The sequence below is a fragment of the Cavia porcellus genome, unplaced genomic scaffold, assembly GCF_034190915.1.
Source record: "Cavia porcellus strain 051 isolate PalLab524CR breed Dunkin Hartley unplaced genomic scaffold, mCavPor4.1 scaffold_19, whole genome shotgun sequence".
Taxonomy (NCBI): Eukaryota; Metazoa; Chordata; class Mammalia; order Rodentia; family Caviidae; genus Cavia; species Cavia porcellus.
In genome coordinates, this window is record NW_026947502.1 from 60,260,528 (window position 1) to 60,404,706 (window position 144,179).

The 144,179-nt window shown below is 46.4% G+C and overlaps 2 protein-coding genes, 1 long non-coding RNA gene and 1 pseudogene across 3 annotated transcripts; 2 read left to right on the forward strand and 2 right to left on the reverse strand.

The window, feature by feature from the left end:
- Positions 1–12,280: 12,280 nt before the first annotated feature.
- On the reverse strand, positions 12,281–13,688 carry LOC134471694 (NADH dehydrogenase [ubiquinone] 1 alpha subcomplex subunit 5-like; annotated as a pseudogene).
- A 2,201-nt stretch (positions 13,689–15,889) lies between these two features.
- Positions 15,890–70,067, forward strand: Anxa13 (annexin A13). Its single transcript, XM_063231135.1, has 11 exons — positions 15,890–15,985; positions 41,771–41,846; positions 52,122–52,216; positions 55,694–55,864; positions 56,965–56,998; positions 57,103–57,182; positions 59,198–59,266; positions 59,650–59,751; positions 63,551–63,626; positions 67,008–67,120; positions 69,556–70,067. The coding sequence occupies exons 1-11, from the start codon at positions 15,971–15,973 to the stop codon at positions 69,673–69,675; spliced, it is 951 nt and encodes a 316-aa protein (XP_063087205.1). The 5' UTR covers positions 15,890–15,970; the 3' UTR covers positions 69,676–70,067.
- Positions 66,200–96,680, reverse strand: LOC106027135 (uncharacterized). The gene is made up of 3 exons (XR_001200712.3): positions 96,184–96,680; positions 72,735–72,811; positions 66,200–71,870 (listed from the first exon to the last, which is right to left on the reverse strand). It is a non-coding gene; the product is annotated as an uncharacterized LOC106027135 (long non-coding RNA).
- A 4,223-nt stretch (positions 96,681–100,903) lies between these two features.
- On the forward strand, positions 100,904–109,010 carry Klhl38 (kelch like family member 38). The gene is made up of 4 exons (XM_003467385.5): positions 100,904–101,356; positions 101,987–103,322; positions 107,047–107,152; positions 107,985–109,010. Exons 2-4 carry the CDS (start codon positions 101,988–101,990, stop codon positions 108,272–108,274), a joined length of 1,731 nt encoding a protein of 576 aa, XP_003467433.2. The 5' UTR covers positions 100,904–101,356; position 101,987; the 3' UTR covers positions 108,275–109,010.
- The last annotated feature ends 35,169 nt before the right edge of the window (positions 109,011–144,179 follow it).

Sequence of the window (144,179 nt, forward strand, 5' to 3'; positions counted from 1 at the left end):
TTGTGATCTGAGATGGAAGTTAACATAGCAGTATCGGGCCAAGTCCTCTCAACTCAGAGGCTGCACAACGGTGATAGTTAAAGTGACCACCAGGGGCTGATCTCACACAACGTTTCTGTACTTAAAAACCTCACATTCACTTCCTGATTTCTATTTTACTTCTGAAACCATTCTCAGGCCTTACAGTCCTGGAAAATATTTGTCCCCAGAAGCTTATGGTATCTAATACTTCAACTCTGTCTTCAAAATTACTGCTGGGCAGTGGTCCCTAAGCTTTGTACAACCTCAGAGTCCCCTATTTGTGACTCTTGTTAGCCCGAGTTAGTTAGCTACAAAGCCAAATTTGTCTGCAGTTATTTCAAAATATTTTCAAAGAAGCCATGATGGAAGTCAATAAAGAAGTGTTTCATGGTGGTATTCAATTTTATTTTTAAAAAGGCAATATAGGACTAGTTTAAAAAAAGTAAATGCAGATAAAAGAAATGAGACAGAAACCAATGGAAGTGAAGAAGGCTCTGAAGAGTTCCTCTAATTTCTTCCCATTCATTTATCAACTTACTTGATTGAAGTATTTGAGTAGTCTTGTTCTGATAAGATGCATAATAAAAATATTTAATGTCAGATTTGTTTTATAATGAGGGGGAGGCATTTCCAGCAGCATTAGAATCAGTTGTGAAGTTTTAAAAATTACCTATGTCCAGGCCCCATATTTGATTAATTATAAAAGAGCTGCTGGGTTGGAGCCCAGCTATTTCATTTATAAAGCATCTCCAGATAACTGTAGTGAGCAATAAGAGTTGACAACTTTTTATCAGATTTTTATTAGGCCTCAGGTACACAATAGGCATTTGTTGAAATAAATTTATAACATGGGAAGATTAAAGAAAGTTAGCTTCTGATATCTAATTCTAACTTTCTTAGTCAATAATTCCAGGACCAAATATATAATCATTCTTTTGCACATGAATAATAACTTTCCCAATCTAAGCATTTTAGTACAAAAAAATAGCAGCATCTATTCAATATTCATGTATGCCAAAGAAATAATGATTTCCCTACTCCTTGGTAAAAATCCAGAGGGCCACGAGGCAGAGAATTACACAGTATTTGACCAACATGGAAATTATATGAATCTGTGTAACACATAAGGAACTGATCCACATCGGATTGTCTTAGCTTACGTGGGTATACTGTCACAGTGACTTAGAACTGGACTGAAATGGAATAATTTTTTGTTCCCTTCTATATTATATCGTCCAAATCTTCCACTTTTAATAACAAATAATCTTTCAACTGCCTAACAGGAAAAGTGTGTTTGTCTACTAGTGCAAGCTCCAATCAAGAGTTAAGTTCAAGAATAGTAGGACAGTTTCATGACCTCTATAAAGGAGATAAGAGTGAGAGAATACTTTCTTGGCTTAAAATTACAACAGATTCTGGGAAAAGGTCAATAGGCTATTTCTTGGCTCATGTCTGGTTGTATTCTTCGCCTTACAGAAATGTGAAATTCCTTTCTATTAAATTTAGTTAGTGACCATGTACCATATCTTTTGTTAAAAGTATAGTTCATAGTCATTTTTTTCACTTTCCTTTTCTTTCTTTCCCTCCTTCTGTATATAGAAGGTCACCTGAATCATGTACCTAACACAAGCAGACCCAGAGAGCAAACCTCAAATAAAAATTAGTGAAGAAGCCACAGAAGATTTTCCATTGAGAAGCTGAGGGTCAGTGCAAAGAAAGGCAAAAGGAGAAGGTCAGCTTTTAAATGCAATGCAGGACTTCTGAGTGCAAGAAAGCCCATGGTCTCCAAAGCCAGGCTTCGTTAAGAAGGGACTTCCAGGGCTCTTTCAGCTTCCTCTGGCAAATCTTTAGGGAAAATGAGGTGGGGAGGCAGACAAAAACTTCACAGAGGAACATTTCTCTATGGAAGCCTCAGCCCTGATAACATGGCTGAATTTAAACAGAAAATACTAAATCCAGTCTTTTTTATTAGTAGTGGGGATCAAATTCAGGGCACTCTACCACTGACCTAGGCCCCCTTTTGATTTTGAGACAGGGTCTCTTAGCCTTGAGCTCTGGCATAGCTGAGATTACAGACATGTGCCACGATGGTCAGCTAAATTCACTCTTTCAGTTCAATTCACATACATTCTTCCGCATTACCCAGTGGAGTGAGAATATGAGAATGATTTTGTCTGCCCTGGGAAACAAAGTACTGGATTGGAGAGAATGGTTATTACGAAAGACCTGTTTTTTCACACAGGAGATAGAGCAAGACTGACATGAAGTGCGGCTGCCTTACTATCTGCTTCTTGAGATGGGATCAGTGTCCACAGGTCAGGACTCCCCGAGGGCACACAGCAAGGCTAGTCACCAGGAGGAACTAGGCAGGTTTTCATGGCCCACTCAGGAACAGGAGTAACTAGGCGGGCCCAAACAACAGCCTCCTAAACAGCATATACCCAACAGGAAGTGAAAATCCTTAAGCCAGATAATTCTGACAGCATCAGTGAAATTAATACAAAAGATTGTGACTAATTCCCAAGTGAAAAAGAAACACTTATTATATTTTAGGCTAAAGGGAATTGTAAAGGAAAAATCTCTTACTCTGTAAATAGGAGAAGAGGATAAAATAAAATAAAATACCCACACTAAGATCTGAACCACAACCCTGATCATCAGGGGCCAACAATAGATACCCTGTTGGCAACTGATTTCTTTCTCCTGCTGTCAAATACTGACTTCTGACTTAAAAATCTGAAATTAATTTGAGAGTTAATTTAATGAAACATACATGCTTTCACCAAATATGAACTAAGTAGTTCCTATGTGCAAGGCATTGCACCAAGTATTTAGGGACACAGAGTTGTTTAAGACATGATTCTGCCCTTAAGATTTAAGGATCTACTATGCAATTCAGTGGAATATGAAGTAGAGCATAGGGAATGAGTACAAGATGCTCGTGGAAGGAAACAGACCTTCCTGATAAAGACTCTGGAAATGATCGTGGAAGATATGGCTTTCTGCTGAGCTTTTAAATCAGGGATAGCTCTGAAGCCATTGGAGGAGCATTTTGGCTGGTTATTGTCTTTAAATTCTGATGAACATATTCAAATACAGAGAATGGATTAGCTTATAATTTGTTCTTTTCTTACAAAGAACCAGTAAGAAATTCTTGATATGGTCAAACACTGAGCTAAGAAAGAATTTTGGACTGGTTTACATGTTTTAAGATGCTAATGATACTTCTAGTTTCTTGCCAAGCTATAAATGGCAAATACTCTTTTTACTAGTCTGGCCACTCACTTCTAGAAAAATAAAGACTGGTTTTCAGTTTATAAGTAATCCACAAAGTTAAAGATTTATAACATATTGCTTTAAAAACTATTAGCTGGTACAGGTTGGTACTGTCTATTTATTGCTGATATGAGAAGCAAGACACACCTGCCAATAACAAATACTGATGTGATACTGTGAGAGAAAATACCAGGAAACATACCAGAGCTGATTATTCAGATCATTTCTCTAGGATGACAGTTATTCACAGGCTCCTCACCATGCTTCACAATTCTCTGGATCAGTAGTTTTTTTTGTTTTTGTTTTTGTTTTTGTTTTTGTGGGGAGCAATTATACCCCCAGTGGACACGGGGCAATGCCTAAATACAGTTTTGGTTGTTACAACCAGAGAAGGTGGATAGAGTCCAGGGATTCTCTGCTCAGTGCACAAGATATTTCCCCACACAGCGAATCATCCATCTGGCCCCAAATGTCAACAGCACTGAGTAAGAACCTTGCTGTAGACTACATAGCACGGCTCTTTGGCATGAAGACAAGTCCTCTAAAAGCATTTACTTCATTCTGTGACCTTTAATCCACAATCAGCCTCAAAACCACCCAGTGCAATTGTTGTACAGAAATTCATGTCATGCAGATGTTAGGTAAAGGATAGTGGTCTGAATTCAAATCTTCAATTAAGTAGAGATGAAATGGTCTCTGGCTATTTAACCATCTTGTGCCTCAGGTTCTTTATCTGTAAAACGAGGATAATGATGACAATAATCTCATAAAACCCATATGATGTTAAATGAACTCATCTAAAGTGCTTAGAACAGAGTCTACTGTATAGCACCAAATGTGTAAGTCTTATTTATTACCATCATTATTTGTCATAAAAGTTTAAACATTTGAATTTTTCTAGACTAGTTACCAAAACCTTAGTCATCTGAAGAATATTGTGATTTCTGAGTGTCATTAAAATTCCTTACTCGAGATTCTTCTTTTAATTATTATTGCATTCTGTATACGAATCTTCTGTGAACAAGCATTAGATCTAAAACTTTGACACAAAAGAGAAGCTTGACAGGTCAATATCTTATTTGTATCTTCCCAATGCACATGAAGTAATGCAATGCTAGCAAAGTTTCTTGTGTGTCCCCTGCAGTCATTTCACGTGCTCCATTGGTGGACATGCAGCAGTTGGTGTGTAGACATTTGGAGAACCTGGACCCCTGTCCCTTCTAATGAACTTCTGCCATCCACTGAGCTGAGGCCACCTCTTATCAAGGAGCCATCATTGTCAGATATTCCCACTGGTTACTCTAACCTCATCTTCGCTAGTCAGCCATATCCACTCCTGAGTCAGAATCTGGTGCAAGGGCTGCATGAGTCTTCTCAGTTGCAAAAGGATGAGCTCTTTGGGATACAGGGCATTCAGCTCTAGACAGTCCAGGCAGCAGTGTTTTCTCACTGATTTCATTTTGCTGTGTGATTTTTGATGTTTTCTGAGAGCTATCCAGTATTATGTAACCAGTCCTTCTAAAACTTCACTAATCCAACCAGGTCAGTTACTGTTATGTGCAAATAGAATCCTGAAAGATATCTCTCCACTGTAAGATAGGAAGTTGAAACCCACGGAAGTTGTGTTCTGCACACATAGCCATTGCAAAGACAAGAGTAGTAAACAACTTTTTATTTTGTTGTTTTATGAAGAGGCAATCACAGTATACCGCATTCCTGGGTAACTAATGCTATGTCAAACTTTGATAAATTTGATTCTGAAAAGAAACAGTTGGCTTTTCAAAAATATTTGTAGATTATTTATATGGACTAAGTAATCTGAGCATGGTACCTATCAACACTGTCACATCTGTCTTGTGCGTCCTGGGGATAGGTAGGCATATTTCTCACAGTTCATCAAGATGATCCCATGTTGAGTGAATTTCCAGAATTGCAAACTGGAGTGCTAGAGGGATAAGACCAGCAAATGAGTAGCAGACACAGTCAGGGAGTGGCAGAGCTGCACTCGCCCACGAGGGAGAGAGCCAGCGAGTAAACCCGGTGCTGTCCGAAGAGTAGGAGCCGCTGCTCAGCCCTTGGCTTTGTGTTTTAGTGGAAATAAACCAGATTTTATTTCCCGACAAACAAGGTTCCTGACTTTTATCTAAAACTGATGAGCAGCCACCTAAAACAAGCAACCAGAAATCCACTGTGTGGGCCACACTGATGGGCAAATGCAGAGCCAGACTCAGTGCTCAGGCCATGGTTGAAACTCCAGGTCTTCTTACACTTCTCACCCACTAATCCCTGGAAAGCCCATGAGAGCAAGAGGATGAAGCAGCCTCTCTCTGCACCCACGGTGACAGTTGTAAGATTGCCACACTACCACCTCTTCCCCTAGGAGCCTTATTAGTCTGAAAGCAACACACTACCTCATACCCCCATATTTCTGCTTATGTCATTTCATTTTGTTTTTCTCACCCTACACTGCCTGACTATATTCCACTTTTCCTTCTAAACGTATTGTAAGGTTGCCTCCTTCTGGAAGTCTGATTTCATCTCCCTTCCCTTTACCTCAATGCCTCTCCTAAGGTTAGATACCCCACAGCACCCAGAAATGGCATTCCAAACATCTATTTCATAAGAGAAAAGTCTCTTAGCCCCAACTCTCTTTAAAAAAGAAAAAGAACATATGCTAACACATTATCAGGGGTACAGTCCCAGGGCAGGAGTAGTGGAAGCAACATGACGCAGGCTAGGCCAGAAGGCAAATCCAAGACGCTCTGTTCCAGAAAAGGCCACAGTTTCTCTAGAATAGTCAGTGGCTTGGTCCTGCATGGCGCCACTCAAGGGAACTCCACAAGCACTGTACTTCAAAAAGTCCTGTGTGGCAAGGAGCGAGGCATCATCTGTTAGCTCCCTCCTGTCCCCAGCTTTTTCATGCTCCAAGTTTGAGCCATGGGCAGAATGAGCCATGGGCCCAGCAGCAGGGCAACCTCCGTGACCGTACCTGTCACATGGAAATGATGCTTTTTTGTACAATTATTCAATGGTACCAACACCTCTATCACCTCTTTATATCACTTGAACACTAAGATCTTTAGCACTTTAGCATAATAAAGTACAAAGCACAAAGTAAAGAGGGAGAAAGGTGAATTTGCTTCATATATGTCAGCAGACATTTGTTTATAGAACGCCCACAGCTTATCAAGTGGCATGAAATACACAGGTGGCTCCGAGATGCAAAACTCATCTTTCAGATCAATGCCACACCTCGGATGGACCTTAGCCATTCAAAGTGCACGACTTCCACACTTTGTGTCTATTCCACTTTCCTTCTGGTTTCTCAGCACCTTGATTCTCCTTTTGTGTCACAGGACAACTTTACCTTGAGAGTCTGAGCTAGACAATATTTCACTCAATTAAAAAAGTGAACAGTTCATGTAATACCTATATTAAGCATTTGGTATTCTGATATTTTTGATGCTGAGAAATGCTCACATGCAGTTGAATTTTCTGCAGAAAGGTTTTATACATGTTCTCAAAAAGGTACAAAAATGTTTCTTTTAATAGTCATTGTTGTACAACTTATTGTAAACAAATCTAGCTCAGGAGGGCTCCCCGAACCCTATAATTCCCTGTTGACAGTAAAAGAATAAATTAATATCTTTATGAAGAGAGAAATCTCAGAAGTTCATTGCACTGTTGCAAATGGCAATGTCCTTGCTTCCTAAGGCTGTTATATTCCACCTTGCGTGTGTATACACTTACAGAAACTTATGTACATATAAACACCCTTACTGACTCATTGATACATACTTAGGTTATTTTCATATCTTGGTTGTTGTAACTAATTCTGCAGTGAACATGGGAGTACAGATATCTCTAAACGAAGTAAACCATACACAAAAAGAAAAACACCACATGATCTCATTTACATATATGAATCATTTAAAAATGCTTCTGCCTTACACAAACAATTTCATTTAACCCAAAATCAGGCTCAACAAATTGTTAAACAATGTTCTTCATATATAATACAAGCTAAAGGGTTATTAAACTTGCTCAAAATTCAGTTACAAAACAAAAAATGGGAAATTTACCTGCAAAATTTATACCTTGTAGTAGACGTCCCTTGGCAGTTATACACTGTTAAAGTATTAAATCCTGTTAAGGATGGAGCTGCAGCAGCAGCAAGCCAATTCAATCAGGTAAAAGAAAGAAGCTAGAAAGGGTCCTTCAGAAAGACCTGCATACTAGACAGTGGAAGGGACCCAGCTCAGGGCTAACTTGGGGTTCAGGGTATGCCTGTGTCTTTCCAGAGAATGCTGAATAGCTTGTGTGGGTTCCAGAGCATGCTGTTCATCTGTATCATGGAGTCAGACCCAGAGAGGAAGTTGATTCCACCTCTCAAGAGGTAGATGCTTAGTCCTGTGATGTCTCAGAGACTGCTCTACAGCTGATAGGCAAGGATGGGGCTAGACCAGACCTAGAGCCAACTGAACAAATTGACCCAGAATGCCCAAGAGATGGTAACCCCCCAATAAATGATCTAAATAGATGATTCAATTTGGCTAAAAATATATTTGAGTGCACTTTGATTTTGTAAGATGTTTGTCAGTCTGCCAGTGAATCTATTTGTCCAGTCTGTCAAGCTGTTTATTGTTGGGAGTCACTGATCTAGTGATCATTCATTCACACGTGCAGAGCCAAAGCACAAGTGCCCAAATAGGAGTGTCCCAAAGGCAAAGAGAGTCTGAGAAATGCCCTAAAGGCATGGAGTGCTGGAGGTAAACAGGTGTTCCAGCCCCAAGAACAAGGGGCATAAGAAGCAAGCAGTTAAACAAAGAGGCATGAAATAGTCCCCAGGAGTTTAGAGCACTCTCATCAATACCAGCAAGCTGTGTACTTGCTTGTTTGTCAATTTATCCAATAAGTTAACAGCAGTCTTTATTTGAGTTAAACAATTTTTTCTCTTCTCTTTTTAATTTTACATTTTTGGATCAATTAATCAAAGATTGCTTTGGGTTATAGATTTTAACAGCATTCTTCCACTTGGGTTTTCAGCTGGTCAAAATGATGCTAAAATTGGTTGCATAAATGTAATGTATATTGTTGTTAAACATAACTTGAGAGTATTTCTTTGTTCAAAAGTAATGTGTCAAATGTTGTGACTGGCTTTTCAGAAATCATCAAAAGTTTTAAGATATTAAACAAAAATCCCTTAGGGTGGGGGAGATTATTGCACAGGACTGATGAATAAGAAATTAGCTGCTTGTAATAATTTTAGACAGTTCTTTTTCATTAATGGGATGCCCAGTGATCTCCACAGCCTTATGGGAGACATCCCACCAAAGTTATAAGAATATATCATTTTAATATGTTCACATTGGAATAATACAATATGGTTTTTGATTTGAAGATGCTTTTTTTTTTTTGTCTTTTTCATTTTTATCAGTACCAGGGGTCGAACTCACGACTGCCTGCTTGCAAGGCAGGTGCTTATGCCGCTGAGCTAAACCCCCAGCCCCTGAAGATGCTTTGATACAAGGTTTTCATATGGCTATGACAAGTGGCTGTAATTAACCTCATGGTGTATTATATGTATACATGCCTACAGACACACAGGTCTCCCAGAATATAAAACAAGGGTTGCTTATTTTGACAGAATTTTGTTTCAGATTCAAATCTCTGCCTTTAACAAAAACTTATGAGATAAATATCCCAGTAAAGGTCAACAAATTAGGTAAAATCTTTTATGTTTTAGATAGGGATGATTGACTAAAAGAGGGTATCTATGTCAAAATGGAAATTCAAGTGTGTTACAAAATGTCACCAAGATTGTCGTGTTATGTTAGGCATGGTTTTGATTTCTAATTTTCTGTGTAAAATGTACCAGATGTGACAACAAACAAAGTCACAGAAATGATACCCAAGATTTGGAGGTAGATTTATTTAACGTCAGATGGGCACTGACTGGAAATCAACTGTTCCTCAAAATATCAGGCTTCAAAAGCCCAGGGAGAGAGATTTTTATTGAATCAAAAGGGAAGGGTACAGAGGTGGCATACATGGCTGGCTTTGACTGGTTCTTGCAACATACATCACAGTGACCAGCTATGCATCTTGGTGACCAGCCTTTCTAGGAGACAGATGCAACCAAAACTGGAACAGGAACTATTACCTGGGCAACTGAAGTATACTGAGTGGGGTGCATTTTCTGCTACAATAGTGAATAATATTGTGTCAGTTACTGGAAATTTGCTGAGTAGATTTTAAGTACTCTACCACACACACATGCACACACACAAGATAATTATGAATATAATCATCTCTATCAAAATATAAAGTGGATATTTAAGAATATATAGAATTTGGAAAAACACTTTGAAAAAAAAAGCCCCCATCCATATGGGGATTTTTTTATAACTGCTAGAGGAAAGTAAATTTTTAGTTTCTGCTAGTGTTCACTGTATGCCTCTCAGCATGAAACCATCAGTAGTCTGGGTGTTGAATGGTTTTCTCAGCACCCATTGAATGATCCATGGACCGTGCAGCTGTCAGGCTGGACATCTCCACTTGTCCATCACTGAAGAGGTTGTTTTCTAACCACGTACCATGCACCCCACCCCCAGGCAAAGTAAAATGCACAAGCTTGAACTTATCCTCTTCAGGGAGCTGACAAGCATAATGAGACAAAGAGTCCCTCCTTTGAAAATAAATTCTAGAAAGTATAATGAGCCATTGCATCTAAGTTAATTTAATTTCTAGTAACACACGATTTTGTTTGCTACACTAATAGTCTCAAGCTATGAAACAAATTACAAGGCCTTGATTATCTGTTAAAAAGTCCCTTGCACCATCATCACTTTAAACTTTGGCGAGTGTATTTTCCATGGGCACATTAGTCAGCAGGTACTGTATTAGCTTCCTACTTCCTATCTGTTATCATTCTGCATGACCTTTGCTATCATTTTTTACAGCCTTTGTTTAAAGATGGCTTGGGAATGTGCATGAGATCTGAAGCAGCTTGAAAAATAATTTTTATGACGTTATCTTGCTTGGTCTTTACCTTTTGCCATGTGTAGATAAGCAAAGCTTAACCAGCATAGGCTCCCAGCAGTGGCCACACAGGCTGCAGTCTTGGGAAGGGCAAATGGTAACCTTCAACGTGTGCTGTCTTCATAAAGTTGAGAGCTCAGAGCCAGCCAAGAGCAGAAAGCCAAGATGTAGGAAAGTTCAAAAGACAAGAAAGTCTTTATCTTGGACATCTTAGCCATACTGTCCCCTCATAAAGTAAAATTTAACTTCTAACATGGAACAGAGTTTAAAGTGCCATTAAAATACTAGGAGCCTAAAGCTGGGAATCTTGCCTTTTTCTATTGAATTTGCTTTGCCTGGAATCAACATGAAAAGTTAGCAATAAAAATATTATTTTGCATATTGCTGGTGGCAAATTTTCAGAGCCAAAAACAAAGTGCCTTTTATTGATGCTAATACATTTTAATAAGGAAAGGGTAGATAGAGGCTCCTAGTTGAGAATCGTAAAATCAGTGTAGTCTTGAGATGAAACAGGATTGTCAAGCCATCTGGTCAACTCCTTGGCTATAGCGTTAGAAACATGGAAGCTGCAGAGGAAAGGACTGGCTCATAGTCAGGCAGCTAATTACAGAGAAGCAGATGCATTCGATGAGTGACCAGGGAGGCCTAGAGGACCCCAGGAACCTCAGGAGCAACCACAGGCTCCCCTTCTTCCCCATCAGGCCCAGGCCATGCTTCCTCAAACCGCTGCACAAATCAGATTCAATCAATTCATTTTAAAAATTAAATAGATTAAATAAGAATGTATTTATAGTGACTCATGTTTAGGTTTATTAGTATATGTTTGCTATACGTAGTGGTTTCATTCATCTTGGGGCTTCAGAACACGGACATGAGGGCTTTTCTTCCCCTGGCCTTTCCCTCCCTCTCTCTCCCTCCAGCTCTAGATCCCCCCTCCCCACAAGAAGAATCTGGCTCTTTATTTCCTGTTATCTTTTTTATTTTGCTGTTTAAGTTATCTACACTCTGAATTTCTCATATCAAAGAAACTGCTACATTTAAGCTTATGTGTCTGATTTAGTTTACTTAACATTATTGTTTCAGTGTGCATCTATTTTCCTGCAAATGTCTCAATTTTATCTTTATTAATAGCAAAATACTACTCTGTTATGTGTGAGTACCACATTTTCTTTTATCCGTTTATTTGCTGATGGGCATATAGGTTATTTCCAAGATTTAGCTACTGTGAGTTGTGCTGCTATAAACATGGGCCATATTAACCATTTTTAATAAAATTATCTGAGGAAAAATTGCTTCTGCCCACATAATATGTTTCTTCCCAAAAACCTGTGAGGTTAGTTGAAAACTTTGTTTTAGATATTTTGAACAATTTTCTCTCTTCATGTTACTCCTGAGTCTTCAACACAGTTATTTCTTTCCTGCCGGAAGTGCTATTATCTTGAAGCCACAGTCCTCTAGTTTTCCTCTGCTCTCACTCCTTCCTTTGACATAGCCTCCACTTTCCCACCCAGCAGTAAGTGTTGGCATACCTAATCCTCCATCCAGAGCAAAGAAGCCCTCTCTTCCTCTAATCCATGATAGAGGATGCCAGGTACGTTTGACTCCCATTTGTCCCCAGCTGTCCAAGTGCCCGGAGCAACTGCCTGAGCTCCAAGCACAACCATGGCCCATTCCCACAGTACTTCACCTTTAGATGGTAGCCTCTATAGGCATGATCTGTGGGAATTTCCTAATTAACTTTCCAACCTTCCCACAACCTTCTCATTCAAAGGAATTCTGTCTGAACAATAAACTGAGTGAATACCGTGAAAACCAAAATCTGATTCACAAGTCCCTATTACCAAAATCACTGTTTTACAAGACTCCTAAATATCCTGTATTCTTTTCCTTGATAAGAAATAACAGAAACATTTTTAATATAACACATTTAATTATAACAGTTTCACATCCAACCCATGAAAGACAGTAAATGATAATCACATTGGCATTTCCACTGGCCGGCAGGCGGCTTCTCCACTAATGGCTCCCACTGCATCGTTTGCCTTGCCACATTGAATTCACTTCCAGCCTGAAGAATCACCTCCTTTGTTTGGATGATGATGAAGTCGGTCTTCTGATTTTTTGACATCTAGTTCCACTTTTACTATAGCCAGGCTCTCCTTTGTAATCTGTTCTTTGTATTTTCCAATTGCAGCATTTTTGGGGGATTGATCAAGAACATCACGAATCTTCCCTGTACAGTATTCTTAGCCTCTAAGACTCCTCTAGTACGGAATCTCACACACTGCCAGCCCCACAAGGCCCATGGTCTCCTTCAGCACCCCGCCATGACAGTGTCCCTGGACCCTAGTTTTCTAAGCTGCGGAATAAAGGAGTTAGTCTAAATGGTTTGTGTCTTCCAGTCGTACACATCATCCATCTCCTGTTCCTTTTTGTCAACACAAGCAAACTCACAGCACCTAAGAAGTCAGATTATGTAGATTTCAAAAGCCTGGGAACACTGCGAAAGTTCTTCAGTTCCTGGGCTACAGAGGGAGCCCTACAAATAAAGAAAGTGAGAGAGGGAAGGTGTCTCCCGGCAGGGGCTTCTTAGTGGAAGGGGGCCTTGTTGGGCTTGGAGCTGGGCAATTCTTTATCACATGGAGCTGTCCCAGCCATGTGAAGGATTTCCTCCCCCTGGACTCTGCCAGTCATTACAGCTGATCGAATGCCCTAGCACAAAGCCCTCTTAGTGGCAACACTATCACTTTAAGATCCACCGAAACCCAAGAGATGAAATAAATATGCCAGTTTAGGAGAGGAAACCATTATATAATGCCTGCTATAATTTATAATTATTAAGTATTTATGATACAAGAAAACTGCCTTCCAACTCTTCCTGAATTCTCTCTTCCCCAAGATCATGCCCCTCACATTCCCTCCCTGATAGTTTCCCTGCTCCACAGCCCTAGTCTCCAGCCTTGCATCCTCTCAGAGAGGACCTGAGACCCCAGGAGTGTCCCAGACTCCCCTCAGGGTGCTGTTACTGTCAGCCACCTTCTTAATACGCATCCCTGGGGAGAGGGGGAGATAACCAGCAAAGTTCCACTTTGGCCAAATCAAAAATTGACCACGGGCACCATGTCCACAGTGATGAGCACCTACAACACACGATCTCATTTGCTCCCTACTTGGCCTCTCAGCTCTCTACCCCTCACCTCCCTGGAGCCATAAACTCTATCTCCTTAGTCATTTCCTGCATTCAGTAAGTCACTGAGCTTATCTCCACAGCAAGGGGCTGCACTTCATGCTCTGCTCCTCCTGCTGACCTTTGTGCCTCCGGAGCTGGAGCAGGGAGACGCCAGGGCCATCACTGATGGGGAGTTCCCAGGAAGGCTAGCGACATAAATGGTGGTCTAAGCCAGCACAGGGCTGGGGCAGGAAGACCACCTTGAGAAATTGTCCAGGGGCCAAAAGGAGAGCAAAACACACTAGCAAAAGGCCAAAGCACCTCCTCCCCATTCCACGGCCCATTCCCTGAGGAGAGATTTTGTTCTGAGTGTTCATGTGTAACCCCAGCACTTACTAGGCTTTTGGCTCTTTGGCCATCTTTGATTTCCTCCAACTCACAAAATTCTTTCCCATTTTGACCCTTAGTACAGGCTAGTAACATCCAATCTGGAACACTTTTTTCAAATAGTGACTTCTTGTCCTTGAATTGCTACTTTAAATGTTATCACTTTAAGAGCCCTGTCCATATATAAAGGAAATCACACACACACACACACACACACACACCCCACACCACATCACAAGTCTTCATTCTTCCTACAGACCATATAACTATATACCATTTGTTATTTGTGTGTTTCTAATATAGAGATTTTATCATCTCATCTCTGCTACAGGGCCAGCGATTAGTGTATCCAAGGTCCTCTGAAAGTTTTTAAAAGAATGTATGTGTACAATCAGGACTTAATAACCTGTATGGAATTTTAATTCTATATTATAAAGCAATTAACATAAATAAAGGTGGTATCTTACGTCAATAGAGGAAAAATGAATTAATAACTAGAATTGAGTAACTAAACTTTTTCCTTAATCTATAGCAAAATCAATGTATTAAAATGTAAGACTTTAAAAATTGAACCATTAAAAGAACTTTCAAAAATATACGAGATTTACATATCTTAATACAAAAAAGGTTTTTCTAAGCAAGTGAAAATAGACTGATTTATTTGAATACTTAAAAACTAAGCCTTCCTTTACACACATCTACATGCCTAAAACATTAGCAGAGACAAAGGAAACAAAAACTGACAAAAACTGTTTTTACACTTAACAAAGGCTTAGATTTTACTATAAAATATTCTATAAGAATGAAAAGACTAATAATTCAAAAAGGAACACTAGGGACACGATTAAGCAAACCACAGAAAATTTCATAAAAGTGACTCTTAACATACACTATGTTATAGCTCTCAAATGAAAGGAATATAAATTAAACAATGAAATAACCATTTTTATCTTTCACAGTGCAGAAACGAGAAGTTTGATGATGTCGATGTTGGACGTGAGCGCTGGCACACTATCTCAGGGGGTGTGAATCCTGTCCCAGAAAGCCAGCCTCCTGGGCCAGCTGACCTTTGGAAGTGGGCAGCATTTTCACAACCACACGGATGATAACTGAGCAGCACTGGTGAAATTCTAGGTGCAGACGCTCTTTCTGGTCAGCAGTCTCATTTGAGATTTTGTCCAACAGGCAAAAACATGAGAAAAGACATGGAACACACCCATGCAAAAGATCAAAGCACTCTAAATGAATTTTAATAGTAGACAGATAGAAAAAGGCTTGATCGTAATGAGGATCATGCGGCCATTGAAAAATCAATGTGCCAACGCCAGTCACCGCTTTAGTCTAGGAAACACACAGGGTGAAACTGAGTGCATTGTAAAAATGCATGTTTATAAAAAACCAGACCCAAGGTAGGTAGGTAAGGAGGCAGACAGATGAAAGGTAGACACATAGAGATATAGATAGGGCTATAGATACATAGACCATTTCTGAAAGAGTAAAAAAAAACAAAACAGAGGAAGGGACAGGAAGTCATTAGGCCTACTTTTCATGATAATGCTTTGTATAATAGAGAAAACTTACCATTTACATGTATTTTTTAATTTAAAAACTAGACTCTAAAAAGGATGCTCCAATATGACATTGTAGCCATCAACATATTTTCCGTAATAATGATAATAAAATTAGCAAATTAGTAAGATTCCTTTCATCCTATTTAGTTCATGCTTTTATTATTAAAAGGTAGCAAATTTTAAATGAACACCTGAATTAGAATAACTCAACGCTCCAGAAGTGAGGCAGGTTTGGCCTTCGAGTTGTGAATAAGTTACTCAGTGTAAAAGACCTGAACTTTATTTATTGGTATTTTGTTTTTAAAACCAGGCCAGCTTGGGCAGTGTAGGCCCATCTGTAGCTCTCACCACTCCCTACCCAACCCAACAACGTATTCAAATCCAATACCGAAAGTTACTTATTAAACACAAGAGATATGTGCTCTGGGAAAACCATTATAAACTTTGTCTTTGGGAGGCTGGATTTCTTAATGAAACACAGAACCACCATCACAGAAAAGCAAAAATGGGCCATCATCATGTAAGTACGCGTTGCCTTTGGGAACCCGGTGTAATTTTGGCTGGCCTGTGGCAGAATTTAAACTATGAAATTATGCCTGATGCTTCAGACTTAGTATTGTTAGTTTTAGCAATAGTATCAGAATTGTAAAGTGCGTTTGAAATATGTTTCTACCCCATTGCCCAAAAGAATCTCCTAGAAGATACTAAAGAAAAGTTTAAAATGTCCAGTAAACAGTGCTTATAGAAAGAGTGCTTATATTCAACCTGAATTTGTGGGCTAAATAACTAAACCTGTTAGTTTGCAGCAAAATTGTACAAAACTTCATAATTACACCCAAGCTGAGATTTGTGGGAAAGATAGGTCCATATTGCAAGGATTAGTAATCCACGTAAAAAGATGCCTGCAAGGATGTACCGGGTGGCTCAAAAGCTCAAACTATTCTAGTGTGATCTCTAAACAGCATCAAATACCCCAACATTTGCAAATATTAGTGGGGAAACTGGGTCTTTTCCTGTGCTAAATATGAAAACTGAATTCAGATGTTCCACAAACCCACACATATTTTCTTCAGAGAAGAATTATTTCAGGTTATCTGTAAATAGCATTTTCATGCTAGCCAACACTACGAGCTCTTCAGTCAGGGTCCAAGAAACTGGAAACTACTTTGCAAATGTTTCTGAGGGATGCAGAAGGCCTCAGGAGGAGTAACTGACCCCGGCACTAGCAGGTTGGGAGGACAGTTCTGTCCTCTGAGATTCAAGCACAAGGTGCAGGCTGAGCACAGGCCAGCATTTGTATGTAGAGCCAGACTTGCAGCCAATATCTGTCCAAAGGTACACGGGCATCACCACAGATTCTTAACTTCTCAGGAGCCCAGGACACCAATGCTCATCAGCACTTTCCTTTCCCTCTAAATCTCAGGCTCGAGTCGTGGACTTTACCATACTCACTGATGGCTAGGCCCTCTGTCACCCTCCAGGCTGAAAATTCCATCATCAAGCAGGGATGCTATCCTTTGGAAAATGTTTGTTACAATATTTCAGCTAAGAGCTGGGCATGGAGATGCATATCTGTAATCCCAGCATTCAGGAGGCTGAGGCAGGTTCGAGGGCAGCCTGGATTATAAAAAATAAACAAAAATATTTGCAGATAATGTACAGATGTATCCCCTAGGATCTCGGCATGTGTTCCCACAGCACCCCACTAACATTCACCTGAACAAGTGCATCAGGCTCACCCCAGCCCTTCTGGTGTTTCAGGAAGCAGTAAAGCGATTTAACATGGGCGAGATGAATAAATACATTATAAATAACTAAATACAAAGTTGCTTTAAAGGACAAAAACTTGCCCCTATCATGCCGTAAATTAATTGCATCATAGACTTACTGGCTGTGTACAGACTGAAAGAATACTAGTTTTGAGGGAACTGCAGAACCAAATCACAGGTCAGAGCCAGTGAATGTAAGTCTGTGAGATCTGGGTATGTACTGCTGGCCTCATGTGATGGGTAGTGCTCTGTTATTTAAGTAAATGGCTGCAGTCAGCAGGAAAGAGCTCTGGTTCCTATCCTTGTTTTTGAGTTTCAGTGAGTTTAAGTTTTGATGTGATCCAAACTCTTAGTTCTATAACGGTTTTCCTATGCAACTTACCGATAAACCTGGATTTACAATACTGCGTATGAGGCCATTGAGGCTTCTCTTGTATCAAGTGTGATTTTTATACGAGGCTTCCCTCTCTTCTCTATTCTTTTACTTTTGTGATAATGAAATAAAATTTAGCATTTGTAAAATTACAAATACAAACACAAAAGCAGGCACTGAAATCGTGTATCAGCACTTGGTGATCCTGATGATTTAGTATTCTTTATATTAATTTTAAGTTATTATGAGTGTTAAAAGCACTATTTTAAAAGACTCTTAGAAAAGTTTTAAATCTCCAAGAATATGTCTACAGATCAAGGTCCATTGATAACTATCTGGTAAGTAGTGTTGTAGAATACTGGACAGGAAATATGCTTTCCAAGGTAGTATGATCCAGAATCTGAACCAGTTTGGAAATCTGAACCTGAAATTACTTCTGCTTTGTGCTTCCCCGCTCTGGTTTTTGTTTTTGGTTTGTTTTTTTGTTGTTGTTGTTTTGGTTTTTGGTTTGGGTTTTTTGCATCATTAATGATTTTGAACTGAAGACTTACTGGTGACTAACTTACTTAGAGCAGTAAAAAGATTCTGGGTCATTATCATCCTGTGTAACAATAAAATGCTAAATCACATGAGCTTCAAAGAATTTGCTTCACCTGTGGGATATGTCCTTGGGCTTAGTGAGAAAAAAAATGTCCTTGGGCTTCACTGAGAAAAAAAATACAATCCTCAGAAAAAAGTGTTTGGCTTTTTAATCCCATTTTATTATTATGTGGGCTATTTGTTTTTACTTTAAAAAGCAAAACAGAAAAAAGGGTAGGAATCATACAAAATTTCAAAAAAGCAGGAAATTAACACTAGTTAACATATTGCATATTGTTATCTGAGAAGTAGTTGTTCAGGTTACAAGATCTAGGCACAAAAATATGATCAAACATTTCCAAGACAATCACCATCCAGAGGAAAATGCAGGTTTGAGGTTACCTTAGCACGGGAATGTGGCCAGAGAATATGGGCAAAATAGGGAAGAAGCAAGATTTCAGGGAGCTGCTGGAAAGACAAAAGTCATGACAAACTCACAAGGGTTCATGATTTCTGTGAAATTATGTGCAAGGGAAGAGGGGATTGCAGTTCTGCTGTCCACTGTGTGGTCACTGGATGAGCAGCAGCTCCACCTGGCCTGGAAACTTGGCCAAAACGTGGCTTAACCCGGGCCTCTGAATCACACTCTGTATTCTAATAAGATCCTTAAATGAGTTTCAAAGTGAGTTTTTAAAGCCTGGTGAGCTGTGGATGAGGAACAGGTTCCCAAACTCGGCTGCCCATGGGGTTTGCCCAGGGAGCTCCACAAGCCTCTGACGCCAGTCTGCCACCCCAGAGTCCGCAATGATAGGACTAGGGGTCTTTGCCCTGTACCCACTCCTTATGTGAACCTGACACGCAGCCGAGTTTAGGGAATACTGAAGTGCAGCGCACACTAACCTTCTGAGACGGCTGTGCCACTGCTGGCGAAGGCAGATGTCACTGTAAGCACTCAGGAGTAGGAATGTTACAGCCGCTCAGAGATGGAGGGTGCACCTCTTAATGAGTTTATTGTGCCAGTGTTTTGCCAACATAAATATCGTCTCAAAGGGAGAACAGCTGAGGACAGCAGCAGGTGAGCCAGCTGAGCGTGGGTCAGAGTGGGAGCTGCCTTGCGGGTGGGGATTAGGCTGATTCCTCAGAAAAGAAAGGAGGCTCTGGAGACAGGAAAACCAAGGCAGGGAGCTTGAAACAAAACCAGGTGTGGCTGTAATCAGGAGCGTCGTTCCTGCGCTCAAAGCCAAAAGAGCCACCGTGAGCTCAAGCAGAAACCAACCTGGCCCATGCGGTCTCATCTTCTTACCAGGAATCCTTCCTCAGGGGATGCTGTCATGAGTGCAGGAGGAACAGAAAGCACTTCTGGTGTCAAAGTACGACTTGCTCTAAAGCTTGCCTTCCTCATCTAAGACATGTTCACCTTCAAAGTCTAACTACATTTCAGATGAAATTTTGAGACCTTGGCTTTTTGATTTCTTGTCAGTGGCATGTGCTGGCATCCCTGCTCTCAGCTTAGAAGCAAGAACCCAAACTCCCAGTCATGATCTTGAAATAGGGCTTTCAGAGATGCTGATGCTGTGACATCTGTCCAGTGCTCAGTGGGCTGGAAGCTGTCAACACATGAACCATTGTGGCCTGTGAGGTGTGAGCTTTTGACTATACTAGGTCTACACACAGACAGATGCCTCTCTCCTGAACACCATTCTAGGAAAGCAATCCTGCTGTTCTTCCCCTTTTAGATATGGAGAAAGAGGCAAAGAATGATCAGGTAACTTGAACATCTAGTAAGAGATGATGCCTGAATTTGGACTGCAGAGGATTTCTTCACACTGTCGTGGGTTCACTAAGGCTTGTCTTGAAATAACTAGAAGCTCGCCTATTGGATGAATGGGGTGAGCCCTCGTCATCTTCTCTCACCTCCTTCCCTGTGCCTCCTCTGCTCTGACCTAGCCTGATACTCCTCATATAACTCTATCACCCCCTAAGAAGTTTTCAGACCATCTTTCCTGTGTACCTGCTCCATCCTGAACTGATGGTCCCCTGATGGTGGGACTGTGACTTCTATGTATCCCCACCACCAGCACAACTCCTAGGGCAAAGCAAATGTTCAGTTAAAGTTTGATGACTCCACCCATTCTTCCCATTTTCTAACTAAGCAATGTTCTGTTTAGTCGGGAGCCAAATCCTGCCATCCAGTCTTGCTCCTGACCACTCATGGGAGAGGCCACAGCATCTGCACTTTTCTTCACTCACAGAGCGATGCTACCTCACTCAAAGTTGAAATCATGGGCCCATTTCAGGCATTCTAGTAAAAGGCTTTCCAAATGTGATCCCTAAACAAGTGTCATTGGTATACCCCAGGATCTTATAGTGAATGCACAAATCCCCCCAAGATCGGCTATGGGAGGGCCCAGCATCCTGAATCTGAACAAGTCTCCCAGGCACTTCTGATGTCAATACAAGCTTGAGAGCCAGGGCTGAAGTGTGAGCCTCTCACAGGCCCAGGTTACAGCTGTCTTCCAGCTTTGGCCACCAGCCACTCCCTCTACTCAAATGTAGGGACAGCCAAAGAGGGCAGCAAAAACCTAGTTCTCTCCACCCCTCACCCAGGGCCTCATCTCAAACGCAACTCAGAGAACCTCCTCACCCCGTGTTCTCCCCACTGCACCCTACCTAGGTGCAAACTGCTCCATCTGGGGTCGCACTGCAAAAAGACACTGAGAAAGAAACACTCCAGCCAGGAGAGGAGAAGGAAGCCACTTTCCACTCTTGCACGCCATTTCACAATTCCAGTTCTGTGCAAAATAAATATGAGAATTTAGAGGAATTCCCAGGAGCCAGGTTGTCGATGTCGCTCCCGGCCAGCAGGAAGGACACACGACAAAGTCTGGCAGTGGACAACCTTTTCTTTTATTTTTCTTCTCCGTACAGCCTGCCCTGGGATCGCTCCCAGCCGAAGCCTCCTTTGGTCCGCTCCCCGCGGCTCCTTCTGGGCTTCTACTTCCGGGCTTCTCCTTCCCCCCCAGGGGTGGCACCAGTATATATACGGATACAGTGTCCAATCATGTTAAAGTGAGCAAGGCAAGCTGATTGGCTAACATCATCAGTTGCCAGGCAGACTATATTGTTGAGCGGGTTGCTTACGCGGTAAGCAGGAAACTAACGTGCTCGATGGGACGGGTAATCTACCTCAGGCTTTACTCTTTACTACAGGCCTCACGTCCGCCAAGTGAGGCGACCGGGCTCGGGGCTGCGGCTCCCAACATCTCCCCCTTTTTTATTTTTTATGAATGTGCGCATCGTAGCCCTTTCTGGACTGGGTGCAGAGGCTTATGCCCTATGCGTAGGCCCACCGTAGGTCCTTGGCTTAGACCCTGGTCGGCCGTCCCATGGTCTGCCAAGGCCCTGAGGCCCTCGTCCTTTTTCTAGGGCCAGGCACAAACTGGACGGAACCTGGATGCACACAAGCTTGCACTCATTTCCTCTCCGTAAAGAAATCCCCTCGGAGAGAAATTTAGACCTGGGCAGCATCTAACAGTCCAGCGGCTTACGTGCAGGATGGGGTAGGGCCTGGCTTAGGTTGAGTCGCACCGGGGGAGTACGCTCTTACCCGTCATTGACTCTCCTACCCAGCTATGTCATAATTTTTTAGAGGAGGAGTGTGGGAAGCTCACCACCCCTAGACTCGGTCGTAGGCTAGGCGAGCGAGCCATGCATATGCCTGAGGATCTTCTTGTCCATTTCGGGCTACCGCTATTTTTATTCATCTTGTTGGTTGGTCTGTGATGGATCTCCGGTAGGGCAGGTCTGATCTTCAGTCGAGGGCTTTGTCGCCCGTGTCAGTCTCTCCGGTACCCACAGTGGTTCTCGTCCCGATTCCTGTGGGAAAACACAAACCGCGCCTCGGTTCCAGCTGACCACTGGATCCGGGCCCATCCATTGTCCTGTCAGGACATCTTTCCACTTCACCCACCCTTTATGGTTGGGGGAAGGGTTGCAGTGCTCCACGGCTGGGGAGCAATTATCATTATTTAAATTTAAAAAATTGTGTGTGAATAGTGCCATGGATAATCGTGCCTTTGGGGCCAGGCCTTGGCCTACTCCCCCTTTTTGTTTTTGTAAAATTTCTTTGAGGCTTCTATGAGCCCTCTCAATGATTCCTTGACCTTGGGGATTGTATGGGATACCATGTTTTAATTGAACCTCCATCATTTTGCAGAACTCATTGAAGGCTTTGCCTATATAGGCTGGTCCATTATCAGTTTTTAATATTTTTGGTTTGCCCCATGCGGCCCAAGCCGCCAGGCAATGATTGATCACATTAGACACTTTTTCACCTGTTTCTGCTGTTGCAAATATGACGTGAGAACAGGTGTCTGTGGAAACATGAACATATTTAAGAGTCCCAAACTCCTGTATATGTGTGATGTCCATCTGCCAAACATCACCAGGGATCAAACCTCGAGGGTTTACTCCCATCGGTATGGCAGGTTTGTATGTGGCACAGGAGTCACATAGTCGCACGATATCTCGTGCATCTGCTCTGGAAACATGGAAATGGTTTGCTAGTGTCCTGGCATTGACATGAAACTTATCATGGAAGGCACGGGCTCGCTCGATTGGTGTTAGTAAGGTAAAAATCCATAACGGGCGAGTGGCAGTATCAGCAGCCGCATTCCCCTGTGCCATAGGCCCTGGCAGGGATGTATGTGCTCTTATGTGGGTGGTGAAGACCTTATGGTGTCTGTTCTGAAGCAATGTCTGGATAGACAGGAACAGCCCAGCCACTGTGGAAGTGGATCTAATTAAACCGGCAGTCTCAAGCACTTGCATAGCATTGACCACATACCTAGAATCGGAGACAATATTAATGGCTTCTGAGAACCGTTCAAGAATCATTTTAACGATCTGCAGTTCCACCACCTGAGGCTGATCAGGTTCAAATTGTATGGTAACCGGGGGCTTGCCTAGGATCACATAGGCGCCTATCCCCGTCTTGGAGCCATCTGTGTATATTGTAGTTGCTGGGACTAATGGCTCAGAGGCAGTAACCTTTGGAAAAATTATAGGGTGCTGAGTGACAAATGACAAGATAGGGTCTTTAGGGTATTGATTGTTTATATCCCCATGGAAAACACATCTCAGAATGGCCCATGTATCTATGCAGGCAGCCAGGGTCTTGATCTGGCTGGCGGTATAGGGTACTCGGATGGCTTGTGGTCCTGAGCCAAAATGTTGGACAGCTCTATCATGCGCTTCAAGGGCCAATGAAGCGACTGCCTCTGGGTAATGCTCTATGACTTTTGCAGGTGAGACCTTAGGGTGTATCCACAGTAATGGTCCTTTCTGCCAAATCACCGCTGTGGGCTGTAGACTAGTCTGTAGCAAACAGACATCAAAGGGTCGCCCTGGTTCAATTCTGTGTAAGGTAGCCCCACCTAAGGCTTTTTCCACTCTCTGTAAGGCAGCTCTTGCCTCAGGAGTGAGCCTCCTGTGGGAGGCTATATCTGGGTCTCCCTTTAGAAGGTCGAACAGGGGTTTGAGATCTGAATTCGGTATATGTAAATATGGCCTAATCCAATTAATGTCTCCCAATAGTTTTTGCATGTCATTTAGGGTCCTAACGCCATCCGTCCTAATGGTGACCTTCTGCGGAGAGACTAGCATAGGGGAGATTTTTGTGCCTAAGTAGGTCACCATTTCTCCTCCCTGAATCTTGTCGGGGGCAACATGCAGATTAGCTTGTCTCAGGGCCTCGACCAACTGGCCGAGCATATTATTTAGCATGTCTGGGTCCCTGCCGCTGAGCAAAAGGTCGTCCATGTAATGCACACATCTTATCTTGGGAAAGGATTTCCGTAGGGGGGCCAGTAGGGAATCAAGGTAAATCTGACACATAGTGGGACTGTTGGCCATACCTTGGGGCAGCGTTATCCACTCGTATCTGAGATCAGGGCTTTCTTGGTTAATGGTGGGTAAAGTAAAGGCGAACCTATGAGTGTCCTCTGGATGCAGGGGGATTGAGAAGAAACAGTCTCTAAGATCTATAACATAAACTGGCCAGGACTGAGGGATGGCTGAGAGAGCTGGCAGCCCCCTCTGGACCGCCCCCAGGGACTGCATCTGCGCGTTGACCGCCCTTAGATCATGGAGCAGCCTCCACTTGCCAGACTTTTTCTTAATTATAAAAATGGGGGTGTTCCATGGGGAGGTTGATGGCTTAATGTGTCCTAATCTAAGTTGTGTACTGACTATTTCTGACAAGGCTAATAGCTTCTCCTTAGGCAGGGGCCACTGAGGTACCCAAACCGGATCATTTGACCTCCAGGTGATTTTGATCGAAGTGGGTAGGAGAGCTTCTTCAGCGGCCCCTAAGAAAAACCCAGCCCTTGCCTACCTTTTTTGTTCTCTACTGGTATTGGGGATGTCCGACCCTGTAGGGCATTGCCCAAGCCTTTGCCGGGGGTATATCCCTGGTTCCTGAGTATATCCTTAGCCTGGGGGGAGCAGTTTGACGTAAGCGTGACATCCATCTGAGTGAGGATGTCCCTTCCCCATAGAGACACTGGCAACTGCAACACAAATGGTTGGAAATGGCCCTGATGACCCTCCTCATCGCACCAGAGCAGGGTTGAAGCACTAACCTGAGGAGCTGACACCATCCCCAGGCCCTGCAGCGTGTTATCTGCAGTGTTGGTGGGCCAGTTGGAGGGCCAATCCTTTCTAGAGATAATGGAACGGTCAGCTCCTGTGTCTAGGAGCCCTGTTATACTCTTGCCGTTGACCTTAAGTGAGAGCATGGGCCTTTTATCAAGTATTATATGGAGTCCCTCGAAGACTTCCCCTGAGGAACCGAAACCTTGACTTTCTCTAATTTTCTGCTTTGAGGGAAATCTCCTGTGGAGACTGGGGAGCAGCAAGAGCTGCGCTATCTTGTCTCCTTTATTGATTACCATAGTACCCACAAGAGATTGAACCATAATTTTAATGTGTCCTGTGTAGTCTGAGTCTATGACCCCCGGGACTACTATGAGACCCCGAAGGGCCGTGGAGGATCTCCCGACCACCAGACCCACGGAATTTTCGGGTAACGGTCCCTTAAAGGTGGTTTCAACCACTTGAACACCCATATCAGGCACTAATATAAGTCTGGAGGCGACACTGAGGTCCACACCTGCTGACCCAGGGGTGGCCCTTGTTGAAGGCTGCCATCCTGAGCTGTCCTGTCTCTGGGGCGGGGGCCCGCCTGTGAAGGGGGCCCCCTCTGGCCGTTTTTTGGCCCTCTAACATCTCGTCCACAAATACGGTTGCCCTGAGCATCAAAGACCGACCTACACTCCTCAGCTTTGTGTGATCCCCTCTTGCATCGCCCACAAACATATGGTTCTTCATTCCTAGGGCGAGGCCTAGCATCTGCATTGTTTGGGCAATGACGTTTAATGTGTCCTGGCTCCCCGCAGGCAAAACACCCTTTAGCCTTACATTCCCCTTCTAACCCGCGAGGTCCCCTCTGCTGTACAGCCGCGGCCAGGAGAGCAGCCACTCCCGAGTTGGAGAGCGGCCCCCCTATCTCTCTGCATATCCTAATCCAGGCGTTGAGGTCCTTGTTCTTATGAGGAGCTATCGCTGCCTTGCACTCCTTTGTACATTGCTCAAAAATCAGCTGCCTTACCAGCGGTCGAGCCACTCCCGGATCAGAAAATATCTTATCGGCAGCATCTTGCATTCGGGCCACAAAGTCAACAAATGGCTCTGTGGTACCCTGAATTATTTTTGAAAGACACAAGGAGGCTGTTCCGGCACCACTTACCTGTTTCCAGGCGCGGAGCCCTATGGCATTGATTTGTTCATAGACAGCGCCGGGGAACTGAGTCTGATCATCAGCGTGCCGACCTTCTCCCATAAGCATTTCCTTGTTCCACCCCCGGTTTCCCCGATTGGCGTTTCTCTCAGCCTGCTCTGCAGAGAACTCTGCGTACCAGGCTCGCCAATCCAGGTAACTACCCGAGGGCAGACACGCCTTTGCCAGCTGAATCCAGTCCGCGGGGGTGAGGGGCCCAGAAGACAGGTTCTCCAGCATGGCAATGGTGTAAGGCGCAGTCGGCCCAAAGGTTGTAACTGCATTTTTAAGTTCTCTAATCTGCTTTATCTCAAAAGGCTCCCATGCATTACGTCCCTGGCCCATAGCTACTTGTACAGGAAATATCCCGTAGGGGCCACTATCTATCCCAGGTGGTGGATGTACCTCATGAGACAAACGTCCCCCCTGCCAAAGCCGCCTGTAAAAATACCGACCCGCCGGCGGCGGAGCATAAGACGGCAGCCGTGATTGGGCGGAAAATGGGGGCCCGTGCATCACTTCCTGTTCTGGCGAAGGGGAAGGGAGCTCCCGGGCGGCCGCCTCGTGGCGAGGGATCGCTTCCGGGAACAGCCCCCAAGGTGGGGCGGAAGGCTTCGCCTCCCTCTCGCGCCGGGGAGCGCTCAGGAGCTCTCTACTCCTCCGCAGACCAAGTTGAGCGGAGCGCAATTCACGGCGCAACGCTGGGAAAGAACCCTGCGACTCCTTATCGAGCGACTTAGGCTCCTGACAGCTGGTCTCTTTGGCCTCCTTGCCATTCAACTTTCCCTCGTCCTCGGAGTCAGACGACTCCGAGGCTAGAGCCCCGTCCTTCTCCTTAGCATCTTTGTTCCCCTTGACGGGCCCCTCTCGGGAGCTCCCTGACTGGGCCTGCTCAAATACCCTGCGTACTTTTGTAAGCTCTTGAGAGCTTTCTCCACAACCACCCTCACTCTTAATGTTACTACCTAGCATGTTTCCCATTTTTTAATATGTTACTCACCGCGTGAGGCCCAAGGAATCCGCCACTTACGCGTGAGCCTGAGGGGAGTCTAAAAGCCCTGTAGGTGCGCGCCACCCAGAGCCCAGGCTTATCCCCAACTCACCTGTCTCGCAGCTCTGTACTGGAGCGTTGTCCGCTGTCACGTCTCGGGGGTGATCAGTCCCCGTGCGGGCCACCAAATGTCGATGTCGCTCCCGGCCGGCAGGAAGGACACACGACAAAGTCTGGCAGTGGACAACCTTTTCTTTTATTTTTCTTCTCCGTACAGCCTGCCCTGGGATCGCTCCCAGCCGAAGCCTCCTTTGGTCCGCTCCCCGCGGCTCCTTCTGGGCTTCTACTTCCGGGCTTCTTCTTCCCCCCCAGGGGTGGCACCAGTATATATACGGATACAGTGTCCAATCATGTTAAAGTGAGCAAGGCAAGCTGACTGGCTAACATCATCAGTTGCCAGGCAGACTATATTGTTGAGCGGGTTGCTTACGCGGTAAGCAGGAAACTAACGTGCTCGATGGGAGGGGTAATCTACCTCAGGCTTTACTCTTTACTACAGGCCTCACGTCCGCCAAGTGAGGCGACCGGGCTCGGGGCTGCGGCTCCCAACACCAGGTACTGTTTGAAGTTCTGCAGATAAGTTTTAAAAAAGAGTAAGATCATAATCCATGCTCTCAAAGTAGTTCAAGCCTAGTGAAAGAGGCAGACAAATAAATAACTATAACAATGTGTTCATGGGACACTAACAGAAAATTGTGACCACTGTAACAAAGGTCAGGAATAGGACAGTGAGAGAGCGATTCTCAGTAAGAGAAACTATAGAAGCAGGCTCCCATGGTGCAGCCGGGCATTCCCTGAAGAGCAGGAGCCTGCACAGAGAGGAGCGTGCATCCCAGAGGTGCAAGGGGACCAGTGCTGTGGCACGGCAGCTTGAGCCTTTCAGAGCACTTTACACATTGCACAGCAATTGCCCCGAGGTGCCACCCTCCCTGGTCTGACTATGAGCTTTTGCCTGCCAGACAGCACATCCTGGTCATAATGGAGTTCTCCATAAATATGTTCCATAGGAAGGTCAGTGAGCCAGAGCAATGGCAGGAGATGAGACTGGTCTGGGCACAGGGGTGAGACTCTGGGGCCCTTGCACACATTGCTGCTTGTACTGGTTCCCTATGGCTATGTACCAAGTACTGTACACCAGATAACTTAGAACAACAGACACATAGTGTCTCACAGCACTGAAGTCTAAGAGTTCACAAGTGAAGTGTCAGCAGGAAATGATCCCTTCAAGGGCTCCAGGGAAGCATCCACTTCCTCCTTCAGCTTGTGCAGTCTCCAGGCGTTGCCAGGATTGTGGCATGATCACCCGGTCCCCGCCACCACGTTCACACGGCCTTCTCCCCCAAATGTGCCTGTGTGTCCTCGCTGATTCATCAGGACAGTAGTCATGGGATTTAGGACTCATCCTGAATCCAAGACAATCTCATTTCAAGATCCTTAGTGAGTGTATCTGCAGACTCTTCCAAATAAGGTGCGTTCTGAAGCTCTGAGCACACATGAATTTCCAGAGGGGCTTATTCGATCTGCCACACCAAGGAAATTGGGTTCTATTAGTCTAGTGCTGGTTTTAAAAGTTAGCACATCAGATTCCGTTGCAGGACTTGTGTAAACAGAGCTGGGCCCCTCCCTCAGAGTGTTGGTTTAATAGACAATCAAGGTGAGGCCTGAGAAGCTGCCTTTGACCGGTTTCTCTTCCACACTAATACTGCTGGTCCAGAGCCCACACTTGCAGAACCACTGCCTTAGGTGATATCCACAGAAGACCTAATCCATCTCACACAAAGGCATGACAAGGGCAGCACTGACTGTGGGGACCACAGTGGCTCTGACAGAGAAAAGATGGTATGGAAACAAGACCAGGGGCAGCACTTAGCAGGTAGTGATCGCAAAGAGGAAGAGGCCCTGCCTCCTCCCCCATCCCGCTGACCAGAACAATGACCATGGAACTGTGGAGGGGGGAAAAGACAGGAAGATCAAATCTATGTGACTCAAGGGTTGATGACCATGAGACACGAGGGAAAGAGAGGGCAACAGAATGATTTCCGGTACCTGGTTGTGTTTCAGATGGTACCAGGTCCTGACTGTGTACCTGGTAGACAGTGGTGAAGTCCAGGGAAGGCAAACTGTTTGGGTCTGTTGTGTTTGGGAGGCCTGCAGTCCACCAGGTAGGTAGCCCGGCAGATACCTGCATCTGAAACTAAAAGGAGAAGTTTGGGCTTTTTACCCAAGGTAATTGGAGGTTTACAGACTCACAGTTATTTGCAATTGTTTTAGACCAATCAAAAGGTGTCTGATTACAAGCAGCACACTGCTAGACTAACAGTGGCTTAAATGATAAAGCTGTTTCATTGAAAGGACTTGATTCCAAGATTGGCTCAGCCCTGCAGTCAGAGCATCAAGGACCCAAGTTCTATCTGCCTTTCTGTCCTTCACCTCCACGTTGCCTCAGCAGTGTAAGCTGATGGTCCTGTGTTTCAGTTAATGATCTCATGTGACAGAGTCACACTCAAGCACAAAGAGGAAAGAGGAAAAAGCCTCTTTCTCCTTAGGCATCCCTCCCCTACTAGAGAAAAAAATCTTTCTCTAAAGCTCCAACAGACATCCTTTTCTATCTCACTGATCAGAACCAACCCATCAAAAGACCAACCCTAGACTGGCAGTGAGAACAGGAGAGCCATGGATCCTCACTCTTCCCTGAGCTGAGCAAATCTCCCCACCCACATTGCGTTGGCCTCTTACCAAAACTCACAAGTGCTCAAGTTTCTTACACAAAATGGCACAGTATTTACATAAGACCTATGCAACACCTGCTATGCATTTTAAATTATCTCAAGATCAATGTCTGTACAGCACCCAATTCCATGTAAATAGCTGTCACACTATCCTGTTCTGGAAATAATGTGAGAAAAACATCCACACATGTGCAGTACAGATGTAGTTATTTTCTGTACTGAATTTTCTTTTTTGATCAGTTGGTTGAATCTGTAGAAGCAGAGCCCGGTGGATGTGACAGCCCAACTTTATCTTCTCTCTGTCCAAATCTACACAATGTATAAAATGTCGGAGGAGAATCCTGATCAACCCCTTAGATGATGCTGGGGCCAATGTGGACCTTACCAGTCCCTTGGAGTGGGCTACTGCCTTCTCACTATCGGTTTCTTGTTGCTGTTGTTTTTGTTAATATTACTAGTACTACCACCAGTAACACTAACACTTGTGGATGAAAGGAAGAGAAAGAAAACTGAAAGATGAGATAGAAAGGAAGTAAACCAATTTATCCTTCCCTTGATGTGGGCTTGAATGCTCCTAGTGGGAAAAAAGAGAGATTGAAATCTTTAAAAAAATTAAAGAAAGAATTAATAGGCTTGGATTCAATGCATATTTAAACTCTCTCACCAGGAGAAAGAATAACATTCATTGTTTTGATAGTGACTGAGATAGGAATTTGCTCAAAGCAAGTTTAGCTGTTTCTCTTTGTTACTTTTCAACATATCAGAACTTGCTTACATGCTGAAGCTTATCTTACAGCACAGCAGATCTGATAGATTCCCTGATTGCCCAGCTCAGCCTTCCCTGTTCTGTTTTCAATCTACCCACTTATTATTCACCCCTGAGGATCCCAGAGTACACTATCTCTTGTTCCCTGTAAGTAACAAATTCCATGTTTTATACTCTTTGAATGGGCAGAGAACAGCTACCAACAATGTAAGTAGGAAAGGATGATTCTTTTCTGACCAGGAACAGGCTTCACTTTCCCTAACTCCTGAAGGCCTGGCTCCTTTCATGGTGGAGAAATAGCCATGGTTTCCCTGATGCTGCCTTGCCTCCAAGTGTAGGATTGGATGTCCGGAAGTTTCATTCTCTTCAGTGGGCTCTGCCTCCCGAGTCTCGAAGTTACTAGTCATTTTCCCCAGATACAATGTCATTTCCAGATAATGAATGTTATTTCACCTCCAACAAAAACTACAAGTTCTCAATATGGCACTAAAGGACCCTAAAATGAGTCATCTGAAAAGATGGCACAGTCGTGACAAGCTTCTGGGAAAGGCTGCAGTACCACAATAGCTACGATGCAGACACAGGTGCGGGAGGTGATGACAGGCTTCTCGCTTTGGTCTGATTTCAACAAAGATTCTTCCTCTTCCTTACCTTATCCTGCTACTCATTTTTCAGATTTGTCCTTTGTAAAAAAAAATTTTTTTTAGAAAGAAAGTCATCATGGTCCACTTCTAATCTCCCCTTTTGTTCGCCCACACTGACTAGAAATGTTGCTTCCCTAAGCACCTACGTGCCACTTGCCACCAGTCACTCAGCCTTCTCCACGTTTTTTAAAGTAACAAAACCCTTATGACCATCAGGCCAGGGCTTTAGAGCCACCCTTGGCACACAGGATCTGTTGGCATTAGAGCCGGATAATTCTTTGCTGTGAGGAGCCGTTCTATGCATGAGAGGGGGTTTAGCAGAATCTTTGGCTTCTATCAGTAGCCATACCTGCAGAATGCCCCTATTTGTGACCACCAAAAGTGTCTCTAGATGTTTCCAGTTGTCTCCTAGGAGAAGAAATGGCTCTACTGCATGAGACACAGACCCAGATGGAAGAGCAAGGTTATGGAGAAAACTCCCACCCCATAACGTCTCCACCTCTCTGGATCTCTATCGCACTCCCCGCCATTCTGGCCCAGCCACTTCTCCAAGTGACACCCTCTTTCACCACAGTGGGAAGCCAACTGCTCTGAAAGATTGACCTCAGTCCTTCTGCTAGGGACAGCAACAGGTCAGCAGTAGCAGGTTTCCCCAGCACCTGATGATGAGGTGCTTCGTGGCACAAACACTTAGCAGTGAGGGTACTGGGCCGTGGAGCCACTAGGGTTAACCCTGACCCTAATGCCTAGATGAGCAGTGCCAGCTGCAGAGATGTGGGGTGAAACAATCCCGAGCCGATTCGCTAACCTCTGCCCTGCTAGGGCCCAGCCCCCCAGGGGCTACCGTACTTGGTGTCCTTCACCAGAGCACAGTGCATGACAGGTCCCACTGCACTCTTCTGAGTGTGCCCCCCACCTAAAGTACTGGATGCTTCCACAGTCGCCTCTGGTAGTAAATGTCACGTCTGCGTGGATCCCAGAGAGCACAGCCTAAGAACGCCACCCTTCCTGACCTAACTATACTGACATTCATTAAAGGTGCTAAAATGCCACCGTGAAGCAACCCCAAGGGAGGAGAAAGGTGATTTTTTAATCTAAAAAGCTTTTCTCATTTTTCATAGACATAGTCAGCATATGTAAGTCACTCTGAGCTCTGACCTAAAAGATGTACTTGTCACGTGACGCAACTTTTCCGACCAACACAGAGCGATGACCACACTCAGCCCTCACATATGTCCCTGGAAACTGCACCTCTGGAAGGAAGAGGGGCGACAGCAAGGACCCTGTAACACAGCAGCGCAGTGGGCAGGGCTGACGCTTCTCACCGCGCTGTCTTGGCCCACTGGTCCGTCCTTGGGATTAATAAACATCTCACGGCATGAGCGGGACAGGATGTAAGAGTGTGGGAATCAACTCTCCTTTCAGTAACGTTGGTAGGATCATCCAGAACTCTAATGCAAACACAACAGTAACCCCAAGGTGAAACACCAAATGCTGTTATGAGACTCAAAGTGTGCTTACTGCCTAATGGGAACACTAAAAATATTTTTTCTATTTAGTAATTTTACTTCTCCAAGCATTTTAATGGATTTTGATCTATAACCAAAAAGAAAAAAAAAAAACAGGACTTTTCGTCAGATTTATTATCCAAGGAGAGCATGCCCAAGAAGCAATCAACTTAATGAAACCAAGAGGGCACTCACCACCCAGGATTCATGTTTAAAGTCAAGTGGGCCCTTGACTCTGTTCCAAATTTCTCATCAATCTCTACTGCCTGCGTCTGCAGAAATAGGACCACCAGGATATTTTCTGGGTCTGGATTTATGAACTTTACTTGCACACTTTGGTATTCAAGCTAACTGGTTTCAAAGTACAAATGAGTAGCCAGTCAGAGGTAAGAGTATTCTGACAGAAATAGGAGTCTAGGTTTTTCCATAAGCAAGAGGTGACCCTGGACAGGTTCCCATTTCTTTGGCTATAAGAGGAGGCACTTGGCTACATTCCATATCCCCCAAACTTCAAACTTAAGGGCCCCTTTACTGCCAGATATATCTGTCATTCATTCTAACAGTTCTACTAATTGTTGTCTTTAAGTCCACTCTTTAATTTATCTTAAAAAGAAAACTGATATTAGTAATATAAATGGTGAACTAATAGCAGTTGGTACTAATGTACTTAAACAATTGAAAGAAAAAAAGAAGGTATTAACTTCTAACTAAATTTGATGTTAATATCCTGTCACCTGTTCTCTGGTTTAAAAAAAAAAAAAGACCTAAGTCATAGAGAAGTTGACAAAGTAAATATTTGAGGCTCTGCAGGCCATATAGTTTCTGTAATAAATACTTAACTTTACCACGATCATTACTTTATGAAAGCAGCTATGAGTCAAAGTAAATGAATGGACTGGCTGTTTTCCAATAAAACTTTATTTACAAAGACAAACGAGGGTCACATATGGTTCATGGTCTATCCTTTGCCAATCCTTTCTGTAGAAGAGTATGAGATAAGTGTTATCACCAGACAAAGACTTAATCACAACTAAAAGAAAACTTTAAAAGCAACTTCTTTCCCAGTCAGAAGTCCAATGAGCTTTAGGGCCTTAATGTCCCATGTCACCTCCTGGAAAATTCCAGCTTTAATTTCTTCCCTAAAATTCTATGATAAACCCTTTTCTTTACCTTTGGCATTTTGAGTAGGGTGTAGGATTTCTCACCTGTGTAAATCCTCGGTATATTTTCAAGTTGTCTCTCACCTTCACAGGGATGTTAACAGGGAAAGTTTTTAAGGTTTTTTTAGACCCATAGCTCTCAACCCTAGTGATACATTAAAAGTGTCTGGAAAGTTTTAAAAATATCAATACCCGGCATACACTCATCTGTCAGAGATTCTGAGTTAGTAGGATTACTTAAGACACAGTCCTTTGCAGGTTGTACAGCATCCTAAATGATCTTGGCGGGTGACCAGGACTGAAAAGTCACTGATCTCTGTCTTGTGCAGATCACATTCCCCAGAGTCCATCCTTCCACACTCAGCATTAACTCTGAGTCCTAACCTCTGTGTAGCTCCAAACTATTCAACATCTGAAAATCTGAAGCTTCATCTTCACTCGCTAGTCCTGATGCTCCCCAGGTGAGTTCTGCTTGAGCTCTTCCAGGTACCCTGGTTAAGTTTTCACTCTCTCTGCTTTGTCACCCTAGAAGACTTGACACCCAAAGGTGTCCAGCTAGACAAATTTTCTCTTCTCTCCTTCCCTCCCCACTACTGTCACTGACCCCTGGAATTAATATAAATTGAGGCAAAGTCAAGATGTATATTTTGTAATATATAAAAGAAGATTCCTCCTCTCCTAGAGGGGAAAAGAAGTGTCTTGTGCCCAGAGAGAAGAGTTCCCCCAGCCAGTCAATCCCATACGCCTGGGGCTGGCGGCACACAGCCCTGCTCCGCTGCATTACACACAGGCACTGGCAGTACAAGGATTTTATACCAACAGGCTTACAGTGGAGGGACAGAGTTGGAAGAGTGAATATGCACAAGAGTGAATCATAAGGGGATTTGACAGCAGTCATTAGGGTTGAATGTAAGCACAAAAAGGAAAGTCATGCTAGAAAATATCTCACAATCAACTTTGCAGAGGAAAAGAAAAACCCAGTGTGTGGTGTGTTCAAAACGTTATGGTGTAGCTGTTTCCACCATGGCTAATTTATATTCTTGAGCCCCATGGTGGGAAGGGCTGCACACAGTCAGCTCTTGCAAGTTTGCAAAGTCAGGATCGACCATCCTGGTTTTCCTAGAATTGTCTCAGCTCTGACACTGAAAATCCCACATCTCGTGAAATCCCTCAGTCCCGAGCAACCAGAGGGTCGGAAATGGTTTCAGAATGGAGGTCTGGCTTCAGCACATTGCCTTACCAAGGTCCCTTCCATACTGTTGCCTAAGGAACTAATGGTGACCAAATGTTTAAACAGTAGAAGGCACGAGGCTGGATACTGTCAATCCCAAGACTCTTCGGCCCTTTGAGGACTCAGAAAGCTACAGAGTCTACTGGTGGCATTTTCTCTCTTTACGCCCTACCTCATGGTGCTGGGCCTTGGAATCAACAATCAATTGACACAGATCCTGTGAGGCCGAGATGTGGCACACTCCCTGTGAACATAGTCTGCAGGGTATCCAGTTAGAAAGCAGCCTCCCAAGAGAATAGCAGAGGAGAAAATATGACCATCCTGATGAGGCTGTCTCAGCTTTTCAAGCTTCCAAATGCTCCTGCTGAAATTCAGACCCCTGGCAGGCAGTGCTGTAGCTCTCGGCCCTCCATTGTATGCTGGTCAAGGGGCTTTAGGAGACACCTGCTCCTTTGTCAGCTCTGGGTCATCACAGAGACCAGTGCTCTTGTGTCAGCTTATCTCATCTGCCCAAGACTGCCTGGTAGAGTAGGTGTCAGACCCTGTTGACAGATGAAAAGCAGAACACCTGACCCCACTGGAGCAGCAAGCGGGGTGTCTGAGCCCAGGGCGTCCTGCACACAGGCTCCGCCCCTGGGAGGCAACGGTCTGTTTCCCCTGCAAACAGCCACAAGTTGCTTGCAACTTCCATGTCACTTTCTATTGTCTCATCACCGAGAACACTTCTCAGTCCCACGGCTATGGGAGCGGCTCTTGGCTTCCCCAGCCAGTGAACAAATGTCAACCGGTGCTGCTGAAAAAACAAAAAAACAGCGTCCAAGCGATGGACCAAAATTCCCATTATTAAATTTTTAAAAACAATGTTGTTGAGAGGGTCTCAGGGAATCAGTAATGGGAAGTCAGCAGTAGACCTTTCACATGCAGACTGTGCGGGTTTGAGCCCCCGTTCCATCTCTTACTGGCTGTGTGTCCTCGGGCGAGTGACGAACCTCTTCAGGTTTTGGTTTTTTCACCTCTGCAGTAACAGACAAGGTCAGCTCTCCATCGGGTTGAAGACTAAATGAGTTATTTATGTAAACTGAGACCACCACCTGGCATATAGAAAGTGTTTTGCAATTTTGCCATCAGTCTCAGCTTTAAATTTTTCTCCTATGAGTTTCTCTAGGACTTTCAGTCCTTACTATCATTTTTACATAACTGATTGCTGATTTAAAATAAAACTATATAGTTAGTCATCTTGAGTTTACAGTGGTAAACTTCCAACTTTAAAATCACCGTGCAAAGCACCATAAAAGAGACTTAGTTAACACTCAACAAGAGTCAGGTCAAGACAGAAGAAAGTGATAAAAATAGCACCCAGCCTCCCCTGGGCCGAGCATCCTGCCAAGGGTGCTGCTGCACACCCTGATAGCAGCCCATACGAGGCAGATACTAACATCTGTCGGGTGAGAAAACCAGTGATCAGAGGAAAAATGGCTTGGTGCCTGGTTCAAGGACGGTTATCAGTGGACAGGGAAGGGCAGCCTATGCAATCTCAAGGAAGTCCCTTCCCCAAACTGTGCCTCAGTTTCACCAACTCTATAATGTTCTTAAAATCTATGCAGACAAGTTTGCAATAGAATATTATTCAGCCTTTAACAATATTAAGGCAGGTCTGCCCCCAGGACATGTATAAATCTTTGGGACGCTGTGCTGAGTAAAACAAGCTAATCATAGAAAGCTAAATGCCACACACTTCCACTTACATGAGGTCCCCAAAATAGTCAAACTCATAGGAGTAAAGACAAGAACAGTGATTGTCGGCAGCCAAGGGGAGGGGTTATGGGGCTGCTTAGTTGGGTTAAGTTCTCAGTTACACAGGATGAACCAGTCCTGTGTGTGTTACCTTTAGTGAACTACATGCATCTGCACTGTACCTCAGGACTGGCTAAGAGACTGGATCTCACCACACATGCACACATGGAGACTGCCTTGGCTACGGTGATGGCTGCAGGGTTTATGTGTATGCACAAATGCATCAAATTGTACACACTAAATATGTGTGGTTCATTGTGTGCCAAGTATACTGAAGTTGTGTAAAATTTTTTCAGGAATTGTGTATAGCAACAAATAAAAAAACTACATAAGGTGAGCTGAGCCAGAATGCTTGTCAACCTTGTCTCCATGTGCTGTGAACCAGCAGTGGTAGTGGTACCTGGTGACACTAGAAAGAACTCAAGCATATCCAAGGCCACCCTGCACAGTCCTCCCTGCCTCCTTGTCACTTCTGCCCAGGAGCTCGGGCCCCTGTCTGCCTCTGATCCTGCCCTGGTTTCTGACCCGTATTCTGCCTCTTCTTTATTTCACACCAACTCGGACAGCAGCTTCTGCAGAGCGGTGTGCAGGAACCTTCTCTCCTCTCCACCCCAGCACTTCCTGAGAACCCTCTTGGCTCACAGCCGGGATACCAGGCAACCGCTTTCAAATATTTACTGAGCGGAGCACAGCGAGCAGGACTTCTGAGAAACTGCACTGGAAATATCAGCCAACGCCAGTGCCACTCCACCCATGACATTTTAATAAGGCTTCAGAGTTTACAAATAACCCTTACATCCTTGTGTCACCAGGCATCCCACTCCTACCAGCAAATGCTTCTTGTAACCCAGGACTCTGCTACTGGGTCCCCAACATGCCTACATGTAAATGCAGCCACGCCACTCCAGGAGTGGGCGCGTCTCCTCTTAACTCTGAGACAGTAAGGCTCAGATCGATGGGTCAGCTTCAAGGACAATGTGGCGGCTCCCAGCAAAGGACAAAGCAGTCCTTGAACACAGTATATTAGACTCTGGAGTCTCTGTTTTGTGGCCCATCCCCCTCAGTGCGATCCTGTTTGTCACACTGAGAAGTCACAGTGAGCACACAAGCTCATGGACTCCACAGGGTCCTTCATGGGTCCTCTTGTCCCCGTTACCTAGATTAGTGCTTGGCACACATTGGCTCTTCAATATCTGCTTGTAAAAGGAAGGAAGAGAGGAGAGAAGGGAGGAAGAGAGAAAATGGAGAAGTGGGAAGAGGAAAAGCGAGGAAAGGCAGGCAAGGTAGAAATTCAGAGAAATTAATTCACCTATGGTATGCTTTAATTAATTCACATGTCTCTTATGACAGCCTGCCCTTATGTTCCGGTCTTGATGTCATCCAAACAGAAAGTCAGAGCATGAGGGCTGGCAAGTGCGAGGGGGGCTTCAGGCTGCATTCCGTAAAATCTGTTATTACATAATACACACTGCACCCCGGGGTGCAAATCGTTCCTCAGCAAGCTCCCTCACAAAGCCCATCCCCAAGGTTTATTACAATTAGGGAGATGCTCCTCTCATGTCTCAGAATTTTCTAAGTGTTAAGATTTCCTTGGACTGGGACCCAAGTGGGACAGAGGGAGTTTGAGGGTCCTTTTGGAGCCTGGCTTTCAGGTTGGGGGTGTCAGGAACTTGATATGAGTCCACTTTGCCCCTAAGCATTCACCACACTGTGACAGGGACAGCCCTGTGCCCTGGGCATCCCGCAGCTCCTTCCAGTGGTGCTGGCGAGACTCCTCTGGATCATGCAGGCAGCAACATTCTTTCTGCTCTGTCAATGCTGCTTCCTAGGCTCCCAGTACGCTTCCTCCTTCAAGGACAATGGATGTTCATTCACAACCTAGAGGGCAGACACCCACCAGGACTGGAGCCCAGCAGGACCTGCTACCACTAGGTGTGAATTCTCACACTCATCAGTGAGGCAGCTCACAGATGTGGAGTCCAAGGCTTCAACTGGGCCCAGCAGTCTCCACCAGAATTGTTAACCACTCTATTGCCTTGAGTAAAATATGTCCTTGGAACTCAGTTTCCAAGCTGTAGTTGATGAAGGAAAAATGGATCCTTACTGCAAGTGGCCCCGCCCCTCAAGAGTTGGCAGGGCCCTCACCTCACAGATGAGGTGACAGTAGCCTGCGGTTTAGTGGCCAAGTTCTCCTGGCTGCGAAGGGACAGAACATTCAAACTAAGATCTGGGAGCTCCAAGCCCACTTTTACTGACTGGCGTTTAATTTTTTTGTTTCCTGAGTGTCCTTGCAAGCGAAGTTAAAACAATGTTGGACACAGTGCAATGTCTGAAGCCTCAGAAGCATGCCTGACCTCGCCGGCCCCCACCACCCACCCTGTGTACCCACTTCCTGTGGGAGTGCTGCTCAATGGCTTCTGGTTTCCAAAAACCCCTAAATCTCCTAACTGGTAGACAGGCTGAGGCCAGTCAGCTGCCACCAGCTGACAATGAACAATGGGTGTGGAATGCTGGTTCTGGCAGGTTCCAGCCTTGCCACCCACCCTGACTCAGAGGAGCCAGGACTGGGAGTCCCCCTGCACCAACACCCACGCACTAATAAATGTGGCCATTGTGATGCAGTCCCAGCCACAGGCCCTTTCCTTTTTCCCTCCTCCTCTTTTTAAATTCATCAATCGCATGATCCCTTCTCTATGACAGCAAATATGCTGCTGTTGGAAAGCACAGGATGCAGTCCCTTCTCAGGCAGAGGAGGGAGAACACCCGGCATGACAGGCAGGGCCCCCTCCTACAGCCCCCGAGACACAGACTCCTACCCCACATTATCTGCCAAGCACAAAAGGAGGGAAACGAGTCCAGTGTCACCTCCATTCCTACCATATCAATTCAGCACAACCCACTCCCCACCTCCCACTGCACCCTCAGGTACCAATGTGGTTTGAACCAATCTGCCCACCCCACTCCTCAGCACCTGTACCGGTGTGCCATGTGTATCATCCAACAGCCTCACTAAAACAGGAAAAGGACCGAGGGCAGGAATTCCCTTTCCCACCCACCACTGTCAGAAGTCCTGGTCCCGGCCTGGCTCTGACTCAGCCACTGCCGGGCCAGGTGGTCTCAAACAAGTCCCCACTTGGCACCTACGAGGCACCCTCATGGCTTCTTTGTGCCAATGAAGAAAGGGTGTCCTGTGAGGGGAAGCAGTGTTGCCAGCACTGGCAGGCGTGCCCAGCCTCCGGGGCCTGCGGACAGGACGGGACCTGCACATCTGTTTTCCTGTCCCTGTTTCTCTGAATCAGTTGCTCAGATTCAGGTGGCACAGATAACAAGAGTGCCGCCAAGCTCCCTGCACCACGAGGCCGTGAATAGGAGATTCTGCTGTCTCCTCAGTTCTGCGTCTCTTCCCAAGCCTCCCGTAACCCCTCTGCTAAAGGCCAGGACAGTGTGTACCATCTGATGTTGATGCTTCCGCCCTCAGAGAACCACCTGCTCCTGAAGGAAAAGCAGAGCGGCTCCCTAAATGCAGCCCGCACACTCCAGGGCCATCCTCAGAAGGGCCCGTGCTTGCTGTAGTGCTTTCCTGTTGCCTTGTGAAATTCTGGATGGTTTTTGAACAAGCAATGTGGCAAATTATGCAGCTGGCCCTACCAGGAAGGCTTCAAAAGTACCAAACGGCTTTCCCATGCCCCAGAGAAGTGGACAGGAAAATGGGGTATGTCACTTCCCTGCCTGGCCATGAAAGCCCTGGACACATTGAGAGTGTGAGGTAGGGTAGAGCACGTGCTCAAGTTGGTGAGTTGGGATGTGCCCACATTGGTGTCTACAGCTGGACCATTGGGCTCAGACCTCGAGACTGACAGTGTCAGTGGAACCACCCCAACAAACGAGGCGCCATGCCCCGGTGGATGCCAGGCAGATGAGTCAGTGGCCTCCTTGCCAAGTGTGGCTAACAGACCACTCTCACTAGGCACCAAAGGAGGTGAAAGGTGAGAGAATGGAGTCCAGGTGGCTTGGACGGTAGCATTAAGCCATCAATGGCTCATTAAAGGGTGGGAAATATGGGGACACGTGTCATCTTATGGAGATGGGGAAAGGGGAGCAACTGAGAAAACCTGGCGTGTTCAAGGGTACCACCTGCCTAACTACAATTGCTTACATAAGCAGTACTGGTTTTCCATTTTAGTGCTGATGAGTGTTTCTTTTTAAAATGACTTTAAGTAAAAATAAAGTAGTTCCACTGAAAGAAAAATAATAAACCAACGCTTACATTACTGCATGTGTCATGTCAAAGGTGAGTGCGGGACGTGGCTTACGTGCAACTTTCCCTCCCACTAAAAGCCAAAACGATGCTCTTGCGAGTTCATGTGATATCCCTGAACACTGTATGTGTGCTGCTGCTCATTGTGTGGGTGGCAAAGGTTCCAAGGAGTCTGTGGTAGGATCCTAGAATCCTGCCAGTGTTTCCGGCTGGCGAAACCTATTCCCTAGACACACTGTGTCTAGGGCGAAGTGGAGAAGCGGCACTCTAGGATGGTGGCCCACTGCACCATTGTCTGTGTCAGGGCATTCATACAGAGATGAGACTGACAGGCAGCAAGCTTATCACCGCTCTGGCCAGGCCTTTTGTCCTTCAGAACAGAAGGGACCATTCTCCTATGGCCATTGAAGGCCAGCTGGCCCCAAAGAGTACCAGCCATCTCCCTGGACCAGAGCTTCCGCTGATTTCCACATGCACCCTGTGTGAACTGGCAGCTGGTCCCTTAGAAGGGCGGCTGCCTGGCCTTCCAGTCAGCCACCAATTTCAGCAAGAGACAACTGAAGAATGACTGCATTATCTGCTCATATTGTGAATTCTTTTCTGTAGGCCAAAGAGAGAAGTCCTGAGGGTTTTGATGTGGATCGAGATGCCAAAAAGCTGCACAAAGCCTGCAAAGGAATTGGTATGAAACACCTTTCATTTGCTAATTTATTTCTAAAGTCGATTAACATTGATCTTGCCACCAAGTTTCCCACAGGGACAGGAAGATTCACTGCATATCATGTGTTTCAACATAACTCAAGTTGATCACTTGTAACGATCTTTCTACTGAAGTTCCCAAACTTTTAATCAGATCCTACTACTTTTCAGTATTCTATGTAACAGAAGCTGGATGTGGTAGCACTCAGTTGGACTTTGGGATGAGGGAAACATCTTGAGAAATGACACATGGAATCCTAATTTCATTTAAATTTCTCTGACTCCTTTCGTGGGAGGTAGTGAGGAATGGGGGCTGATGAGAGCTGGCTTAGGGATGTGGGAGATGTGTCTAGAAGTCACACATTTTTGACCCCATGAAGCAGGGGTCAAGGTCAAGAGTCTCGGTCCAAACTGGTGCAGCTATTTACATAGTGCTGACTAAGCGTAGGGCACTAAGCAAGAGGTGGGGAGTAGGGTGAATCCAGGACCGGGTGAGAACATGGCAGGTCATTTAAGCCTAAGGCCAGGAAGAGGTGCTCTGGGACCCAAGGAGCCCACTGGTGACATTAGTTTCTAGTCCCAGAAGCCTGGAAGGAGGTGAAATGCAAAGCACAGAGGATGATGGTAGAGCTCAAACAGACACTGGGGTAGACACATTCGTGGGTGTGGCCAGGGCAGAAACTGAAGGTGCTCTTGCCTGGTAACCTTCCATGGCTCCCTGAGTGGGAGACCAGGTTACCTGCTGAAGAAGAGGGTTTGCACTGGAGCATGGGGCTTCAGTGCTGCCTCAGAAGAGGCCCTGAATAGCAAAGAATGGGGAGATGACCAAGAAGGGCACTGATCCGGGCCCCACAGAGAAGGAGATGATGGCTCTGTGACTCCAGCCCACAATACAATGATTTCCTCCTGCGGCCTGGAGGTAAGCCTGGAGGTAGCAGGAGACAGGGGGTTAGGCAGACCTTAGTTTGCTGGTGAGAAGTTTCAGAACAGCAAGCTGACCGGCAGAGAGGGCAAAAGGGACAGGCAGATGGAACTTCCTGGCTTTAAGTTTCCAGTCACTTTATATCCAAAAGCTCATGGAGTTGTCCTTATTAAAAACCCACTTTTCAAGTACTTCCTTACTTGAAGGGCCTGAGAAGTAGCACACCTCAAATCACAAAGCCAGTTAGTGGTGACCCCTGGGATGGCTCGTATCCGTCACTCATTCCAGATGCCTCAGTTGAGAAAGATTACAGGTGGCCACCTGGACCACACAGCTGCAGGTCCCGGGGACAAGAGGGGGCCTGAGAAGATGCTGCTGGGGGGCCACTGGAGTCCACGGGGTGTTTTATTCAATCGTTCTTTTCCTTACAGCAATATAATTGACATATCCTACTACCTCCCCTTTTGTAACATTACAACTCAGTGGGTTTTAGTATGTTCACAGGGCTGTGCAATCATCACCACCAACCCCAGAACACTTTCATGATCCCCTAAAGAAACCCCCAAACCATTACCACCACCCACCACCAACCCAGGAAAGCACTAACCTACATCGCCTGTTGCTAAGGATTTTCCTGTATCTGACATTTCATATAAACACAATCATCCCATTCCTTACCCTTTACGTCTGGTTTCTTTTACCTGGCATGATGTTTCCCTTAGATGAAAATTAGCAGAGATTTACTTTCCTAGGAATCGGTGTCATGGTAGAATAAATGTGGTCACCAACTTCGTGTGTGCTTCCAGCAGGAAAAAGCGGGCTGTATGATGAAAGATCTAAGTGGGCAGATTTTGCTGTGTTACGAGCATAGTCTGCCTTGCCTGGGAAATGTTGGGAAGCAGCCTCAAGGCAGCTTGGGACGGGAAAGGTCTGGTAGGAAAGCGGTAGGGAGACTTCCACATACCACCAGCTGAGGGAAGGCAAGCCGAAGTCTCTCAACCCTTGGTGTCTCCGTTTGAATGGAAGCATGTCTGGATCAGGGATGCCAGTACCTTGCATACATGTCACCCATTCTATCTGGGTCATCGTGGCAGACACTGCTGGTGGATCCCATAGCTCTGTCTTGCTGCTGGGAGAAGGAGCTCCAGGAGAGAGCAATGAAAGGAAGGGAGCAGAGTCTGGCATCTGGGCAGCTGTGGGTTATGCTTAATGATGGACCCTTGTTTTACCCACCTGAAAGCTCTGCTCAGCATGCACAGATTGAGTGCCCACAGCCATACGGTGTCCTGCTCCCCCATTGCACTCGGCCACAGGGGAGGACCAGTGTGCTGATTATTGCACAGAGCACCTTCTGTGTGTCACGTGCCAGGGCAGATGTCACACATCCCAGCAACTGTGTGAAGCTGGCATTGGTATAAGTACTTAATGGACGGAAATCTGAGGCTCGAGCCCACAGAGCTGTGAAGAGAGGGGAAACCATTAGAAAATGAACTCGTCTCAGAGAGCTCCAACTTGACAGAGGCCTAGGCTCCCAGCCTCCTCTGAGGCTAAAGCAAAACTGTATTTGCAGCATTGGTTAACAAGATGACAGACCCATCTCCCTGATGGACCAGCCCTGCCAGGGCTGGATTTGAACGTCCAGAGCAATGCTGTCCCATAGCTACAGACAGGAGCCTCACAGGTCATTTTAAATTTTTGAGAAGCCAAATCTTAAGATAAAAAGTAAGTAAAATATGTTATTTAATTAATCTAACCTAAAAAAATCACTATCAAGTAATCAATATAAAAAGTCCTACTGAAGTATTTTCCATCCTTTCTCACGTGAAATCTCCTAGGAGCCAGCACGTCCTCTCATTTACAGAGCAGCTCAGCTTGGCCCTGCCACACTGCCAGAGCTTGGCAGCCATGTGTGCCCCCCACATTGGACATAGGCTCCCCGAACCTCACCTGACTTTATGTTACTCGATTGGATAATATCCAGCTGTGAAATAGTTTATTCTCTGAACAACTCACAGATCTCTTTCTCTTCTCTGCTCTCCTGATGTATGTGTGCAAGCATGTGGGCACACGCGCGTGTGTGGTTGTATGTGTATGTGTGTGAGAGAGAGAGAGACAGAGAGGAGAGAGGCAGAGAGAGAGAGAGGGAGAGAGATTATCTGGGTCACAGGGACCCCAGAGCAGCCCTGCCATGATGCCCTTTGGTAGCCCCTTCTCTCTAGGCATAACCCACAGCTGCCCAGACGCCAGACTCTGCCAGACCCCTCTCACTGGGTGGTTCCATGGGGCCCACTTTGGGGAAGGCGCTGAGCGTGTGTGGCCAGCAGGCTCTTTGAGGTAACAGCTGCAGGAAATGACCCAGTCCATGGCTACTCAGGCTGTCAAGGACACTCAAATCATTCAGTGGCAAGTGGCGGGACATGGCCCTATTGAAAACCTGGGCTGCGGCTTCCTGGGCTCAGCCAAGCAGACCAGTGCTGGGAGTTAGAGTGCAAGACAAAAGCTTAGCCTCTGCCACTCCCTCAGACCGTTGACTAGTACACAGTCCCATGGGGCCTTCAAACCCTGTGGCCTCTGCCCACAGAAACTCCGCTCAATGTCTTCCCAGAAAACTTCTGGGGAAACAAAACCACAGAGGCATTTCCCGGGCTGACAAGGGCTCTGCTCGGACCCCAGCTGTGTGAGCACTGTCCCATGCCCATGCTCAGGCAGACCCAGGGTCCTTCTCTGAGGTTTTGAAAAGTCCTTCCCAGAACCACTAGTGACTGGCCCCAAGGCCTCAAACCAGAGTAAATGTTTACAGGAAATTTTTCGGCAGTGCAGACTGCTTATATGACATATTGTGAAATGCAGAATGAGGTCACCTTGCAGCAAATGGCTTCTTGGCCGAACAGCAGGAAAAACTTCTAGGATCAACCTGAGCCCGGGACTTGGGGTTGAGGGAAATCAATGAGTCAGTGTTACACCATCCCCACATCAGCTGTTGCTGAGCCACTCCAGGATTCCTGTGCTCTCGGCCTGTCTTGTGAAAGCACTCCAGAAAGGACATTCAGAGGACATTGATTTTAAATATGAGCTCAGTTTTTCAGATTGTGCAGGAAGGAAAGTGTAGAGGATATTGCTTTATTTTTTTTTTTACCATGAACTTGGTGTTCTTGATTATCCAGATAAAGGTTGCAGGTGACATCAGAGTAGAAAGGATTTTTATTGTCTTTGCAGAATTCAACCTATGTGAGTATCACCAGCACCTCATACTGGTGCAGACAGGTTCCATCACATTTCTTCATGCATTCATTCCTATTTGCATGCATACATTCATTCATTCATAAGAGTCACCTGGTAAACACTGAGAGCCTTCTGTGTGGATATATCAGGGAGCAAAGCACCCTGCTCCCATGCAACTTGCAGGCTGTCATGACAGAGACAGAAAGGACAGGTCATGTGTGGGACACAGGGAGGAATGAGCTCATCTGTCTGGTGCTTCTGCTGGCAATCTGGCTGCTGGAGGAGGAGCAGAAGTGAAGGGTGACTCAGAGATACAGGAGAAACCTATGCAAACCCCAGAGGCAAAGAAGGGGTGCTTGTTCTAGGAGCTGCATGTCCTTTCTGGAGTGGGAGGACAGCAAGCCTGAGAGGTGGACAAGACTCTGAGAGGCAAATGGGAGCTCCAACCAATGCCCCATGGGCACTGCTGGAGTACCGGCTTCATTCTGCACGTGAAGGGACTGAGAGCAAGGGCTAGAAGCAGAGGCGTCGCCAGCCAGGCTGCTCTGTGCTCCAACAAGGCCCGCTGATGGCTGCAAATGCCACTGGAAATGGTGACAGCTTGACAGGAACTTGTGTGGGCACTGTCAGTGTTGGTCCTGAGCGATGTGATGAAAGTGAGGACCGAGGGAACTGGGTGGATCTGAGTGAGACGAGGTGATGGACTAGATAGGCTTAGGGTGACTAACAGGACATGGGGTCAGGGGAAAGAGGGACGAGCAATGAGCCCCAATTTCCTGCTGGCCCAGTACAGTGAAGGGACCACCCAGAGGCAGGGATGACAACTGCCACAGAGACCGAGGAGGAGTTCAAGTGACACTTAGGAGATAAGGAAGTTCCTTTTGCAGTGCAATTTTCTGACACTCAAAAATGTAAGGCTTAATCGTAACAATATCTCAGAGTAAGAAACTCCATACACATTACACAGGTGAAGCTCCAGGAGGAGAGGAAAAGGAACAACACAAATAACACGTCGGAACCAAACCAGGACTCATGCAATTAACTTGTGCTATTTTTGCAAGTAAGCTCATCCTAGAATTTCCTCTTTCTCCAACTGGAATTAAACAGCCAAACCTTCCCAGAATTGCAGATGTAGGAATAACCTATGAGATGAAGACACAAAGCTGGTGGTCATGCATGCCAGAGCCAGAACATAGCTCTCAGTGACCCCAGCCCTGGCTGCCCCACCTAGACCCCTGCTGTGTCTTCCCAAAGATGGTTTCAAGGTCTGGTGCAGAGTCAAAGCAAGGGTAAAAACATGTCAGATTTTGTCTTTTTTCTGCCTTTTCACACCTCCAGTCAGGTCCTCACTAGCTCTCGCCTACACTCAAAGCCCAGGTTTTTCCTGTTCCCTACTCATCCATCAAAGGGGTCAGTGCCATCCCTGCTCCATCAGGATCCCCATGTCCCAGCAGGGGAGCAGTTCTCCATGAGGGTCGATTCATTCATCTCCACACAGACGTCACCACACATGCACTGTCCACAGACACCAGAGCTGAGAGGGACCTGTCACCAGCAGCTGCAGAACCTGCTAGACTTTGGGCTATGAGGACGATCTGGGATTTTATCTTTAAGTCTTGAACATGGCTAGGGAGAGTGGGTGCTTTCATTTCATATGGGGGTGCCCTAACAAAGTACTGCAAACTGAGCTGCTGAAACGAACAGGAATTTATTGTCTCTCAGTTCTGGAGAACAGAAGTCCAAAACTAAGGGGGTCCACAGGTGATAGAAAAGGAATAGAGAAGGAAGTTCCAAACCTCTCACCCAGCGCCTGGGAGGCTCAGTTTCCTCGGCTTGGGGGTGCCTCTCTTCAGTTCCCCTCAAATGGCATGTACCCTGTGTGTCTTCATATCATGGTCCCTCTGTGTCCAAACTTCTCCTGTAATAAGGACACGGTCATATTGGATTAGGGCTCACACCAATGACTTTGTTTTAACTTGATTGTCTCTGTAAAGACCCTATTTCTAAATAAGGTCATTTCTGCAGCACTAGATGTTAATACTTCAACACATCATCCTGCAGGGCATAATTCAACCCATAACAGTAGGTTCCCGCCTAGAAGCCTGGACATAGAAGATGCATCAGAAAGGGTGCTGTCTCTGTGTGTGCCATCCTGTGGGAAAGCAGACAAGGCATTGATACTGGAGCAGCTCTCCTGGTGCTTAGGTGTGGATTTGCAAAATCCCCTGTCTCATCCCTTCAAGTCCCTCTGAGATCAGTATTTTAGCAAACTATTTTAGCCACTTTTCCTACTGGCTGTGAGCTCTAAAATGGGTCCTGCATCTTTCACCTTGAGTGGGGTAGAACCAGAATCCCAACCCCACTCTGACTCCAAAAGCATGTTTCTGCCTTGCAAAGCTGTCTCTTACCTGGGACCTGCTAGGGAAAGGTTGGTCACCATGTACTGTTCTCTGCTCAACGTGATGTTCTGTGTGATACCAGTTTTGAAAAAACTTTCAACGGAGAATGCCTTAGCTTAAATTATCCCAGCGGTAGGTAGCTTGGGACCTGCTGCAGGGATAGAGGAGGTATTTGGAGACTGGGAGAGGTGCTCTTCCTGGAATCCTGCTACAGAACCAGCTGATGGCTCTCACCCAACTCTGCCTGCATTAGCAACAGATCCTGGTCCTGGGGGAGAGAGCAGGTCTCAGCCCATTCCTGGTCTCTGTCTGCCCCTCCTAAAAGCTGCTCCTGAATGAATACTCAAACCAAGGAGACTACAGATGTACTCTATGCAAATTCAGCTTCTCCTTCCTCCAGCCAGATTGCAGTGTCCTCCCTGGTGGAAAACCCTGGCATGACTTGGGGTGTCCCCTAGACAGGTATCATGGGAGCCAGCACAGGGCCCAGAAGCTGTTCTTTGCTGTGCACAAATCAAGAGCTTCAGTCTCCTCTCCCTGCCCAGCAAGTCCTAGCAGTCACCCAGCAGCCCCTCCTGCTGCCTCCTCCCTCTCTTTCCTTTCTCCTCCACCTGCAGCCCAGCTGCTGGCTGCTGGTCTCTCCAAAGTCCTTGTAAAACATCACTTAAACTTAAGGCACAAACATTTGGCTTTTTCCTCAGACAATGTGAGAACAATAGTGCTGCCTGGCGTCATCCCATGGCCCACAGCACACTGGGGGCTACGGGTCAGGACCAGAGAGCAGGCTGTGGACTCCACCTCTGGAGAGCTTCACCTGCACAGGGCAATGAGATTGCCTCCGGGAAGGGAGGGGATCAGGCTCAGGTCCCCTTCCTTTGGGTCAATCAGTGCCAGACAATTCCACAGATGTTACCTGGAAGCTATTTAGTGAGGAAGGACTCAGTGCTAAGGCCCAATCCACATCACACAGAGCTGACCATCTAGAGCAGGATTTCTAGTACTCAACCATTTGGCTGCCCATGAATTGCACCAGCCTGAGTACTCCTAAGTTAGTACTTTTATTTTAGGTAATTCTTTTTAGCTCCTTGTTTTCACAAAATAAATATTAAAATAAACTCATAACTATTAAAAATTTTAAGTGATCATATATCCACTTGTCCAAGACATCTGGAAACCTCCAGTGGCATGCTCGGATGACACAGATCTGGTGGGCTGGGCAGAACGTTACGGCTGAGCAGGGTGGGTGTAACTGGCACCATAACAGCACACACTACAATTTAGTAACCACATACCATGACCCAGGGACCAGGCCCAGTACGTGACCTCCACGCAATCCTATAATCACCATGATGATCCGAGAACCCTATAAACAACAGGCTACAGGCAAACAGAGTCTCATAAGGGAAAGTGGACTCTTCAACATCTGTAAAGTACTTGGTCTACTGGTAAAAGGGGTTGAGGTAGGTTGAGTGCAGAGATGTGTCACACGAGTAGAGTGAGACCACATATCAGGAAGTTTAAAACTGGATGCCCCGTTAAGGGACTTTGACTCAGCTCTAGGAGTTATGAGGAACCACAAAGGTATGAAATGACACAGGTGTGCTCTGGGGGTGGAGCGCTGAGATCAAAGACCTCAGCATCAGGGAGACTGAAAAGTCTCCTGGTTTGTAACCGGAACCTGTTGGTGGTGGCCATAGGAATGTGGGAAAGGGACAGATAAAAGCATTGCATGCTAGGTGAGACAGACGGGACTTGGTGATACTGGAAAGCAAACAAGATAGAAGGCGGGTACCCCAGGGTGATGCAGGGTCTGCCAGTTTATGTGATGCCACACACTGAGATGGAACAAGGGTAGAGAGCGGGTTTAAGAATTGACACTGACGATTTCAGCTACAGGAGAAGTTGAAGCGCTTTAAAGTTTTGAGAAAAGGGGCCGCAGGCTGCTGGAAACAGGATCTGAACTCGGGGGCACATCTAGAGTTCATCAGCAAAGGCCGGGGTCATGGGGTCAGGGACCCTAGTTGGAAAGGAGAATTGGAAACAGTAGAAAGCAGGTGACAGGGGAAGGAGAGAGAGGGAGGTGACAAGAGAAAGCAAAGGACCCCAGGCAGAGCAAATGCGGAAGGGAAGGTGGCTCAAGGATCCGCAGGAACAGAGGGCAGGCTCCGGGTGCAGCCCTTTCCGCTTCCGGCCTGTGACTGACTGCTGGCCCCAGTGGCCTCCACAGTTGCTGAGCCTGTGCTGGGCTCTGGACTCCTCGCAAGCCGTCACTAGGGAGCGACTCCTGCAGGCGGCCTGGGCACAGGCCTTGAGTGAATGTGAGCCCGCAGCGCCTCGGGTGTTTGCGCCCAGTGTCCGGAGCTCAGAAGCAGCATGGCCTGGCCACTACTGGTCCCTCCTGGAGTCGCTGCTTCTCCCGCATGGCCTGGCATCACTCCACCTCGCAAGTGGGGAAGCTGGGGCTTGGGGAGGGCAGGAAAATACCTCGCCCAATGTCCTGCAGTCAGTGGGAGTGGTGCCGTGACCGATTCCTGGCTGATGAAGGTGGAGTTGGGGCTTGATGGTTTAAAGCTCTCACTCCCGCGATCCCCACTCCAGGGGCACCTTTCTCTTCCTGTTCCCACCTTCAAGGATGCCTCCTATTCTGTTATTCATTATTGTTCTGGGTCTCCGATACATCACTGCAGCGAAGCTCGACGTGCTGGCATATGCTGGTCATCCCAGCACTCTGGGAGGCTGAGGCAGGATAGTACATTTGAGCCCATCCTGGGCAACCCAGCAACTCAGCAAGATCCTGTCTCAAAACAAAAGTTTAAAACTGGCTGGGGATGTAGTTGTGTGTGAAAGTCCTGTGTTCAGTCCACAGCACTGAAAGAGAAATGGTACAATGAGCATATTATTTTGAGCTCCAGAAATAAAGAAAAATCTTTGTAGAGAGGGCATAATTCACAGGTGTAATGGAGGCCCAAAGGGCAGTTGCCCTTCAGGGGCCTGGTTTGGACTCTCTCCTGGGACCATCACATTATTGGTGGGAGCAGTGTTGTGGCAACTGAGACCTGTATCTTAACCTCTTCCCCCGGCTGCAAGTACCAGGGGCCAAGGGGGAAGACCATACCTAATGCAAGGGTTTTTAATATGTGCAGTAGATATGCAAGGACATCACAGATGTCAGTTTTAGAAATTTTCATTACCTCAAAAGAAGCACTGTATCCTTTAGCTGCCCCCCTACCTGACCCCACCCCATCCCAAGCCACTAATCTACACTCTGTCTCAATGGATTTCTCTGCTTTGGGCTTGCCTATAAATGGAGTCATGTAATGTGTGATCTTGTATGATTGGTCTTTTTTTAACTTAGCATGTTTTCAAGGTTTATCCATATTTATCAATATTTCATTTTTCTGGACAAGTAATATTCTACTGTAAGAATATATCATACGTTGTTAATCCATGTGCGCCTCGATGAACCTGGGGGTTGTTTCCACTGAACAACGCTGCTTGAACTTTACCTACAGTGTGGTGTGAATATTTGTCTAAGAGAGGGACAGGAACAGTTTTCTTGTGTTTTCAGCGTGACACAGTAAAGTTAAAGGCCCGTTCAGTGCCCCTTAAGCCTCTGACAGCCCTTAGTTGTGAGCTGTGGCTTCCCCAGACTTGACTAAATAGGCATCCATTGTGCCTCTTGTTCCCTCTGATGTGCTTTCCTCCCTTCTTTTAGGAACTGACGAAGCAGCCATCATCGAAATCCTGTCAAGCAGGACGTCAGATGAGAGGCAACAGATCAAGCAGAAGTACAAGACAAAGTATGGCAAGGTGACTGCGGGCCTGGCAGTGCTGGACCCTGGGCTGCCCAGGCAGGGGGGCATCTGGAGAGCCCAGGAGGGAAACAGAAATAACCGTTTAAAACATTTAATTAACTTTAGGAAAGTTGAAATTGCCTTGGTGATTTAACAGCCTGCCAGGTCAATACTCTAGCTCATTATTTTTTAAGTTGATTTCATTTTTCTGTTAAATAGTTGGTCATTTTTTCCACTCAGTTTAGACTAATTCCACATAACTTGTGGAGGGACCAGTGCCATGAAAAATCAGTTTCTCCTGGTGGGTTTTTATATAGGAATTTTTCATTTGCCCAACATCCTCAAAGTGAAATATTCTTTGTAGGTTAATGTTGCCAAAAACTTAAAAAGAAAAAAAATACCATTTCCTAAAGCATCAATGCTTCTTTCTTTACATTTTTTCCTCCTTTTTTATTCTTTTTATGGTTGATGATGCTGTTATATATAGAAATCTTTAAGTACACATTAAAGGCTTTCTTGTTTCCTTATTAATAAATAATGAACACAACCTTTTCATAATGCCACTAGAATTATCATTATGCAAAGTGAATATCAATCTTTGTGCTGAATTCTCATCCATATTTATAAAACCTCTTAAGTCTCAGTCACTATCAGTAGATACATATATAGAGAGAAAGATGGGTTCCTGCTTGAAATTTGTCTTTCTTTCTTGTTGCTGTGACACAATGCCTGATACCACAAGTTAAAGGAGGAAAGGTTTATTTGGCTCACAGTTTGTAGAGGTTTCAGTCCATCGCTGGCCAAAGTAGTACAGTATGGCAGATAAAGAACAGTCCATGTCAGGGCAAGCACTCCCTTTCTCTTTTATTCCATCCAGGCTACAAGCCTATTGGTGGGTTCCACCCATGCTCAGGGCCTTCAGCATCCACACTCGTCAGGGCCTTCAGCATCCACACTCAGAATTGTGATAAAGCCCATCAGTGGACTGATCCTTTTTTCCTGCCCATGATCTGGCCACTCCCAAAAGCCCCACCTGAGGGTCTCTGAGGCTCTAAGGGGGACATCTAGATATAAGCTAGGAAAAAATCTCTTTGGCTTTATTCTCAGTTATAATATAAGGAGAGGAACTTACCTCCTACTGGAGTCCCTGGGAGAATATGTCAGCATTACCACCAATCAAGGGGTGTTCTGACAGGTGTGATAGCTTCCATTGTGCATGTAGAAAAGGTAGAGTTCATACATTTAAATGATTTATGTGAAGTCACACACACAGGAGAAAGGGAGAGGAGCAGGGCAAGGGAGAGGGAGGCATGGAGGAGCACATCTCTCATCCCAGAACTCTGGGAGGCTGAAGCAGGAGAATCCCAAGCTGAGCACAGTCTGGGCAATTTAGTGACTTGGCAAGACCCTGATTCAAAATTAAAAACAACAAAAGAAAAAGACCACAGAAGAACGGTGTGAAAGCCCTACATTCAACCCCCAGTATCACAGAAAGAAAAGGGGTGAGGGGAAGAAAGAAGGGACGGGAGGGAAAGGAAGGCCATTCCCACGGGACCTAGTGGCATGAGCAGAGCTGTTTATTTACACTAACTGGCCCAGATGGCCACACTGCATAGTTTTCCTCTCACTTCACAATCAGGGTTGTCAATGTTGTTTTTATAAAGATCAGTGAGTCTCTGGCTCAAATGCATCTAATTGAACTGGACGATCTCGAACTCTCAGCCTTGTCCGCACCTAACTCTGGCAGCCCTGGACTGCATCTCTAACAGCGTGGAGGGTCCAAAGCAGCTGCGTTCTGAGATCTGAGTTAACAAAGGCCTAGGGCAGTTTGCCAAGAATGCAGCGGGCACTCTGCGGCACAAAGCTCTGCGATGCCTTCCCTGGCAGTCATTTGCTCTCTGTCCTGTTCTCAGCTGTGTTTCGGAGCTGAGAACACTCAGAGATGCACAACACAGTGAAGGCTGTCAGAGGAGATCAAGCCTGAGTTCTGTGTCTGCAGAGCCGGACTCCCTGAGAGAACAACCATCCCCAGGCAGCACGGGGGTCAGCCCCAGAGCCCGGCTGGGGCCCAGCTATCCTAAGCCCACTTTTCTGGCCCAGCAGAATTAAACACACAAGGCTTCTTTTCATGATTTTGGCTTATTAGAGCAGGCATCCAGGATTCCTCTTCCCTGTGGGCCCACATAATTCCCACCCGACCTGGAAGAACAACCTTCACTCTGCCTCTCTGGGTGCATCGCAGACAGAGACGGCTCCTGAGGCAGCAGACCCAGGGCCTCGCACAGAATCAGCTGCCAGCCTCAGCACTCAGAGAGGCTCACCTGAGACACAGCCGATTTGCCTCCTTTTGGAAAATTCCTTTCATTGTGGAATAACAATGTTAAAATTGCCCCATAATATACATAATAGTTAACACTTACAGAGCATTTCAAATGAATCAGGCACCTGCTCGGTGTTTCCGCAGATTCTGTCATTTAAGTCTCCCAACCACCCTGTAGCTCTTACTATTCTTTTCATTTTTAGGTAGGAAAACTGACTGTGGAGAAATTAAGTTTTCTAAGGTGGCAATGCTTCTGTGGCTATGCTTTTAGTCAGCGTGGCTGGCTCTGAGCAGCTCCAGAGCTCTGAGCTGCCCCAGCCCAACTGTAACTATGGCTCCAAGGCCCAGGCTGGCCCACCTTGGGCTGGCACTCTGCGGAGGGCCCTTCCCCAAAGGCAGGACACTGGTGATGTTAGTCAAGGTTGGCTTCCCTTCTGGACAGAGGCAGCTCTTGAAAGGGGCCAGGAAAAGAGAGCAGACCGCTGGCCTGTGAAGAGAGGGTACCCTGCGGATGAACAAAGATGGGAGCTGTGAGAACGGGGCCCACGGGAAGGTTCCCGGCCTTCTTCCTGCTGGAGTTCCTCCTCGCGGGCTCCCTGTGAGGAGTTAGGGAGATAACCCACTGATTGTGTGTCCGTTTGAGCAGGAAAGCCCCTGATTTCATTTACCACCCACACACACCACTCTTAATAGTGGCCCCTTTCACCTCAAAACCAACCGAATTCGGATGGCAAATTATCAGACCCACTTAGAGAGTCACAGCTATGTTTCAGTCTTTGCTAGCTGAATGCTTGAGGACAAATCCTTCATCTTGAGGTTCATACACAGAAATAATGCCAGTAGCTCTCCTGCCACTTCCCAGGCTATTTTGAGGAGCCACTGAGAAAAGCTCTCTGAGCTCTGAACTATTCTACAAGTGCTATTGTCACTGTGATTCTCCTTCAGGGTCTTCAGCCCCAGGAAGGAAATCTCTCTGCTTCTCTGCTAGCCTGCGGGGAGGAGATGGACAATCACAGTGACCTCTGTCCTGATGAGCAGGTCACTCTTATCAGGACCACTCCACATGTCTCTGGGCAGGTGTCCTGCCCATCTTGAGCCTATGCAGCAGGGCAGACGGACACCTGTCCTTCTCCTCCTGGGCCATTCCCAGTCAGATCTCGGTGCTTCCCACAGAACCTGGAGGAGGTGCTCAAGAGTGAGCTGAGTGGAAATTTCGAGAAGACAGCCTTGGCCCTCCTGGACCGTCCCAGCGAGTACGCTGCCCGTCAGCTACAGAAGGCTATGAAGGGCTTGGGTACAGATGAAGCCGTGCTCATCGAGGTCTTATGCACAAGAAACAACAAGGTCAGTTCCGCAAGAGTGAGCCCAGGTCCTGACCCCCCCCAGGAGGGTCCATACGCCCATCACGGATGGCTGCAGCCCCTGGAGCAAAGCCACTCCCCTAGTTCTGTTCCTGGCTAAGCAAGATTCTGGGCAGAGATGCAATGCAGGAGGGATATCACCCCAAATTCCCAACTGCAGTCCTAGGATTGCTGCCTCTGGATAGATACCTCCAGAAGGGCTATACAACTCAGTTTTTTGTTTTTTGGGTTTTTTCCCAAAAAACAGACACACACTTTTCTGTGTAGGAGACATGGTTCCATTTTACTTCTCCCATCCTGACATTTAGGTCTCCTGGCACAAGTAAGGCAATCAGTATCCCATGTTTGTGTCACTGCCTGGTCCGTAGCTGTTATCTAGCATAAAACACATGAAAGGCCCTAACTAATCAGGAAGGTGGTGGTGTACAGGGTCTCAGCAAACATCCCAGCAGCTGCCAGCACCAACCCAGGGGATTCTGTAGGTTTCCTTTGGCCCACCTCCCCCCGTCCCCTTGGGCACGTGCCACCCTTCTGGGAACAGAAGGGAGAGTTTCGTAAGACCCCAGCAGGAGCTAATTTGTCTTTGATTCCAGAATCCAGGAGGGCCAAAGAATCAGTCAGGAGTAAAGAGGGTGCACAAATCCAAACTAGGAGCCCCTCCCCTCTCCATGCCCATCCATGATGCCCATCCAGGGAGGCCCAGCAAGGAAAATGCCAAAGAAGCCCAACATTCTGAGGCTTTCCAGGAAGAAACTCCAGCAGGAGCTGGAGTAGACACGGAGGGAAATCTGAAGCCACACCCTGATTCTGAAGCATTACATTTTCTTTCATCTTTTTTCCACTGATGGACACCTAGGCTGATTCACTTGATATCTAAGGAGATGGTGTGCACATGTCCACCATGTGCCTGAAAAGCTGGCATAGAAAGGGTCCCTTCATGCCCCAGGGACTGGCTGCAGCCTGGGAATGGCCATCCTAGGAGTCCATCATCAAGACGGCCTCTGTCTGGACACCTCGGCATTCTCCCTTGCTTCATAGGTCCTCCTCCCCTTGGATACTGATGTGTTTTTGTCGCCTTTCTAGGAAATCAGTGCCATCAAGGAAGACTACCAGAGGCGTAAGTGATCTTTTACAGTGTCTTGGGAGAAAGAATGTTCCTTCAAAACACTCCCGGGAACTGAACCATCTTGCTTTCTCCTCTCCTTTTTTCTAACTCAAAAGTATTCGACAAGAGCCTTGAATCAGAAGTCAAAGGTGACACGAGTGGGAACCTGAAAAAGATTCTGGTGTCCCTGCTGCAGGTAAGGGCACCCAGGTGCTGTGTATTGTGTGATCTTGGAAAGCCATCCTTGGCAACACGGTATGTGGTGGGAAAGGCAGTGGAGACCAACACTTTGTCCTTGTACAACGTGTGCTGCTGAGGAGTGGGAAGCTGGCCGGTGGGGGTTTCTCCTCTGATAACCACCTGCCCAGTCCTTCCCAGCTTTCCCCAGTTAATGAATTTGCTCTGTAAGCAAAGCCACTCTGACTGGCCAACAAAGAGATTCTGCCTCAAGAGGTGGGTAACTCGGCCAACACATGGCCAGGGAGACACAGCCCAGCAGCAAGATTCAGGCCTTCTGACCCGGAGAGGGGCCCTTCCCAAAGGCACGAATTGGCCCCTCCTTCCAGCACTCACCCCAAGTCTAGACCTGTAGGAACCAGTGCCAGGAACTCCCAGGGTACAGGGCTTCCAGAGCTGGCCTGCTGGGATGCAGCCCTGGGCCTCATCAGACGGCATCTTCATGGCCCATCTTTTGGATATGCCAGCTTCATGGACCATCTTCTCTCCCACTGTGGACAGAGTGAGTGGACCTTACCTGCAGCATGAAAGGTTCTCTTACTGCTGCCTTAAAAATGCCACAGACGTACAGCCCAAGATCGCAGTTCCCTGTGACCACAGTGCCTGTGGTCAGGAGAGCTGGTATGAACGAGCAGAGCTCTCGGGGAGGGTCTCTCCTGGCTGAAACCGGCCCATGCTGCTGTTTCCCGAGAGAATTCCTCTCCTGGTGGCCTTGTTTCCTTGCCAGCCAGAGACCACCGCCAGCTGCCGGAGACCATTGCTGCTTTCTGCCATGTGGCCCCTGTGTGCCTTTTCACATGCTCTGGGTTACCTATCTTAGACCCACTTTGGGACAACAGCAGGGGGGGATCAGGGTGGTAGTTATGTAGTTCTGGCCGGTCTTAAACTCACTATGCAGGCCTTAAACTCATAGTGATCCTCCTGCCTCAGTCTCCCGAGTGCTGGGTTGGGTCTGCTTCACATGCCTATAGTATAATGTAATATAATATAATATATACTATAGTATAATATAATATAGTATAAAATATATATTATATTTTATTATATATTTTATATTACTATATACTATATATTACTATATTAGTATATATTAATATATACTATATATAACATAGTATTATAGTATGTATAATATAGTATATTATAATATACTATAAATGGCCTCCTCCAGGCCAGCAGCAGCTCATCTCTCTCACTTCTCCTATCTCTGACCTTTAAGATCTCTCCACCCCAAGTCATCTCCCTTTTGATTCACTCAATTGCTTAGAGACCTACGTTTCAACTGCAGGTCTTGTCTGATCTAACATGAGCTCATCATACTCATTTAGAAAGCCAGTGTGTCCCTGGGAGTCATCTTAGAATTCTGCCTGCCACTCAGGGCTCAGAGTTCTTTGGTACAGGGACTCTGAGTGGTAAGATTGGATATTTTGAAAGGAAGATTATTTGTGGTCCAAAGGACTAACTCTAGGCAGCATCCTAGGTGCTGTCAGCCAGCTCTGAGGTCAGTGTGAATGACTGCAATAAAAAAAGGACTCCCGGAGGCTGAGTCAGGAAGATTGCAAATCTGAGCCCAGTTCATGCAATTTAGCACCTCAGGGAGACTCTGTTTCAAAATAAAAAAGAACGTTAAAAGCCTGGAAATGGAGGTCATGTTTCCAGCAGGGGAGCGAAAGATGGGGGGACAGGAAGGGGCAAGAGGGGAAGGGCCCGAGGGGGCCAAGGAGCAGTGGCGGGAGGGAGGAAAGGGAAAGGAAGGGCAGGGAAGAAGGGGAAGGTGTCCTCACAGAAGCCTCGCTGTGTATCCTCTGCGCCCAAAAGATGGCAGCAAAGAGCAGGTCCGGCCGCCTCACCCCGCTGAGCTGAGAGCCCCTCCAGAGGCCTCCCCTCTAAGGTCACCCCGGTACCCAGGCCTCCTCTCTCTGTTTTCTGTGGTCAAGCAAGAACTGAGTCAGGAACAATGTGTCACTGTTCTAGGCTGACCGTGATGAAGGGGACGAAGTGGACCAGGAGCTGGCCGGTCAGGACGCCAAAGAGCTGTATGATGTAAGTGTGCAGACGTGCCAGGCTCCACAGCCTTTTGTTTGTTAATGTATTAGCACTGTTTTCAACAAACATTTGTTTTATGCAGCCGAGACTTACTTGAGAGAGACTTGAGAGAGGGACTTACTTGAGAGAGAGTGTGGTCTTTAAGATATAAATGCATGCTTATACGCATCTGTTGAGGTCATATGTAAAGAACTGTCCCCTTAACCACCTCAGATCCGTTCTAGGATGAGCATGAGGATAAATAACCTAAGTAAACATGTGAGTCTCCTTGTGTGTCAGGAGTGCGGACAGCTGGTCAACCCTTCAGACTTCTGTTCAGAGTGCTGTCCACTCAGTGTTCTCACACAGTCCCTTTCACGCTGTTGCCCTTTTACCCTCAGGCAGGAGAAGGCCGCTGGGGCACTGACGAGCTCGCCTTCAATGAAGTCCTGGCCAAAAGGAGCTACAAGCAGTTACGCGCCACCTTTCTGGCCTATCAGCTCGTAAGTACAGCGCCAAGCCCAAGGGCTCCCTGTGAGACTGGCTTCCCGGAGAAGCCCAGGGCTGGGGTGCAGACCCAGGTCCTTTAGACGGTGGTTCTCAGGGTGGGCTGAGGCCCAGGACGCTGCCAGAACCCTACAGTGCTCAGAACAGCCCTGTTGTGGAGAAAAGCCAGCCACAGGTATGGTGCCAGTGGCCAGGCAGAGACTGGGAAAGTGGAGATGTCATGCGCAGAAACAAAGCACTGGCGCTGAAGAAGGGACCCAAGTGCCATCTTCTTTTGTGAAGCAGAGGCTAGGAGAGTGCCAGCAGATGTGCACAGAGTTACATGCAAAGTGAAGAGAAAGCTCCAGAAAAGAATCTGATAAATACACCAGTGTCTGCTCTCAATTTTATTAGCCGGTTTACAGCCGGGCTAGCAGTGCCTACACTCTCGGGACCAGCATGCTATCCTTCAGAGACAGGTTTCTGAAAAGACTGCATAAATGTTTTTAATCTCAGCCAGCAAAGCCAGTGAACTGTTTCAAGATACTTAGTGCTGACTCCTCCCCTGAAAAGAAATCTTAATTTGCAAAAAGCCATTAGTGGAGTATCAAATGATCTTTGCTTCTTTGCTTTCTTTCTTTTTCCTTTCTTTTTTTCCTCCAATGTCACTTTTGTACAATGCTTTTACCCACTCAAAGTGCACCTACGCCCTGTGTGCCGTTTAGCTTTTCCAGTAGCATGACTGTCACGTAGGCTGAACAATCACTGTGGCCCACAACCACTGGGCGAGGCAGGTCTGCCCGCAAGGAGCCTCCACTGACTTATCAGGACCACACAGCTAGTGTGTAGCAGAAAGTGGATGAGAATTCCGGGACTCCCTGGCCTGCGCTGCTGCCTCTGCCGGAGCCGGCCGCTCCTCACCCTGAATGGCCTTTTCTATGTGTTGCCAGCAGATGAAAAGACAACAGAGCTTTGTAATTTTACCACTCGTGTATGCAAGGTGCAAGGGCCCTCTGCTTTCAAACCATGAGTCCTGATCAAAAGCAGCAGCCTTTGCTGGCATCCCCTGGCCTCTGCGCTTGAGGATTCCCCCAGACCCGGTCCTTTTCCCACATGACAGGAACCCCAGTTACAGTCTCTGAATAGGGCTGTCATTGGTGATCGCTATGGAAACACACAGCAGTGTGCGCATGTTTCTGTATGGCATTTGTGTGACCTAGTAGCCACGTACCCGCAAGGACACTGTAAACCAATATATCTTACAGTTAATCCTGAAACTGGAATCACTTAAGAAACTATTAATGAAAATTCAGCTCCCACCTGACCTACTAAATCAGATTCCCTGTGGTCAGGTCTCACCATGTGTAAGTCTTAGCAAGTCTCCCAGGTGGTTCTGATGCATGTTGAAATTTAGAAAGTCTTCCTTAGGTTACTAGAGGCGTGGCCTCAGGCAAGTTATTAAGGGTTCTTTGCCTCTGTTTCCCAGCTGTCAAATAGGATTATAAGAACTGAATGAATTAATAGAAGTAAGCACTCAGTAAACATTGGTCAAGCAGCAGTAACCAGAGCAAGATCTCAAATGCTACAAATACTGCTCTATTCCAAAAACCTGGCTCCAACGTTGTTCATTGTAATCTTTATTAAATTTTTAAGAGTTTATCATGCTCTTAGGGCCCCAGGTTCTGTAAATTGCTGATGGTTTCTGTCCAAAAGTACAAAAATGCTAGTGTGAGATCACTGCAGTATATTATATAGTAGGTCATCTTAGCATCAAGATGAATTTTAATTTTTGACACCAAATTCACGATTTTGCCCATTATTTGCGCTGTAAGTGTGAGGTGTAATTTCTGATGATCTCAACAATCCCAGCCTAAGCAACAGGGCCTCCCTATACTGCTGCATGGTGCAGATGATCACAGTCCCAAATTCCACCAGACAAGCAAGATCTGCTCTGGCTCTTAGGCTTCTGTTATCAGAGGTTGAGAGCAGAGGGCTCTGTTGTTAGCATTCTGTCAACTTGGGGCAGCTGATTTAAAAAGAAAGAAAAATTACTTGGGCCCTGTTAAAATGAGAATTCTCAGTCCCCATCCTTGACTTTATGTTATATTCTCCTATTCTAATAGGATCTCCTTTATTTCCCCGATAACCTCCCAAGCCATAAGGCTTCCACGGCTTGTGTAATGGTTTGCAATCTACCTCCTACTGTGTTTTTGTTCTGAGATCGGAAAGCTTTGTTCCATCCAAATAGTCACCTAAGAATTAGATGTTCCAGCGACTGGAGTGAAAAGCTGCAGAGCCAATAGCTCAGGTCAGTCTGTTGTTCCCAGAGTTCCGTGGAGTTCATGGAGATATGGAGATGCCTCAGTAGTTACTAGGATGGGGAGAAAGCGGGAAGAAAACAGGAGGCCACGTGGCCTCAAGGCTTGTGTGAAGTACACCTCCTGGAGTTGCTCAAGGAAGCACTTCTGGCGGGTAGAATATGGCATAGGTGCCTGGGGCCAGGGTAAGGGGTGGCCTTCTGCGGCCACCACTGCGGAACAGCTCTGCCTGTCTGCTTTCATCTGTCTTACAGGCTGAGTCTACAAAAAACTGAAGGAAAAAAAAAAACACTATTCAGCCCCAATACTGTTTGTATTAGTAATAGAAACAGTAAATGGTTTAATGTGATAAGTTTTTAGTAAGTGCAGACTTAAATAAACAAAATGAAGTCTTGAAATGAAAGCTCAGACTACAGAACAAGAGCCCTGGGTCTGGGGAAGTGATGCCCACCCCTTCCAAAATGCCACCTCCAACATCACACCCAGAAAGGGCAGGATTAAGGCCGCTTCCCCTCTGAGTCTGGTTTCCATCGCCAGCACAGAGACATCCAGATAGGCAAGCCATGGCTGGGAGTGCAACTAGGAGCTTTGCTGCGTTCAAACCCACCCCACACGGCCCCCACACCTTCCCTGCCTCACCGGGGTGCTTTGTTTACCTGTGGTTTCATAATAAACAGAAAAAAACCCACATAACCATTAGGCTGCATTCAAGGGTCCAATATAATCTATAGGACCAATCGTGACATATTCATGAGAGACAAGTTCTAGAAAGAGACAAAGTGCTCAGACCAGCAAAGCACCTTCCTTTCTCTTTCTTTGCCTGCCCTGAGCTTGGCCTAGTCACTATTTGTGTTAAAGAGAGATGGTTTACTCTAACTCTAGCTTCTGTAAATATTTGGAAAGAAAGCTCATATGTAATGCTGTGCAGAGCGCCATGTGAGCCAGTGGAAATGTAAGGCCATCTGCGATCACCCCAGAAGAGGGAAAGCAGCCTTCGGCTGTAGTCAGCCTCTGGCTCCCGGCCCGTGCAGCCCACTAGTGAGGGGCATTAGGTCAGGCTCCCATCACGAATCTCACAGCCACTACTTATCACCCCTCCATGCTAAGTGACAGTCCCAAGGTGAGGGAGGCCAGGGAGATGCAGGTCAGCCTCCTGGGAACTTGCGCCCAGCAAAGATGAAAAACACATTGAGAATTACAGTGCTTTATATAACATAAAGGATTATTATTGCAGTAAATTTCATTATTCCTCCACTCCTTAATTTGAGAAGAAGGGAATGGCACTGGCTGGGGTCAAGTCCATTAGAAGTCAGTGCTAGACTGACCTCTCAGCAGTGAGCGCCCCTCTCTGAGAAGGGCACCCCTCCACAAGGCAAGAGGCAGGAATTCCTTATAACAGCGGCACTGAGTCTGAGTTTGGCACTTGTTAAAAGAAACCAATCCCAAGAGTGCTAAAACCAATCCAGAAATAATAGCTGGACTTTGCTTGTCTCTGCAGCTCATTGGGAAAGACATGGAAAAAGCCATTGAAGAAGAAACGTCAGGAGACTTGCAGAAGGCCTACTTAACTCTTGGTAAAGCAAAATTAGGAGAGTCCCTGTCCTGGGCTGGGTTCCCGAAACTGTGTTTGGAGACTGAGGCCCTGGGCAGGAGGATTTCAGACAATCGGGTGGGAGCAGCTCATCAGAGGCAGAGGACAAAGCGAACACAATACAGCTCCCATCCCAAGGGATCTCTGATGCTGGGACGCCCTGTGGAGCAGGGGAGCCAAGTCTCCATACCCGCATCAGTCAGGCATGGCAGCTAGCTACACCCAGGAGCATCTGCTACCTTGGGCAAGTCAGCTCTGTCACTTGGAGGGCGATTCCTGGGGAGGGATCCAGCTATGAGCAGTCAGCAAACAACCCTTAGAATAAGCGTCACAATTTCAAGGCGGGCATCACGGGCCACTGTACCCCTATACTGCTAAGACTAGGGGTCTCTGCAGCACCTGTCAGTCCTCCAGGACTTGTACCTCACCTGGAGCAACAGTTTAGGGTTCATCTGACACACACAGAGCAGTGCTCACATTTAAGGTCTGTCTATAAGTCTGTCCAATGGCTGCAGGGTTTCCTCTTCAACTTGATTCCCTTTAAACATTTGCAAAAAAAATTAGGTCTATTTAGAAAGAGAGAGGAAGGAGGCAAAGTTTTGACCGTGGCATACTTTGACCAGAACCTTCTTTCTGGTTGTTGCCCAGAGGCAGGAAATAACAGAGATGGGCATGAGACCATGTTTGGCAGGCTTCTTTTTTTTTTTCTGCAAGCTCTGGAAGGAAGGCATTGTCCATTGTCCACAGTGCTAGAGGGAAGAGTCCAGGGCACCTTCCCAAGTGACACAAGAATTGGAGGAACTCATCCCCGAAGAGGAAGAACCCAAATAAGCAGCCCTGGAAGTTAAAAAATGCACTCAAGTTGCCAAGCTCTGTTCCAGGTGTGGTTCTTTTTTTCCCCCCCAATGCCAACGGACATTTTTTTCTTCCATGCTCATACTGCATTCAGCTTCACAGGATGTGTACCGGGATATTGTACATCCTGGAGCTCTAGCGTGGGTGACTGCCTTTGGGGCCCTCAAGGAGGGCCAGTTAAGCAGACAGTGGGTTCTACTCATGTCTAATTCTGAGGCTCCAAATGTTGTCTACTTGCAGCGTGGAGAGCGGAAAATCCCAGTGTGCAGTCAGAAGGCATCAGTGCAACCCCTCCGTGACTCAGCATTAACTTGGTACCTTCTTAAGCCCAGGTGCTGTGCTAGGTACCAGGGTCAGAGGCAAAAAGACCCAGCTCTGCTCTTGAGGAGCTTAATGCCCACAGAAGATGCGCACCGCAGTGAGGCCACAGTAGGGACAACAAGCAGAGTAAGGCATGTACAGAGGACAGGGAGGCCAGTTCCTCCACTGGGAGCCCCGAGTTGCTGTTCTCAGTGCTAGCAAAGTGAAAGTGAGAAGACCTTGAGGATGAACTGCACGAAGTATGCGACTTCGTGGCCGTTTGTGCAAGACGTTCTCCAGCCTGCCCCATTCAACACACAAAGATGCCAACTTACAGCTCACTTCTCAAGGATAGGCTGAGACCTTTAAATGACCACCGCCAGGAGCACCACTTCATAGCTGGGGTCCCCGGACCAGAATCCAAGTCTCCTGTTACAACAGTTTCCTGGCCCCATTCCAGATTGCCCTCGGAGAAACCTGGAATGGAATGGAGTACAGGAGGAGATTGTCTTGTAGTCTGTGAAGTTTAAGAACTACTGCTTTTTCCCAGCTATAGTACTGGGGATCAGAATTATGGGGCTCTTCCACTGAGCGACACCCCCACCCTTTGTTCTCTTGGCAAAAGTCTCACTAAGTTCCCCAGGCTGGCCTCGAACTTGCTATCGCCCTGCCTCAGCCTCCTGAGTAGCTAGGATTATAGACCTACGCCACCACACTTTGCTTCCCCTGCTCTTTAAAGGCCAAGAGGAGCAAGGGACAGTGCAGCACAGCTGGCCGTCTTTCTTCCCACTGGCTCGTCTTGAGTCACTTCCATACCTTCCCTAGTAGTCCCCAGCCGACCTTTGGGGGACTTCTGCTGCTGCTAACAACGGAAGTTGCTTCCCAGGCACAGATTAAGTAGAAAAGTCAAGGTTTCTTCCCGAATTATTGGGAAACAGCGGTGTCAAGGCAGAAGCCTCCTGTGTGGGTGGGGCCAGTGCACAAGTCTAGCTGACAGCGGTTACAGCGTCCATCCATGCTGCTGGGAGAGGAAGCCTTTGCAGGCATCAGTAGTTCCGGTTCAAGGGACTTCGTGAGTTTCAAATGTCCCACCCCACGAAGCTTCCCGCCACCAGCACGACCCAAGAGCTTTTGGATTGTTCTCAGGATAAAGAAATCAGATACCTGCGTCTGTTTGTTGCAGTTTTGATTGTTTGTGGAACTGGGGGTCGAACCCAGGATTTTCAGGCCACCATCGTCTTGCCTCTGGGACATATAGTTCCTGTCGCACAGGGCTCTGTGAAGCTGACATGTCCCAGGAGAGCAAAGGATACTACCACTCCTCCCCCTTGCTTGTAACAGTCACATAGATAATTATCCCGAAAACAGGAGCCCCAAGGCAAGCCACACAAAGTCTGCACATTTTACACTTAGGCTGAATTTATTATTAGTCCCTAACATTAAATAGTACAAATGTTCTATAGAAACGTTAACCACCTAAAGAGTAAATGGTTTGTTCCTCTTAAGCGCTAGGCCTGGTGGTACACGGGGGTCTGGGAGAAAGGAGGCAAGGTGAAAACCCAGCCCCAGGGTGGAGAGGGACCTAACCACCTGGTTAGTAGTCAGGAAGTAGAAGCTACACTTCCACGTCATAGCCAAAGCCAAACCGGTGGGCAGGGAAGGCCCCGAAGTAGCACAGAGAAAAGGGATCTTTGGACAGAATCAGCCATCAGCCCCAGCACACACCGCGGATCTCTAGCTGAGCTGATGAGAGGAGCATGGAGCAGAGTCAGAGAGGAGCTGCGCAGAGCAAATTAGCAAAGAGAGCCGGGGAGGGAAGGCTGAGGGGGGTGCAGCAGAGGAGGAAACCTTCACGGTGAAGTCTATTAAAGGGCCCACAGCCAAGCTGTGCCCGCGGGGCCCTGTGCCCTCCTCTGGTCCCTGAGGTAGGAACAGTCATCCTGTGAGCATGGGAGGGCACTGAAGGTGCAGAGACCCCCGATGTCCTGCCATGGCTCCCACCTGGCTCTGGCTGAAGAGCCCAGGTGTCCTGACGTGGGGCATCTTTCGGGTCTCCTTTCTCCACAGTGGGGAGTCAGCTCCTTCAGATGCTGCCTTGTAAGCCAGGCAGCCCCAAGGGTGACCCAGTGACCCCCTGGGCTGCCCTGGGCCCTGGAGTGTCCCCTACATTCAACACGAATGCATCACATTCTCCTTCCTTGTCCCGCAGTGAGATGCGCCCGAGACCTCGAGGGCTACTTTGCTGACCGACTGTACAAGGCCATGAAGGGCGTGGGAACTGATGAGGACACGTTAATCCGAATCATCATCACCAGGGCTGAGGTAAGACACCCTGGACTCCAAAGAGGCGACAGTCATTTCTCTTCGTCCACCACTGATGTCATCAGCTTGTAGTTTCTTTCAAAGGCCGATTTACAGGAAGAGGGGCAGGCAGCACTTGCTTTCCCAGAATGTCCTCAAGACTGTGCTCTGCTCAGTCTGGTTCTTTTTATACAAATACAGCAATGATCCTGGCTGCTATTTTTGTCTTCTGTGGCTCCGGAGAGCTGGTGGCGCTGTGCACAGGGAGCTGGCAGAGCCATTTGGAGGTAGCACAGATACTCCTGGCTCCATCTTAAGGAGACAAAACAGAGACACTGACAGAGGTCACCATGACAGGGACAAGAAGCAGATGACCTCCCCTCTCCTGAGTGGGGTGTTTATTTAATTCAACGTACAGAAGCAAAATTTTACATGTCCTTTTCGCAGAATGTTTCTCCACCTCTTTTTGTGACTGCCCCCAGGAAGCCTTTCTAGGCTCACCGTGGCTTCACGCACAGGAAGCGGTTTAACACCACAAATATTGTGTATGTGTCATATGAATGGTTTATTCCCAGGAACAGAGGTGCAGCTTTATGCATTAAAAGACAGAGATTTTTAAGCCCCTAGACACCACTATTTGTCCCTTCAGAGGAGGATATTTGTGTCTTAGTAAAAGAAAGGAATGAGGAGCCTGTGGGCGCTGCCAAAGCACACAGCTAAGGCTTTGGGACGCAGGGCCACAGAGCAAGGGGAGTAGTGGAGAACTTCATCTGCTGCTGGAAGCCCGGGAAAAGGAAGTGGAACTGGACAGTTGAAAGCCACACGCATCTTCCCTCAAAAACAAAAAAAAAATGTTAAATAAAGGAAGAAGGGTAGCAAGCCAAATTCTGACCCATTTTCGACAAATACTTAACAGCTGATGCTGTTTTTAAATATAACTTTGCATCAAGATGGTTCTCTCACTTTTATTTCTGTTCCTGGAATCTCTCCCCTGCCTCCCTCTCACACACGCTTGTCTCCTCTTCCCCCACAACTCGTTGTTTTCTTCTGTCTCAAAGTCTGGTCCTCTCTAACCCTGAGTCCGGTCCTCTCTCCTCCGGCTCCCTTGGCCAGCCTCGCTTCTCCCCTGGCGTTCTGCTCTTTCCTCACATGCTCCCTCCCTTCTCCCTCCAGGCCCTGCTCTTAGCAATGCAACTGCCAGCCAAAGTCACAGAGACTCTTGAGGGAATGAAGTTTCAGCCCCAGGCTCCAAAAGGCCCCAGGGAGGTCAGAGCTACCCAGAGGGCTCTCTCACTTTTGGGTCTACTCCAACGTGGACCAGGGCATGTTTAGTTCCAAGATGCTCCCCATTTTAGTGCTGACCACATGTGCTGGTCATCTCCACATGGGGGCAGTTTCTTCAGGATGCTCAGACCCAGGTCAACATTGTTTAGCCAGATCCCTAATACCCCAAAGCCACAGAGCAGTAGGACAGGGTCGTGGGGCCCTAGTCCTACACTCTCCCTCACCCAGGGCAAGGAGGCAGTTCAGAGATCAAGAGGACCCCCAAGCGGGGCAGCAAGGGGATACCCTCTGCCTGCCTCCAGCAGCCTCTCTCCTCTGTTCAGCATCCACTTCAAACAATCCCTCCCTCCTCCACCTTGGCCTTTCTCATTTTCTCTCTCAGTTCAGCCTCTAACTGAGTAGGAGAAGAGAGACCAGATATCTAGATCTGGGGTGTAGCGTAGGGTCTAACCCAAAGAGAAAAGAAAAGACTCTCCTGGTTGAAGAGAGTTCCATGTTTCTTTTAATGGGGCTCATTTTGTTCACTTTGGAATCACATCCTTTCTATGTAAGAGTTATCTCCCTTATTAGCTATAAAGCATCTTCGGCAGGGCAATCTTTTATCTATATTTTTCTTAAAAATACTACCTTTAACACTTAGATTTTTGTAATTTCAGTGAATTGGATTCAAAGTCCAATTCTAAGTTCTATCAATGGATATTGATTTGAATTTTGTTGATACTTGTGGATTTGATTTTGCTTGATAACTTGTGGATACTAATATCCTTGCCAATCAGGGTACAAGTGAAAATTAATCTCAAACCTCTGTGTCTACAACTTTCTTCTACCAGGGGCCCACCACTTGCTTTTGTACAGTCCTGTAATAGAAGAAGTATTCATTTTCAAATCATGTAAAAACTCAAAGGGAAAATACTATTTTGTAACACATAAAAGCATATAATATTCAAGTTTTGGTTCCCATAAATAAAATTCGAATGGAGTATGCACACAGACAATTCTTCTGTCTTGGAAGGACTTAAGTTAATTTTCTTTTTCTTATCCAAAAAAGTGGAAATAATACTAGTTCTACCTCACAGGTGGATTGAAAGCATAAGCGAGTTTAGGAAGCACCTGCCGTTCACAGGGAACACAGTATTAACATCCCATGCCTCGTATCGCCATCCTCCCTACAGGTGGACCTTCAAGGGATCAAGGCCAAGTTCCAAGAGAAGTATCAGAAGTCCCTCTCAGACATGGTCAGCTCAGACACCTCTGGTGACTTCCAGAAACTGCTAGTGGCCCTCCTGCACTGACCCGGGCCAGAGCAGAGGGACTCGGAAACCAGCTTTATGAAGAACACATGCCAAATCAAGCTTGCAAATATGCTAGCACAGGAGACCCTTAGACCTGGTTTATTTTCCTGGCAGTGTAAGTGGTACACCAAGGCCAACGTGTTTAAGTTTAAAGGCAGCAACTCAAATTGCTTGGGTAGGTCATCACGAATCCTGGCTTCTCAAGGGCTAAACCTTCACCTTTCCTTAGCGTAGTCACTAAATGCTTCCTAACCACAAAATAAAATCAGCAGTTGATGAAAAACTGTATTTGCAAATATTTAGAAATATTTAGAAGAATACATACTACACAGAGGTGCATATGGTCCAGGTAAAGATTAAATGGTTAAGGGAAAATAAAATTAATCAATTCATTGATTTTCCCTCTGCGTGTTCAATTTCAAGGCCTCCATGGTAATTAAAGGTGCAGATTATGCCTCCATCTGCTGCTTTTTCCAAGCTGGCTTGATTAGTTTGGGTTCTTGCCCAAGAAATACAGGACTCAGGTAAAATGCAAACCTCATCTGGGGAATGTCAACATTTACCTCTATTAACAATCACTAACGATGGTCATCAAGGGAAGCAGTGAGGAAAGAGGTGAATTGCCCATGTGGAATGTAACTAGGAATAAAACCCACCACTGTGCTGCCTGCTTACCTGGTTTTCTTACTTCTCTAGACATTTGACTCCCTCTCCCCCAATCTTCAAATGCAGTTAGAGCCAAGTGACAGGACCAGGGTCAGTGGCCTGCCTCTCCTGTGGACCGGCACCAACAGAATCTCTGCTCTTCCGAGCTGGTCTTGCAGCTACGCAGAGCCCCACAGTGGAATCTGTCACAGGAACCTGGATACCTTGGTCCAGTGATCATAGTTACACTCACTGGTTGTCCCTGGCACTGCTGAATAGCCTCATGTTTTACTTAATCCCCTCCAGCTCTATGAGGTCGCTATTATTCCCATTTATCAACTAAGGAAAAGATACAAAGCAACCTGGCTAAATTTGTTTGCAAGCAACAGAATTAGAACTGGAATCCCAGGCTGGCTGACTCCAGAAATCATGTACTAAGTGCTTTTCTCAGAAAAGTAGCTTGAAATCCATGAGACTAGGTCTGTGCATTCCTTCATCTATTAATCCTCTATGACCTGCTAATCATTGTGCTGAGGGTACAGAGGAAAGCAGAACATGGACCAATGTCTTGGCAGTTTATTCCCAAGCCAGAAAAGTAGTCTGATGCTTCCGTCACTCAACAGAATGCTGTGCGTGCATTAAGGAGAGCAGGTCTACCCCTAAGCATCGCAGAGGTACATTTGTGTTGTGTTTTGGCAAACGCATAGAAGCTCTGAGGCCTGGAAGCGTGGATGGGCAGAATGTGCTCAGAAAGGTGAAATCTGTTCTCGCACAGCACAGACATGGTAAAGGAGAGACAGGGAGAGGCAGCAATGAGGCAAGGAGTAGGTCTTTGGATCCCATTAGCAATGGTTTTGGCAGTCAAGTGTGGGTTTAGTTCTTTGGATGGTGACAGTCACTGGAGTATCTAATTAAACGAGGGACATGATCAAATCTGGGCCTTGGGTTGTCACTTTGGTGGTGTGATCAACATGCAGCAGATAACCCCAGCACTTAGTCTGATGATAGATGTCACATACTAGGGTAGCCTTGTAGGGGACACAAAGTGACAGTTGACCAAGTAAGAAGTTCCATTAACATCGGGGTCTTATTTGCCTAACAATCCTTTTCATCATGATGAGCTTTAAAATTATTTACTAGTGCCAAGCTCAGTGAAAAAACAGACTCATATTTATTTATTCGTTCCAAATAAGCTTTTCTGGTCTTTTCTTTTATAAACGGAAACAAAGCACCTACTTCTTGGGATCAGAGATGATGATAAGGACAGGAAATCAAACCAGTGGGCTGGGAAGGGCTCTGTTACAAACATAATTTGAGAGTGTTGGAGGCTGTGACTAGTACGGAGAGAAGCACGGGGGGTCACAGGAGAAGCAGGATGCAGAAGCAAGGTCATTTGCTCAAGGTCACACCAGCAACTCAACCCCAGTCCTCTGACTCTAATGCCTGTGCTCTTCACCACACCAGCTCACAGTTCCCAAGTGCCCGGTCCAGAGCTGCCAAGCAAGGCATCCAAGTGCCTCCCTCCAAGGCTGCCGACCATTGCTCAGCACCTGCAAGCAGAAACCCATTTCTGTTTGACTAGCTGGCAACTCCAATCCGATCTGTCTCAGGACTGCCCCACCCTTTCTGCTCATCTGGCAGCCTGGGAATTCCCTCCTTTTCCTTCTGCATATCTCTACCCTGCTGAGGCCCCTCTTACCTTTCCCAAGCCCCTCAGCCCAAAGTCAGAACTTGGGGAGACGGGGAAAGAAGGCAGACAACAAAAATAGAAGAGAGAGAGGAGAACAAAGCTCTTATCACCTGTTCCCCAAACTACCCCTCGCCCTGGGCCACTGGAGAAAGGTCAGCTCCTGCCACCCAGCCATGCAGATGGTTGGGAGGGCATCTGGTCCCACTCCAGGAATGCTCAGGGACAGCAGCGCAGGTGCCAACCCAGCACCCATTTCCTTACGATTCTGCTCCAGGCACAAACTGGGTTCCACACTGCTGCTCACACGTAAGTTGCCTGCGGCATTGTGAGTAAACAGACTCTGGGTGACGGGCCTGGGGGAATCACTACAGAAGCTAACAAGCCAAGGAGTCCCCCTACCATTTGTGGGAGCTTCAGTTGGCTGACTCCAAATTCCTCTTGGCAGCTCAGGGTTGGGGCAGGGGTAGGCCCAGGTGGTTCCCCTCATGCAGGCTGAGCCCTAACATCTCTGGGTTCCAGCCCACCTTCTCTGATTCTTCCGAACTGGGAGGGGCCCATGAGGACAGCCCAGTCCTCCTGGCCAAGCTCCCTGCCCACCTGGGCAGAGAGCCCTGTTTGCGTCCTGAAGTCACTCAAGACCTATGGTGTCTTAGTTACTTTTTACTCATCGCTGAGACAAAATACCTGAAGCCCAAAGTTGGAAAAGGAAAGGTTTATTTCTTACAGTTTTTTTGGAGGTTTCAGTCCACATTCAGTTGGCTCCAAGGCAGGTGGGCATGGCTGGACCACAGTTCATGGCGGCTGCAAACAGCAAATTCGAACTAGCAAAGAGAAAGACACACCTTCTTCCTGCCATTACATCACATCCTGGCTCCACCCCTAGGTGGGTGGAGCACTGACACCATCAATTCAAGCACTAGACAATGAACCATCACATATGAACAATGCAAACTCATGAGGCCTGGGAGACACAAACATAAACCATGACATATGTATGGTCAGAGATTCTGAGGTCCCAGGTGCCCAGAGCAGGTCTAGGAAAGGGCGTCCAAACTGTGTGTGGTGTTTCATTTGACCACATGGGAGAAGCACAGAGGAGCCTGGGGCAGGGACTCGGGGCCTAGTGTGAGGTGGTTGCCCTCATGAGCCCTTCTGGCAGCACCAGCCACTGTCCTTACTGTTCTCCACATTGTAACCCTCCCGTTCTTCCCCTTTCACGAGCCCAGCCCAGCTCAGGCTGCTGAGACCCTACATGGGCTTTAACAACATCAGAGGGGCAAAAGACCCTCACACACACACACACACACACACACACACACACGCATGCACTTCTTTCTGCTCTAGAAGCAACACGGCCTAACCTGGACTTCTGGAGTGTGATGGAGCTCTGCCCACTTCCTCCCCAGGACTGAGACTCAGCAGGTCCAGGGCTGAGGGTGGCCAGCTCCTCCCTCTTGGAGTCGGGCCTTAGCCCTGACCTGAGAGCCTGCCAGTGCCAGGCAATGTGCTGGTCACCAGGGATTTACAGGTGAGACACTCACGCCCTGTCTTGCTCCATAGAGCCTTTGGCCTGGGAACAAACAATTTCCAAAGAACCAAACCCATCAGGAAAATACTCAGACACTCTGGAGCCATTCATGAAAGAAAGAAACAAGATGCTATGATGGAGCTGGCCAGGGGCTGAGGGAGGGAGGGAAGGAGGGAGGAGGTGCCACTTCTGTGTGGCTGCCAGGGCAGTCCTGCTCAGCCTGGGGATGGGATGAAGCACCAGAGGCAGAGGAAATCTGGGCCCCTGAGGACAGGTCAAGCCAAGGCAGGATGATGTAGGAAAGTGCTGAGATGTCTAGGAGCCCTGGGTGAATTACAGCTGGTGCAACAGGAGGGCAGGCGGGGCCAGGGAGTTCAGCAGTATCTTAGCTACTTTTCCAATTACTGAGGAAAAATAGATATCTAAGTTAAAAGAGGAAAAGTTTATTGTAGCCCAAAGTTTGTACAGGTTTCAGTGCTTAGGTGGCTCCACGGCAAGGTAGCATGGCAAGGGGGCACCAAAGAGGAGGAACAGTCCATGGCAGGTCAGCAGGAAGCAGCAGCAGCAGCAGCAGCAGCCAGCCTTTCTCTTTTTTCGAACTAGGCTACAAGCCTTTTGAGTGGTGCCACCCAAACCCAGGGTGGGGCTTCGGTCTTCAGTGAATCCACTCAGCCACACCTAGAGCTATGCTAATCCAGTTAGTGAACTAATTTAGTATCTCACACCTTTAATCCTGGTATCACATACCCTAGATCCAGCCAGCCCCATAAAACCCCACCTATGAGTGCATGAGGCTATGGGGGCATCTAGACACAAGTACTAACCACCAGGTAGCTAGAACTGTAACAAAGCATCCGGGTTTTATTCAAAGCAAGTTTTTAAGCTATTATGCTGTACTTCCTTGAGGGTCCCACATTTAGCATTCAAGGTTCCACCTTTTATCTATCACTCCACACTCCCTCTGGTTCCCCAAACTGTGTGCTAAACCTGTATTCCCACCTGCATCTACACTTCTTCCCATGACCCTATCAGAGAGTCTCTGAAAACTCTGAATCCCAGTGGATCAAAGCTGGGGCTTGGGGAGGGGTTGGTAAATGTTTAACATCTCCACATGCAGGATCAGCTTTGTAGCATTTGCCAGATCCCATGGTTGTTGACCGGCGCAGCCCCCCAATGAGACAGGAGACGCTCTTGTGGGCGACAGTTAACTGCTGCTTTATTTATGCGGGCTCTGGTTTATATATTTGGCCGTGACCAATCACAGGCTGCCACGAGGAAGCAGGGCGGGAATGGGACGCAGGCTCTGGCTACTATATCCAGCTGTGGCCAATCAGGAGTTGCCACAGAGTCGGCACGGGGCGAATACGGAGTGAGCACGAGGTGCGCACGGGTTGGCTAATTTAAAGAGGGACCGTAGCGCATTGCGGAAGCTGGCGTGGTCCTTAGTCCCGGGTGGGGTATGGTATGTTGAGCGCCTGCGCCCAACAGTTGTAAATACCTGCAAATGGCCACTTGCAAGGTACGGACATGCTGTGCTACACAGCATTTCTGCCACTTAGAAACAGGAGATGAAAGCAATTTCAGAAGCATAGGTAAAATGTAGCCAAAAATTACAAAGCACTGAAATTTCAATTCTTATTACCTTTGTTATCAGTACATGTGAGTTGCAAGTTTATATCATTTAACTTTTTATTTTAAAAAGCAAAACAAAAAAAGGATAGAAATGATACTGAATTTTAAAAAACAGTAGGAAATTAACACTAGTTAATATATTGCATATTGTTATCTTAGAATTAGTTGTTAGGTTACAAGATCTAGGCACAAAAATCATCAGTCAAACAATGGCAGCACAAACTATTCTTTCTGAAGAACTAATAGAGATTGCTAGTATAGTTATCTATTTTACATTCATATACATACATACATTTATATGTTTACCAACATACATATAATCTTTTCCTTTCTTCTTTTTCTCCTTTCTTCTATCCCAGTTGTTCTTTCTATATTATTTAATTTTAATGGCTAATATTTAATAACCATTCCATAAAATTTCTGGAAAAATAGCAACTGTCTCTTATAAACCAATCATTCTAACCCAGCACTCCCCTTAGTCTGGATCTTAATCTCACTTCTCCAGGGGCACTCCCAAGATAAATTTGCATCCAATCTCAGGTACCTTCATGTGAAGTGATTATGGTAAATATTCTTCCTGCAGACCAGTGGGTTATTCCCCTTCGTGTATTTCAGGGTTACAATGAATGTTTGCAGTTTGTCTAGTGCACAGGGCAGCCTTGTTGAGGGAATACATGGGGCCTGAAATATTTAGGGATTGAAGTTCAACCCTAAATCTTCCCACCACGACTCTGCCTACAAAGGTGAGATGCCTAGTGAGGGTGGCACCAACTAACTTGTACAGAGCCACTGTAAGGTCTGGTACCCTATGAGATGGTATCATATAGGTGACATTGTAGTAATCTGTCTGCCTAGGAAACTCAGGGGACTTTCCCTGGGCAGAACGCCTTGTTCCCAGCTTCCTGTTCTATGAATGTCAGGTTTGGGCTCTCTAGGCAGCCCACATACTGGAATTATATAACCAGTTCCCGTCTACCTATTCTACCAAGCATACAGAAATGAAGAAGGGAAAGGTGATGAGAATAGACCAGAAGACATAAAGGAGAGTGGTTCTGAAGAGGCACAAGGAACCAGGGCATGACAAGGATTCCCACAGATGTGAAAAAGTCAGATGTGACAGCCCCTGGAAGGTGCCCCATCCTAACCCAGAGGGCAGCATGACCTTGGCACCGGAATATGAAGTTTGGCTTCCTCCATAGCAAGAGAATCATGCACGGGACTCCTCCAGGCTGTGAGGAGCCCACTGCAGCTCAAACCACGTGACAGCCAATAAAGGCGTCAGAGAAGTCTCAGAAGGCAGATAAGCTGAGAACTAAGGGTGCCAGGAAGCCCAGACACAGTGTCCAGCCAGCAAGCAGGAGTCACCACATTTCTTAGAGAGGTCAGGTTAGTCTGGGTCCCTTCGTTTTCTTCAGTGATCAGGCAGGGGGCAGAGACCAAGATAATGGAGACATAAAGTTAGGAGAAAGAAAAAGGAAATGATCAAAGTGGTGCTTCAAATTAAACTATTTTATTTCTGTAAGTTTTAGCTGTATAGAAAAGTTACAGTGACCCTGGGGAGAATCCCTATGTACTGTGCCCCCTCCTCACATCACTCACATTGGCATGGTCAGTGCTGACCACCCTCAGTGGTCCACCATGGCCACTGAGGAGAGCCCAGGTTTTACTCACTTCTCCTTGGCTTCCACCTAACATCATGCTTCTGATCCAGGTCCTATCTGGCTATTCCAGGTCGCACGCAGTTGCGGTGTCTCTAGGGGTTGTTACTACAGTCCCTCAGATTTTCCTTGTTGTTCATGACCTTTAGTTTGAAGAGGACCCTCAGGTATTTTGTGGGGTTTCCTCATGGTTAGCCTGGGGTTACAGGTTTGGGGGAGGAGACCACAGAACCTAAATGCGTGCTCTGGATGGAACTTACTGCTGCTGCAGCTGCCAGTGCTGCCCACCTGGCTCGGCGGGGTGCTGGTCAGTGTCCACCGGAACATTACTTTCCACACAGTGTGCATGAGAAAAAAGTCCCCATACAAAGCCACATCTAAGGGCTGGGGAGTTGTGTTCCATTCTCTCTCCCTCTCTCCCCACCTGTCTTTTGTGAGGGACTGAGGACTGAACCCAAAGCCTTGGCACTAAACTACATCCTTATCCCCCACCTCCTTTTTTACTTTATTTTGAGACAAGGTCTTGCTACATGGCTAAGTTATCCAGACTGGACTCTAACTTTGCATTCTCCTGCCTCGGTCTCCCAAAACACTGAGTGCATAGGTATGTTCTGGGGTCTGTACCTAGATCCCCAATTTCCCCAAATGGGTGCATGGCAAAGGCTCAAAGGAATGACACAAGCAGCATGGTCTTTAGGGCTACAGGAGGAGTGAAATCCTCAGCAGAGCTCATAACTGCTAGCAGGCAGGACTGGCCCTAGGCAGCCCATATTTAATCAGAACAAGCAAGGAGTCGAGTGGAAAATGCAGGAAACCTGAGCAGGATCTTGGGAGGGGTTCAAGGACCCCTCAGAGCAACAGAGGATGCTAATTAAGGAAAACTATCCAGAAAGTCTCCAGGTGGCCTCAGCTGTGGCCTGTCTTCCCCTGAGGCGTCTCCTCATTCTCAGTTCAGCCTTGCCTGAGCCACGCCACAGCCCTGTGCGTGTACTCAGCCTCAACGCTCTCCAACAGGTGTGCACCACCATACTGGGCCGCTCCATCTTCTTGGGTGGAGAATATTTATGTAGATTTATAGGGATTCTCCTGTATAGGAGACTTGTCTGTTCTCTGCCTTTATTCAGATATTCAAAAACTTCATTCATATCAGTATAGTCTTACAAATATTTCTTTACACTTGAGGTTACAATCCAATACTATATGACTTATTTGGTTTTCGGACTGTTTCAGCTGTTTCAGCTTTCTCTTTTGAGAGTTTCAGGTTAGCTCCTACGTCTCACTCAGCTCTCGGGGTCTCTCATTTCTGGCACCACATAATGCTCTCAGTTCACCTTGCACACACACCCAGAATCATCCATTTATCAGGAAGCCCTTGTTCCTTGGATTGCAAGGTGGTATTCAATGCTGATATCAGAGCTCTGCATGAGCTCACCCTTACTTCAAGGCCCACTCAGAGGTAGACAAATGTCAGTGGCTATACTAAGCCAGGGGTACACACACATCTCTATTTACATACAGGTTGAGTCTCTCATCCAAAATTCCAAAATCATAAATGTTACAAAATCCAAACTTTTAAGCAGCAGTGTATGTTCCAGGAAGAAAATTATACATCTGACTTCATGTAATGGATCATAGTTAAAAGGCAAGCACACTGAAAGACAGGGCATAAAATTACCTTTGGCTCTGGTGGCCCACACCTGTACCTCCAGCACTCTGAAAGGCTGAGAAGGAGGGTGGCAAGTGATACCCCAGCCCACACAGTTCAGCAACTTAGCAAGACCCAGTCTCAAAATAAAAAATAAGGTCTGGGAATGCAGCGTGAAGGCTGATTCGATTCCCAGTTACCCCCTCCCCCGCACCATCTACAAGGCTAAGCTGTACACAAAACAAGTGAATGTCATGTGTAGATTTAGCTCTCACCCCCACGATACCATGTATGTCCAAGTATTCCAAAATAGGAGCGTGGCTGAAATCCAGAACACTTCTGTGCCCCGACTTTCAGAGAAAAGGCACTCAATCTGCATGTGCTTGTGTGTCACAGCAGTGGAAGCACAGGCAGAAGCAGATGTGAGGCCTTCTGTGTCTATATGGGATGCCCACATTAATCATCAGTCTCTCCAGCTTCTACCCAGCACTGTGGGACCCGAACTAGGAGCAGGCACCAGCATCTCACAAACAGCATGTGGAGGTGAGAGGAGGAGGACAGCTCTAGAGTGAGAGACCAGAAGAAGAATGCCACTGACACCGACCATACTCCCATTCTGGGTGGCACACATTTTAAGGTGTAAAGAAAAGCACTTTCATTAACTCACAGTTTTGAAGGTTGAGTCTGAGGTCAGGCAGCCCCACTGTGCTGAATCACTGGTGAGAGCCATAGGGCTGCACCAGAGCATGGCAGAGAAGCAGAAGGGAATGCACCAGTACAGGAGAGTGCCTGTGAGGGAGGAGGCAAGAGAGAGGCAGGGGACATGCCAGGCTGGTCCCTCGGGACTTCCCAGGAGAACAAGCACTGGCTGCTCCAGGGGATCATTGCTTGCATTAAGCTTCACCTCTTAGTTGTCACCACCTCCATACTGCCTATCTTGGCTACTTTTCCCTCATTGCTGTGACAAAATACCTGATGCCCAAAATTAAGAAAGGAAAATTGTATTTGGCTCACAGTTTGTGGAGGTTTCAGTCTGTAATCTGCAGGCTCCAAGGCAGGGCAGAAGGCAGCAAAAGCAACAAGAGTAAAAGGAGGAGGGGCAAACTCTTCTCTTCTCTTCTCTTCTCTTCTCTTCTCTTCTCTTCTCTTCTCTTCTCTTCTCTGGTATGCCAGCTACCCAGCACAGGTTGGGTATAGCCCTCAAACACCAATCCCAACACTAGATGGTGAACCAATCGAAACTCTAGATTCAGCCAGCAGGGAAGAGACTGCCCCCATGTCCACATGAGGCTTTGAGGAGACATCCAGACACAAACCATAGCCACAAAGAGGACCCAAGCTTCTACAACTGAGCTTTCAGGACGCAAACCACACCAAGCCACAGGCTCCACATACATACAAATAAACAGATACACACACACCTGAAATTTCATCTGTGCCTCAGTTTTATTGATGATATGGGCCACTTTACTGTGGATGGCAGGATTTGTGTTCTAGGATTGAACAGGAAGCACAGGTATGGCCCAATGGTCCTTGAACCTCTCTTCCCAGCTATCCAAGGTCAGCTCCTTAGGATCAGAAGTGAATTACTGGCTAGATATAGTGGTGCACACCTGCAACCCCAGCACTTGGGAAGCTGAGGCAGGAGGATTGCTAAAAGTTCAGCTCCATCCTGGGCTACAGAGTGAGTTCAATCTCAGCCTGAACTACATAGCGAGAGCCTATCTCAAAAAAAAAGGAACTCTTCACAGCTTCTTTGTGACTAACCCAGAGAAATCAATGTCTTCTGCTCCTATACCAACCAGCAGGCAATGAGTTATAATGTGTTAAACCAATACTGATACCAAGCAAGAAAGGGGGAAGAAAGAAAACCAGAGAAATGAGCATGAATAAGAGAGGCCAGGAAGACAGAGCTGGGGCAGTCCCTGGAAAGCTTGTGCAGCTTCAGGATGGGCTGGATAAGCAGACCACCGCAGGAGGGGCTGCCTGCTCCATGAGCACTCAAGCAAGACGAGCACAGGGAGCAGCGTCCACACCAGTACCGGAGGAAGCAGGGGGAATAAGCTCTTTTTGCTCACTATCCTTGGTTTCCAATAAAAGGCTCTTCAGGGCTGCTTAGAACAAGGACAACACGGGACAAAAGAGACCCCAGGCATTTGGACTCTGGGTTAGAAGGGAAAATAAAGCACTGCCTTTGAAGCATTCCTTCCAATGAGTCATGTGGACAGGATAATGTGACTCACAGACCTAAATGGACAACACTAATTGTCTGAACTCTGAACTCAAACCAAATATTAATTTTTTCACTGTTCTGAAAACAAAATCAAACTTGTTGTTTTTAAAATCTTACTGAACCAGTTCAAATTAGAACCAGTCTTTGCAAAAAGTTGGGCCAGGGAATGGGGGTAGATGGATGGGGAGAGTCAGAGAAGCAGAATCGTTTTGGCACAAGTATTCCATTCACTCTGAGTGCTTGGCATGCGCAAGTGTGTACTGCACACACATATTTCAATCAGCAAGGGCCTCCTTAATTGCATCTCACTCACCCTGTTTGCTAGGTTGCCCAGCATGCCCTGTTTCCTCCGGGGATCCCCAGATGCTTACAGGGCTGGCAGCAAGTGGAGCCTGGGAAGAGACACCCTCTCTTCTGGTGGATTATGCACTTTGCAAGAGTTTGTACTCAAACCTATTTGCACCTGTAGTTAAATAACTTAATTAAATATTAAATAAGATGACCAACTAAGGGAACAAAAAAGAACTCATTTCCACAAGAGCCCAACCAAATGCTTTGGGAAGACTAGATAGAACTAGGTTACTTTAAAAAAAGAAGAAGAAGAAGAAGAAGAAGAAGAAGAAGAAGAAGAAGAAGAAGAAGAAGAAGAAGAAGAAGAAGAAGAAGAAACAATTAGCTCATTTTTCAAGAAAAGTAAGTCATCATACATTTGAATATTGCATATGAAAAATAAAATAAAATTATGAATGTTTCGATGATTTTCACCTTAGGCTTGCAATTTAAGTTCCCCCGCTTATGTGTGTCCCATGTTATGTGTCAGGTAGGAGGGTTTCTGCTGTACATGCGTCATTTCTTCCTTCTGAAACCTCAGTCTGTGAGTACCACACAGCTTTCACAGACCTGCCCTACACTGTCACTGCCCCAACCCAGCCACACTTAGGCTCTCTTCTGGTGAGTAAGAGTAGGATCTGAGGAGAGCAAAAGACAAGCAGGAGACTCCTGACTGCCCTGTCCACAGGCTGTGTCTCCTCAGGAAACCACGTTGCCCTTCTGAGACTCGATTTCCTCATCCACAACATGGAGCTGACATCATTCTGGAAGCTTCCCTACTCAAGGGTGCAAAGCAAAAGAGACTTCTTGGATGAGATCAAAACTACCTCAAGAGCAAACAGGCCAACTCTCTCAGCCACCAACAGATGCCTTTGGAAGCCATTTATTAAATGTCATTTTGAGCTCAGCCAAAACAATAGAATAATTACACCTGCATAAGTAAAGGAGCTGTGCCTACCTTGTAGAATCATCACATGGGTTGAATGAAGCTCTTCGCACAGAGATGAGCCCACACCAAGAACCCTTTCCATCAGCTGGAACAATCTAGTCCTACTACATGAACCAAGGCCCTGTGATTTAAAACAAACACAGGTAGGACTCAGAGTCACACAGTACAGTGCAGTGGGAGGGCTGACAGGAGCACTGGTCCCAGCAGTAGCAAGACCACTCAGATTCCTGTGAGGTAGGTTAGAAAAAATGTGACTTCACCCTCGATAGACTGTACCTGGTCTATCTTAAGATAAAATCAAGTGTATCCCTGGGGACAGAACCTGCATGTAAAGCTCCATATGTAATGCCCATAGTTTTATTTATTTATAGTTTGCAGGGAAACTATACAGAAGAAGCAGCTAGGGTTACCGAGCCACAGTTTATGGTAGTTACAACTCAAGATGGCTATAGTCACATCCAACCAAATACATACAATAGGCTCTGTTAGTTCCTAACCAAGCCACCCAGCCCCTACGCTGAAGGGCATCAACCCTAAAATGGGATTGTAAGTCCACTGCACAAACAGGCAAATTCAAGGTGCAGTACCAGATAGATTCAGGTCCTCACCTCCCTCCTTGAGCCTGACCTGCCAGACCAGACTGATCTTCTCACTCTGGTATCCTTCTTTCATGCTGTTTTCCATCCCATGGCCTGCACTGCCTTTCCTAACCGCAGCTCTCTTCTGCGCTGTGCCCAGACGCCTCTCTTCCATGGAAAGGTTTGCACTCTCAGCTTTGAAGCCACAATGAGAGCTACTTCCTCTTCTCTGGGACACCAAATAAGCAGAAATGTTGGTTTCCCTCACACACACAAAGCCAGTTTCTTTCCCTGTCTTCCCTATCTCAGTACCCACTCCCACATTCCCAAGTGCTCAAACCAAATGCATAGGAGTCATCTTTGACTCCTCCCATTCCTTAATCTTCAGTGACCAAGTATCAGAAGTGTTGTAAGTTCTATTTCTCCAAATATCTTCAAGTTTCTGTATTTCACAACATGCACAGTAATTATTTCAATATTCATAGAGATCACCCCTATCCTTTCTAGCCTGAATACACAGTGGCTTCATACCTGGGTTCCCTGCTTCCCCAGGTGTTTGGCCTCTGATTCTTTCTGGAATGGTCTCTTAACCCTTTACTCACTAGATAGCATCCTAGGGTGGTTACCCTAGGATGTTTCCTATTGCTCAAATTTGGCGCACTTATTCCCAGCTCACAACTCCTGCACTTGTAATTCCTTCTGCCTAGAACTGTCCTCCTCCCAGGCAGCCTGTAACCCAATTTCAAGAATGTATTACCTCCTCCAGGGCTCACACTGGCCACCTTGTCAAGCACTATCCCCATCACTGCCCTCAGAACACAGCTATTATGATTTCTGTCTGAAATGTTCCCCAAAATTCTCATGTGTTTGGAAGGTGGTTAGATTAAGGGCCACTATACTCATTAATAGACTCATCCATTAATAAGTTCAGTAGCTGAATGTCCTGGTAGGAGGTGAGGCCTTGTTGGAAGTAAGTCACTGAGTGTGTGGTCTGGAAGGCTATTTTCTTACCCCTGGCTCATCTCTTCTCTCTCTGTTTCCTGGCAACTATGAATCAAGCACCTTTTCCTCTACCATGTCTGTATGCCATCCTGTTTCTGCTTCAGCACCTGTTGACCATAGACTGAAACTTCTAAACTATAAGCCAAAATAAACCTCTCTGTCTTTAAATTGCAGGTATTACATATTTTGTCACAGTAATCAGAAAGTAACTAAGACAAATTTTGGTACCAGAGGAGTGGGGTCATTGCTATGACTAAACCTGATCATGTGGTTTAAAAGTCTTTGGAACTCACTTGTGGGAGAAATTTGAAAAAGTTTGGAGAATCAGGCTAGAGAAGTCCTAGAATGTTGTGAGCAGTGATTGATGTGTGATATTGGTCAAAGCTCAGATCAGAATGCTGACATGAAGGCAGATAGTAAAAACCAGACTTAGGAGGTTTCAGCTGGAAACAAGGATTCCATTAGCAATTGGACTAGAGACTATATGTTTATGATCCAGCAGAAAATTTGCCTACATTTTGTCCACATGCGGGGATTTTACAAGAGACTGAGATTAAAGATGGTGGACTAATTAAAATGGAGGAACAAATTTCAAGGCAGCCCAACATTCAGACTGTAGCATGAATAATTCTGGCTGCTTTTAGCCAGATTTACAGTGAGACTCAAGAGCAAATATTAGAACCACAGTATGTGAAATATTTCCTTCCAACAAAGGAAACATTTGCAAAGTTGGGGCCATGGAGAACATTGTTGCTGAAAAGATTGGCATTAAAGAAGAAGCCAGGTACTTTGTACCAAAATGATATGAAAGGTAGCTTGAAGTCAGCTCAGGAACCAGCAAGATCCCATTCTTCATAGGCTTAAGGGTATTAAGACCCTGGGCCCCCTGTTTGAAAAAGGCCGGTTAGGGAATTAGTACCCAGAATTCATTTCACATTGTTCAGCTACTCAAGCACTCAGAGGGCTCTGCAGCCATGATCTAAAGAAGCCTGGCTACTGCTTAAACTAGCAGCAGACTTTAGAATCATCCACAGAGTGTTGATTTCACAAACATGCAGAATATAAGAGTTGTGTGATCAGAAAGACTTCCACCCAGATTTCAGAGAAAGGCATGGGGGGCAACAGTGTGCCAGTGAGAAGGCAGTCTGTGAAGCTGCAAGAGTGAAGTGGAGACCTAGGAAGTTGAAGATGCCAAGAATGTGGAACATGTGCAAAGGAAAACCACAGGCAGGGAACAAAAGCACCCAAAGAGGGAGGCCAAGAGGGCTAGAACCAACAAAACTGTAGGGGAAGGGCAGTCCAAAGCCTTGGAATTCATAAGCCACCACAACTGCCAGGTACTGGACAAGGAACTACAAAATTTAATGTTTTCCCTATTGGGTTTCAGTCTTGCTTTCCTCCCATTCCTTTCTATACTCCTATTTCTCTCTTTGGGGATAAGATAGACTATATCATTATATGTTACAGTTTAACTTTCCTTTTTATTTTTACAGGGCCTCATAGCTCAGAAGAGTTTTAGAGTTGGATTTTTCAGCAATGCTGGAATTGTGAAGACTTTAGTAGCTCTTAGAGATGAACTAAATGCATTTTACATAATGCAATGGACATGGGTCTTTTGGTCCAGGGGCAAACATTATGGTTTAATCTAAAATAGGTGATTAGGTTTAGGATTACCATATTCACAGGCAGATTCACCCATTGATGAGCTCAATAACTGAAAATGATGTTAGGAAATGCCTGGTTTGAGGTAGGTCACTGAGAGAATGACCCAGAAAGTTATATTCTTATCCCTGGATCCCCTTTCTCTCCGCTTCCTGGCTTCCATAGTTGATCACCTTTTCTTCTATCAAGCTTCTCAGCTGTCCTACTTTCACTTCCAGTTATGGACTAAATCTTGTGAAACCCAGTCAATATAACCTCTCTTCCTTTAAGTTGTGGTGCCAGGCATTTTGCCCCACCAGTGAACAAGTAATTAAGACAACACACAAACTCTTTCTTCACCATTGCTCCATATTAGTCTTAACAGTTATTGTCATCATCTGAAATTATCTTGTTTACTTATTCATTGTGTCCCCACCCCATCCCACCATTGGAATGTAAATTCTAGGAGACACAAACTTATTTCTTTGTTGCTCACCACTGTAACCCCAGCACCTGCAATAACAATCTTATGGAATAGTTATTTAATGAAATGCAGTCAACCACATAAATGCCTAATACCATGTCCTTTCTGCCTTTCTCTGGCCAGCTTTATCCCCTGACCTCAACACTTCTTACCAGTGGTAACTCAAGCATCACAATGTCAGAAGGCAAGCACTGCCTACTCCTCTCCTGCAATGATCAGTACCTCGTGTGCTTCCTATTACATAATTCCATCCTAGCATTTACTATATTATCCTCCACCATTCTCCTTCTCCATATTCCCAAGAGAATCTGGAGTTTTGTGAAGCCAATAATTATGTCTCATTTAGTCTTCCAACTCCAATGCACACAACAATTCTTTACATCTCTGACCTCCTGACTAGATTGAAATTGTGTCCTTCCCACCCCATCTTCTATCACAGACCACCTTTCAGCCCTTATCTTGAATTGTGTCATCTCCATTATTTGTTTTGCTCATGTATTGTCTCCCACCCACACTGAGTCCCTGGTCCCTAGAACCAGACCGAGACACAACAGGTGCTCACTATAGACTTGTTTACAAATGACTCAGCCAACATGAACAATAATTAATCAATTAGCCAACAGGAGCATAATAAATCTCAGTTACCCGAAGACCAGGGAGACTCAATGTTACGTTTAGAGTAGTTACTCATGTTTTCCAAAACAAGACACACAGAGACATGATTCATGAAAATCACATTGTCAAATGTTAGGGAAGAGGACAAGAAGAGATTTATCTAGCTAATAAGCACAATGGGTCTTAAAAGGCTCCAGGGCCTCTACCATCTGAATGCCTGACTATTGCTTCTTTTGCTTGGCTGGAGAGTCCAGGCAGGGGCGCTAAGTCTCTGTAGCCATTAGGTCACCCCAGTTAGAAGCAGAGATAACTGCCCAGGTGTCTGATTTCACAGGAAGTCACAGTACACTAACAGGGATACTGTCAGACAGGGAATGGGGGAGGCATGACACTCTCCAAACAGGTTTCAAAGCCCATGCGAAGAACAGACATGGAGACTTAGGAGCCTCTTTGTTTTTTATTTTTATCATGTGTTTGCAGTGCATAGCACTTGCACTCATCTTGGGGAGCCGGTACACACACATCACATCTTGATCGTCTTTACTCCCTCTTACACCACCCTCCCCCTTCTCTCCTCCCTGGAACGCCTTCCCATCTCCACAGAGTCCACCTCTTTGCTTCCTGCCATCTATCTTTTATTCTGGATTTAAACTTTATATTTTGGGCTTCTCGACTAAGAGAAATCACACAATATTTAACCTTCTATCTCTGATTTATTTTACTTAATATTACAGTCTCAGGATTCACTCATTCAAATGACACAAATTTAGCCTTCTTTATTGCTGTGGTAGTACTCAGTCTCCGAATGTCCACAGAACCTGTAGCCCAGGGCCAGCAGGAGGGTTGGCACGTGAGGTCTGCTGGTGATGTCAGCATCTTCCACGTCCTCTGCACTTTGGATGTGTCCCACCATAGGTCCCAACTCGTGATCCAAATCTATCACTGCTTCAAGAAGCCCCTCCCAGAAGCCTCTAGTGATGAGCCCCTCCTCCCTCTGCGCACTCTGCTTCACCTCCGTGTCTCTGAACATCCCATACACTGCAATGGTATAAAAGCCTACATCATGATACTGCAACTTGTGCCTTTTCACAGCCTGCCTGAATTTATGTTGATTCATCATGCTCTTGAGTTTATTGTCTTGTTTTTTTAACCTGGTACTAATCCCCTCCTATAGGGCTAATGCTATGTATACAGGGCACAGGTCAGGTTTTCTGCTCCTTCAGTATCCCAGGTCTCTCCTAGAACAGAGCTGGGCATTCATTCCCAGGCCCTGCATGGCACTGTTTTCAGGAGGGGTTGACTAGGTTGTCAATAAGCACTTGTTTGGATGAAAGAACTAATTAGCAAGCCTTGCCTGGAAACCACAGAGCCTTTGTTCTGTGCTGTATCATCATATCCAGTCTATAGATGAGGAAACAAAGGCACAGTGGGCTGAGACATCTTGCCCCAGGTTGTACAGCTGGTAACTGGTAGAACTAGGATTTGAACCCAGGACTGTCTGCTATCAAATGCTGCACCATAGTGCATGATGTGGCCTCATGAAGACTGGAGGTCAGATTCCCATTGTCAACAAAGAAACTAAAACTCATAAAAGAATAAATGTAAGCGTCCTGGTTAACGTACTGAGTTGGGACTGAGACCAGGGCAGGCACTCTGTGCCCGGGTCTCTGGGCTCTGCACTATGCCTTGTATTATTCAGAAAGGCTGTAATTCCAGTCATGACTCAGCTGATGGATCAAGTCATCTCCATGTCCTCCACTGGGCTTACATCTGCCAGGTGACTCCTAAAAATAGCGAAAATCTCTCATGAAATGGCAGAAGGCACAAGGCCAGAGCATGTTTATCCATTCTAAACAATTTCCCTCCTTCTTTTTTCTTTTCATCTTTCTTCTTTTCCACTTTTCTTTCTTCCTTCACTTCCTTGTTTCTTCTGTTGACGATTTGAGTGATACTAGTAGGTAAAGACCTGGCCACGAAGCTAACCTACATCAAGCACTCTGAACACGTCACCTGGTCTCATCTACAGTAGAGCTGAGAGACTAAGAAAATAAAACTATAAAAGACAAATTCAAACTTGAATTTCAGATAATGAGAAAATATTTGATGTAACTCTGTCCTGAATGATATCTAGAAACTACTTTTACTAAAAATCCACCCTCCAGAGCCCTGCTACACAGAATAGCCATGAAGTCCCAACCCAGAGAATATAAACAGGCGCCTGATGGACAGACAGCAGTGTGTGGCTGAGCCTCACCTGCTCAAAGACTGCTCTCCTGCCTTCCGAACAACAGAAAATGGATCATTTGGGCCCTTGCACAGATTTTTAAATGCTGTTATGGACTACTGATGCACTGTTTAAAAAGCAAATTGACTTCCTGACTTCTCGTCCCACTAGCCCTTCCAAAATGTGTCCTTTGGTCTCTCAGGATACTCTCATCATGCTGTTTTAATATACTTCCAAGTATCCTTCACATGAAGATTTAGTTTCTTGCATGCATGTGACTATAGAATAAACGATGAGAATGTGACTGTTGCAGCTACTAACCACTGTTATCCCTGTGGCGTGGACTAGCTTTTGGTTCTCTTCTCCAGGCCTCATACGTCTGTGTCAGCCAGAACCGGTCACTGCTAAAGCTCTTCAGCGCTACAAGATGTGGTCAGAAGTAGGTTCTAAGCCCTCAAGTGAAAAAGAAATTTAATGATGCAGTGGTCATAAAAACATAAATATCTTTATTTAGTGTACTAAGTCACCTTTGTTATAATTAAAATAGGTTAAATTTATTATTAGTAAAACAGGGAGACATCTGTTTGCTTTCAAACTCTGTTATAGTTAGATAAATATCCAAAATAGAGGTCAATATTAAAAATAAAAGGTTTATACCTAATGTGACTGACTTCTACCATTTTTGGTATCACTTCTCATCAATATTCTACTTTTAATATGGGTTCTTGCTTGTTTAATACGGTTGTAAAACAGAGCTTAAGTGTCAATAGTCTTTTTCAAGCTATCAAGAGGAAATAGTTCATCAGACAACAAAATCCACTTGCCTTTGTCTCCCTTTGATCTAAGAGAATGAAACTCCCAACCTACTCCATGTCCGGTACGAGTTCCTGTCCTCTAAAATCAAAGCATGAATTTTAGGGACAACAGAAGTGAAGAATAGAACATATTTATTGAAAGTTTCTGTCTCACAGAGAGACAGAAGGGGACCCAAGTAGGATGCCAAAGACTGTCTTTTGTAGGAACTTTTATAGAGTAAAACCACAAGGTTAGATGGGTCCAAGGCGAGGGTGGCAGAGTCGGGGAGTACAGACGGGAACTCACAAGGTGGGCATGAGGTGGGACAGAACTGTGGTCAGCCAGTAAGATTCCCTGCTCAGGTAAAATTGATTAAATCAGGAACAAACAGAGGAGCAAGTCACATTAAAGAGCAGGGACCCTTCCTGTAGGGGGTTGGGATGGTGACTCTCAGCTTCCTCAGGCTGATACAGAGCTATTCAGACTGTCAATCCTTAGGATGCGGGTCTATGTTTGATTTCTTGTCTTGAGGCCTGACCCACAGCAGCTGTGTCTCCCCCGAGGTTGCAAGGTGTCTATCTGGTCTTCTGCACTGGCTCCTTTGAGGGCTCATCCCTGTCTGACTGCTCATAGTATTTCTAACTAACTCGGCTGCCTGCAACACTATGATTTTCCTTGTCTCCTTTCTACCTATCTTCATTCCTTCTACCCTAACTCATCCACCCCCCAAGGATTTAACCCCTTATTCTTAAGAGGTGTAGAAGAGCTGACAGTCTGTTTTCCAAACTGCTTCAGACTGAGGCTACTTAGAGATCAATAGTTACCCCTACCCTGATGTATCTAAAGTGTTAAAGGAAACTGAGTTAGAAATATTATAATCAGTGTTCTGTAAGCATGCTCCCTACCTACATGACTTGCTTCCTTATTTGTTCCTGACTTACTCAATTTCACCTGAGCAATTAATCTTATTGGTTAACCACAGTACTGTCCCGCCTTATGCCCACACTGCGAGTTCTCAGGTTTCCCCACCTTTGACCCATCTAACCTCATGATTTTACTCTATAAAGGTCCCTAAAAAAGACAGAGTCTTTGGCATCCCACTCGGGACCCTTTCTGTCTCTCAGAAGCTTTCTTTCTCTCAATAAATATATTCCACTTTTAACCTTCGTTGTTCCTAAAGTTCATTTTTTTATTTTAGAGAACACGAACTCGTATTGGACAGATAGTGAGTCGGGGGTTTCATTTCCCCATATCACTGAGACCCAAGGATTTCCTATAGATTTACAAATTCTATTGATTTCTATCTCCAAAAATACATAAATATTTGTACATAAATATCAGCCCTCCTAAACCGTAAGGTATCTCTCTCTCCCTAGCTCTGTCTCTCTGAGGCCTACATTCTATTTCCTTGAGTGCATACTTGTAAAACTTCTGCCTAGCAAACCCTTTTTGTGCCTTTTCTAACAATAACAACAACAAAGCAAATTTACTGAAGAAAACGCTACTCCCTTGTACATGAGACGCTCTCTATGCTTTCCACCCAAGAATTTTTTCTCCAGGTCAGTCCCCGAGTCCTCTTTAGAGCTGGATCGCCTTAGCCAGAGGCAATGTCCACCTAGAAACTAACTGGGAAGCAGCATCTTCCCCAAGGCTACCTCCATTCAGAACAGGCTAGAGGAACCCCAGAAAAGAAGGGGTGCAGCAGAATCTGTCAGTCAAACCAGGTGAGTACAGAAGAATTCCCACATCACAAGGAGTGACGATTGAAAAGAAAAGATGGAGAAGAGTGGTTTTGCAAACAGAAATAACATCATTGAGCAAAAGGAGAAAGTGAGATGTGGAGAAAGGGGAGGAATTGGGGCTGGGGATTTAGCTCAGCGGCATAAGCACCTGCCTCGCAAGCCTGTGGTCTTGAGTTTGATCCCCGATACCGGTAAAAATAGAAAAAATTTAAAAAAAAAAAAAGCGGGGGAGTAATGAATGGGAACGGAACCTTGAGACAACACACAGTTTGCAAGTGAATGCCAAGTGGAAAAGGACTGTCCAGCCCAGGTCAGCCATCACCTAGGCACCCTACATGTTGCACTGGGAGGACACAGATGTGTTTGAAGGGTCCTCAGGCAACTGCATGCATCTGTAAAATAGGTAATTTAGTCTCTTACAAAATAACACCATCAACCCAGTTTTTCTGCTGCTGTTTCCCTGTCCAAAGAGCCCCTTCCCTAAACCCCAGCCGGTTTATCTGACCAACTAGTCATGGCCTGGGACATTTTTGCAGGACTAATCCACATTTTAATAATGCCTTCTGAGAAAACCTCTTTTTATTCTCCCCTGCACTTTCTCCTCATTGCTGTCTAACTCACTATCTGCTCTAACTGGGGGTGGGGTTTGGTGGGGTGGTTTTAGGAAAAATAGAGGTAAGTATATAGCCTGGTCAAAATGAGATCTTTGTATGATTCTCCACTGGTATGAAATATGGTAGCTGTGTAGTACATGTTCAAATTTTCATGTTGGAATGAAATAATTAGTTAATATGATGCAGGAGTGATCCAAATTACAAAAAAAAATGAGCCTTATCATCGTCCTCAGACAACCGCTTCCAAGGAACTTCCCCTGACAGCTGGGAAGCTGGTCATGGGGGCCCGTCCTCTCTGAGCTGTACAGAGTTCGACTTTGGGAACCACAGCACAAGTTCCCCTTTCAGACACCAGCACTGAGAAAATTCTGGACATGACAATGATAATAATGCACACATCTCCCAGATGGTCTAGCAAATTCCTGACTGCTATTATTACTACCAATATTGTGCAATGCCTCTGAGCAACAGACAATGCACTAGGTGTTCCGAAGAGTTTAAATTGCAGACTCCCTGACCTCCAGCTCATGTCTGAATCTCCGCAGCCTGTACTGGCCTGCCCATGGAATGGAAAACACAAGAAGACACTCCCTACTTTCTACCCAAAGCCCTAAGGACTCTGGCAAGTAATCTTAGGAATGGGGGTTACCAAATCAGCAATGTTTGCCTTTGCCCACTCTTTTTCTACCTTTTGATTACTCAGGTGTAGGGGAAAGTAAAAAGACAAAGAAGCTTTCATTCAGCTAAAGGGACCCTGAATACCTGGAAGGTTCTGGGGATCAAAGTTCAAAAGCAATTTATGAAGTTGGCATTGTAACACAAAATATCCCTCCGGTATCATCTATTTTCCAAAAATTATTTACGAGGAATGTTGAGCACATACCACACCCTAAAAAAGTGATACTGATAATAATCCAAGATCAGGATCTGGGACTCATGCTGATGATGACAGAGAAGACACAACAGGCTGGAGAGCACTAGTCAGTGACCTTTCCACAGAAGAGAGGAAACTGGGTTCTCTGGAAGATAGCAGGGAATGTTATTTCTTCCATACTCACACTCCACTCTTTGACTCAGAGACCCAGAAATAGACCAAGAAATAAATAGACCAATCTTAAAACAAGGAACAGGGCAGAGTGTAGAAAGTGATGGTGGGCATTCATACCAGGGAGACTTGTTATGCTGGGAGGTGGAATAGAGTTGGCATAAATAAAGTTTTGAAATCCATGAGGAAAACAGAGTCTGAGACAGAGTCTGAAAACAGAGTCTGAGAGTAGGACAGTTGAGGATTATAGTTTTTCTTGCATTGGAAGTAAAAGAAACTCAGACCTCAGTTCAAGAGATCCAACCTATATGGATGCCCCTGGATGCCTAGGCATGGAGTGAGGAAGTGGAAAGGAAGTCAGCCACCCCGCTACGTGGAGGTGTCAGAAACAGCACCAAAGGGGAAGGTAATGTTCTAAAGGCAGTGATATGGTCTCTTACTGCTCCTCGCCACCCTTGGACCTAGATACATCTTGTCACTTAAAGATAAACAACCAAATAAAAAGCAACCCTTGAAAAAATCTGCAGGATCAGGAAAAAGAACTTCATTCAGAAGACTCAAGGGACGTTCAAAGACATTTTCTTTTCACAAACACTAGCATCAGTAAAAAAAAACCAAGATACTCCATTGTGAAGTAAGTAAAACTGAGCTGAGCCAAAGAGAGAGGTAGGGTAGCCAGGGAATTATTTCAGAGGGTTGACAATACAGCTGACATTTTTCACATCTGTATTCAAAACAGCAAAAAGAAGAACTCGCTCCTGTGGAAAAATAGACCAGTAGTATAAAGGGCAAATTCAAGATGGAATTCCAGAATGCAGGGGAAAAAGACAAATAGCTTAATGTTTTAAAAGAGATAATAACTTAGGTGAGAAAACCAAGTTCAGAAATATAGGGGTGCCTGCCTGGCAACTGCAACGTCATGAGTTTGATACCCGGTACCGAAAAAAAAAGAAATATAGGAGTTATCAATAACAAATACTGGAGGGGCTTGGGGGAAAAGGAACCCTTCTCCACTGTTGATACGAATGCAGACTGGTGCAACCACTGTGGAAATCAATGTGGAGATTCCGCAAAAAAAAAAAAAAACTAGGTTTTAGAGGTTCCATCTGACCCAGCTATTCCCCCTCTGAGTATTTTCCCAGAAGAATTAAAAACATCAAATCACAGCACATCCATGTTTATAGCAGCACAATTTGTAATAGCTAGATCTTGGAAACAACTCAAATGCCCATCAGTCAAGGAATGGATAAAAAAAAAGATGTGGAATTTTTATACAATGGAGTACTACTCAGCCATAAAGGAAAAACTTGAGACTTTTATAGGTAAATGGATGCAACTTGAGACCATACTTATAAGTGAAATAAATCAGAATCACATGTGTAAACACTGTGTTATCTCCCTGGCATGAAAAACTGAAAGACTAAATAACTTCTAAAGTGCAAAAAATATTGTGAAAATAAAGATATGAAATTGGAAGCAATTGTTCAAAAGGAGAAAGGAAGTAGGATGGATGAAAGGGGAAAGGACAGTAGGAAAAAGGGAAAAAATGCAAATCAGTTTTACTGTTAGTGTCTCTTAGTTCATTAAAAAAGAAGCTTTGGGCTAATATTGGAGAAATTTTTATGCCCATATCTTGTACCCTGAGCAACTACTTTAAAGATAACAACATGTAATGTATTAATTATTGTTATTCTCCTATTTTATTATGAAATTTTGTTTTACCTTTTCTCAATAAAAAAATATAGGTGTTGTTCATGGAGAAACAAAACTGCAGTTGAAATAACTGTCAAAGAAATAACTGAAGAAAAATTTGCTGGGCTATCAAGTGTAGTATATGCAAACCAACATCCATGTTTTACAAGTCATATTGATTAAAAGAATGTGACCCTCAACATATCCTGGCAATATTTTATAATTAAAATACAGAAAAAGAAGCTTAATAAAAGGCAAAGGGGGATATATTCAATTCTTAAAGTTTAGCAGTAATGAAATGGGAAGAAAATAAATTTGAACTCAAACTATTTTCTTTAGTCAAGTTATGGTTCTTAGATGGTAGGAAACAGAAATGGAGTTTTAGATAAGGCAAATGTGCTTCTCCCGTATCTTCCTTTAAAAACACTACACAAGAGGTAAAGGCAAGAAAATCACAAGTTTGAGCCAAGCCTAGACAATTTAGCCACTTAGTGAGACTCTATCTCAAAAAACAAATAAATGAATAAAAAGAAAGGAGTTGGGTATGTAGCTCACCACAAAGGCCTTGGGTCCAATCCCCAGTACCACCACCAAAAAAAGAAAGAAAGAAAGAAACCAACTTCGTCAATGGTGATCAAGAGACAGATCAGGATGAGACTTTTAAGAATGAGAAAAATATAGTATAAAAGAACAGGTATTGAGGTCATAAATCAACCAAATACAGAGCTAAGTATAAATCATTGCTATTAATAAAATCCAAAAGCAAATAGCCAAGTGACAAGAAATAAGCAGTGATCCTCTTTCTGACCCTTCTATTTTATCCCAGCTACCAACCCTTAGGGCAGACAGCACTTCCATCCTAAATCCCAGTGTCACACACTCTAGATCCAGCCACCTCTGAAAAGCTCCACCCATGATCACATGAGGCTTTGGGGGGGCCTCTAGACATAAGCCATAACAGAGTTTTATTTTTATCATTAGAAAACAAATAGATTAAAAATGCTTTTGCAAAAGTTTAAAAGAGGTGCTATTAAAAATATAAGCAGTCTGAAAAGGACAGAAGTAACAGTTTCTAGTAGCAGTATCTGTTACAATATTTCTCTATCTTTACAAATAAAAGTTGAGGAACAAGACTTATCCCTGCCCTCAAGGAGCCACAATCCAACACAGCAGAGAGAAATGAAAACAGTTAAAATGCAGTCTGATGAGAGACTTCCCAAAGAGATATACGTAAGGTTCTCCTGCAAGGACACAGAATGCACTATGGGAGTGAGGGAGAGCAATGAATTTGAAAGAGGGTTTCTGGGAAAGGCTTCCCTTCAAAACACTCAGGACATGTTGAGTTTCATCTCTGTCTCCCTTACAAGACTACCAATTATTTGTATTGGTACAGAGACCCTGTCTGCCTCCCTAGAGTCTTGCAGGGTGGGTGTTTGGCTGGCTAGGTAGGTGGGTGAGTGGGTGGATGAATGGACAGAGAGATGGACAGACAGATAGGTACGCAACCCTTAGTTAATCAGATCCTGGCTCAATTCCCGTTTTCCACAGAGGCTCTATTTTGATTTCTAAGCGAGGTACAGCTCACCTTTTCTAGTCAGCGCTCCTTATGTAAGCCTTTCACTTTCTATCCATCGCAGCAAATGGTCAGACTTTCCCTGAGTGACCAGGAGGAAGGGGACGCCTGCATGCATGCTGACCTTACTCCTCGGGGGCAGCGAACCTGGGCAGCAAAGAGACCACACAGAACATCATTCATCCTGACTCACCATGCTGAGCCAGAAGGGTAAGAAAGCATTCTTAGTTATATTCTTCCTTCCTTCCTGGTTTGATTGAGAGCCCAGAAAGCTGGTCTGTGGTACAGCGATGCATGAGATCAGACTTGCGTTTGCAGGAAGAAGGGGCTCGGACAGCTGGGTTATACCAACAATCTGTAATGGTCCTGACGTCATCTCTGTTGCCCTGTTTTGCCTCTTGCCATTCCCTGGGGAAGAAAAACATGAAGATATTTTCTGGTGGTGAGGTGGAGTAGAAGAAGGGCTGCGTATGCAGTCACTAGCGCTGCCGAGCTAGTAACATCAGCATCAGACTTTTTACTAGAGGGTGGTAGTCACGGCAACCCCTGGACCAAGGAGCAGGCTCCCTTTTGGGTCACTGTCTGGAGTACAGAATCTTCAGCTTTTGCAAGCTGGCAAAAACAAAACAAAAAAGTTCTCAGCAGGAGAGATACAGAAATAGCAGGCTCTCACATACACACTCATCCGCCAGACCCTTGGAGGACCCTGTGGGTACCAAGTTCCTCACGTGATATGGGGCAGTGTTGGTGTGTAACCGTCCCACTTCCTTTACACACTTTAAATCATCTTTCTATACTACTTATAGCACCTAAAACAACATGAGCACTTTGTAAAATAATTGGTAGCCTGTGTATGAGAGGGCAACGAGAAGTTTGTACGTGTTTAGTACAGATGCAATTTCTTTTCAAAATTCTTTATTTTCATTGATTGAAGCCACAGTGCTTGCAGACAGAGCTGACTATAGAGAAAAAATTTAAAATTGCACACGATGGAAAATTCCTCCCTATGATTTTGAACAATCCAGGGAACTGAAACCTCAGGGTCCCGCTTGGGTCTCCACTCCATCTGCCAAGGTGGACCCAGGTGCTTAGCACTAGCAAGGCGTGGTCCCCAGTAAGGGACTGGGTGGCCGCCCTGTCCTTCATGTGCCTCTGTCTCCTCTCAAGACACATCTTCCAGGGTGGCTACAGCCAAGGTCACCACTCAGTGCAAGGCTGCTCCTCACAGATGGGCAGGTGGGAGCGAACCCCGGAGAGCAGAGGGGGTGCGGTGTATGCAGGGCACATGCTCTGTGGCTTCCAGCATGCGGCTGTCAAACTGTTGCTGACTTGAACCAGCCCAGCCTGCTCACCCCCAGGAATCTGACAGCTCGGCTGGCAGGAAGAAGCCGTGCCCTCCTGTGTCCGAGGCTCTGCCATGGCAGTCCAAAGCTCTACAAAGAAAGTGAAGGCTTCCCAAATCTACTTAAAAGGGAAAAATAATAAAAGGCTCCAGCTGGCACTGACTGGCACTTGTCCTATGCACCTGGCCTTGGGCCAGAGCCATGCAGGAGCTCTGAGCACAGCCTGTTCCCTCACAGTCCCCTTGGTGGACACAGCTTCAGAGGACACCCACAGGCCTCAGAACCACAGGGCTGGCATCATCAAGGCCCCATGAGGAGGTAAGCACAGAGAGATTAGGTAACTCATCCAAGGACACACAGCCAGATCACAACAGGGCTCAGACTAAAACCCAGAACTCCTGAACACTGAGCAGCCAGCCAGGAGTACAGAACTGCTCCAGGCACAGTGATCAGCCAGAATGCATGGGAAGCCAGATTAGACACTAGAAACCAGACATCAGGACCTGCGGGCACCTCATAAGGTCACCCTCAGAGCAGTGACGGAACACTCACAGTACCAGGCCTGCTGGAGGCCACATGTGAATTATTTCCCATTTAACAGTTAAGAAATCAAAGCTAGGGGAGTATAAGATTCTTGTCCAAGCCCACTGAGAGGAAATTCTCAGATCGCCAAGATACCGAGAAGAAATTCTCAGATCGCCCCTTGCCCTTCTGCATCCAGAGTCTAGGCGTTGATTCTTTGTGATGCTGACTTTTCTCAAAAGACCGACCAGGTGGCAAGGGATTTAGCTCAGCTGCATGAGCGCCTGCCTGGCAAGCACTAAGTCATGAGTTCAATTCCCAGTACCAAAAAAAAAAATAGAAAGAAAAGAAAAAAGAAAGACCAGAAGCTGAGCATCCTCATTTATTTTAAATAGTCATACACGCAGACCCTATGACTTAGCACCTTCTTGATAAAAGTCAAGGCACGTGCAGGCAGACCCTCAGAGACATGGTCTTACTGATGCGAGAATCGGCTGGCCGGGAGCACACATGGCTGGGGGAGGTGCTCTGGGATCGGGTCTGGGTTGTATGTTCTTATGAGCTAAATACCAACACTTTCTTGGTCTCTTTTCCTGACATTTCCTGTGGAGCAGAATTCTTCCAGAAAGTCAGGCTAACAAAACAGTCACTGTTTTTTTCTAGACATTAAAACTGAAAGATTTATTCAGGCTGGCCAGACATCAACCCGGCATATACAGCAGGGCTGGATGGTAGAAAGTCCAGTTAGTCACGGGGTGGAGGGGAGAATCCAAGGTGCCCACTGGGGCTGAGCTATGTCCACTCCCTTCCAGGGTCCCTACCTGTTACCTTCGGCTTGCTCAGCAGCTAGAAGAGGAGTAATAAGGGCCATGCAGAGAAGGAGGAGGATGTTCTCCTTCCCTTGGGCTGGCTCCCAAGGGCCTCGGCAGTTCCTAACCCGAAACTAACTTCTGCTCTGAAATACAAAGCAGTTGTATAACTGAAAAATACACTAAACATTTAAATCTTCTTAGAACTGTTACAGCCACAGACACAGCACTGGTCACCCCCTGCAGACACCCTGCCCTCAGTTCCACACTTGCTCCTCGCCTTTGCCACTTCTGAAGCAGGCCGGGTAGTGCTCTTTGTGTCTTTAGCTGTGCGGCTGTGTCTACCCTGGTTTCCTGAATCAGTTCAAAAAGTCTGTGTGTCATGCTCAGTTTGGCTTTGTGGAGGCACCAGAAGTTGCACCGCATCAGGTGTGGAAAACGAGGCGGGGCACACAGTTGTGTTTGCACAAGGCTGCCTTCCTGCCAGATGCTGCTCCCTACAGCAGCAGGCACCATGTTTGTGATCCCGCCTCACAAAGATCCTCATAAAAGAGCATCTCCAGAACTGCCTCCAGAAGCAGCAAGAAGAGCAGGTGAGTATAGGAGAGGCCTGGGAGAGGACGGACAGCACTGTGTCTTTGAACGTCATCGAGCTTTTCATCTTAAACCGTCATCGTATAGCTGAACCTGCCAGGTTGGTTCACGTGGAGACCATCCAGGGCCACAGTAGGGGAGTATAAGATTCTTGTCCAAGCCCACCATTGGTACCACAGTCTCACCCCGGCCGCCCACCACACCACACTGAGCTCCCCACTTCTCCACTCTCTGTTCCTCCACATCTCACCTGGGAACTGCACAATTCACCCAGTCGGTGCCAGGCATTGTGCGGGTGCCATGGTAGAGAGGCACGTGAGCCTAGGTTCCTGTGTCCGGTGACTACAACGCTAAAGGGGCGACACAGGTGGACAAACCTGACAGCAGCGAGGTCCGAGGAGTTGTGCACATTAGAGGTGTGCACAGGGCGTGGGACTGGCACGGGCTCATGAGGAAGGAGTCACACAAAGGGTTGAAAAGACTTTCGGATGAGCAGACACACAGCTAAGCTCTGAAGAAGGCGAGGAGCTGTGAAGCCTCTCCTGTACCCCCACCATGACTCAGAAGGCCAGGCATCCTCAGCCACGTGGGGCTCTGCCCACGGCTCCTCCTTCTGCTTCATACTTCATCTTCCTGGCCTAGGACCCCTCCCTGTAGTCCAAGCCCTCTGTTCCTACTTCTGCCTCATTGACATGCTTTGGACACACTTCTTGGCCCTGGCCCCCTGAAATGCTGCGGGCATGAGACACTCTTGATCTGCAGCTAGGAGCGAGAGAGACTCCTGCCCTGCCCTGGGGTGTCTCGCCCTGAGTATCCTGAAGGCCAGGCCAGCCCGGCCTGCCCAACAGAGTTTAGAGGCACACGAGCATCCCTAAGTCCCCTGGCAGAACTAGAGGACAAATACCTAAGTGAGAGGAGGCAGAGTTCTAGAAGCTGAGAGGCCCTGGACACACCATGCCATCAAAGGACACGACGCTGGGGAGGGCTGGCAAACTCTGACGTTCCTGCTTCGGGGTTACTGTGGGATAACAGAGTAGAGGTCCCAGAGGGAGAGAGACTAGGAGTGCGAGAGAAAAGCGCCCCAAGGGCCGTTGCAGAAATCTGCACAAGGCATGAGAAGAGAAAGCCAGGGCCCCATCACTTGGGGCTGGAGCACAGGGTGGGAGCAGCACCCACCGGGGGCCCTTTCACTCGCACTCATACAACCAGCTGCCTCCTACCCCATCATGTCACCACCTTCCCTCCCCAGTCCCCGCCGCCTCCTCTTCCTCTTCTTCCTCTCTCCGCCTCTAGCTCAAGCCTGCCTGACAAGAAAACAGACAAGGAAGATGGAAAATGAAGCCTGAACTTGAAGCTTGATCCAACCAAGCAGAAGCTCCCAGGAAAGGAGGCCCAGGAGAGGTGGGGCTTTCACGGGCTGTGGTTCATCATGGATAAGAATCACAGTGACGACCTGGGTCCCTGTGTTGTGGATTCAACCTTGGAGCCCCAGGAGGAAATCACAGTCTCTCCAAGACCCCACCAGGCCAATGAGGGGACTCAGAGACCCATCAAACGGCACCGGGGCGAATGCTCTGGCTTCCCTTGTGACCTGCCACCACCTTCACCGCAGCCCAGCGCAATCTTCAGAGGTCCTGCACCAGTCACGGCAACCTGTTTATGGTCAGGCGCCCTCAGCACAAGGCACTCAAGCAGGCAGCAAAGCTAACCTCGAGAAGCCATTCCTCCAGTCTATTTATGCCGCCCTAAACACTTGCCAAAGAAACCAGGCATGTGGGCATGCGCCAGCCCTGCAGGCCCTCAGAAGGCTGCAAAAGGCAACTTGAAAGTCACATGTCATAACAGTGGGAAGTACATATGTGGCTATTCTTAGCCCTGGAATGTATACACTGTCTCCCTGCCCAGCGGCCCTTGCACAGAGCTCTAGAAAACCGTGAAAGTGCTTTCAGCATAAACAAACCCAGAACTCTCCCAGGACAAATCGTTTTCCAACTGAAGGAAAGGCCTGGGGCTTATGGTTTCACTCGGAGCTAGAGGTGAAAACTCTGAGGAAACGAGACAGACCGGGCATCGCTGGATGTCACCACAGCAGAGCAAGGTAAATCCTCCCCATGCCTCATTCTTCTGCAGTCAGGTGTTTGGATGCCATCCAGCACATTTTGGTCATGTTTTTATGGAATGCGGGTTGCACAAAACCCAGTTCTGTTTCCACCATATATGATAAAATCTCCCACATAATTGTGTGTGTACGTGTGTACATATACACATCCGAAAGTCCATTTCACCCCAGCACGTCATGCATAGGGAACAACTAACATCCAGAAAGAGATTACTAAACATCAGACATTTGAAGAGTCTAGAAAATGGCTCCCATCTGTGCTGCCCATGGGGTGGACCATCACCTGATGTCCATGCTTCAGCCCCTGACCATCAAGTAACTTCTTATAACTCTGGTTTAGTTTCTCCCTCATGTTAGCTGTGGGTGCTGGTTTCTTATTACCTTTAAGAATGTGTAATCATAACCAAAGTAGAGGGGCCCCCTTCGAGGTCTGGGGTGGGAAGGAGTGGCATCCCTTTCCATCTATGCTGTGCAGCATCCTCAGCGGTCCCCCAGACATCCTGAAGAGTGGACACAGGTGTGCTGGGTCTCGAGGCTGCCACAGGGAAGGCCTCCAGGACATGCTTAACCCTTGTTCCCTCCTGGGGCTTCCTCCCCCCTCCGCTGTAGGATGGATGAACAGTCCCCAGACGGGCTGCTCTTCAAAGACCACAACTTCGAATCTGACCTGCTGAGGCAACTCAATAGCTTAAGACAAAACAGAATCCTGACTGATGTGTGCATTTGTGCGGGCAGCTGGGAGGTTCCTTGCCACCGAAATGTGCTGGCCTCTAGCAGTCCCTACTTCCGGGCCATGTTCTGCAGCAATTTCCGGGAGAGCGGTGAGGCCAGAGTGCAGCTGAAAGGCATCACTTGGATGGCGCTGGAGCAGGTGGTAGCCTACGTGTACACCGGGGAGGCGCACATCACAGCTGGAAATGTCCTCCCCCTGATGGAGGCGGCCTCCATGCTGCAGTACCCCAGGCTCTTCGAGGCCTGCTCCTTGTACCTGCAGAGCCAGCTGGCCCCCAGCAACTGCCTGGGCATGATTAGACTCTCGGAAGTTCTCAGCTGTGAGACCCTCAGAAAGAAAGCCAGGGAGGTGGCCCTGACCTGCTTCCCAGAGGTGGCTGCATCACCAGACCTGAAGGAGCTGTGTGCTTTGGAGTTAAGAGACTACCTGGGAGATGATGGGCTTTGTGGGGAGGAGGAGAAGGTGTTTGAGGCCCTCATGGCCTGGGTCAGGCATGACCTCCAGGCCCGGAAGCGCTACCTGCAGGAACTGCTGCAGCAGGTCCGGCTTCAGTATGTCCACCCAGCCTTCTTCCACCATTTCATGGCCGGCGACACCCTCCTGCAGTCCTTACCTGCCTGCCAGGCCTTTCTGGAGGCGGCCAGGAGGCAGGTGTTCTCTCTGAGTCTCCCCAGACCCTTGTGGCACATCCCTCCAAGGAGCTCTTACCAAGACTTCCTCATCCTCGTGGGGGGCAGGAAGGACAATCAGCAGACCACCAGGGATGTCCTGCTCTACAGTGCCCAGACTGGCGAGTGGCAGAGCCTAGCCCAGCTCCCTGCCCGGCTGTACAAGGCCTCAGCAGTGACCCTGCACCGCAGCGTCTATGTGCTGGGTGGCATGGCTGTCAGCGGGGGCAAGAGCCTGGTCAGTCACAGTGTCTACATCTTCTCTTTGAAGCTCAACCAGTGGAGGCTAGGAGAACCCATGCTGGCAGCCCGCTACTCCCACAGGAGCACAGCCCACAAGAATTTTATCTTTTCCATTGGAGGCCTAGGAGACAGACAGGAGCTCTTGGGCTCCATGGAGAGATATGACAGCATTTGCAACACCTGGGAGAGAATGGCCAACATGCCCGTAGGGGTGCTCCACCCTGCGGTTGCCGTGAAGGACCAGAGGCTCTACCTTTTTGGGGGAGAGGACATCATGCAGAACCCTGTGCGCCTTATCCAGGTAAAGAGCCGGTCCCTCTTGTCATGTAAGAGTGTGGGTGCACACACACACATACACACAAACACATGCATCCATCTGAGCATGCATGCTCACAAGTACATGCATGTGCAATGCATAAACATACAAATACTTGCGTGTATGTGTCCATATGCATACACCTCTGTACACGAGCACACATGTACACATATATGCATATATACATACATGTATATGTTTGTCTTTTGCAAGGAAAGAATGGAGGGGAGGAAAGAAGGAAGATAATTGTGAGCAAAAATGTATTCATTCATGTACTCTTTTTGTGTCAGACTAATATATCCTTATCCACAAAAACGTACCTTCATTTGAGAGGGGACATACCACTCAATGACAGATAACTAAGTCCTAAAGGACTTCGGCAGATGCTTCTAACTCCTATCACTAAAGACTTAAAAGAAAATTCTGGACCCTTGTTCCACACCTGTTACCAAATCCCCTGGAATCCGACCTCAGATCTGCTGAATCAAAATCTCTTTGTATGAGACCTGACATCTGTGCTTTATAAAAGTCTCTGCGGGCTCTAATGTACCTTGCGTTGGGAACTTTGCCTTAAGTGAAGAGAGATATTAATTTCACTAACAAGCTCTCTGAGAAGTGTGACTAATGAAGGCCAAATTTCAGAACAGTGTTTTCCAGCTTTAAGCAAGTTTCCAGTAATCTCTGCACTCATCCTCTGACATGAAAAGCTTGAATAACACGCTTATCTCTATGGGCCATCTAGGAGACCACAGGAGACACAGTTGGTTCATTTATAAGCCTTATACTGAGCATCAGCCACTGGTAAGGCCCTGGGGACATAGGAGGGCACAGTGAATCCCAATAAACCCTCAAAGAGCTTGCCAGATGACTTCAGCTCAGAGACTGAATAGAGGGGTGCTTGAAGAGCGTGTGGGGGAATCCAAGAGAATGCCAGGGTTCAGGGAACTGCAGAAGGAGCTTGTGAGGCTGGTTTGAGCTGACTTGAGTGGGGAATCAGAGGAGAGATGGCAGGTAAGGATGAAGAGGAGTGGGAGTGGGAGCCAAGAGGGTCCCACGAGGATGGGGAAGGCAGGGAAGCCTCTCTGCTGACCCAGAAGTCAGCAATCTGCCAAGGGAAGGGTCCTGGGTACAGAAGCCCTTGTCCAAGGCCCGAGTACAGGGCCAGCTGAAGGCAGGACATGTAACTCAGAACAGGAGTGCACAGGGAGGGGACGGGCATCATCCTCGCTGACCTCCCTCTTCCCAAGCTACCCAGCAATCTCTTCTACCCAGGCCATTGCTCTGAGCCTCTCCTATCACAGTTCTGGAACATTCTTGAGGGGTGTGTGTTATAGAGATGAAGCTGGTCTGGCAAGGCTTTCTAGGTCTTGTCAAGTAATTGGGATTGCAGCCAGAGAGCATGGGACGGGGGTGCACTCAAGGATTTCATGGGTTAGTGAGCTCGGCACACTTGAATTTAGAGGCAATCTCCTCTGGGAAGCCTTCTGCAGGGCAGACTAGAAAGAAGTAGGGTCACAAACTCTTTAAGACATCTAGGTGAGAAGTCATGATCAAGTAGGCAGGTCCTCAACCTTTCCAGAATCACAGTCCCCAGCCCCACTCGTTTACTTGATCCGAGAGAGACATGTTCTGTTCCCAAGTTCTGCCTGTACCAAAACAGACATGACACAGTGCTTTTATGTAAAGCTCAGTTCCTCCCTGTTCTGTGACTGACTTTCAAAACAGTATCAACAAATATGCTGATGCTTTCCCAATGCACAACTATCACCCACTTCCTAAGAGTAAAATACACAGCTTAAGAAAAAATTTCAGTCAGCATATCAAGAAAGGCTTAGTACAGGCACCAAGATCTTTGCAAAGCTGAAAAGTCCTGAAGAGCTGAGTAATCCCTTTACAGTGCAGACATGGGAAAAGAGAAAAGAGTAAAAATATTGATTTGAATGCCTTTCTTATCTACCTAGCACTAGTTTTAAAATGGAAATTTGGTTCATTTGAATATAACTTAAAATGAATTCCTAGAGCTACCTGGGGGATTTTCAGGTACAGGCTCCACGTTTTCTTCCTGGAATGATTCATCTTCACACATGCATTTTTTTAAGAACCTACTGCAGCGGAGTCACTATGCAAACTGATGTGTGTGTGTCCCTTTCTGCTTGACCTTCTCTCCACTTCTGTGGCAGGTGACATTAAGCAAATCCTTTCCCTGCCAGAGCAGCGCCTCCTCCCCTGGCCCATGACCACCACTTCTTATCCTCGCTGCGTCCTTCCAGGGTATCCTGAGGACCGTGAGCAAATGTTCAATCTATTTTTGAAACCAGACCCAAAGCTGAGAACAGAAGGCTGAGAGACAATTAGTCACTCGGGTAAAATGCAACCCGTGTTTGCTTTTGCTCCAAAGGCCCCTCTTTCTGGAGAGTGCGTCAGCTATGCATCCTCAGATGGAGCACCAAGGTGGCAGAGCCGCTTCGATCCCCCCAGCTCTCGTGCACAGTCTGCTCTGGCCTCCCTGGCTTGAAGGACTGACAATCTCAGATAGACCAATTGGTCTCTAGGGCCTCTGTCCAGAAAGGTCACACTGCTGCGGCCCCGGCAGGGACATGAGAACAGACTCAGATCCACTAGCTGCCCCTGCTCCTCAGTAGTTGGTGACACCCGAGCTTCAGTGGTCCCATACAGTGGTTATGGCACACGTGTTATTTGTTTTTCTTTTAAGACAAAAGATGTTAATGTACGAGGCGGTTTTTCAGACTAAAACTCCAGGCTTTGGGTTTAATTGCCGGGTTTGCACTTTGTGATGTGTAAACGGGTTTGGTCTTGCAGTTTGGCCATTTGGTCTCTAAAAGGAGACTCTAATCTGAAAACAGGGGAAGCATTGTATCTACCTCATAAGACAAAGGTCAAATTTTTGCTAAATGGTAAAATAAAGTCTTTGATAATACTCAAAATTATATTTTACTTGGAATTTCCGTGATACTGTGCCATTTTTCTCTGTAAATAAATGTTTTCATTTCTTCTTTTCTCATGTGACGTCCATCCCACATCTGCTAAATCTTGCTTGTGATGAACCAGCACACATTTGATTTTTGAGTTTTAAACTTCAGGCATTCACAGACATGTTCTAGAGAACCAGGGTTTGATCCAGGGGCCGGCAAAGGGGTCAGCCTTCTCCTCCTGGGTCTCTCTTCTCTTCTCTCTCTCTCTCTCTCTCTCTCTCTCTCTTTTTTTTTTTTTTTTTTGTGCTGCCTTTTTTTCTCAGACTCTAATTCCTCTCAGGCAAAAACAAAAGCCTTCTCCCCTTGCCCAGAATTTCTTTTCAGCCCTATGACCCCCTCACATACACTGGAACATTTAGAAATTTAAACATGAACTAGAAATAGAAAACTATCAGAAAAAAAATCATTGATTTTTAAGACACTCAAGTTGCTCCTTTTCTCGTTGAAAGTCAAAAGCTATTGCAAGCAAGGTGTGTGAACGCGGCAGTGACGGTGGAGTCTGTGGAAACACAGCCATGATGTCATGAGCTGCACAGAGACCAGCGTCTTCCTCTTGTTTAGCAGTATTTCACTCTTTAAAAGTAAGATGGCTCTGTTTCAAACCCTGGAAAGAAGCAGAGAGAAGCTCGCTCCTGGTTCCCCCTGTAAGTGACTCCTCTTGTGCTCTGGAAAGCCACTCAACTTTCAGGTGCACTGCCCGCGTCCTGTCCCCTCAGGTGTACCACATGGCCAGGAACACGTGGTTCACGATGGAGACCCGGGTGGTGAAGAATGTGTGTGGCCCTGCCGTCCTGCTCGGGGAGCGGATCGTTATTGTGGGAGGTGAGTCTGAAGGAAGGCTCCCGGGAATGGCGTGGCAGCTCCTGTGGACAACAGCGGCTGAGGGCCCGTGTTGTGGTTCTGCGGGACACACCCGACCCTCAGGGCTTGCAGGCCACCTGACCAAGCCCTGTCCTCATCCAGAGTGGTCCCCCTGCCCTCACCTCTAAAGGTGAAGGTGAGAGGGCCAGGGCAAGTCCTAATTCACAGATGACACAACACCCAGGCACTTAAAGCCCTCGCACTATCCCAGATACATAAGTGTTTGCTATTGTTAATGACACTGACGACTCACGCACTATTGCTCTGGGGTTTTACAATGTGGTGCGGTTAAGAGAGCTGGTTGGGGAGTCAGAGACCCAGATTCAAACCCTGACTTCACCACTTACTTGCTGAATACTGTTTGGCACCTTACTCATCTTTTCATGCCTCAGTTTGCCTCTTGGTAAAATGGGGAGCCTTAAAGCACCCACCAGACAGAGCTGCTGCGGGGACCCATTCCTAAATTTCCTAAACTTCCTTCTTTGAGATTGCTGAGCTCTGGGATGGGTGAGGCTGACTGAGCCTCTGGAATGGGCAAGCTGCTCTCAGTCTACAGCCAGCTTCTGCGCTCCCTTAATTTTGGGGTGAAGGATGCAAGGATCAGAGGAGACAGATGTGCACGCACCCCACCTCAGCCCTGCCACACGCCCAGCCACAGCAGGAAACCTCAGTACCCTGAGTTAGTTGCAGGTCCCAGCCTTCAAGTTAACAGGGAGCAGTCACCTTCCAGCACTGTGCACCCCTGCTCTGGGCTGAGTAACCTACACCCTATTCATCTGGGACCCCTTTTCAGGTTACACACGGAGGATCCTCGCTTATGACCCTCAGTCCAACAAATTTGTCAAATGTGCGGACATGAAAGACCGTCGGATGCACCACGGGGCGGCGGTGATGGGGGACAAGCTGTATGTGACAGGCGGGCGGCGGCTGACCACGGACTGCAGCATCGAGGACTCGGCCTCCTTTGACTGCTACGACCCAGAGACAGACACCTGGACCTCGCAGGGCCGGCTGCCTCACACACTCTTTGACCACGCCTGCCTGACTCTGCAGTGCATACCCTACAGGTCCACCCACTCATGAGGTCCACAGGTGTCTTGGTCAAAATGCTTTCTGTCACAAGGGACAGAAACCTGGCTCCAAAGAGCTGGTCCATAGAGGGATGCAGGGACCACTCACAGGCCTGAAGGCACCAGAGCCGGCACCTGCGCTGGGTATTCTGTGGTCAGGGTGCTCCCACCACCTTTTCCCTCCCTCTCTACCTCATTGCTCAGGCTTCTTTCTCCCTGGAATGTGAGGACCATGGCACTGACAAACCCCAGCTCACAGTCCCCAGCTTTGCATCTTCTGAGAGAGAACTTTGTTCTACCATTACCCGCAGATTCATCTTAAGGGCCTTTTTATTTTCTGCGCCTATCACTCAAGCCAGTCCCTACTGCCTGGGACTGGGCTGTCATTCTGGGTTAGTCCTGGACCACATCCCACAGCAGAGGTGGGGTTAGAAGTTCTGATTGGCTGTCCTTGCAAACTGCATGTCATGGGATGGAAACAATTCCCCAAAGGAAGAAATCTGGGGGAAAGGGAACACCTCTGCTGAGAACACCCCTGAAATCTGGAACAAGAGGGCTGAGAAACCCAAGAGCATGCAGCTGATCGAGGTGGTAGTGTGAGAATTTTGTCATGACTGTGTTTCCCTCCCTTCTATGGACAGAAACATTGAAATTCCAAAGAAGTGTATGCAATTTGGTATCCAGTGTTTGCAAAATTATCTTGCATTGCAAGATACAAAAACAGAATAAAGTTTGTTTCTGGTGCCAAAGGATGTTTTTCCGCAGCCTCCAGGGAGCTGTAAACCTGCAGAATTAATCTGGATTTTTATTTTGGTAAATGGTATGAGAATTGTTCTTCTGGGGAAAGCCAACAAATTCCTTCAGTGCTTACGGCAACCACTGCCCTCCAAATGCCAGTGCTCGCTGCCCCTGTGGCCCCTTTATCTCCAAGAGCCTCCCACAGGGGCTCAGCACCACGACTCTCCCACACCCCGGGCACATCCCATCACCCCCAGGATGGACAAAGATTCTCAGAGGAGGCTCGGCACTCTGGATTTCTGCAAAGCTTTCCTGCTGTTCTGTTGTACAGGGAGGCGATCCTCAGCCCTGGGCCCTTCACGGCTGGTTGCAGTCTTGGTCTGGCCTGGCCAGCCCTCACCCAACCCATGAAAGCATGGACACTGAGCCTCACTCTCCTGAGCCTGGCCCCAGAGCTCTCCTGGGTTGAAGCCTCCCGCCCCACCCAGTTCTCCAGATCCACACTCTGGACTTCTCCTCTCCCCCTAGCAGCCTGGGCTGCTCCTTTGGGTTGGTCAGAGACAGCCTAGATCCCAGACTCTGCTCCTCAAGCTGCGTGCTGCCCCCGGGGCTGCAGATCTCATATTATTCTGACCATGTCTCCTCGCACGCTCCGGCTCTCAATCCTCTCTCCCTGAATCTGCGTGGGAAAGAAACCAATAACCCTGCAGTGCCAGAATGGTCTGTTGTTCCCTTTCCCATCCCAGTGACTGGCCAGCCACACAGGGCACTGCCGCCCTCCCTCGTCCTGAGCCACCTCCCTCACCAGCTCTGGGCACCATTCTCTCTCTCTCCCTCCTTCCAGCATCTCCTGCCCTGCTCTCCTGACTGCTGAGTGGGGATGGGGGGGCGGGGAGCACAGTCCTCACACCTTTGTGATATGTCTGTGTCTCTCCTTGCGCAGGCAACCTCATGGGTGGGAATCTGCATTCTACCCAAACCTCTCTAATTCCAGGTCCAGCTGCTGGCTCTCAGTCTCCACTTAGAGGTTACGCAGACATCGCAGCCCCAGCATGGTCAAGGCCATTTCTACCTCTCCACACCTGCCTTCCTGTAGTAGTTCTCAGGCTAAGCCTCAGACTCCTATGGATTCTCTCTCCTCTCTCTCCCTCTGTGTCTCTGTGTCTCTGTCTCTGTCTCTCATATTGTTTCTCCAAATGTATCCAGGGCCCTGCTGCGTCTTGCCCACAGCACTAACTCTAGCCCAAGCCACCATCTTCTCCAAACAGCAGCCTGTGATCATTTTACGACACAAACATAAGTCAAAATAGGTCATTTTCCTGTTTAAAACTCTCCTACGCCTTCCCAGCTCACTCAGGCATCCTCCCTAGAGACCGTGAGCCCTGTCCAGATCCCTCACTCGCCCTCTGGCCTCCCCTCCCACTGAATCCCTCTCCTGGGCTGTGCAGAGCTCACTGCCCTGGGGACTCTGCAGTCCCACCAAGTGCCTGGCCTCTGCGCGTGCTCTGGTCGTCCCTGCAGCCCGGCATCCCTCCTCACTGTGCTGGCCCTGCCCTGTGCCTTCCTGACCACCCTTCCTCCTGCGCTTCTGCTGCTCCTCCCTTGGCTCCCTCTGCTTCCCCAAGGGACCCTGCCACTCGTGGCCCCCACAAGCTTCCAAAAGCACAAAGCTCCTCATTTGACTCTTCTGCTTAAAACACTTCATGGCCTCCCAGACACCTGGGCATAAAGCCCTCAATCCTTTAACTTCCAGGGCCTCTGCCACCCAGCACCACCTTCTCTCTCTGGTCCTGAGCTCCCTGAAGCTGTCTCTGCCACAGCCTTCCTTTGCTACTCTATACTGTCCTCCTACATGCCGCAGGGCCTTTGTATGTGCAGTTGCCACTACCTGCTAAGACACCTCTCCTAACTCTTCTCTTACATAATTTCAGTTTATACTTTACACACGAGATTAAAAACCATGACAAGTTGGGCATGTAATCCCAGCACTCAGGAGGCTGAGGCAGAAGGATCGCTGTGAGTTCAAGGTCAAGTTGGGGTACATAATAAGTTCAAGGCCATCCTGAACTGCATAGTAAGACCCTCACTCAAAAATACCAAAATTAGAGACTGTGGCCCTTCCAGGGGGAGAACCAGCAGCAGCTCCTGAGATCCACACCATGTTGGAACTTAGGACACTGTGAAACCAAACAACCAGCCTGCCTCCCTGCTAAGCAACTGATGCACGGCCTAGAGTCACATATCCCACTTCCCCTACTCCCCTTCTCTCCCCCGCCCCCCACCGCCCATTAGCAAATAGGAACCAGAAATCTGAGCGTCTCCTGGGAGGTTGACCATAGCAAATAAGGGGGACTTCCTTCTACCATCTCTTTGAAGGCAAATATTTTCATTACTGTTTTGCTCTTTTCTGGTTAATGGTACTACTCTATTCAATATTCTGTTTTGATAAGTTCTATATTGTTCTATATTTCATCTCAATTTGATAAACATGCCGGAAAGAACAACTATTATAAAGATAACAAAATATACTGTGATACCTATTACTGTTATCCCGATAACCTGCTGAGCTGTTCTGTACTAATTTCACTATACGATCTTAGTTGGCTTTATTCTGTCTTGTTCTGTTGTATACTTTCAAAATAAAATTTTAAAAAATACCAAAATACTACATACCACCCTAACAAGGAGGTCTTCCATGCCTTGTACCTCAGTTCGGGTGAACTCGGCCTTCAGATCCCCACTGTGCCCCTGCTTCTCCTGAGACCCCACCTCGTCTGTAATTGCCTCACTCCAGCTCCCCCTCAGAGGCCTAGTCCGTCCTGTCCTCTGTCTCCCTGGGCCGGCCTCAGCCACTGCCACACACGTGAACTGCTGGTCCTCAGTAAGCCTGATGGGAGCATAGAGAGGCTGGATCCACTCAAGCTCAGAGCGAGTCCTTTGCACAAGTTTAATGCCCCAGATCCTCTGCTAGGAACCCTTCTTCCCTTCCCCCTGTCCCGCCGTCTCCCACCTGGGCCAGGCCAGGGGACAGAGGCTTTTATTCTGAGAGCCGTGCTTCGTATTCCCAGGGTGAGGAGGGACCACTGCTTGTGCCTTTGTACCCCTCTGCGGCCTCCAGAAATCCTCCCACTGGAGCCTTGTGAATGGCTTCGTTTCTTTTCCTGTCTTCTTAGCCCAGCAGTTAGTTTACTCCCACAGTTTGTGGCTCCTCAGAGCTTGTCCACGTCTCTGGATAACAGGACTATGTGAACTGCCCAGCAGCAGCAGGGCCAGCCCATCAGAAACCACGTCAGCCTCTCCTGCCCAGTGGGGTGCTCGGCACCAGGTGGAGGACGATCATCTGGACGTCCACTGTCCAGATCCCAAGCCTGGACAGAGCAGCAAGGCAAGCCCCGGCAGAGCAGAAGACTTGTCACTCTGTCCAGAGTGAAGCAGACGGGTTTGGTACGGGACTTCTGGGCTGAAGAGAGAGTTCCAGTCCACGGCGGAGGTCAGCATATATTTAGCCAGGGGCAGTTCAACCAAAATGTCTTAAAATAAAAAATAAAATAAAGATAGACGGGGGGCTGGGGATTTAGCTCAGTGGCATAAGCGCCTGGTCTTGTAAGCAGGCAGTCGTGAGTTCAATCCCTGGTACCGATAAAAAGGAAAAAGACAATAAATAAATAAATAAATAAAGATAGATGATCTCTAATAATCTTAGCAAGAAACAAAGGAAAGGGGGAAGTGAAGCAGACAAGACACTAAGAATATCAAGGGTCCTGCGGGAAACGGTGACCAGGACCAGGGAGGGTATGCACAGAGGAAAAAGCCATGAGGGGAATAAACCGAGGCCGGGCAGTGGGGCGCAGGCAGTGGGAGCAGGGTGGAGGACGCTGCTGGTCATTGGCAGCAGACAGCATCACCCGGCCACGGGCAGCTGAAAAGGCCTGGTGGTCCTGAGGCCACTGCTGGTCGCCCGAGGCAGAAGCCACCAGCAGACTGCCCAGCAGATCCCGAAACCCTGCTGACCCTGCCTGGCTCTCAGCCCACAGCTGTGGGAGCTCCAAAGGTGACCCCCAGCCACGCACTTCCACTCTCCCTCTCAGAGGCCCCCACCTGGGCCTCAGTTTCTCCTTCATCCCCATCTGGAGAATAGCACAAAATCCAAAGTCACACTGCAGCTGAATCCACCCCTGCCACCTACACCAGCGGGTTTTCCTCCAACGCTGCCCTCCCCAGGTTGTCCCACCCTGCCCCAGCCATCACGCCGCCGTGCAGTCACGCCGTGGCCCAGCACCTCCTGCCCCTCTGTCTTTCCCCGAGCTGCAGAGTGAACCCGACTTCCCTCCAGCTCCTCTGCGGAGCTCCTCTACCCCCTCCAGCCAGCCTCCTCTTCCTCTCAGTGCTGGCTTCCTTCACACTGTGGCCTCACAGGGAGTTAGAAGGGGTGATTTCCAGGGCTGAGACAGAGCCCTGGTGCCGGTGAGCCCACAGGCCACACACATCTGTTCTTGGCAGACAGATACACAGTACCCACAGCTCTGCTGCAGTGGGAGGATGCAGGGGTGATGGTCCTGAGGCCACTGCATGCCAGGAGGTGAGGGCACGAAACAGATGACTCTAGACACATGGGGTTTCGATCAGGTAGGATCTATAAAAGCTACTGCAGACCTCCCTGATCATGATGGCCTCCTAGAGTGTTATGGGACACAGTAGGGGGTTTTCCCCAGGGACCCTGCTCTAGCCCAGTCAAAGTGCACACCCAGCAGCCTCCAGCTCGGCTGAGTCCTCACGTTCTGTCTCCTTGGATTGGTTTGGGGTTTTTTTAATTTTGACGTTGTCGTCATCATAGCTGTTTTCCTAGAAAACTTCTTCGGCCATCTGGGCTTTGGAAGGCACTGTGCCTGGCCTGTTGCAGCCCTGGGAGCCCTGCTGATTGCTCCTCCCCAGCGCTCTGAGGGACACAGCAGCACATGGAGCTGTGGAGACCCCGCGCGGGCCGAGGAGACCTGCTTCCACCACATGTATCCAACAGCTGTTGCCAGATTCCTGGGTGCCACTGAGCCTTGGTCTCACAGCTAGAAAATGAGGGCATTTTTACCTCCCCAAGGGACCATTTCAAGGAGAGACAGGGGACTTTCAGGGATACAAGACAGTGTCTGACACACTGGGGCCGTGGATATGGCAAAGGTCCCATCTCCCCCTTCCAATGTGGTCTTTCTCGCCACACCCCCAGCAAAAACTCCCCTACGTGTTCAGCTGACCAAAGGTCAGCTGCTGGCCGGCCAACCCCACCCCCACTCCCACTGTAGTGGCCGTGCACACCTGCCTGTCCCGCAGCTCGCTGTGGTCCACTCCTGCTTGGTCATTCATTCGCACACTCAGTTCCCCCACAACCCAGCAGTCACTGGAAACCCAGGAAACACACACACACACACAGGGAAGGCCGGGCTGGCTCCAGGGCCCGCTCGTGCTCTAGCAGTTCAGCGTTCATTCTCCAGGGCTGCCTGGTGCAGCACTGCCAACACGGCCGTGTATCCCCTCACAGCCACGAGGGAAGAAGTCCAGCATCAAGGAGCAGGCAGGGCCCTGCTCCAAGCCTCCAGGGAGGAGCCTTCTTGCCTCTCCCTGTTCTGGCGCTCCTCAGCTGGCAGCTGCCCTCTCCATCTCTGCCTCGGGCTCTTCCGCCCGGCCCGTTCTTCTTTATGTGTCACCTTCCCCGAGCTTGTGTTCTTATCCGGATCCCCACTTTTGTTACATCTACAATGACGCTGTTCCAAGTAAGGCCACATTCTGAGCTTACAGGTGAAGACACCAGCTGACCCCTACAGACGGGCTTCCCCACTGGGCCTTTGTGCCACACTGTCCTTGGCTGGACAACCAGGACACAGACTCATCCCCGTCTCCCTTGGCTCATCAAGGGCATTCTGGGTAGGGTAGCCCAGTCTTTCCCTTCTAGATCCCCTACTCCTGGGACTGCAACACTGAGATGCAACTCAGGAAACGTGCATAAACTGAGTTAGATCATTGCACAGTGTCGAGCACGGATTTAAGGGACTCCAAGGACAAAAGACAACTGTGCACAAGACTTCGCTTCCAAGCACAAGCGGCCAAAGGGCATTCAGCATCTTTAGCCGTGAAGGATGCGCAAATCAAAACACTGAGATTCCATCTTCTCCCAGTCAGAATGGTCTCATCAAGAGCACAAAAACAGTGAGTGTTGGTGAGTGGGGTAGTGGAAGAAGAAACCTTCCTACTGTGTTGGTAGGAATGTAAAGTAGTACAACTACTATGGAAATCAGTATGAACACTCCTCAGAAAAGTAAAAATGTAATAATACCCTGTGACAAAATGCACTTCACCTAGGTGTATTCCCAGAAGAATTAAAGACATCATAGTAGAGTGATTCATGAATGCTTCTATTTATAGCAACAAAAGTCACAAAAGTTAAGCTCTGGAAACACCCCAGATGCCCAGCAACAGACAAACACACAAGGAAAATATATTTACACGACACAATATTACTCAGCCATCAAGAATGAGACCATCTCACCTGCAGAAAAACAGATGAAACGTGAGGCTAACATGCTAAAGAAAATAAGCCACTCTGAAAGCTAAGTATCATGTTTCCTCTTACACGAGAAATCTAAAACATAAACATGTTATTTAAACTTTAAATATTTTAAATTTGAAGGTAATTTAAAGGAAGACTCTTGGGGCTGGGGATTTAGCTCAGCGGCATAAGCACCTGCCTTGCAAGCAGGCAGTCGTGAGTTCAATCCCTGGTACCGGTAAAAAGGAAAAAGACCAATAAATAAATAAATAAATAAATAAATAAAATAAAGGAAGACTCTTGCAGCTGGGGGAGGGGGTGGGTGCGGTACGGGTTGGATAAAGAGATCAAACATGAACAAAATCTGTTACATGCATGGGCCAGTGGCCTAAAATGAACACCACTTCTCTGTATGACAAACACGTGCTAATAAAAAAGAGAAAGAAAACACAAAAGATGGCAAAATTTTATAAAGACTTCCCAAAGCCCAAAGGTGAGCAAAATGCCAATCGAGAAGGAATTAGCATCTATGATTAGCATCTATGAGCAGCTCAGATTTAGGCATCAGAAATTATCTGAATTAAGAAGACTAATTTTTAGTACAACCTCACCAAGCCCCACTCTCTGTGCTGCCATTGTAAAGTTTTGGGGTGCAAGCACAAAAGGCCACATGCTCCAGCTATCCCAGTGCTGGGGGTTGGGGTCTGGTCCCTGAAATGTCAGCTCTCATACAGTCTTACAGGATTTTGAGGCCCCTGCTCAAACACCACTTCATTCTCTGCTTGTGGGGAATTTGGGGTTTGTTTTCCCAAAGATATCCAGAGTCTCTTTTTTTCTTCATTTCACTTGTTTGATTTAATTAGAAAGCCAGGGCCTGAGATCCCGAGTCTCCCAGTCACCCTCCGGAAACAAGTCAGCAGTCCAGAAATGGAGCTTCAAGGACACAGACTGGGATTTAAATATACAAGGAGTTTGCAAGTTAGGAACATGAAGGCATGGAGCTCTGTCCTGTTCCAAATCAGAGGCTGTGATCTCCCTTAGGAGACCCCTGTTCATGCAGAGACAAGAGGACCGCTACAAAAGCAACCCCTCCTGAGAGGGAGGGGCCTCAGGGAAGAACATGGCAGAGGCCTTGCCAGAGATAAGGCCAAGGAGAGAAGCCCTGAGCTCATTAGCAAGGTCTCTGGACGGTTATCTCTTATGAAGTGCTGGAGAAGAAAGCAGAATTAATTCCCTCTTGGGGCATGGGTTTATTTGGCTTACTTATCTGGATGGTAAAGGAATGCTAATGGGTCTGAGGCCCGGCTCTGGGGCTCCACCTGGAACCTAGATGTCTCCACACACGTGTAACAATTAACCCTCAAGCAATCTGCGCTCAGTGCATGAGTCCGCGAGGGATGATGGTGAACATTCACTGCGTCTGCCACGCTAAAGGCCATGCTGCCTAACGGCCCCACCGGAACCGCACAGCTGCCTCCCCAGCGCCCCTCCCCCCAGTGCAGCATTCTGGCCCATGTTACCCACCCCTGCAGTCTCCGTCAGACCCGTGATCATAAAGATGTGCCAAAGGCAGGAACACTGACGTAGGCCAGTGCAGGCCCCCGGGGCACTGCACAGAGGGGACCTGCATCTGTGGACCAGCACCAGATGCTATGAGGACACTGTGGTCTGAGGAAGGACACAGAGGGCCAGAGGGACAGCAGGGAGGCTGTCCACTCCAGGATGATGGCGCGTTATGGCAAGAACAGTGACAAGGAGGGACAAGTGGGGAAGGCGTGAGATACCAGGCAGAATCCCCAGGAACTGGGCACCAGGGATGCAGCTACAAAGGGCAGTGGGGCCACAAGAAAGAGACAGCAGTTTCAGGCTGGATTGCAGCAGAATGCCTGTGCTATCCACAGGGGACAGGGAGATCCACAGAGGAGGCCAGAGCAAGGCAGGAGCCGAGCCTCCTCTTTCCAGTTCTTTCTCAATGTTTTGGAGCTTGGAAGCTGCCTGCAAAGATCTCTAACAGCACTTGTGTGGTGGCCTTTCCTGTCTGCAGAGGCACGTATGAGAGGGTGTTTACAAATGAAAGGCCAGAGTCAAGGTAGAAGTCCTGCCTCCAACCCAGCTCTGCCCTCCAGCTCTGCCCTCCAGCTCTGCACTCCCAGCTCTGCTGTGTAGCTCTGGGAAAATTAATCAACTTCTCTGTTTCTGTTTCCTCATCTCCAGAGCAGGAATTAGGATAACATCTGTCCTCTCATAGCACTTCTGTGAGGATTCAGTGAATCCAAACGTGCAAGTCAGTGAGGAGCCATCATCATCATCACTGCTACTGAGCATGGAGAAGACGAATGGCCTCACCCACCTCCATCCCCCAGAGTCATGTGGCCTGCAGAAGTCTCCCCATCTCTCAGCCAATCAGCACCCTCCACAGGAACTGGAGATGCTGATACCATTGTGCAGCGGGTTGGGAGATGCCCCTCCAAAAGCTGAGACTTGCTTTGAAAAAAGACTTTGCATATGTAAATAGGTAGAGGATTTCTTAGGGTGAGATTGTCCCAAATTGTCTGTGTGAACTTAATTGAAGACAACTGTGCACGAGAAAAGGCAGAGGGAGATCTGAGACCCAGAAACCCGAGTGGGGAGATGCAGCCACAAGCTGAGGCTGCCAGAGCCTCAAGAAGCTGGAGGAGGCAGGAAGAGTCCTGGAGGGGATGCAAACAGGACGATTCCTGCCTCTGGCCCCAGGTCTGTGAGCGCACTGTCCGTGTGTGAGGTCAGCTTTGTGGAAAGGCCAGAGCAGCCTCAGAAAGCTACCCGCTCCCTCTAAGATGGCCACAGGGAGAGAGGAGGTCTCAAGTGTGGACAAGTCTGCACTCGGGACCTGGCCGTGACGATGGTCACCCACCGCACCGCTGCTTCTTCCTCCATAAGACGAGAATGTGAAGGTGTCCATGTTTCTGCCACCTGGTGCCAGCTCCTTCCGAGACAGGCTGGGATGGTGCTATCCTCGGACTCTCTCCTGCTCCTTGCTCTTCCTCCAGGGCCTAAGGCAGAGGAGGCGCTGAGTTTGCAGGCCTTCCAATGTCTGTGACATTATGAAAGCAGGCCCCTGGAGATAGCCACGAGACCATGCACCCCTGGACAATCACTCTCCCAGATCTTCCAACATAAAGGAAGGCTTTCGGCAAGTCACTCAACCCCACAAGGACACAGTTACCCAACTGCACTTCAGAAATTACGCTATTCCCTTCCTGCTCAGGACTCCCTGCTCAAGGAGGAAGCACTCAACAACCATACAAATGCTTGAACCCACTGTAATAAAATGAATGGTGGGCATCATACCATGTACGGAAAGGAGTGCCACCATGACAGCAGAAGGGGGAGTGACAATGCCAGGGACTGCTCTGCATGTGGGCGGTGCCCACCCACTCGGGCTATGCAGAGACCCCCCTAAGTGCTCTCCCTGGCTCTGCCCCACATCTAACTCACTGCCCCCTGCTTTTAGGATCGGGTGGGCCATCCTAGGAGGCAAGCTCACTTCTCCTGAAGATCTCTTCCTTGGTTAAATTCTTTCAGTGGTTTCTAGTTCAGAAATCTGGCTCTACCTCCAGACCTATGAACTCCTTTAAGTGTGGAATAAATGGTCTCCACTTGGTGGGGTATAAAAATGAAGTCCACTCATTGGCCGAAAAGAGAACTCTCCTTTGCCCACAGACAAACAGGGCTCAGCTATTATCTCTATGTATTATGGATACACAGAAACAGACTAAGTACATCTCTAGTGCACGGCTGCCAGCACCCCTCCCCTGGGGACTGGCCTTTAAGGCCAGTTATCCCACCAGGGTGCAGTCCCTGGAGATGTGGCCAAGCCCTTCATTTCCCAGCAAGTTTCAAGGAAATACTTCTGCCCTCAAAACTGCCCCTTCTTTTCAGACTGGAATGGTGATTAATTTCCTTATTCAATGGCAAAAATTCATGAAATTCTGTGGTTAAAGAAAAAACGTGTCCATACACCAATTCCATATGTCCCTGCAGTGGGACTGAAAACAATCTGATGATGAAAATCACTGTTACTCTCCCAGAGTTAATAAGCTTCCAACCTGTTTTTTAACTTGTAATATTTTTATCCTTTTAATCAAAAAAACATTATGGTTTTAAAAAATAATTAAAGACAGGAATGTATAAATAAAGATAGTGGTCAGAACACTGTAGTTTCTTGGATTAGTTGCAAGACTCAAATTCTCGAATGCAATGTAGAATTTCTGAGTCATGGCGCACAGTGGAAGCCTAAGAGACCAGTTGTCCCAGACAGGAGCATGGAGGAATGGGACAACCAGTGGGACTGGAAGAACGTCCGGGAGCCTGCATTTGAGACTCAGCCCACCCCGCACTAGGCACGGCATCTTGGGCAGGTCCCAAAACTATGGCATCCTGTGGAGGAATTTAACCTACCCAACAGTCCTGGCTAAAATGGTGACAGTAAAAGTGACCAGGAACATTTTCCCATACTCTTCACTAATGCTCCCGAGGATCAAGGCAGAATAAAGAGACATTTAGAGAAAGTCACCAAACACACTAATGCAACCACCATTCAGATCAAGGAACAAGACTTTCAAGGATGCTCTTTACACCCATATCCAGTTTCTAGATTCTCCAAGAAAACTCCTGCCCTAACTTCCAACACCTTGAATTACTTGTCCGTGTTTCCAATCTTCATATGAATTGACTCAGATCATGTGAATTCCTCACACTGACCTCTCTTGCTCAACATAAAGTTGTGATTCACCCATGTTATGTGTAATTGTAGTTTGTCTATGGTTGTTGCTTACTGTATTGAATGATACAACTATACCACAACTTACATGTCTGTTTTAGTCTAAGCAAGCATTTGCCTTTGTTTTGTATTTGAGGTTGCTATGGATATTCCTGTGCTGAACTTTTAATGATCATCTGTATGGAGATCTGTTGAGTTCTGAGTCATCAGCACGTATTCAGCTTTATTGATATGGCCTCTTTCCCAAATTTGTCATACCAATCTCTACTCTCAGCAGCAATGTGAGTTCCAGTTGCTCCACACCCTGAATATGACTTGATATTATCTGTCAAGTCTCATTGAAAAAAGAGAAGTGGTTTTAAAACAAAGAGTTTTTTTCTCCCCTGTGCTGAGGATGGAACCCAGGGCCTTGCATATGCCAATAAAACAATCAGTAACTACATTCCCCACCCTTGAGTAATATTTTTAAAATTTAAATCACATTGTGTTTCTTTGACCCTGCTTTCTTTTTGCACTCAGAATAAAACTCAGCTCCTTAACATAATCTACAAGGTTGTCTGTGACTTTCTTTCTAAACTCTCTGCCTGTTAACAGTGCTTCCAGCTCACAGTTCCTTTTTAGTGTTCCAATGTCAAGGTCATTCCCACCTCAAGATATTTCTATTTGTTGCTTCCTCTGTCTAGAATGTTCTACCTCCAGATAGTCCCATGACTGATGCATCAGTGCTCATCTAGGTTTCTCATCAAATATCACCTCCTCCAAAGATCCTTCCCTGACTTTATCTACTGCAATCATGGTAGCACCTTGTAGTAACATTGCCTCCTGTGTTCTCTCTTAATATTTGTGTTCTACCTTATACTAAAATATAAGCTACCTGTAGAGGCCATGTATTTTCAATGCCTAAAGTAGTGTAGACACTAAGTATTCTAAAAATATTTCTTGGCATTACTGGAGAGTGAAAGGAAAAGAGTTTATGGATAGCATTCTCTGAGAGAATTGTAGAATATTAAACCAGTGACTGCTCCTCTGATCCAAGTCAACAGATAACAAATGACATTTAGAAAAACAAGGTGATTTGACCAAGTTCGTGATAAGTAGCTGAGATAGGACTCGAATCAAAGCCCATCATTTCTAGTCCTACTATACTATGCTGCCTAAAAGAACAGGAGGTGAAGTCTTGTTCCATATAACTGAGTCTCTAATTATTTCATGTTGAACATAAGTAACTGATTCAGTCTGGAGAATTCTATCCTAATAGCACAAAAGCAAACAATGCATCAAGAGGCTATGAGATCTGAATCAGTTCTGGGTCCTCCAGATCATGCCTGAACTTGGTTGAGAGAAAGAGGATGATGTTAAGACAGTTAATATAAGCAGAGTTGGCTCACAGTTCACCCTTCACCCTCTGAAGATAGGAAAGAGCACCAATTTGGCAGGAACAATCTCCTTGGACTCTCAGAACCTGCGATCCAGTAAGAGATCATGCTGTACCAGCTGAGAGCCTTGCCTCTCATACTTAGTTTAGGGGAGAATCAGACTGAACCATAGCATGGGCCAGTTGCATAATTAGACATGTAATCAGTACCTTAGAGAGCCTCCGCCAACAGCACTCCTGACACCACTTCACTCTTGCTGAATCATCTCCAAACCCCATGACTGGATGAATCACTGATCTGCTTGGGCTCATGACCATCAGGTACTGACCCAGAAATAAGAACTAAATCCATGAGATCTTCTACCTGAAATCTAGCTTTTCTAAGTTTCACTGAAAAGGAGAAATAATTTTGAATTGAAGAGATTTTTTTCTTTGGGTTTCCAATTAGTAAGAGGCCATGTTATATCTTCCTCATTCAATCTAAAAACACAAGAAAAAGACAACAAAAAATCAACTATTATTTGGCAAGAAATCAACTTGGGATGACAATCTTTTATCACAATTCTGAATTTTTTTTTAAAAATATGTTTGTTTTTAAGAAAGGGTCTCACTATTTTACTCAGGTTGGCCTTGAACTTCCTAAGGAGTTGTCTTGGCTATTTTTCTTGTTGCTGAGCCACAATACCCAACACTCTCAAGTTAAAGGAGCTCTATTCATTTAGTGATATCAGTTCATACCGCTGAGTAGTAGAGATTCCAGTCCATAGCAGGCTTGCTCCAAGACAGGGTGGCATGGTAGAGGGGCATCACAAAGGAGAAACAGTCCATGGCAGAGCAGCCAGAGGCAGTGAAGCAAGGAGCAACAGCAGCCTGCCTGCCTGCCTTCCACATTTTTCTTGATGTTGCATTCAGGCTACAATCCTATTGGTTGGTGCCATTCACAACCTGGGAGGGGCTTTCCATTATCCACACACAGAACTGTGCTAAATCAATTTAGTTATCACACATTCTTAATCCCACTATCACACATCCTAATCCAGCCTCACACTCCCATGATCCAACCAACCTCCAAAAGCCCTACCTATGAGTGTATAAGGCTTTGAGAGAACAAGTAGATATATGTCATATAACAGTAGCTCAGGTTAGCCTCAAATTTATGATCCTACTGCTTCAGCCTACTGAGTGCTGGGATTACAGGTTTACAACACCACACTCAGCTAAAATCTAAAAATCTTTGGAAACCATTATTGTGCCTTGTTTTTTCGGTATGTCTGTAGCAAATTCACTAACTGACATGATTATTTTTAATTTTTATTTATCTCACTTTGGGTACATACTTACACATTTTGATGTAGGAATATTGTTTGAGTTTGGGGTACTAAATCAAATCCCAATGATATATTTCATGATATATACTGTATTGTGCATCTCGTTACCTTTATAAAGGCTAAAAAATTCTTAGTACCAAAACACATCTTGCTCTAAAGTCTGAGATAAAGATGGTAGACATAAAATGCTTCACTTATTTTATTTGATCTTTGCAAAGCACCAGGGGAGGCCGCACTGTCTCTATTTAACAAATGAGTAAACTGTGGTTTAGAGAAGTGTTACGGTTTAGATCAAGAATGTCCCCCACAGGGCTATGCACACACACCAACCCTCCATGAGGAATGTAATCATTATGTACTGTAAGCATGTACCAAGAAAAAAAAACGCTTTTTAAAAAAGGGATGCCCCCAAAGGCTTATGCAAGCACACATAGGCAGGGTTTCTGAAAGGTGATTGGACCACAGAGGCTGAAGAGCTGACTTGCTGATAGGAGATGCGCCTGGGTGGAAGAGGCAAGCCATGGTCAGGAAGAGCATATATCTCCCTCCTCAGCTCCTCTCTTCTCCCTCTGCTTTCTGACCACTATGCTGTGAGCAGCTTTCTTCCGTTCAGGCCCTTCCACCATGCCATTTGTGCATTTACAGCTGCTAACCATGGACTGCAAATTGTGAAACTATGAGGCAAAATAAACCTCTCCTTCTTTGGGTTGTGGGTGTCAGATATTGTGTTCCGACAATAAAAAAGCAAGTCCTTAAACAAGTTAAGTCCACACAAGTAATTGATGGTCAAAACAGGTACTCAAACCCGGGCACACTAGACATCGCTGTTTTCCCGTTAGTCACTTACACCTCTGCCTTTCTGCAGCAGGAGCTCAGTTCCATCTTAGAAAAATACTGGCTGTTCCCTGCCTGCTTGTGGACTTGGGAAGCCCCACTGTTCCCTGGCAGAGAAAGACCCATGCCCTGAACGGAGCCAACAGACCCTCACTGTCCCTCCAAACAGGGTCTAGGGAGGAATTAGTCAAAGACCAACAGAGCTGCTCCCAGCGGGGGTCTCTGAAAAGCTCCAGGCTCTGAAATCTGCCTGGGCTTTTTGAGAGCTGACTACAGCACATCCTCAGCATCTTCGATTTATCTTTATCCTTCAACAAAGTCTTTCACGTAGATTGGCCAGAAATGGCTTCTTTTGTTTTCAGAAAAGAACACTGACTAAAATTTCTGGTCTCTGGCTCCTAGGCCACTACTCTTTCTTCAACGGGGAAGAGGATTTTACGTATACACACGTATGTGCACGAAAGTATTAAATGCATAAGCATATATACATGTATGCATTTAATAGATCAGACAGACAGATATTAAATACATACACATACATTTAAAGTGTGAGATACGGCATCTAAAAAGACACCCACTTCAGAGTTGTTATACACATGAAAAACACTTTAAGCAAGGTATCTGGTGTCCAAAAGGTCATTCCTAGGTGATGCTACTTTACCCTCCCAGCTTATTCTCAGTGCACAGTCTTCACCTGTTTCCTTCCTTTTCCCTCTGGTTTCTTTGGATGTAAGCTGACCTTCCTCCTAGCTTACCTCCATGGCCATATGCATTGGCATTACGAACAAGCCAAGGCCTGAGGAAGTAGCTCGCCTTGCATGTTAACACACATCCCAGCATTACCCTGGCATTTTGGCCAGTGTTTTCGGCATATCCAAACTTCTTTCATGGCTCCCACCTGAAAGTCATTTTGTAACTCTCCCAGCTCATGGTATACAAAGCCTGCCAAAGCATAAACAGGGCTTATAGTAGTTGCGATGTTTTCAAAACTATTTTGAGAATACATATAATCACAAATAAATACAAAGTAAAATAGTAACCAAAGAAAATTTTGAAAATGTAAAATACAGAAAAGAAATTACCACAATCCCATCCCAGAGATAAGTATTTTTAACATTCTAGTTTGTTTCTTTAAACTTTACCTCCATCACATGAATATATAAAATAATATTAAAGCAGTAATAATCATATATAAAGTACCTATTATAGGTATTTGTAAACATTATAATATTTAATCTTTATAACAGTTTTATCAGGTGTTATATTAGTTATCTATCAGCACACAAAAAATTACTCCAAAACTCAATGACTTAAAACAACAAATAACCTTTATTATTTTAGACCATTATGGTAGTTCGGGGCTTTGCAAATGACTGAGTTGCCTCCATCAAGATGCTGGCGACTCTCCAAAAATGGGCATCAGAGATGAACACACAGTTCTCAGATGAAGATATACAAATGGCAAATAAATACATGAAGAAATATTCAGTATCACTGATCATTTGAGAAATGCAAATTAAAACAGCACTGAGATTCCATCTTACTCTGGAGAGAATAGCTGGCATCAAGAAATCAACTGATAACAAATGTTGGCAAGGCTGCAGGGAAAAAGGAACACTGCTCCACTGTTGGTGGGAGTGTAGACTGGTGCAGCCACTATGGAAATCAGGATGGAGAATTCTCAGAAGACCAGGATTGGAAGTTCTATTCAATTCAACTATTCCCCTCCTGAGTATTTTCCCAGAAAAACTGAAAAGGTCATGTCATAGTGACATATGTACACCCATGTTTATAACAGCACAATTTATAATAGCTAAATCTTGGAAACAACCAAAATGCCCATCAACTGCAGAGTGGATGAAAAAGATGTGGTATTTTTATACAATGGAATATTACTTAGCTATAAAAAAGGATGATCTTGAGGCCTTCATAGGTAAATGGAGGCAACTTGAGACTATCCTCATAAGTGAAATAAATAAGACTCACATTAGTAAATATCACATTGCCTCTAATATAAAAAATCATAAGAACTGACAGAATGGGATCCAAAAAGTATAACAGATATTGTAAAAGTGCAAGGGAAGGAAAGTGCTCTAAAGGATATAATGGTATGTATAGTGTGTAAGATAGATGACCATATTACTAAGTTTTGGTTGGATCACTGAACTGTTCACCATCTCACTGTATGAATATCCACTTTGTATGCTTTAATTTTGTAACTTGTAAGTAATTTATCAACCAGTGATTTCTTACTGCTTATTTTTTTGAAATTCTGTATTATTTCTACCCTTTTTCTGTTTTGCTTTTTTTTTCCTCTTCAAATAAAATTTAAAACAAAAAAAAGATGCTCGTGAGCTATACAGCACATGGACCTGCAGCATGACCCAGGGGAGGACTCACTCCTGAGAGGACCTCCCCACATGGGAGGCCTTCGTTCCCGCACTCGAGAACCCCACCAAGGCTGCAGCTGAACTCCCCAAAGCAAGTGATGTAGAAGAGGGCAAAACGGAAGCCACAGTGTTTTATGCCTTGAGCCTCCCCGTAATAGGAACTTTATATATTAATATGTTGCCTTCTTTTAAGAAACGTCTTTCATATCTTTAGGCTATTTTTAATTGGATTATTTTGTTGGTGTTGGGTTTCTAGTTCCTTATATAGTCCGGATACTGACTCCTTGACAGATGAATAATTTGCAATATTTCCTCCCACTCTGTAGACTGTTTCTTAATTGCTGATTTTTTCTGTTGCTGTAAAGGAAATTCTTAATTTGATATAATCCAATTCATTAACTTTAATTGGAAATGGAAGTATAGAGAGAACACTGGTGGCTCATCATATTAAATGAAAGTACAGAAAACTTGCTTTGAAAATGGGCAAGAGTTGAATGTAGTGATGCACACCTATAATCCCAGCACTTGGGAGGCTGAGGCAGGAGGACTGCTATGAATTCAAGGCCAGTGAGCTCAAAGCCAACCTTCACTACACAGCAAGACCCTGGCTCAAAAAAACAAAACAAAACAAAATCCCCCAAAACAGAAAGAAAGAAAGAAAGAAAGAACATGAGTAGAAATCAGGCATCTCTACAGGTGTAGGCAGCAGGAAGGGAGGGACAGTAATCTTACAGATGACCACCACATGGCTAAGGCAGAAGATTAAGCCAAGATAGCACTTAGTTAGGGGAAAATGACAGAGAGAGAGAGAGAGAGAGAGAGAGAGAGAGAGAGAGATTCGAGGCAGCTAAAGAACAATAAATGTCTGGTATAAGGCTTAATTTTGATGGTTTATAAATCCATGCTCTTTTCATTAAGTCAAAAATTCTCATCTCCTTATGCTGGTTCATTGATCTTATTAGTTGATCAAATAAAGGACATTAACTTTGTTTTACCTAAATTCAGCATCCATGAAGTCCTCACCATGGAAGACTCTTCTTTCATTAAGAAAAGAGCATAAAGATCTAGACACATAGAAAAAAAGACTCCTTCACTCTGCCAACTAAAATAACCATGATCAAAGCAAATGTTATGGCTGTGTCTAGATGTCCCCCAAAGCCTCATGTAGTCAATGGATGGGGCTTTTCAGAGGTGGTGATCTAGAGTGTGTGATGCTGGGATTAAGGTATGTGATTACTAAATCAGCCCACTGATTGGTTCTAGCTACATTTAAGGGTCTGAGTGCTGCATCCTCCCTAGAGCGAGCAGCCTGATAAAATACAAGGGATAGAAAGAGGTGAATGTGCTTTCGCCTGCCTGCTTGCCATGGCTGTTTTTCCTCTGCAAAAGCCCCTGCCATGCTACCCAGTCTTGGAACCGGTCAACTACAGACTGAGTCCTCTACAGACTGAGATTCAAATAAATCTTTGTCCTTCAACTTCAGGCGTCCAGCATTTTGTCTCAGCAATGAGAAAAGAAACTAAGACAAGGATCAAAGGTAAAGGGATCAATCCTTTTACCACAGGTTGGAAAAACCTTTCCCATAAGGATTCAGGTCTGAGTTACTTTTCTCAACATTGAAACAAAATACGTGATGATGCCCTAAATTAAAGGAGGAAAGACTCACAGTTTGTACAGGGTTCAGTCCATAGTGGGCTGATATGCCAATTGTTAAAACTATGCAATGAGATGATGCCTGAACCCTCATTAACCCACAGTTCAATCCAAACTGAACTCAAAGACTTAGTCATCTTCCTAATTTTAGAATCCTATAGTATCTAGGATTGCAAGATTAAGGGTTCTATTAAAAATGTAATGTGAAATGTGCTAAAATTTTCAGTGTAATTTTTTCCTCCAAAAGGTGATTCTCATCAGGCACCTCGAGGATTCTTCTGTTGCAGCAAAGGATTCACTCAGAAAGCCAAGCAGGTTGTGACTCTGCGTTATCTGCAGACAGAATTTCAAAGGCCTGCTCACTGGCTAACGCCCATTGCCTCAGGGGATGTTTTCCTTGAAGGAGTTGGGAAAGAAAACCTCATTTACACTGGACACCCACAGTTCTCCAGCTAGATACGAACCAGGCCAGGCTCTGTGTGTTCTTTCCTGCTTTCATTGCGGGGGCTGGAGGGGGTCAGGTAGTCTGAAAGCTGATTGCTGGACTGGGTACCTCTTCCCACAGCCAGTCCAAGGAGGCAAGTACTATTTAAGTGGACACTTGATGAGTCTCAAAATGACAGACCTGGAGTTTTCAAATGCAAAGGCCAGGCCACCAAATGTGGAAAGCACAGAAAATTTACTCTGGCAACCTTTTCAGTAACTTGTCTTTCCATACCTCACCCTCCATCTCCATAGTGTCCTTCTGACCCTCAGCTGTCTCCAGGCTAAGGATCTCCAGAGGCAGCCTATTCAGGAAGAAGCCAATGCTCAGGAAGGGCTTCCTCCTCCGCCTTTAGTTTTCCTTTACCCCATGCACCCCTCACCTCAAAATGTGCATTCCCAGCCTTACCTCCCCTGCGCCCTCCTGCCCAACCCTGCTGGTCTGCCCACCCCTCCTTTCTGCAGCACTAAAAGGTGGTTGTTTTGTGAGTTATTCAGGTTCCATTTCTACTGCTCCACAGGGACCTCCAAGAAGCCCTAATTCCTTGGGGTGACAGCAGCAGAAGCTTCACTCCCTCTGGCACCGAGAGAGGAGGGCGTGAGGCAGTTGATTCCGCTGTCCAGCGAGCACTTAGAGGTCCAGAGGAATCGCAGGTTCTGCCTTGGACACCTAAGGAGACCTCAGGCTCTGAGGAAAGAGAACTAATTCTTAGGGCTGGTGTAATTGATATGGCTGGACTGGGGGAGACAGTATCTATTTATCCTTTTCCCTATGCAAATTAATAAAACTTTCGTTTTTTGAAGTAATAGAGTTGGAAGCCAGGGCCTGCACACTGAGTTATAATCCCAATCATTTTTTAACATTATGCTTTGAGATAGAATCTTACTAAGTCACTAGGTTGTCTAGCCAGGATTTAAACCTGTGATTCTCCAGTCCCAGTGTCCCAAAGTGCTGGGATTACAGGCAATGAACCACCACACCTGGCTCAAAATTTATTTTTTTAAATGTGGCAAATAGAGCTACCTCAAAAAATAAATAAAATTTTTTTACCCGGAACACCCAAGCTGTTGCCAGCTGTTTTGTGTCACACTGGGGGTGGGGTGGGGCTTATACTGAGGGCACCTCCTAGCCTTTGGCTCATTGTGGAGGAGAAGGCATTCAGTTCACCTCGCCAAGGCTGTTTCCCAATTCACCAACCTTAGAATTTAAGATTGGAGGTAGCTGGACAGGAAATGAGAAGACCTCAATTTTAAGCAAGGATCTTCTGCTAATTGTGAGGTCTTGACCACAACAGGAAAACAAGGCGGGTAAGCCCTAGAAATTCTTTCCACCCTAAAATATGTGGGATTCCAAGGCGAAGTTCTCTACTTAACATGCAAATAACCTCCCTGAAGGAGGAAATTGTTAGACCACTGTCCATTGCCCTGGGCTCATACAAGCCTCCTGCTTTAGCTTCCCTCCTCTCAAGGTACCAGTGACTTAAGTAATGTAGTAAGAAATAAAAGCTTTTAAAAAATGCAGTGAAAACTTTTAAAAAATTGGGGAGGATTGGAATCTGGCCAGCCAGACTGTGGGCATCATGACCCACAGTTTGGAGACAACAAAAGGAAAAAGGAACGAACAAGACACAGAACACTAAATTTTCTTATTCCATACTTTTCCATCAATTGGGCGTTAGGAAAAACTGCAGGCCATGTAGCCTGATAAAGGCTTTTCAGACCCTTGCGGAAAGTCATTAAATGATTAATAGCTACAGTTACATTATCCTAAGAAATTCTAACCCCTGGAACCAGTGAAAACATGATACTCATGCATGTGGGGCCAGGAGAGGTCACAGGGAAAGTAAAGAAAACACCAAACAGATGCCTATGCTCAGCACCCACTCTGGGCTGGTCACCACATGGACATGGGGTCCATCACATGGACAATCTTGTTGCTGTCTGAGGACAAATGTACAAAGATATTAACCACCCCCATTCTGGATGCTGGGGGACACAGATCAGGGGCCCTGAAGCTCAGGAAAGGTTACTTGGCCAACATCACCCAGCCAGTCCAGGACTGAAATCTCCAGCTGGGGACACCAAAACCTCATATTCTTTCCATGATGACCAACAAAAATGAGTCTCAGCTTTCCACTCCAGCGTTAAGCAAAGTAATAATAGCAATCGACATTCAACAAGGGCTTATGATTGCCAACTACTGTGCTAAGTTTCACCACTTATCATGACACTTAATCTCTCCGACCCTATTTTTAAAAAAGCTAATATTGCCCTCACCCACTGCAGGGGAACTCCAGGGTAAGCGGTTTGCCCAGGGAAGCACAGGGAGATGGCAAACCTGCACTGATCTCAGAATGTGAACCATTGCACAGAGGCAAATGATGTTAGTTTAAGCACCCATAAATAAAAACTTACCATTGCTCAGTGTATTAAAAAGGATGAAGACAGAGAGGATTTTAACACAATCCAAGCTGCTGAAGACCCAGAAATCTCTGTTTAACAGCAGTTTATAGTTAGGGCAGGCTGAGCATGTTCGTGGGCAGGCCAGCCTCCTCCAAAAGGCTTTTGTGATGGCATTTTTCTTCCCAGGCCCCACGTGTAATCAAGGATCATGCACTGCACTTGCCCCGTCCTTGCCCCAAAGCTTTGAGTCTCTGATGTTCTTAAAGAAAACGGGTCTATGTTGATCATCCCAAGAACATACAGCTACCGCCATGCCATCCTACAGGAGCAGCACCCTGGTTCGCTCTACTCCGGGCCTGGAATATGTTTCTGGCATCTCTGCAGAAATGAGACACTGGGGCAGACAGGCAGGGAAGAGAGGTAAGAAGAGGAAACTCAATGTTTATGTATATGAAATGCAGAGGGAGGCTGAGCTCACGAAACCAGGTATTCCCGAAATTGGAACCAAAACATATTTCAAAACCTCTTTTGGCCTTGTGAAGGATTAGCTGCTCAACGATGTGTCTGTGGGACCCCGATGTTTATAAACTCACCCTCTGCCCCACGTGTAGATGTGACTTTCTGTTTACCTGGGCTGCAGAAGCACAAATAATTCCCCAAATCTTCAGGACAAGACTTAAGGAGAAAAGCCTGCAAGGGCATTTCTAAAATCCACCCAGGGACACAGCCATGTGTGTGTGCCCCATCACAACAACTAACCTATATGCTTCAAAATGTTAGTGCCAAGAAAGACAAACACAGTTGAGAAGCTGTTCCAGATTACAAGAGATGACAGGAGATGCGGCCACCCACACTAGTGCAAGATGGTTCTAGATGATCTTCTATTGCATCTGGGGCTGCGGACAAGGAGGTAGAATCGCCACAAAGGATATGATTGTGGCAACTGGCAAACGTTGAACATGGAGTGGATATTAGATCACGGTGTTCTACAGAGTCACACCTGAACATGACTGTTGTAGTCAGGGGTTGTGCGGATAACAATCAAAATCCGGACATGGAGTTTATAATATCGTTTTATGATGGTCACCGGGAGTTAACACAAGAAAATGTAGGAAATCTATCCGCAATACCAAAGACATAGAATATTTAGTCAAGGGCCTAAATCTCACAGCAATGTCCCACATGAGTTCATATGAAAACACAGAGCACATGACAATGCCTCCCACGAGTCCAATTGGAGGTCCAGAGCCCACAACAAGGACTCATGCCAGTCTCTTTTACGGATCCGTGCCAGGAAGAACCAAGGGTCAGCGGAAGCCAGAAAGTCTATGCCAGTAGGATGAAGGAGCTGTGCTAGTGGGGTGAGGGTTCTATGCTGGAGCCGAGAAGTCACTCTCACAACAAAGAGCAGGGCGATCCTGAAAGGCACCACACCCATCCTCAGTGACACGGGTCCCGAGCTCCTCCAACAACAAGCACAGTCGGGTACATGCCAGGAAGCAGCGTGACGAGTTCACCCTGGAGACCAAGTGGCACACCTCTTCCCCTCCGGAGCCAGGAAGCAATGCTCCATGTGAGGGCCAGAGTTTCTCCAGGAAAACCAACAGCTCAAACAGCAACACATAGGAGAACCCACAATGCCTCAACGCAACAACACCACAATGCATTAACCCCCTCCTTCTCCTTCTCCACCTCTCTATTTATGCTGGCAACTTTCCTCAGGTGGAGCATCTTTACTCAGTGCCATGCTGATGTAATCCAGCTGGCGTTAAGTTGACCACAAGTTCTTAATCCATAACAGTGACACTGTGGTACTGGGAGCCCGAATGTAAATGGACAGTGGGCAAACCGTATATAAAAATTAACTTAGGCTCACAATCTGCAACAGCCTGCTGAGGAAACCAGCCCTTACCTATGTTAAGCGGCCCTGAAGGGCAGCTGGGATAATCCAAACTTGAAAGGAGTCCGATGGCAATACATGAAACAGGACAATGATTTCAGTATTAACAGGTCCCAAACGGCCAGGACTTGCTTGTAAACCAACAGTGTCCCTAATTTTTGTTTCCATTTCCAATTTAGGACCAACCAGAGGAAGCCAAACACAGGCCACTGCCTACCTTAAAGTCTGCCAAAGTGCAGCAGCCGGCTGCCGCCCCTCCACAATGCTCGGAAAGGACACCCCTGCTCCTCCAGTTCAGTGGTCTCGTTCATCCCACACTCGGGGTTCCATAGGACACCCCCATTCACTATGGCGCCTGTGCTGAAGTATCTAAGGGTGAAGGCTCTGCCCCGTGTCCTCCAAGGAGCCGGAAAATCAGGAGACAATGACACAGTCGAGTGGCAACAAGTTGACAACTATTGAATCTGGGTAAATGGGATGAGACTTCTGTGAACGATTTTTGCAACTTTTCGGTAAGTTCAAAATTATTTTAAAATAAAAAGGTTTGTGTCAGTGTCCCCAACTGCCTACTCACCTCCTGACAGAACACTCTGCACCTGTTCACCTAAGACCTCAGATGACAGAGCTGGTGAGCGGGTGTCCTGTCCCTGTCACTTGATCTGTCCACTCACCCTGCAGAACCACAGCACAGAAGGTGGGACCCTCTCGGCCCACCCGCAGAGGACGCTCACACTCCCACCCAGGGTCTGCCTAACCCTCCTCCGCACCTGTTCATTTGGATCGTTGACTGCAGAGAGATGGGGGAGCTGGCAGCCTCACTCCAGGGCGCTGTTCTCACCCCTCCCATGCGCCCTGGGCCGCGTGATGCAAGGGCCCAGGACCGGGCCTGGCCAGGAGGTCTGGAGACTGGCCATGCTTCTCAAGGCTAAGCCAAGACTTTGGAACTGGCTGGACTTAACTGTTACCCTCAAGGCTGTTTTCTGTGACAACTCCACAACCCCGCCTTCCGGCTCTGCTTTCTTCCTTGCCACACACTGGGGTGTCCTCTTATTTTCTAGCCTCTCTTCCCCCTTATCACAGTAGTTCTTAACCTTGGCTGTACCTTTGGGTCATCTAAGAAGCTTTAAAAGCAGCAGTGCTGAGTTCCAAGGCTCAGATGCATATTCATTTGCTCCAAGGTGAATTCTAGGACTTCTGTATGTGGTGGTTTGGTTTTGTTTTGTTTTTAAGCTCCCCAGAAGGTTCCTGTATGCAATTAGATCCTAGTATGTACAACCAAGATTGAGAATCACTGCTATAACACACTTACAGGAAATATACTTCTAAAGAGTTTAAGGATAAAGAGGCAGGTTGTCTACCCTGAACCCTTACATGGTTCAGAAAAAAACTACGGAGAGGAAGAGAGAGGGAGAAAGCCAGAAAGGGTGCAGCCACAGCAGTTCGCATCCATCTGATTACTTTTAGGAGAATCCTGATTCCTTCTTCCAGACTCAGTCTCACTGAAGTGCCCACATAGGGCTGAGTTCCCCAAAGTGGCTAGGATTCACTTGACCTTCACAAAAGCAATCGATTTGAAAGGCTTTCTCAGCAAGTAAAGGAAAGGTAAGCCCTGTGAAACCTGCACTAGCCAACAACAACCAAAGGTAATCATCACAATTTCCTATTAATAGATCACAGGGCACAGCCCCCAGGGCATGAAGGCAAGCATCCCGCATGACTTTGCAAGTAGCTACAAGACAGAACAACAGACTGTCCGTACAGATGCAGTCACACGATACTAAAGACATATGGGGCAAGAGATGATGAAACCACACCAGACTGACAGCAACAGGTGGTGGCCTCGCCACGCAGGTGTAGATGTGGACACAAAGGAGGGAACAAGGAGACCCAGCACCGAGAAATCTGCTGAAAGATCTGTGGCCAACACTCAGAACAGGGTGCCTGGAGACACAGGGAAAGCGAGCGTTACCCACTGCTGTCAGAATAAGAGGCATGTGGGGGGCTTCCAAGAGCTGCTTATCTGTCTCCAGTCCCCAGCCCAGCTCAAGTAAACCATCATCTTTAGATAGGGTGCAGGCACTGGTACTTTTTAAAGCTCCTCAGGTAGATGGAAGTAGTGCCTACCTGACTTTGAATGTGACCTCCACAGAGAACCCTCTTACCTCACCAGCAAGGCTGGGCAGGGGCACCTGGTGTCCTGGCTGGGCTTCTAAAACTACAACACTTTCCCTGCCTCCCTTCTGTAGCTCTTCCTTCTTCTCCCACCCTTTCCCTAACACACACACACACACACACACACACACACACACACACACACACACACAGCAAATATCCCAGCAGAACAAACCTGCTATCCAATAAAGTTCCTTATCTATGAGTCATTTTCTTAATTACAGCCTGAGTTTCAGGCAACATGTATCTCCTCTAACCTGGGGTAGGGGGAAGCTGTACCATCTCGCAGACTATCTAGCTCAGTACAATACATACCCTGGAGAGTGGACGCATTCAGCCCAAACTATCAGATGAGAGCTGGGCTCACTGAGCCTGACTTGGTCTTGCAGGGCATGATTTAAATCCTGACTCTCACAGATATGAGTTATGTGGCTTTAAATAAGTGACTCAAAAGTGTTCTTCCAGCCTTAGATTCTGTACCAATGAAATGGGAATAACATTAACAACGGACTCATAATAAAATAAGGACAAAGCACTTCACAACTCAAAGTGCCCCACAGATGGTAAATGTTCACTGAATAGCAGCCACATCTACGGATCAGCCTTTGTCTGAAATGTCCCCCAAAGTCCAACTTGAGCATCTGAAACATCTTTCTAAGCAGTAACAACAATCAGCAAAAATGGTCTCCAGAGAGGATAGGTTTGCTGCCAAAGCTTCGGTGCCCTGTCTGGGCAACCCTGCACCTCCAGTTCTGACTTCTCCCCTAAAAAGAACCAGTCATGAATCTTAGATTCATCTGTTTCATTCTTCTTTACTATAGACATGAAAAAAAGCAGGTGGCATGAATGTTAAGACTGATTCTACAAATCAGACCAAGTCTCCACTCTCCATTCCCCAGAGGCTTGGAGATGCCCAGGGACCACGCAGGAAAGCTCTTAGGCTCAAGTGATGTCAGAATCTTCATGGCTTTCTGCAAAGGTCAGGGGGGCCTCTATTCCCAGGCTCTGAAAGCCTGGCTCATATGTCTGCCTCTGTCCGTGTGCTTCTGGTAATTCGGACAAAGGTACTCGTGAAGCCACTCTGGAAGAAACACTGATCTTGAGGGATGATAAACACCAAGAACTCTGAGAAGCAGCATGGGACTGTGGAAAGAATGCGGCTTCTGACATCACACATAGTTTGAATTTGAATCATCTACTTAAGCTCAGCATCAGTTTCATCACTTGTAAAACAAGAGCAACAACACCCAGCTCACAGGATTATCAAAAGGATTAAATGTGAATATCCTCAAGGACTTTGAGTACAGTGCATTCACCATGGACGGAGGGCTCATCAGCAGTGATGTGGCTTTGGCACAGGGACAGATGTCCCTTGACCCAGGTGCAGAAACAGTTGAAAAGAATTGGCTGGGAGCAGATATAGGGGCACCAGACTAAATGAGTTACTACATACCAACACAGCCCTTGTCTTGACAAGGAAGTGAGTTCTTCGTCTGACCTGGAGTTTCTGCCCCGCCCAGGTAGGCTTCCTGCCTTCGTGCTGCTGCCCCCATGACTGACCTCACTGATCCTCTTCTCAGAGCGGCTTTGTGTCTCAACACTTTTCTGTCCCTAAATACAAACCCATACCCTCTCCCAAGCAACAGACCACCACACGGGCAATTTCCAAAACAGAGTACCACACAGTTCCCAGATCTCAAAACCAGCTCCTCTCTGGGATGGTCCCCACAAGCCTCGTGGGAGTCCTCATCTCTGTCTTCACTGTGCACTGAGCTCCTTCTTCTGATGAGACAGGGAGCCCTTTCCTGCAAATAATCCCTCCTCTTAGCCAGAGAACTTGGGATCAGCCCCTGGTGACACCCAGGCGTCCTGAGTAGGTGATTTGCACCTTTGAGGAGCTCAAGCCAAAGCCCCACCATCTTTCTGAGCCTGGACCTCTGGTGTCTCACCTTCACTCAAAAGATAATGGGCAGTGAGACCACACTCTTACTGAGTGTCCAGAACCCAACACACAAGTGTCACTCATATTTGTTTTCCTGCTGTGAGAGTCCCTGTGACAGTAACAACACAAAAGCTGGGGAGCCTGTGACCCCCTCACAGTACCAGCTCCCTTAGCGCTTTCCCAGGCTATCCCCAACAAGTCCTTCACTTTTGTGTCCCTGAGTTGCCTCCTTTTTCCTCGATAGGCATTCTTAATAAAGTGTCAGTCCTTGTTTGTAACGCTGTCCTCCACAAAAGTCCTTCACTTTTGTGTCCGAGTTGCTGAGTTGAGTCGTCAATTATGAACAGGGAATGGGAATTTGGAGGCAACTAGCATCAGTCTAAATTTAGGCCTTGAAGAGCCGATGGCTGTGCTGCAGATCTGCCACCACTGGGCTAGACCAGCCTGTTTCTGGATGGGGCAGGAGCCCTGCAGCAGAGAGCTGGAGTCACCCTTTCACACTCACACTCCTGCTGTGGCCTTGGACTACAAGGCCCCACACAGTGAGCACACAATGGGTTAGGTCTGAATCACAGGCTCAGACCCTGACTATCCCGGGGATTTCCCTCTGAGGGGGTTGTGCTTTTCACTTATCTGCTAATCCATAGTTCACCAAAGCCCTCGACCCAACTTTAGGAGCCAAGCATACAAAGATGAGTAAGGCAGACACAGCGTTACAGACAAGGACTGACAGTTTGCTAAGGATGCCTATCGAGGAAAAAGGAGGCAACTCAGGGACACAAAAGGGAAGGACCTACATCTCCATGAGGAAGACAGAAGTGAATCTACGAGACCTTCATTAAAGTATGCCTTGGGAAAAGACTCCTGCTTTAGTCAGGCACAGTGGGATCCACTTCTAATCTCAGTACTCAAGGTGCTGAGGCAGAAGGACCAAGAATTGGGGACCAGCTGAGTCAACATAGCAAAACCCTGGTTCCACTGAATGGATGAAAACAGAACTAAAGAATTATTAGATAGATGAACAAATGAATACATAAATAAACCAATGAATGAATGTGCAGACGGAGTCAAGATTTGGTGAGAAAGGCCTGAGGATATAGCTCGGGGGCACAAGCCCCTCCCTACCTGGCAGGTGCAAAGTTTGAGTTCAATCCCTGTAGCAAAAAAAAAAAAAAAAAGATCTGGTGAGAGAATGCAGGCTGGATTTCAGGCCCTACCCCCTCTGCTACACACCTTGGCAGAGTGCGTAAACAGCAAATATGTTTAGCATGACTCTGGCCTTGAAGGATGAGGAGAGTGGAGAATGAGGTGGGTTCCCTACAAAAGGGAAAAGGCATTCCAGGCAAAGAAATATAAACCAAGACCAAAAGTTGATGAGGAACTTGATCCCAAGACTCCTAAACTTCCTGCCAGATGATCTGGGACTACTGGTAGAAATAAACCACAAACATTTGCCATCAATTAGAAAGCAAAGGGAAGATCTCTACTACAGGAGCTCTAATGAGGATGGGATGAGAAAGGTGAAAACACCAGAAGGCCTGTGAAGGACTGAGAAGGTCTTCAGAGAGCTTCTTGAACTATGCAGAGCTATGCAGAGCATCTTGAACCATCCATCCTTAAACAAAATCAAAAAACCAAAAAACTTTTCTAAGCTAGAATATAAAGACCCAATCTTCAAAAACGATTGTTCCTAGTTCTTTGTATGTTTGGGAAGGAACACACACATCTTACTTGGCTGAACCTGACCTTCTTCGCAGTAGACAGACTCTGCCCCGATCCAGGATGAGTCACCAGGAAGAGTATTTTAATCAGACCATCACCACCCAGACAATTCAAGGAGATAAAATATATGTGAGCACAGTCTTTTAAAGTCAGTGATTTATGAGATAAACTAAGCCTTAACTTTGTCTACATCTAGAATTCACCAAATGAAAAGGTGGAGGAAGCCACCCCACCAACCTGCAATAAATGGTGTGGCTTGAGAGGTGAAAGGGTTCCTAACTTCACCTCAGAATAACCCCTTCCAGCCCAGGTGTGTGGTATAAAAATCTACCCCCTGGAACATGGCACTGTCTCCTGAATAGTACCTCAGTATCTTCTTGAAAGGACCAGTCCACATGGCAGCCATGTTCCCCTCCTCACAGTACCCTGATTTCCAGGGGTTCTTGCCCAGGTGCTGGGACGCTGCGGGGAATCTGAAGTGAATAGATGCAGTGGTCAGGTGTTTCAATGCAGGGCAGCATGGCAAAGGAGAAAGAGTTGGTGGAATGGCAGAGAAGAAAAAACACAACTCGCTTCTTCTTTCTCTTTGCATTCCATGCAGGCTACAAGCCTGTTTCTCGGTGCCACACACAGGGTGAGTCTTCCCTCTTCAGTAAGCCCTACCTATAAGCTCATGAGGCTTTAAGGGGCTATCTAGATATAAGATGTAACATTCCACCCCCGGCCCCCAAAAGACTCACACTTCCTGTATGAAAAATCCATTTAGTCCATGTCTAAGAATTGCCAAAGTCCCAAAAGTATCAGCGCTGCTAAAAGTCCAATTCCAAATTCTCTGAGATTTACAGCCAACAATTAGCTTACAAGTGCCTGTAAAAATGAAAACAAAGTAAAACATTTCCAACATACACTTGTCCAAGATAAACTTTCCCATTCCAAAAGGTAGAAATAGGGAACAGAAAGCAATAGAACCAAAGCAAGACTAAAATCCAGCAGGGCAAACATTACATCCCATAATTCCTTCAAACAATAAACCACCTAAGATAAAAGATCCATTCAAGAAACAGGAAATGGGCAAGTGAAATGAACAGACACTTCACAGAGAAAGAAACACAAATGGCCAAAAAATATGTGAAAACAAGTTGGTCATTTGCCATTAGAGAAATGCAAATTAAAACAATGCCAGGATTCCATGTTACTCCAGAAAGAATGGCAAACACCAAGAAATCAAAAAATAACCAGTATTGGCAATCGTGTGATGAAAAATGAACTGTCCTACACTGTTGGTGGAAATGTAAACTAGTACCACTATAGAAGATTATGGAGATTTCTCAAAGAATTAAAATTAGAAATTCCATATGACCCAGCTATTCCTTCTAGACTTCTTCCCCATGAGCCTCAGGCATCACACTACAGTGACACAACATACCAGTGTTTGTAGCAGCACAAATCATAATATTTGAATCGTAGAAGCAGCCTGTACACCCATTAACAGATGATTAGGTAAATAAAATGTGGTATCTATACATAGCAGAATACTACTCAAGTATAAAGAAGTGTGAATTTAAGACATTTTCAGGAAAATGGATGCACTGGAAAATATTATATTGAGTGGACACACAAGCTTACATACCACACGGTATCTCTCACTCAAGAAACACAGTACAACCAAACATTAATAAAGATGCGTAGAAGAACAGGGGTGGATCTCTTGCAAATGAGAAGAGGTCCAAGTGACTTAGGATGCAGGGGAGGGGGAGGGAAAGTGTAAATAAGTAAAATAAACATGTACCACATACAGGAATCTAACGAATATAAACATTATATGTCACAAATATGAGCTAATATTAATATCAACAAGAATGAAAGCAGGGAAAGGGAAATTAGAGGAGGAAGGGAGATGGGGAAGGAAGAGGAAAGGGATTCTAAAAAAGAAACAAGTTGTATTATATACATGTGCCCACTCCCCATTGTAAGCTGAATGTACCGCAAATACATACTAATGAAAAGAAAAAACACAGTTCCACATCCAGCATCCAGGACAATCTGTGGCAAAAGGTGAACTCCAAAGGGATTGGATTGTCCCCTGTGGCACTGCCTGTGGTCATAGTTCTCTTGGCTTCTTTCTTGGGCTGGGTTTGCTCCCTCCTTGCAGCTTTTCTCACATGACCCTAGCTTCTCTAACCTTCTGAGTTCTCCACTGCACTGGCTTTGTCTTCACAGCTTGGTGATCTGCCCTCTCAGGTGCATACTGCCAACCTCCTAGACTTTCCTCCAAAATCTGGGTGAAAGCCTTCCTGGTGCCACAGTTTTTGCATTCTATATGCACCTAAAACGGCACCATGTAGGTGATGTCATGGTCCATTCCCAGCTAGAGCAGTCACCAGGCTTCCCTCTCTCCTGACTGTAGGAGTTAAGACCCTGGATTGTTGAGCACATGAGCGCAATCCAAAGGCATAGATTTCCTAGGCTGCCACCATCTTGGAACACAGCGCCCTGGGGTTCTCTTCTCCAAGAAAGGTCTTTCACCTTTGCAATTCTGAGACTGCAAAGGCTGGAGTCCTTCTGGCTCTCCTGATACCCTCATGCCATCTTTTTTCTATTGTCCTATTCTTTCTCAGCAACCAGGTTCTCCTCTGTTCCAACACTGCATGTTACAACTTTAACTGACCTTCATTTCTGGCCAAACTCAAAGCATTTCAAGTCATTCTGCTGGGCCATTTGCTCTTGATTCTCAAGGTACACCTGGCTAATAGCCTCTAACAGTAGCCATGCCACTGCCTCCCCCCTAGACTGCCTTGCAAGTTCTTCTGCCAGAATAATTAGTCTGCTGCCCTTAATCTCAGTCTTCCATGATGTCTCTGGACATGAACAAAATGCAAACAAATTTCCTGCCACAGAACAATACACATGGCCTGGAGTTCAATTAACAGTGGAGTCTTTCCCAACAGAAACTTCCTGAGCCTTGTCTTGTCGGACAAGAGGAAATGTGGCTTCTTACTTCCCTTTTTATTTCGTCCAGGCTGTGACCCTATTGTCTGTACCACACGCACTGAGGTGGGTTTTCTCTCTGCAATAGGCCCATCACCCACATCAAGAAGTATGCTAATCCAACCAGTGAGCTAATCCAGCATCACACACCCAGGATCTCTCAAAAGCCCCACTTGTGAGTACATGAGGCTCCAGGGCACATCTATATATAAGGCAAAACATAAGAAGAAAGGAGAAAGAAATGTTATTGTAACCCAGCATGGCCAACATATCTAAAAGTGTACACTGGTGGAGTATAATTGTTTTATATGCTTTATGGTTTTTGGGCCCAATAGTTTGACTGCTCATCTGTGTTTATAATAATTAACTTGATAAAGATTGATAAAATAGATTTGATGCTAGAAAGAAAAGTATTTTACTTAAAAAGAGTGGAAGAGGTGAAGAAGAAAAAAAGACTTGAGATGCATTATGCACATGTTCCAATTCCCCAAATAAATGCAATTATTATGTACTGTAAGTATAAAATAATAAAAAAATTTTAATAGAAGATACATGAATCCAGGTCCATAATGATGATGTTGGACCAGAGAAAAAACCAACACAGAAATTTCTCTACTTCAGGACTTTTGCTGTAGTCCTATTTTAAAGGTTTTTAAGTTACATTTTCTATTACATATTACCAAAATAAACCCAGAATAGCTATTCCAATGTCCTCACTGTGCTAACACCTATTTATTCCCTGATACAGCAGTAGTCTTGACTCTGCATAGCCCAAACAGCAGTCAGTCTGCCCTATCCACAATCCCCAGTGGCCTCCTAAATACAAGACTTCTTAGTCACTCTTCGGGCTCGTCTTACTCATCTTATCTCCATACTGCACTCCTGTTCGCTGCCTCCTACTAGAAACTCTCTACTCCTCAGTTCTCATGACAACAAAAGTGCCTGATTCTCCTCCTACTTCTCTGAACACAGCTATTCTGTCTCCTTCACAGATTCTTCTTCCTCTGACTGCAGGCAACTGCATCTGTGGGTCTATATCTGGTCAGCAGATACATTTTGTTTGGCCTCTATGAGGTGCAATCATTAAAAATTGAGAAATGTCACACAGTCGAGCCGGGTTAGTACTTAGATGGGAGAAATGTCACACAGACATAGGGTTTCTAGCTTCCTTGGGTACTTGGAGGAATACAAAACTCTAATCTGGCATTCCCACACAAGGTATGTGCTAATAAAACAATTGTCAACTTGTCTGGGTTAAGAGACTTCTGGAGAGGTGATTGGTTGGGGAGCATTTTATTCATTGATAGAGTAATCCACTGGTGCTCATATGCGAACGCACTGTTAGGAAGTGGGGCCCAGCTGGAGGTGGGTCACAGCGACATGCCCTTGGAAGGTATCTCTCTTGTTGGTGACCTTCCCAACCCATTCTGTCTTCCAGCCACCATGATCTTATCTCTCCATACCCTTCTACCATGTTGTTTGTGCTCTGAGGCCAGTTAACCATGGACTGAAACTTCTGAAATCATGAGCCAAATTAAACATTTTAAATCATGGGTGTTGGGTTTTGTGTCCCTGGATTGGGAAAGTTGACTCATACAGAGTCAGTGAGTCAGAGCTCAAGAGTAACTGCTTCTCAAAAGGAGGCAGATGTAGCTGAGTGGCTCAGTCTGTACCAACCACTGCATCAACTTGACCTGGTCATCTCCTGATCTACCATGTACTGTCCTGCTCTTTGTTTGGATACACAAGACCTGATGTCCTCTAGGTGCTACTCTACCTCATCTCTTGCCTTTGCAACCTCCCTTGAACTGAACGGTCCAGCTTGAGAGATCAGAGTTTCTCCCCCTCACTCTGTGACACTGCCCTTCAGCGCCAACCACGTGACCACGAAATGTGACTTTTTAATGCTTCATCTAATTCCAGTCACTTCTATTACTCTCACCTAAGTTTTTAATTTTTAATTCTGCAGCTAAGAGACTAAGGAGACCTGAAACTCTGTAATTGTGCCTTCTAACATCATCACCTCATCTTTGGCACAATCTTGGGGAAAGGTCCTGTGTTGTCACTGTGGGTGTTCCTCTCTTCTCCTCCTGTTCTTCCCTGTGCTTCTCAGTGTTACTAGTGCCAGCAGTTGACATTTCCATAGGGAATGTGCAGTTTTTTATTAAAAGCAAACTTTGGAACTGTCACTTGGATTTGCCCTAGTCTCTATGCTTTAGTTTCCATGTCTGAAAAATGGGAATGATAACAGCATTTCCTCTTAGATGGCTATGAGCTGAGGAAGGCATTGTGAGAAATGAAGTGACCACAGTGTCCTGCAGACCCTAAACACGATCTTCATATGAACTTCCTTGTATTTGACACTTCAGAAAATGCAGTGTTCTACAATCAAATAAAATGCAGTATTTCTTTTGATTATAAAAGTAAATCTGTAAGGTAAGACTCATTATCCTACAACTATGGAAAAGGAGACTTATAAACTTAACTTGTCCAAGGTAACCCCTAAGGTATAGAGTCAAAATTAAGAACCTGATCTCTAAATCCATAGTTTGTACTTTTTCCTAGTCCTACCAGATCTGGATTACAGATGTAGCTCAGTGATGGAGCATTTGCCTAGCAACAAAAATCTGTCTGCCTTGAAACCCAAGTTTCTAATCACTAGCCTATTATACAAGAATTATTGTTTAGGCTGG

Excerpts from the sequence above, each read along its gene's own strand:
- Anxa13 (XM_063231135.1), top strand. Across the intron at positions 52,217-55,693 it reads ACAAGACAAAGTATGGCAAG|AACCTGGAGGAGGTGCTCAA; the intron begins GTGACTGCGGGC and ends TGCTTCCCACAG. Across the intron at positions 59,752-63,550 it reads CCTTTCTGGCCTATCAGCTC|CTCATTGGGAAAGACATGGA; the intron begins GTAAGTACAGCG and ends TTGTCTCTGCAG.
- Klhl38 (XM_003467385.5), top strand. The coding sequence starts at position 101,988 with ATGGATGAACAGTCCCCAGACGGGCTGCTCTTCAAAGACCACAACTTC. Across the intron at positions 103,323-107,046 it reads ACCCTGTGCGCCTTATCCAG|GTGTACCACATGGCCAGGAA; the intron begins GTAAAGAGCCGG and ends CTGTCCCCTCAG. Across the intron at positions 107,153-107,984 it reads GCGGATCGTTATTGTGGGAG|GTTACACACGGAGGATCCTC; the intron begins GTGAGTCTGAAG and ends ACCCCTTTTCAG.